This window comes from Phyllostomus discolor, chromosome 4 (assembly GCF_004126475.2).
Source record: "Phyllostomus discolor isolate MPI-MPIP mPhyDis1 chromosome 4, mPhyDis1.pri.v3, whole genome shotgun sequence".
NCBI lineage: Eukaryota > Metazoa > Chordata > Mammalia > Chiroptera > Phyllostomidae > Phyllostomus > Phyllostomus discolor.
Genome location: NC_040906.2, coordinates 36,881,073 through 37,010,689, shown reverse-complemented (window position 1 = coordinate 37,010,689; position 129,617 = coordinate 36,881,073). Strand labels below are relative to the sequence as shown.

General features: G+C 39.6%; 2 protein-coding genes, 2 long non-coding RNA genes and 1 pseudogene across 10 annotated transcripts; 3 read left to right on the top strand and 2 right to left on the bottom strand.

Annotated features, from left to right (window-relative positions):
• Nucleotides 1-16,824: 16,824 nt before the first annotated feature.
• MFSD6 (major facilitator superfamily domain containing 6) lies at nucleotides 16,825-82,777 on the top strand. Of its 4 annotated transcripts, none has more exons than XM_036023166.1 (9): nucleotides 16,825-17,301; nucleotides 17,763-17,890; nucleotides 33,907-35,489; nucleotides 59,786-59,883; nucleotides 75,666-75,827; nucleotides 76,730-76,828; nucleotides 78,526-78,806; nucleotides 80,575-80,599; nucleotides 80,754-80,895. In XM_036023166.1, exons 3-9 carry the CDS (start codon nucleotides 33,958-33,960, stop codon nucleotides 80,762-80,764), a joined length of 2,208 nt encoding a protein of 735 aa, XP_035879059.1. In that variant the 5' UTR covers nucleotides 16,825-17,301; nucleotides 17,763-17,890; nucleotides 33,907-33,957; the 3' UTR covers nucleotides 80,765-80,895. The 4 variants fall into 4 exon arrangements, with proteins under 4 accessions (XP_035879059.1, XP_035879058.1, XP_035879057.1 ...); XM_036023165.1 differs by lacking the exon at nucleotides 80,575-80,599 and adding an exon at nucleotides 20,653-20,755 and having other exon boundaries at nucleotides 16,828-17,301; nucleotides 80,754-82,777; XM_036023164.1 differs by lacking the exon at nucleotides 80,575-80,599 and having other exon boundaries at nucleotides 16,828-17,301; nucleotides 80,754-82,777.
• Nucleotides 44,856-78,916, bottom strand: LOC118500044. Its single transcript, XR_004902570.1, has 3 exons — nucleotides 78,830-78,916; nucleotides 53,682-56,946; nucleotides 44,856-44,887 (listed from the first exon to the last, which is right to left on the bottom strand). It is a non-coding gene; the product is annotated as an uncharacterized LOC118500044 (long non-coding RNA).
• Nucleotides 59,891-61,600, top strand: LOC118500043 (annotated as a pseudogene).
• A 3,342-nt stretch (nucleotides 82,778-86,119) lies between the features above and the next one.
• On the bottom strand, nucleotides 86,120-115,042 carry NEMP2 (nuclear envelope integral membrane protein 2). Of its 4 annotated transcripts, none has more exons than XM_036023167.1 (9): nucleotides 114,702-115,040; nucleotides 105,019-105,140; nucleotides 100,923-101,145; nucleotides 100,708-100,780; nucleotides 99,594-99,606; nucleotides 98,678-98,792; nucleotides 96,371-96,596; nucleotides 89,056-89,232; nucleotides 86,120-88,335 (listed from the first exon to the last, which is right to left on the bottom strand). In XM_036023167.1, the coding sequence occupies exons 1-9, from the start codon at nucleotides 114,808-114,810 to the stop codon at nucleotides 88,191-88,193; spliced, it is 1,203 nt and encodes a 400-aa protein (XP_035879060.1). In that variant the 5' UTR covers nucleotides 114,811-115,040; the 3' UTR covers nucleotides 86,120-88,190. The 4 variants fall into 4 exon arrangements, with proteins under 4 accessions (XP_035879060.1, XP_028365915.1, XP_035879061.1 ...); XM_028510114.2 differs by having other exon boundaries at nucleotides 99,594-99,687; nucleotides 114,702-115,039; XM_036023168.1 differs by lacking the exon at nucleotides 114,702-115,040 and adding an exon at nucleotides 114,386-114,584 and having other exon boundaries at nucleotides 99,594-99,687.
• LOC118500045 lies at nucleotides 111,634-111,806 on the top strand. Its single transcript, XR_004902571.1, has 2 exons — nucleotides 111,634-111,691; nucleotides 111,730-111,806. It is a non-coding gene; the product is annotated as an uncharacterized LOC118500045 (long non-coding RNA).
• Nucleotides 115,043-129,617: the final 14,575 nt, after the last annotated feature.

Genomic DNA, 129,617 nt, shown 5'->3' with positions numbered 1-129,617 from the left:
AAAAATTAATGAAAATAAGTCACACTCTCTCTAATAGTATTTTGTTGCATACATTAGATTTAATAACTTATTTAGTACCATTACAGTGGGAAATACAACTGTGATATTATCTTTCCCCAGGACAAACAGCTTTATCAATTTACCATACTAATATATTATAAGCTAGGTCATGTGTGTGACAGATTGGGGTGCCAGTAATGTTCTATACCTCAATGGCAGATATACAGTGTGTTTACTTGGTAAAAATGCATTGAGCTATACACTTAAGTTTTGTATACTATGGGTGTGTTATACTTCAATTAAAACATTTACAATAAAAACAAGCCAATGAATATACTTGATGAATGTGCATATTTGAACAGTTCCCTAATTATTTCATTAAGATAAATTCCTAGAAATAGAATTGCTAGATTAAAAATGGACATTTTAAACTTGGGGGGCCTTTTGACAGAGGGTCCTCCAGAACAGGTGTGTCAATTGGTACCTCATCAACAGAGAGTGAGAATGTTCAGTTCCCACATCCTTGCCAATGAAAGACAACATCAGTCTTTCAAATCTAGTAGATGAAAAAAGGTAGATCAGGTTGTTTTGCTCTTCTTTGGAAATAATTATATGCTGATGATTGGTTGGCCAATTCTAAGTAATTAGTGAGGCCTACTATGTTCCTTAAGCTGTACTATTTTACTGTGAAAAGGGGATAAAAGTTTAAATATTTAAATTATAGAACGAATGACCAAACGTTGTAAATAAGCAAGTTTGAACTCAACACAAGAAGCTTTCAAAAGATTTGAGATGTCCAGGCACGGAGTGGACTGCATTCTACCTACTGTTCATGCTGCGGGCATTAGACAGGCAAGTAAAATCCAGATGACCCCTTTTCTGGGATTCTAGCCATGACGTCTAATTTTCATAATGAATCAGATGATCGAATTGGGTTTCTAAAAAATAATCAAAACAAATACACCATGCTTTAAACTGTTTTCTTTATATACCTTTTCACTTAAAGATCTCATCCATTTCTGCAACTTCGACTATATGCTGATCCCCACATTTATAAAAGGAAAGACGGACAGGAGGAGAGAACAAAGGAAGGAGTGGATTGGCATAGGTACAAGCCCCAACCTCCTCTAAAATGCAGGCCTTTGTTTCCCATTGCCTGCTGGCCATTTCTGTCTCCACGTCTTTCCAGTCGTGAAACTCAGCAGCTCCCACAGCAATCAGCTCTCCTATCCTGCCCGCCACCCAGGCCCCTCCAGTACGCTCCTCTAGCATTCTTACTTTCTGATTCTAGATCTTCTCTTCCGTGTTCCCTGAGAGACAACTCTTCTTCCCCTCTCTCTCCCCATTTCAAGGCCTCCAACATCCTTTTATTTTTCAAATTTCCAACTCACCACTTTTAGGCAGACCTCTCCTGCTGCTGACCTGCTCTTGTATACACACAACCCATGTGGCTTTGAAGTGCTTGCAGAAGTTTTAAGAAAGCCGCGTGACTAGGGGTCAGTGTCTTAGCTCTGCTGCTGTGGATGAGTGTGACTGTGAGGGGGCACTACTCCCTGCTGCAGTCTCTTCATTGGCAGGAGAGTCACAGGTTTTCTTCCAGGCCAACACTGATAAACTGATTATTCCTAGCCAGGCCCTCATTTCCTTTATAACCCTCTGGGAGCTTTCTACTGGCTCCTAGGCTTTAGCTCGGCACTCAAGGCCTTGTTCCTGCCTCCCCACCTCCCCAAGGAAACAAAGAAAGAAAAGCAGGTGAGACGCTCCTTAGATTTTGAGATTGTTAGCACTGAACTGATTTTTGCTGGGTTTCTCAGCCTTTTACCCTGAGCAGGCACAGTTTAGGAATTGGAAAAGCCTTGAAGGGAAATTGCACGCAGAGCACCAGGCTCACTCCTCTATAGGGCTCTTTCTTCTGGGATCTTCAGCCCTTACGTTATGGCTGCCCAAAGTCTCTAAACTCTGATTTCTGTCTCCCCTGTCCAGCGAGACAGCTGCAAACTGGAGCTCTCTCTGTCTCGCTGTAGGTCCCACAATGTGAGTTTGAAAATACCTTCAGCTAAGCAAAGAATTCTTGAACCACTAACCATAGTGGAAAAATCATAATGGAAAAATTGCAAATAACTTCACATCAATGGAAGAATGGTTAAAATAAATTATACTCTATATATAATGGTATTTATGCAACCAATAAAAGGAAGAGTTAGGTCTAGATGCACTGTTATAAAAACATACTCATGGTATGCTGTATTGGTATACTGTGTTTCTAAGTGAAAAAAATAGTTTATAGAACAATGATCCAATTTGCAAATTAAAAAATATTTTTATAGTCTCTAAGTATAAACACCAAACTATTCATGGTAATTATGCCAAGGGGTAGGATTACAAAAGAATCTTCATTTTCTGTATCACCATACATTGTTTTCAATACAGAACAATTACTTTTATAACTAGGGAAACCAGTAAAATAAAGCTGATACAACAGTTCTTTAGGAAAACAGTAGCATTTGGGCTACAAGGTATAATGACGCCCTGGAATGTAAGTTTGATGAGAGTGAGACATTTTTATATGCGGTTGTGTTCCCCACACCTAGAACTGTGTGAGTCACAAAGTAAATACTCAGTAAATACTGGTTAAATGAATGAACAGGCCCAAAAATATTTGACAAAATGTTAAGACACGGGAGCTAGTTTCAAAATTGATAGTTTCAATATCTAGTTATCTCCAAAGCAGTATATACCTAGTATTATGAAAAAATGTAAGGGGGAATCACTTGAATATAGACATATACTTTTCCTCAAACAACATACATTCCTGAAATATGCTTTAATGTCCTTATTTCTCTGCTAAGACCACAAGTTCCCTAATATCGTGGCCTGTTCTGTCTGTGCTCTGTACCACTACGTTTCAGTAAAGACTGTACCAGAATTTTGAGTTCCTAATAAATATTAACTGAATAATTACTCAATTATTGATATTTCATTATTTATTTTCAGTGAAAAAAATGGTGATCTGGTATTTAAGGAAGTAAACTTTTTTCCTATTTTATTTTAATAATATTAAATTTAATAGAGTCAAATTTTAATCTAGGTAAGTGAAGATGGAATTATGGCTCCTTTCATATTCTCTGTGTGCCATGTCATAACATTTTCAATGTAGGACACACAGGACAATAGTGATGTTATGATCAAATTTTCAATAATAGCAACATAAAAACCTATGTTTACTCCATAGGACATTTTGCTTTACAGTAAAACACTGATTACATAATATTTTAAAAGCAAGAAGACAAAAACCTTGGCTTATGAGTATACAGATTATAGAGAGTCCGTTCAGCTAAAGAGACCTGAAAGTTAAATTCCCAGTTCACTCATTTTTTATAAGAGACTCTCACATGCAGGAAGGTTCAGTGATCTGCACACAGTGAGGGATCTAATGCCCGCAGGATGCAGGGTCCCACAGTTGGGTTACACAGTTGAAACGTTTTCAATAGTAAACACTGCTTCACTGAAGTTAACATATTAATAAAGTCCTAGAGAACCAAATGGTAAGATGGGTCAGGCCGTGCAGAACATTGTTCTCTACTGAGCTGCTGAATGAAACAGAAACCAAGAGAAAATTGGTTACACTGAGTCAAGAGAAAATGATGACACGTTGGATCCCACAGTGACAGCTTCTCCAGAAAGGCACAGTGGTCATAGATACATGTTCGCTGATTCCCAAGATAACACTTTGAGAAGGATACAGAGAACTAGAACATGTTCAGAGGAAGTGATCAGAATAGTAAAGATTTTCTTGTTATTCTGAACGGTGTCATTTTTTTCCCCACCTTACACTGTTTTTTTTAAAGAGAAATACTAAATTTGGTATTTAAATGTTGTACCTTTGCCATATTATATAAACCAGTTATTCTAATAATTTTTTGGACCGATTCTCCTGAATTTTCTAGGTGTATGATGAAATAGTACAAATAATATAATTTTGTTTCTTCCTTTCTAGCATCTATAACCCATCTTTTATTTTCTTATTGCATTGGCTAGAAGTTCTGGAAGAATGCTTCAGTGAGCTTGTGGAGGATGAGTGTTAAGTAGGTGTACTTTTCTGGCTCCTTAACACGTACAGATTATTCTTAGTAATGACAGCTTATTATAAAAATAAACAGTAACTTTATATAGGAAGGAAGATAAATTTCCTAACTTTCTATGCAATATCTTGGGCTCTTTGGAAACATTCAATATGGGGTACATCTACTGCATGGAGTTTTAAAGTCAAGAATCTTTTGAAGCACTGACTCCCTTCCGTCTAGTACTGAAGGGTTGCATTGTGGTCCAGTTAGTAGTGACCAGGAGAGAAGACACAACTAACACAGACTAACACAGAACAGGAGCCACAGCCTCCCTGCCTCCTCAGCTCTGATGAGTTACAATGGACATACAATAATTGCATATATTCAGAGTGCACAATTTGGTTAAACTACTCACTGAAACCATCACCACAATCAAGATAATGAGCACATCCATCATCTGCCAAAATTTTTTCATGTCCCTTCGTATTTCTTCCTTCTCTCCCCTCCCTGCCCCGCCCACCCCACTTCCATTCCCAGGCAACCACTGACCTGCTTTGTGTTCCTATAGATTAGTTCGCATTTTAAAAGTTTTATAAATAGAATTATACTGAACTCCTTTTTTTTTGCAGAGGGTGTGACTGGCTTCTTTCACTTAAGATGATTATTCTGATATTCAGTCATGTATGTTTGGATATGTATTTTTAAACTTTTAAATGTTTAGTTACTTTTAGAGAAGGGGAAGGGAGGGTGAAAGAGAGGAAGAGAAACTAAGATGCAAGAGAAACATGAATCCATTGCATCTTGCAGGCGCATCAACAGGGGATGGAATGTGCATCCCAGGTGTGTGCCCTGACTGGGAATCACGGGTGACCTTTCGCTCCACAGGAGGATGCCAAACCAACTGAGCCACACCAGTCAGGGCTGTATATTTGTATATTCATTAATGAGTATCAATAGTGTGTTCCTTTTTAGTGCTGACTAGTATTCCACTATATGAGTAAACCATAATTTGTCTGTCCACTCATGGTTTGATGGATATTTGAGTTGTTTTCAGTTCTCGGCTATTACAAATCAAGCTGCTATCTCCATTCACATACAAGTCTTTGTGTGAACATATGCCTTCATGTCTCTTGGGGAAATACCTAGGAGTGGAATAGTGAGGGTTGATTTATGGTTAACTTTTTAATAAACTGCCCCAAATGGTATAACTATTTTATATTTCCACCAACTTTGTATGATGTTTTTGTTCCTTCACATTCTCTTCAAAACTTGGCATGTTCAGTCTTTTTATTTACCTGTTTGTTCATCTTCTGTTGCACATGCATCAATATCTCATTGTGCTTTTGATTTGCATTTCTGTAATGCAGGATTTCTCAACTTTATCACCATGGACAGTGCAAACCATATAATTCTTCTCATGTAAGGCTGTCCTGAGCATTGTAGGAAGTTTAGCTGCATCCCTAGCCTCTGCTCACTGCATGTCAGGAGCATCCGCCCCCCGTGACGATCAGAAAAGTCTGGGGTGCAGGGGCAGAACTGGCCCCGCTGAAAACACGGCTCCACTGACTGATGATACCAAACATATTTTCATGTGCTTATTTGCCATCTATATATTTTCTTTGGTAAAGTGTATTTTGAAACCTTTTGTCCAGTTTTAGAATTGGATTGTCTGCCTTGTTGAGTTGTAAGAGTTCTTAAGTATTCCAGATACAGGTCATTTAATGGATCTATACTTGAAAATAATTTCTCCCACTCTGTGCCTTGCTTTTTCATTTCAGTAACATTGTTTTAAAGAGCAAAAACTCTTAGTTTTCATGAAGTCCAATTTATTTATTATTTTTTATAGTTTGCATTTTTTATATTCTATTTAAGAAAACCTTTTGGGTGCTAGTAATATTTACACAGTGTTTTTATTTTATTTATAACTTGTTGAATTTTACCCTGATGACTTATACACTTTCCTGTATGTATATCTTATACTCTAATAAAATGTTTTAAAATTAAAAAATAAGTTTTGTGGATGGTGGTGATAGTTGCAAAACAATGTGAATGTGCTTAATGCTACTGCACAGTACACTGAAAAGTAGTTAAGATGGTAAATTTTATGTCATATATTTTTTACTATAATAAAAAACAAGTTTATGAAACAAATAATATGAAGACTAATTTTAGAAGATCTTTTGACAAAGTTCATGGCAAAATTATTCCATTTATAGATTTAAAGTTCTGCTGAAATGAAGAAATTTTACTCAAATTACTCAAAAGACTTTGTGTCTTTTCCACCCTGAAAAAGACACAAATCAACCTGAAAAAAAAAAGTCAATGGCAAAATAAGCATTTGAGAAAGAAAACAAATAATGATAGTACTGAATTTCAAGGCAAAGAATAAAATAAATATCCATGAGTCAGCACTGACATAAGAAATGATTGAATAAGTAAATAAGTGGAAAAGAAAACATTTCTGTACAAAAGCATTCCAATTAATAAATATGGAAAGCATGAAGAAAACAGAAAATTTCCATTACAATGACAGCAATAATAGCTGCAGGTGAGAACAACCAATAAATGCTAAAATTAACGAGTAAAGGTTTAAGAGGAAACAGTGTATTTACATAGCATCAAAGTGTCTCTTCCCGAATATCATTGACTCTGAAGGAAAAAGACAGCAACTTCAGAGCAGAGAAACCTAGCAGACAGCACCTTACTCAAGGGGTCAAGGTTAACATTGTAGGTCATGGGATGTATGATGTGTGTGCTCCCTGATGTGATCTGAGAAGCTCACATCACCTCTGTGACTTTCTTCTCCAAAATATATCACCTCAATCTAACCATGAAAAAGTGCCAGTAAAACTAACTTGAGGGTCATTCTACCAACTACCTGACTAGTATCCTCTAAAAGTATTAAGGTCATGAAAGACAAGGAAAGATTGAAGGGCTGTCAGAGACTGGAGGAAGCTAAGAAGACATAAACATCCCTGTGGAATCCTAGTGCAGTCCTGGAACAGAAAGCTTCAGTGGAAGGCTGGTGAGATCAAAATCAGGTCTGTGTCAGGGTTTAGTGAGGGCTAGGACCTCAATGTCAATTTCTTTGTTTTGATCATTGTAGGACGTTTGTGTCAGATGTTAACAACAGAGGAAGCTGGGGTAGGGGGAGCTCTCTCTTCTATCTTTGTAACTTCTCTGTAAGTATAAAATTATTTCAAAATAAAAGATTATATAAAGAAGACTGACAATACCAAGTGAGGGTAAGGATATGGAATGAGAACTGAGAGTAGATGTATACATTTTTCAACCACTTTGGGAAACTGGTATTAACTAATAAATGTGAAAACTTGTATATCCTGTGATTTGGCAATTATACTCCTAGGTGACAGAAATTCATATCCATGTGTGCCGAAAGACAAACACAGGAATGTTTCTGTCTGCTGCATTATTTGTAATTGCCAAAGAATGTAAATAATCTAAATGTCCAACAACAGAAGAATGAAAAAAATTATGTGATTTCTTTGTATATTAGAAATGAAATAACTACACACAGCAATGTAATTTTGAGGAAAAGAAATCAAACATGAAGGATTATATACTGTTTGATTCCATTCATACAAAGTTCAAACAGACAAAACTCATCTGTGGGGTTAGAAATCAGAATGATAGTCACCTTTAGGCAGCAGGGAGGGGCAGAAACTTGTCAGGGTCACAGACGGAGCCTTTGGAGCACCATAATGTTCAATTTTTTGGTATTGGAGATGATGACACAAGTTTTGTATTATATTTATTAGAACTCATGAATTTTACCTTTATGACTTACACACTTTTCTGAATGTATTTATATTCTAATAAAATTTTATAAATTAAAAGGTAAATATATTTTTAAAATCATGTAACTGAGTTCCATTTTAAGTATTTTGGTTTCTACTGGATACACGTGCAAGGCTGGAAACAGGGAAGCCATTATGGAGATGGCTGCATGAGGACCGTAGTCAGAGTGGGTGCGTAGGGAGGGGTAAGAGGAAACGTATTGGAGAGACAGCAAGGAGATAAAATTGGCAAGATGTTAGTGTCTGATTGAAGGTAGTTAATGATTTGAAACTTTATGCACTAGGCCGTAAGGATGTAATAAATTTTTCTTAGGAGGGGAGGACCATAATGAAAAGTTAAACCATGTACCACCCATAGCATATGCTACCTTGTATTATAATTAACCTATTTATAGTCATGTCTTTGCTAGTAAATTATAAGCCTCTCAACAGAAGAGACCTGGTTCTATACTCCTGCTATCTCAAGGGTTTAACTCTCTGCTCCACTACAGTAGATTCTCATTTAAGATGACCATAATTAGAAGACAAAAAAACAACATAAGATGTGGAACTGGATGAGGAACAGACAAGAAAACATCTTAGAAAATACATGAAGGAGATTAAAACACCTATTATTAATTTATTAAAGATGCTTATTAAACATGTATAGGAAGATACTTTAGTAACATAATGAAGAATTGCATATTCAAAGCAATAGCCAGCCTCACACTCAGTGGTAAAGCAATAGAGTCTCTCATAGTAAAGAAAGTAATAAGACAAGTAGACAACTTTTGATCACCCCGAATATTTATAATTGATTTGCCAATGTAATAATATTTTTAAAAAACAGACTCATCTGTTGGAAAGGAGACCACAGTATCATTATTTATAGGCTGACATAATCATCCATCTCTGGAAAACTCAAGAGAATTAAGCAAAAAGATATCAGAATTAAAGATAGTCTCCTATTTACATTTTAAGTCATCTTTCAAGTCCAGTATAAGTCCTATTTTCTCCATTTCACCAATGCCAAGTAAAGAAGGGAGGATGGTAAGCAAAGCTAAAAGGAACCATCTTCATTACTATTGTCACCACTGAATTTATGCATTTTATTATCACCCATTTAGTCAATAAACACTTATCAACTCTCCCTCCATGACCCTTCCATTTCCTCCCACACGAGGCAATCAATGTCAAGAGCTCAGTGTTATTCCTTCCATGACTTTCCCTATACTTACACAATCATATTCTGACAGTCGAATTCTGTGATACAGCTACAATGGCTGCTAGTCGCACCCAGTATCTGTTCTCTCCTCCTTTCATAGCAATAGCATTTTTATCTGTGCACATGGGTACTAGTTAAAAACTGTATTTCTCTGCCTTCCTTGCAGCTAGATGTCGCCATACAATAGATTTCTGCCACTGGATTGAAAGCTAAGTAATACATACAACTTCTGGTTATGTTCTTCCTTTTTAAAAAATATATTTTATTTATTGATTTTCTTAGAGGGAGGCAAAGGGAGGGAGACAGAGAGGGAGAGAAACATGGATGTGTGAGAGAAGAGAAAGGAGCATTCCCCTTCTCCTTTTCTCTTTCCCAATGACAGGGATGTGATCATAATGAGAAGAGTGGGAGCAGCCTGGGGGGATTTTGAGATGGTAGCTTTATGCTGAAGATGACAGAACAGTAAGATCAAAAGAGCATAAGTCCCCTGGTCCTCAACCCACTGACTCACCTATCTCCCTAAACTGTTATATGAGAGAGAAACATACTTTTATCTTGTTTAAACCACAGGATGTGGACTGCTACATGAAACTAATACAAACAAGACAGAATAATACAAATAATACAAATCTCAAGCAAAGTTATTTCTGTCTTTGAGGAGCTTATAGTCCAGCATGGGAAACAAGTCACTACTATAGTACTTAACAAGGTCGACCTGGTGCATGGAGCCACAGAGCAGCAACAAGCCTAGTCCATGGAGGACACGATGTTTTAGCTGGGATCTGAAGGAGGAATGGAGTTTTATCCACTTTTGCTTGAAAAATTTCTTTCTAGGCTTCAGAGACAATATTCTCCTGAGTTTCCTCCAACTCCTATGACTGATCCTTAGTTCCTCCTCCTAGACCGACTGCCAAAGGTTGGCCTTTTTCAGAGCTCTGTTCTCTTTCTGGGTGATCCCATTCATCCTCACAATTGCAAATAGCACCTCCATGAGGGAGCTGATGATTGCCAAGGCCAGCCCCCTCTTCTGAGCTTTGGACTCATATTTAATGCCTGCATCCCAGCTCCACCTGCCAAGTCTCACAGGTATCTCAAACTTATTATGCCAAAATGTGAGCTCTTCCCTTCTTCCCTCCACCTGCTGCTCCCACAGTCTTCTTCCTCTCAATAAAGATTATCAACAACCCACTCATTGCTAGAGACAGAAACTTGAGTCATTCTTAACACCTCATTTCCCTTGGCCCCCACACCCAATATGTGGCTAAGTATGCTGATACACTTCCAAAAACTCTCTTTCAAATCCATCCAGGTCTCTCCATCCCCACTGCTACCACTGGTCCAAGCCACTGGACCTCACCTCTCTCCTCACCACAGGTTACATTCTAAACAGGTCTCCATGCCACTCTACACACAGCAGCCATAGCAATATTTTAAAGTACACATTAGATCTCCTAAACATCCTTCAATGGATTGCATTGAATGCAAATTAAATTCCAAATGTTCAACATGATGCACAGGTTTCTGCCTGACCTGGCGCCTGCCTGCTTCTGCAACCTCATGTCTCGCCATTCCCCTTCGCCCACCACTCATTCTGCTCCAGTCGTCCATGCTTTACTCTTTGCTGCTGCAGGGCTGCTCCTGCTGTGGGAAAAGCTTTTCCCAGAGCTTTTTTTCCTGGCCATCTCCTACTTACACCTCAGGGCTCAGTTTACTGCTACTTCCTCAAAGAGGCCTTGCTTATCCTCTGATTTAAATTACATTCCTTCATTTTTCTCTTGCATGTAACACCTTGTTTTCCACCCTGTGGAAGGCTGCTAGTGGACTCCTCAAATCCATTCTCCCCTTTTTTTTTAATAGTAGAATTTAGCTGGACATACAGCCTCTCAGCTGAAGACTGTTTCCTGCCTTTGCATCCGGATGTAGACATGGGACTGTTTCAGCCAAAGGGACATGAATGGGTAAAGTGTGCAAATGCTAGGGTTTCCCTTTCAGTGACTAGGCTTCTATTCTCCTCGTCCCATGTGGTGAGACCAGAAGCACTCACCCTGGGCCAGATGTGCAATGCGTGTGTTGTTGTGTGGATGGTGGGGCCACACTATCAGTCTTGGCCTGCCTGCTTGAAACTGTTAGAGCAGAAAAAATTGTAACCCTATTTGACTACTAGACCTCTGAATCTCGTTGTTACAATAAAGGGGACCATGGATGGGTTTTAAGTAGAGGAGTAAGGTCTGCTGGCAGCACATCTGGAGGCACGACACAATGTCAATGCCACCCCCACAGTGGTGTGCAACCAGTGGGACTGCAAAGAAATTATACAGATTTTTAAAAAATTATTGTGTTGCTTTTAGAGAAAGAGAGAGAGAGGGAGAGAGGGAGACAGAGAGAGAGAGAGAGAGAAACATTAATTTGTTGTTACACTTATGGATGCATTCCTTGGTTGATCCTTGCATGTGTTCTGACCAGGATGGAACCCGCAACCTTGGTGTATCAGGATAATGCTCTAACCAACTGAACAACCTGGCCAGGGCCACATGGTCAGATGCTTTTAAAGATTCCTTTGGTTGCAGCAGGGAAAAGTGATTGCATGAGAGAACACATTGAGGCAGAGAGGCCAGAGAAATGGTTGCCACAAGGCAGAGGAGAGAGAACCTCATGGATTAGCACAGCACAGGAATGGAGAACAAATTCCAGAGACATTTTGAAAGATGGACTACAGAGGGTTTGGCGTTTGTAAACAAAATCATTGCCTCTTAGAGATACCCACATCCTAATCCAAGAAACCTATAAATACGTTACCTTACATGGCAAAAAGACTGTAGTTTTGATTAAGTTAAAGCTCTTGAAGGAGGATATTTTGGATTATCAGAGTGAGCCCAATATAACCACAAGGGTCCTTATGACCTTTGTCATAAGAGGTAGGTAGGAAGGTCAGAGTCATAAAAGGCAATGTGGCCACTGAAGCAGAGGTTGCAGTGATGTGCTATGAAGATGGGAAAAGGGGCCAGAGCTAAGTAATGCAAGCAGCCCCTAGAAGCTGGGAAAGTCAAGGAAATGGATTCTCCGCTAACACCTGCAGATGAAATGCAGCCCTGCAGACACCAAGATTTTAGTTCAGTGAAACCTATGTTGGACTTCAGATTTCTAGGCTTGTAAAATAATGAATCTGTGTTGTTTTAATACACTAAGTTTGTGGCAACTTGGTACAGCAGCAATAGAAAACTAACACACCAGGTACAGGGGTGAAGGTGAGGGGGCGTCGAGTCCAAAGGCCTTGTACAACTGGGAGGATGCTACTGGGCTGGCCAAAAAGTCCATTACTTCTTTTCTGTACGATGGTTCTAGTAGTGTTTAGTTGTCTTTAACTTCATTCAAAACAAGTTTGTTAGATTGTATTTTAACAGCTGTCATATCAGCAGGCACTTTAAAAACTTATCAAAATTGGTGAATTTTTGTGCAGCCACTTTAATATTGAAGATGGAAGAAAATATGCAACATTTTTTGGCATATTATACTTTATTATTTCAAGAAAAGTAAAAACTCAACTAAACCACAAAAAAAGATTTGTGCAGAGTATGGAGAAGGTGCTGTGACTGATCAAACGTGTTAAAAGTGGTTTGCAAAGTTTCTTGGTACTATTGACATTGTGGCCAAATGACTCTTTGCTGTGGGGCTGTCCTATGCATTGGAAGATGTTTAGCAGCACCCCTGGCCTCTACCCACGAGAAGCCAATAGCGGGAGATAGCTGACTTACTCAAAATATCCACATCAATAAAATTATTGGTGAAAATGAAAAATGTGTCTTTGTTATAGAAAAAAAACTAAATGGTCTTCTTGGCCAACCCAATAGTTTGGGAACCAGAAGTAAGAGTGAGGGGGGGGAGGAGCAGGAGATCATGAAGCATTCATGTGGGACTTACTGAGGCTGGAGTGCCTGTGCAGCAACCTGCTGACGCCTGGCCATATGGGTCTGCACTCAGGAGAGAAGCTGCCTCAGACAAAACAATAGCCATCCAGTGTGAATTAATCAAAATTATTTCATTTTTTGGTAAAAATATTATATATCTTTTGGTGTGCTGCAGAATTTTAGTAGTTAGGTTTATGTGTGCTGTGAGATGAAAAAGGTTGAAATATGCTGGCCTACAGCCTTCCTGGTGGTGAGGACTCCCCACGACAACATGCTTCTCACTAAGGATCTCCTCATCCCACTCCAGAAGAGAAGAGGAGACACAAGAAGGGGCCCTGACTGGTGTGGCTCCTTCTTGGAGCATTGGTTGGTTGGAACGTTGTCCTGTAACTGAAAGGTTGCGAGTTTGACTTCAAATCACAGAACATACCTAGGTTGCAGGTTCCATCCCTGCTCCGGGTATACCTGGGAGGCAACCAATTGATGCTTCTCTATTGCGTTATTTCTCTCTTTCCATTCCTCTCTAAAACCAATGGAAAAAATGTCCTTGAGTGAGGGTTTAAAAAAAAATGTGCCTGGTGCAGAGCCCCAATTCCTACTTCATGCAGAAATGCCCAGGGTGCTATAAAATCACCTCCATCTTTAGCCACACACAAATAGTGTGTTGCTGCTCCAGTGTCCTCTGTCAGCCTACAGGAGGACAAGCTCGGCTCACAGAGGATGCTCCTTCAGAAGGAAGCAGCACTCAAGGCAACCTGAGTCAAGATCAGTGGGGAACCATCCCAATGAACACATTTTGGATTTGAAGAAGGAGGAGGGGGAGGGGCTGGAGGGAAGAGGAGAAGAAAGAGAAGAAGGAACACCTAGAACAAAACTTGAGCGGAGCATCAAAGGGGAGTAGCCAGAGAGTAAGAGCAACCCAAGGCTTGCGGGTCACAGAAGCCAGAGGAAGAGAGTGTTTCAAGAGATGGGGTGGGGGACTGGGCATCAATAGTGTCCAACGAGGCTGACAGAGAGAGGAAAGTGGAAGACATCGTTTTCATAAAAATAAAACCTCTACCCTTTCATATATGAACATGCATGTTTGTAATCATTTACATGAGCAAGCATGAATAGGATGGTTAAGAGCCAGAGCCCTGGAGCTAGGCCAGCTAGGTTTAAATGCAGATTCCATCACTTATGAGGAGTATGACCTTTGTGAAGGTACTTCACGTTTACAGGCATCAGTTTCCTCATTTGTCAACTGGTATAACAGTACCTGTGCGTATGTGATCATTGTAAGGATTAAATGAATCAACATATGGAAAGTGCTTTGAACAGTGGCTGGCACAGGGTAAATCCCATATAAGTGTTAGTGCTATTGTTCTTATTATTACCTACAGTAATGTGTTTGTTTATGTAAGAATAATCCATTCTGGCCTTGACCGTGTAGCCCGGCTGGTTAGAATGTTGTCTCAATATGCCAAGGTTGTGGGTTCCATTCCTGGTCAGGGTACAATACAAGACTCAACCAATGAATGCATAAGTAAGTGGAAAACCAAATCAATGTTTCTCTCACCCTTCCTCTCTCTCTCAGAAAAAAATGATAAAAATAATCAGTTCTGCCAAAGGAGATAAGAAAAACAAACATCACAAGGAGAAATGAAGCAAGCCGAAGCAAGTAGTTTGTGAGATAAAGTAAGTAGTGCATATATGAGCTGAACATAAAGAGGAAGGTTGGAAAGTCCAACTAGTCAACAAATATTCTTGATTCAGTAAATATTCATGAAGAATATCCGGCACTCAATGTTCACCAGGAAGACTTAAAATGACCACTCACTGGGGACACACCTACACATCTGTTCTCTACTAAGAACTGCAGATGAAATCCACAGCTACTCATGAGGCTAAATGGTGAGCTAGAACTGTGCTCAAGTATGCTTGCTCCTGTCTCTCAGCAGAGAAAGCAAGTGTTGGCTCTGGCACCAGGCACCCTGTTTGCCAAGTCCCCTTACTTAACCTCAACTCTGGACCTTGTAACCACACCATTAGCACAGGGAAGGCTGATATAGTAGAGAGAAAAGAGAGAGAGTGGGGCAAGGGAGAGGGAAAGAGGGGGAAGGGAACAGAGAAAGAGAGAGAAATGCACAGGCTCTATGCATAGATTATAAAATATGCCACCTGCTGTACCTTAGCTATCCTGTGTTGTTAATCTATCCTCTCCCCGCCACCCCCGCTTCTTATTCTGCATTTTAAATGGATTCAATAAGCCATGTGATTTCAACATCTTAATTTTCTCTTTGAGTCTTTCTGTCAATGACCTCTGGGATAGCCTGCCACACTCACCAGTTACCTCGCAGTGGGCGGGAGATTCTGGAGAAGTGGCAAATCACTTTTTCTTTATACAAGTTTGCATCTTCTCCTTAGTTATTACTGAAAAGGAAAGAGACTGCCAGAAAAAAAAGCATGACCTAACAAGGTCAATTAAAATACTTTCTGTTATGCTGACCCTTGAGGCCATCCTGTCTTATTTGAAACAGAATCACCAGCTTCACTCTAGGAAAATTTGGCTTCACTTTTCAACATGGAGTTTCCTTTGAGCAGTTGTAAGTCAAGAACTGCCTTTGTCCCTCACCTGCCCCCACCCCTTCCACATGCAGGACAGACCTGACTCCTGTTAGACCTAGCATCTGTTTTTCTTCTTCTTTTTTAAAAAGTTGCTTCATTAATGTCTGGACAGGTAAGAAGAATGGTACTTCTCTCGTGACAGCTCCTAACTGGGTCTTTAGAAGCTGTTGTTTCAGATAACACAGTGGGGAGCTGATGCAAGGCCACCCCAGACCAAAATCTGTCATTCTCTGAGTCCAACAGCCACCTTCACCTCTTTCCTTTGAAACGTTAGCACTCACGACCTTTACTTGTTTTGCTTTGATCAGTATTGCAAGTGGATTTATAGCAAGACTAATGTAGCTTAAACTTCAGGGACCTTTCCTAAACTCCAGGAGGGTGCCAGTGCCACTTGGTATTTGTGATGTTGTTTTATTCTTCCTAAAGGGGGACCTCAAATCCTAAAGCTTCAGGGACTATAAAGCACTCATCAATATGATTTCATGGTTAAAAGCTTAAACCCCAGAGATAAAAGGAGGACTACTCTCCCTTTTACTGTTTAGTAATTTTGGATAGGTCACGTTCAATTTCAGCCTCCGTTTTCTCAGCTCTAAAATGGGAATATCACCTATACTTTTAGGCTTATGGTAAACCTTCACTAGTGCTGCACATATATGTCCATAAATGTTTACTGCCATTATTAGTGTTGTTGTTATCGCCAGAACAAAACCATAAGTTTCCTGAGAACAGGACCTGGCATCCCTGAAGCCCATTAGAAACACACAAAAGTATCTGCTGAGGGAACGATACCTTTCACAAACACCTTCATCTCCCCACTTCTGTCTAACCAGAAATACAACTTTACGTTCTTAGTGCAACACACACAGTTAACTCCTCAGCAAGGCGCCAGGCAGATACACCCAGAAGCACCTTCTCAGTTTGAAAGGGCGCCTCAGCCTCAGTGTATCGCCTTCCCGGTGAGTCCTGAAACCCCTGTTGTTTGTCGCCCGTCCCCGCCCATATCCTCTCTCCCGTGTCAACTGAGGACAGTCTGCCAAGGCCGATACTAGAGACACTGAGGTAACGCATTAATAGCGTTAGCCCTGTGCTTGGCCTTAATAAGCGCTTAATAAACGTCTGCTACAATTATTATTACAATTCCCAGCCAGGAGGCCCTCAACTCCCTGCTCCTCCCTCCCCCACCCTACCCCCGGAGCGAGGCCTGCTTCCCCGGCACGCGGGTCTCAGCCAGGAGCCTGGTGGGGTGCGGGGAGAGCATCTCGAGGTCCGGTTTCCCCTCCGTAGAAGGCATCCCCAGCAGGGCTGGGTCCTGAGGTCCCCGGGGGCCGCTAGGGCGGGCACTAGGCCGGGAGGAGCGGCCGCCGACGCACCCGCCGCAGGAGGCGGAGCGCTGCACCTGGCGGCGGGTCCTCGGAGCTCGGCCCAGAAACGGGTTGAGCCGGTAGCAAGCGGTGGAGGCCCGGCGGGAGGAGAACAGCAAGGAGGAACGTCGCGGGGGTGCGTGCGACAGCTCCCCGCTCGCGATCGCTCCACCCGGCCCGCATCCCTCGGCCGCGCCCCGCCCGCCGCAGCCCCCAGGGAGCCGGAGATGGTGCGCGCCGCCCGGACCGTCGCCACCCGGGCGCCCCTAGTTGCCGCCCCGCGCCAGGGGGAGATGGCTCCCCGAGCCCCGTGCAGCTGAGCGCCGCCTCCGCTTGCAGCAGGTGAGTCCGGGCCGGTGCGCGGGGGAGGGAACGCGCTCCGCGCCCGCGGCCGGGCAGCTCCACCCTGGCCTCCCCTGCGGGGGACCCGCAGGGCTGCAGGACTGGTAGCCCCCCACTCAGCGCGGCACGCACACCTGCTTTTGGGGGAGAGGGCGTTAGAAGAGGGGCCCTGAGACAGGCCGTGCGCGGGTGTCTCCGTTTCCCGTCCCACTGGCCCACCGCGCCCTCCCTCCCCCCGGCTTCTCTGTCTGTTGTCATCTTTGCCGGGTGCTGGGGGGAGACACAGCCGGCACCCCCTGCGCTCTGGGCGCAGGCAGCACTTCCGTAAACGTAACTGGAGTCGGGAAAACAAAGGCGCTGCTCGCGGGAGCCCTCCCGGGGCTCCCAAAGCACCAGGGGAGGGGGCTGGATGGGTGGGGACTGAGGGCTGGGCCCCAGTGACCCGGCCCTTCTTGGTCCAGGCCCGCTCGCGCCCTTGCGGTAAACATCCTTGGGAGAAAGGAGTCAAGACTCACCAGACAGCCTCAGTGACAAGGACGTGGCCACTAGTGTGTCAAGAGGAGGAAACTGACAGCGTCTGCTTCCTCAGGTGAATAAATACGAAAACAATATCCCTTCCCCTGCCTGATACCACCCTAGAAGAAATCCCCCACTTCATGCTTCTTCAGCTTGGTGTAACATGTCCTTAGAGACCTTTTGGGATAGTGATGGGGGTTACCAGTCTTTCTGGGTCCCATTTATTCCCTAAACAGCCCCTTGTAAACTTAAGTAGGATGGCGAGAGAGTCCAAATGCACTTACTCCTTCATTTATCCTAACCCCACCTGGACAGACAGGTGGATTAATTACCCCAAGGCTGGTACACGGTGCATTCTGACCCTCCCACACACATTGGCAACTGCAAACCTTTCCTTTCGTCCAAAAATATTTAATAAACACCTTCCTGAGCTACTGGAACAGATAAAACCTTGCTGATTAGTTGGAGGAAAGAACACAAAATTAAAGAGCTGAGGTTCTTATCCCAGCTGCTGTCTAAATAGTTGTTTGTCGGTGGGCCTGTCACATGTGCCTGAGCCTCAGTTTTCTCTTTGTAAAAGGAGATGGTTGGAAAGTATAGTGGCCAAATTTTCCCCAAACTATTCTAGAAGTTTAGGATTTTGTGGAAATCTAAAACCTCAATCTAATCTAAATCTTCAGTATGGATGAATAAAAACGATGGGTGGACATACAGTTGACCAACCACAGGTGATGAAAACAGATGTGTATTTGGTAGATCCATAGTGTTTGCAGAGCATCCCTTCCCCAAGACATGGCCTCTAGCCAGCTAATGGGCTATGCATCATTGATGTCCTTGTTAAGTAAAAGGATAGGATAGGAAGCCTGGTCATTGGGAAGGTTGGCTTTTGACACCTTAAGCTGCTGGTCATCAGCAGACAAGGAAGGTATTTTCAGTTATTTAGTGGTTGTCAGATGGTGTGCCACAAGTTGTAAGTAAAATTGAGGATTGCATAGCAAGCAGAAGGCTGGGACATTGCTAATGAGCCCAGTGCAAGATAACTCTGGAGAGTAGAAGGAGAGAGGATTATATTTCAGTAATTCATTAAAGCTGCTAAGCATGTTTATAGTAATTAATTTTTAAGGTACTTTATGTATCTATACAAATAAGGTAAATATAAAAATATGAAGGCAAACTAAAACAAAGGTAAACAAAATAGAAAGGTTTGCAGGTATAAGGTACTGAATCATCATCTATCATATGTCGTTTTTGGATTATTAACCGTAATAAAGCACTTTGGGGGCACTTACTGTGTTCAAGACACCATCTTAAACACCTGCTTTCTAAATATCTGTGCGTCTTTCCCCCAGTTTGTTGATGTTGAAAAGGAAGCTTAGAAGGAAGGAATGGTTAAGGAACTTAAAACACACCATCAGTAAGAGGTGGAGTTGCATAGGACCCCTTGTTTCTGGCTCCAAAGCCCAGGAAATTTCCACATGGTGTCCCTCCCTATTTAGAACTCATTAAGCCTCACTACCTACACAGGTGCCATCCTCTGCTTCTTATCTTTGAAGATTAATCTCATTTCAACATACTTATATATTAATGCATATGTGTGTTTACCCATTTGTTATCACCATTTTTTAGGTGGAAAGTGAGTGTAAAAACTAATATAACCAAAGATATATTTAATTTTAGGCTGACATGATTTGTTGTTTTGCTTGTTTTCACATTCAGTAAATTTTGCTTTAGCAATCTCATTGTAGGGGAAAGAAATGCAATAATGTTAATGTGTCTGTTAGCTGCTCTGGTATATTGTCTTGAGAAAAATCAAGATACAGTAAGTGAAAAAAGGAAATTGCAGAAGAGATGTGTAGTATGCACATACTTAAACCTGCATACAGCCATACGTACACCTCATCATCCCCAGACTGTTGACTGTGGCTGCCTGAAGGAAGGGGATAAGATGAAGAGAAGAGGGTGCTTTTACTTTTTACCTTATAAAATTAGGTTTGGGCTTTTAAAAAAATTGCAACAAGCACATAGTATTTTATTATATAAACTAAAAATAAACAAAAGAAAAAGTAGAGTCACCTCATACAAACCCAAAATAAGAAAAAAAATGGAGCACCTAAATTCTGTAATGTTAGGAAAGTGAAATGAGACTTGGAGATCAAAGAGCAAGGCAGTGTTCTAGGGATTGGAGGTGTTGGAGCAAAGGGTGAAGAGTCTTAGATGACTGACTTTTTACCTTTTCTAGCAGTATCTGTAGCTTGTTCTACACACCCCCATTTTTCCTCCTTAGTAAGAATGCTTTGATGCACTCAGGAATTTATCTGCTAGTGTGGGGCAATAAGAATCTCTTCTGGTCTTGCTAGTTGGTGGGGGTTGTCTACGGAAGCATGATTGTTCTTGAGGTAGGAGGCAGGAGGAGGAGAGGTCAATTTACCTGCTGTGTCATTTAATGAAATTACAGCATTTGGATGACTTCTGGTGTAATTATCTTTAATACTTAGTAATTAGTAACATAATTTCAGGAGAAGCAAGTTATCAAGTTTTTCTTATTTGATGTGCATCTATAGTTATGATATACAGTCCCACAGTTCTGCTCAGTTTTATGTAATATTAACAAAAAGCCATTGCAGTGACTTTTGTTAATATTACATAAAATCCTTAAAAATTAATACATTTCCCTGCTGAGATGTAGAAATGCAGAGGCAAATATATTCATACTTTTCAGGAGCAAGAAAATACTTTTCTTGGTGTTTTGTACATGAAGGGAATCTGAATAAGATTAGTTTATTTTACATTTTTTTAATCCTCACCCAAGGATATGTTTGATTTTTTTTTCTTTAGAGAGAGAGGAAGGGAGAGAGAAAGAGAAACATCGCTATGAGAGAGGAACTTCAGTCAGTTGCCTCTGTACATGCCCAAACTGGGGACTGAACCCACAGCCTAGGTATGTGCTCTGACTGGGAATCAAACCCACACCTTTTGGTATATGGGACAGTGCTCCAAACAACTGGTAGCCACCCAGCCAGGGCCAGGTTAGTTTATTTTAAATATGATAGACAGCCCTGAGGAAATGGGCACTGTAAAATTATTTTGCAGGAGGGATATTCTGACAATTTTAGGTGCCATCCAACATTTTGTTGAAGGTTCCGGTTATGTTTAGGACAGAAGGAAATCTCAGCCTTTTGATTTAAGAAGCTCTGTTGCTCAACAGCTTCTCTTTAAACCTTGAAATCAAGGGCAAAATCCTTCCCTATTACTAAGCCAGTTTAAGTAAAACTTTTTCCTTCAAAGCAAAACAAATGTGGCATTTCCCAGGGCACACCATTTTGGATTCCTGGAAAAGGCAAACATACATCTGATGTGAATTATATGTGTGACAATGAAAACACCCTAATGTCTCCATTAAGAACATTCCATCTGGGTATAATTCCTCAGTGGTTAATTAACATTAGCTGTCTGTGACCATTTACTGTATTTTACTAGCGTTTTGGAGGGTGAAAGGGGCCTGTGTCAGCCTGATTGGTTGTCCTAAATCCTGAATGATGAGTTACTACTACTTAGCCCTGCTTTTGGATTTCAGTAACATTTGCTTTGTAGCTGGTTTTTGCTTTCCATATTTAGGAGATAGTTATTCACTACTTTGTAATATGGCATTGTCTAAATTGAGATGGTTGGCCAGGCAGCTTTTGGAAACTAGCAGAGTCATTTGCTAAGACAAGGATTTACTGGTGTGGAGGCCAAAACAGAAAACCAAACCAAACCAAAACAAGTAAGAAAACAAATGTAAGACACCTAAACCGTGAGCCTGTATGTTAATGTATGTCTACTATGGGTATTACAATGTTGGTTGTTAATTTGTGGCTCCAAATAGCACACAAGCACACGTGTACTCTACCTCAGCACCCAAAACTGCCCCCGGCTGTATTTTAAGTACCCTCCACCTGCAAATGTGGCTGCGCTACGGACGTGCAGGGATGGTGTTGAAGGGATGCTAAGATTTGGAAATGTGAATGAGAGCTCTGTATTACCTGGTGGCCAGGTGTGCTTTTGCATTTTAGGATGTGTGGGGTGGAATGAAAATTAAGAGGGCAGTCTAGGCTCTTAGAAAAACCATATTCCAGAGGTATGAAATGGGGTTGAGTCAAGGATGGTGAGACACCTTTTGTAACATTTGTTCTGGTGTGCACTTGAGAAGCGGAGACATTCGGGGAACATTCTGCAAGTAGAAAACAGGAAAGTCCGACTTTGAATGACTGTGAGGAAGTGTTCTGATCTGAGAACAAGAGTGGGACTGAGGGATGAGAGGGAGACAGACATCGTGAGTCAGCAGTGTCCAGAGGGAGCTTTGGTGTGGCTTTACAGAGCATAAAAAGAGAACTAGAAAGAGGAACTGATGTTGTCTCAGCAAGCCTGATTTGTGGGTTAACTGTGCCAAGGGAAAGTGAGTGAGGAGGCTGGGCTGGTGGTTAGCTCCCTGTTGGGTTATTGGAGACACCTCCATTGCACAGCCAGGTGTGATGAAGAGCACAGACGTGGCCATCAGATCCCAGGACTCCTGGAGGAACTCTGAGCCCCAGCACAGTGGAGGAGTAAGTCCTTATGAGCTTTGTGAAGCCACTGCTCGTAGCTGCTCTGGGAACTTTTTGGGACTACATTAAAGTGGAATACCCTTGGGCCCAAGATAAGCAAGGTCTCTCTCAACAGAGCAAAGCCTGAAGCCCACACATTAAACACATAAAGCAGGACCATACAAAGTGGCATGCACACTGTCTGACTTTTTAAGAAATGCACTAGTCTTATTCAGCATAGGCAAGCTTCTGTAGCTATTATGGAGTGCCTTAATTCTATTTCAAAGTAATACCTATGGAGTCGGTCTCTCATATACAAATGGAACCTAAACTCACTTTTATGGGGGAGTTTGAATAAAAGTCTCTATTGTTAAACTTTCAAAATGGCAAAAATGACACACATTTTAATTGTCTTTCCTATATAATGAGGTTCCCTGTATTTTGAAGGTATAATCTTGTTAAAGAATGTCTCAAAGCCCTTGTAACAGGTTCCTTCAGTTGCAGGTTAAGCAGACTTCAATTGAGCAACTCCTCAAGACCTTTCAGGAACTCCAGGATCAAGGGTGTCCCCATTGTCACTCATGGGCCTTGTATTTAAAACAGTGCTTTGCAGCAAATTGATGTTTCTCTCTCACACTGATGTCTGTCTGTCTGTCTATCTCTCTGCTTCCCTCCCCCCTTCCCATTCCTCTCTCTCTAAAAGCAATGACAAAAGGTCCTCAGATGAGGATAAAAAAGACAAAAACAGTGCTTTTTAAAACACAGGCCTACCTCAGAGATATTGCTGGTTCAGTTCTAGACCACCACAGTAAAGTGAGTATCGCAAGAAAGCACGTCTGTTTCTCTTTCTTTTTTGTTTGTTTTTTTGCTGGTGGAGGGTCTTGCCTTCAATTTATAAAACAAACAAACAAAGAAAAAAAAACAAAAACAGAGGGATGCCTGCTGTATGTATTTTCAAAGTGATAAATTTTCATTGAAAAAAAATCCAGTAAAGTATAAGAAAAAAATTAAAGTAACTCCTCTAATTTTACTTCTCAGAGACAACCCCTAGTAACATTTTGGTATTATTTTCTTCAAGTCTGTTTCTAAAATGTGTTTAGTATGAAGTATATAGACTTTCAAATATAAATGCTTATAATACATAGAAATTTGCATCCTGCTTTTATTTCACCTAATGTGATGCATAGAGTGTGAATATCCCCCCATATTCTGTTAATTCTTTTAAGTTAAGTTCTTTTAAGTTCTATTAATTAAGTTCTATTTTTCTATCCCATGGATATAAGGTTCTATTTTTCTCTCATATGGATATAACATAACTTAACTGTTCCTATTACTCACTGCTTACTTTGTTTAATTTATGAAAACTACTGAAATAAACATGGTTAAACTTAAATCTTTGTCTTCTAAAAAGTTTATATTTCTGTTCTCATTTAATCAAAGTGTCTATCAATCTTCATCCTAACATCATTGAATATTTTCATTTTCAAAAGTACTGGTATGGCATTTATATTAAATCTTTTGCTTTTCATGAGCTATGTAATGAATATTTTTTCTTAAAGAAATTGATAGCACTTGGTAACTCTCAACTTCTTAGAGTCCTAAAAGCATATGAAGTAAAACAATTTTAGATTATGTATACTGGAATGTGCTTAGGATATAAATTATTGTTTTAAACTAAGGTGTATTTAGGGGATATAAATAAAAATAACTGATGGCAACTACAGATCTATAGAAAAACATATTTTAAACCTTGAGATCTATATTTTGATGTAAACTGTAAACTCTTAAAAGATGTGTCTGAGAAAGAAGCATCTTTAAATTTCTGTTTTAAATGGCTTGTTTATGGATAGATTATAGTTTCTTCAAACCTCTTAACTTCCTCTGGGTCTAATAGTATCGGAATAGCCAAATAATAATAAACAAGCATTATCAATCACTTACAAATATAGTATTATATCACATATATAATACATGTATTAGCGCTGTAACTTAATGTTATATTACTAATACCTGGAGTTGTGTTTTTATTTCTCCTTATAATTTTTCTTTTTCCACCATCTACTTTTCCTGTGTTCCTAGTGCTTTTAAATCTTGGACCTGATAGTCCTACAGTAATTGTATTTCCCTAAGTCCTATTCTGGAAAGATCTGAAAAAAAAATTGTGTATGTGTGTCTATGTGTATAAAACAGGGATTCCATAACCAGAGTTAAAAATGAACCAAAAAACATTTCAAAGATTTTATTTAGTTATTTTTAGAGAGGGGGAAGGGCAGGAGAAAGAGAGGGAGAGAAACATCAATGTGAGACAGAAACATCAATCAGTTGCCTCTCCTATACATCCCAAATGGGGACCAGGCCCACAACCCAGGCACATGCCCTGACCAGGAATCCACCTGGTGATCTTTCTCTTTGTTAGACGATGCCCACCCCACTGGGCTACACTGGTCAGGGCCCAAAAGACATTTTAATAGAATTGGAATGTCTTTCTTTTTTTTACCAAAATATATTCTATATAAATTGCTTCCAAAACATAAGAAGCAATAATTTATTAAGGAAAACCTTTCTGTAAAACCTTTGGCCCTTGCTGCGGCTGACCAGGTTTCATCTGTCCCTCTTTCTCTGCTCTGCTCACCCTGTATCTCTTGTGTTTGAAAATACTATTTCAATGTTGATAGATTTCCCAGGCTCCTTCATGAAAATAGTTGCAGTTGTAGGGTCCCCCATGAGAGAAAATGCATAAAGATGGAAAGCTAATAAGAATTGCATTAACATTTATTAGAGAAGTAAATGTATGGTGGTAGCATCAATATATGAAAGTGAGCAGAATGCATATGTGCTATATATGTCACACACACACACACACACACACACACACAGAGTTTTCAAAGACTGGAACAGGTTGCAGCCGTTGCCCTGGAGGAAGCAGGTGGCTGGTGATGCCACGCCCACTGCCCCGGCTCTTGGCTACAAGGGCGTGAATAGGGAAGCTCTGGGTAGACCTGTTTTGGGAGATGTGTTACTGGCACCCCAGATTGAAAAGTAGAAAGGATTTCCTTTTAAAAGGAAATGAACCTTTAGGTTCTTTTAGTACTCCTGGTCCAGTAATCTGGGTACCACCACTATTTATAATATTCTTTCAGTGGGGATATGGTTTCTAAGCTTCAGCAATTGAAGTACAGTTAATACTGAAAGCTCAGCCTGTTTTATCAGTTTGGTTATCCTGAACAATTTCATTGCCCTATCTGGCTGTTATTGCTCACTGTTTAGAGAGAGATGACTATGGATTGGTTCTGTTTTTACAAAGCTTCTAACCTCCTTAAATTCCTACATTGTTTTTCTTCTTGACAAATAAATGCAGAGTATCATTAGTAGCATATTAAATTAATTTCTCTTCATGTTTAGAACATCTAGTGGATATTTTTGTTGGAGAAACAAGATACAATTATTTAAAAAACAGTTTGTTCATGCTATAATTTGAACTGTTACTTGTTCCTTGCACTGAGCTTGTTTTAAGACAGGAAATTGATTTGAGAGGTAGGAGGGAATGAGGTTCTGGGGCCTGCTTCAGGTTTCATCATATGCTACTGGCACAATATTTAATCAGAAGCACAAAACTAATAAATAGGAATCTACTTGCATCATGGTTGATAAGGTCTAAGGACCTAAATTACAAAATTTTTATTGATGTTTAATTTCACAAAGCGAAAGCAAAAATCACTTGGCTTTTATTACTGAAGCCATGTTTAGGGTTAAAGGTTATTCTTCCTTCCCCTTTAAGAGATTAAAATAATTTGTTCCTTTTACCCTCGTAGCAGGTTGAAGGGAAATATGTTAGAGAGGATTTCAGCTTCTGTTATTCACATTTATTGTATTACAAATAACTGTTCCTACAGGGGAGTATATTTCAAATGAATAGTTATTTCTTGTCTGGAGATAATTATCATTCCAGCCCATAATCCAGCACTGTGTTTTCTAGTGAGCCAGTGCCCCCCGCCCCTTATTAGGCCGTGGACAAGGAAATGGATATGGATATAAATCATGGCTATTGATGGATAAAATTCTAGCCTAGTTCACAGGTAGTGCCAGAGAATTCTAGAACACTAATTGGGAAGAATGCTTTAGAATATTTACAAAATAAGGCTCAGGCTTTTAATGAAATAGTCAAAACCATAACCACAACCAATAACAAATGTTCATCTATTAGCAAATTTAAATCTGAGTTAGAAAAATGCTTTTTTATACATTATTTCTTTTTAGCCTATGGAACCCCTCTGTGAGTTAGTTGACTTGGATTTGTGTTTTTATCCCCATTTTACAAAAAAGAGACTAAAAGAGACACTGATTTGTCAAAGCCAAGAGAGCAACTGCAGCTTCTCTCTGTACTTCTTAAAGTTAATCTCTGGCCACATTAAACGTCAGTAAAACCATATATATATATTTTTTTTCATCAGATGCTTGTCAAAAATAACAAATATTTATTGAGAGCTTACAAGAGTACAGAGCAATATCCTAAGTACTAGGTTCCTCCCTGAAGGAGTTTATAGTCTACTTGGGCAGACAGGAAATACATATAAAAAGAGCAGTAAAATTACCCACAAATCCTGTAACAGCTTAGGTGTGAGAGCACTCTCCAGAAGTAGAGGAGAGGGTGAGGAAAATACTGCAAATTTATTCTATTTCTAGGTGTTATAAAGATTGCATTAGATATAATCAATAAATTACTGTCTAAAGTTTTATCATAGGATATTAGTATTCACAGTTAGTGTTAAAATAAAAGGTCATATATTAGGACATCCTTAGTAGGGGATGCAGTAGTAGCAAAACCCTGCCAATCTGTTTTCCACACTGATGTTATAATGATCTTTCTAAAATACAAATGTGATCATTTTACTTTCCTGTTTAATTCTCTTCAGTGGCTCCCCATTGGGCTCAAAATAAATAATACCTGTGCACTGTACTAAGTAAGAGGTCAATATGCATTATGCTTTTTCATCCTCACAGCTACCCTAATGGAAAAGTATTAACGTTCCTCATTTTGTAGATGAAGATTTGGAGAAGTTAATAGTTTTTCCAAGGCCTGGTCACAGAGCTGCTCAGTGACAGATCTAGGATTCCAGTCTCTGCCAGCCTCTCCTCCCCTACTCAGTAACCCCTTAGTGATGTGTAGGAGGCCCTTCTCGATCAGACCCTCACCTGTTCCTCCTCCTGGAGCTGACTCTTGCTCACCCTTTAAGACTCCCTTAAGGCCCCATCCCAGAGACTCCTGTGTTACCTGGGCCGTTCCATTTCACCAATATAAATGTAAACAGAACTCGACAGCAGCATTAACAACCATTATTCCTCCCAAATTTTGGGGGGGAAAAGTGCATCTTACAGTTTGAAAAATAAGTACTTTATGCAGCATATAAATATTTTTACTGCTCTTCACATTTGTTCTGTCAATCCTTATGGCAAATTAAATGTAATAAGTCAGCCAATGCATGACCTACTTTGGTACATATTTTACTTTTATTAAAATACAAAGGTTTCTTGGGTTTATTTCTTTTTGCCCTGATCCTATGATTACACAGATGCCTAGAATCACCCTTCATTTTTGTTTCTATGTTTATAATATGACTATTTCAGTTTCTTTTCATCCAAATCTAAATATGACCTGAAAATATGAAGTCCAAACATTAATGTCCTGAATCGAAACTGAAAGATTTGTTTGTATTTTTAGATTTGAAATTCATATTAAAGTTACTGAATGTGACATTCATATAAAAGGTACTGAATGTTATATTACAGGGAAATTTCTTTAACTATTTTGCATTTGTCGATACTTCAAGAACTACTTAAAATCTGGACTCACATAACAAGACAAACCTTATATAACCTTATGGTAATCAAAAATCATTTCAGCTGTGGCTGGTGTGGCTCAGTTGATTGGAGTGTCATCTGGTAATGGAAGGGTTGTGGGTTTGATTCCTGGTCGGGGTACCTACCTGGGTTGCAGGTTCAGTGCTTGGTCTGGGTGTGTTCAATCCAGTCCAAGTGGGTGCAGTGCCCAGTCTGGCATGTGTGGGAGGCAACCAGTCAATGCTTCTCTCTTCATTGATGTTCTCTCTCTCTAAAGGCAAAGAAAAAAATGTCCTTGAGTGAGGGTAAAAATATAATAAATAAATAAATAATTTCAATAAGGCAGAGAGGAAATTATGGTTTGGAAGAAAGTTACCCATCAAGGCTCAAGTCAACATTAATAATATATTTTGTAGCTTTGAATTAACATTTGGACATTGGTTCTTCATCATCACTAGACAATTCAGGGACTTATGCCCTTTTAAGAAGACTTTGTCTCCTTCTCTGACCTATCTGATAAAGTCTCTGTTGATTTATGGAGGATAATTAATTATAGGCCACCTGATTAGAATTCATGCAGTCAGAATTCATTCTGTACAATTCTGAAAATCATTTTTAGTCTGTGAAAGAAGGGTTCTATTACTGCCTTTTAATTATTATCTTTTACAGAGACAAAACTTAAATAATTAAGTTTCCCTTAATCATTTAAGAAACATATTTCTTTTTTAGTTTGGATTTTTTAAAAATCAGAGCATGCATATAAAAAGATTTTTAAAAATGAAAAAAAAACATTCTATGCCTTTTCTCCTCATTTTCCCTCCCAGAGGCAACTACTTTCTTTGCCATTTAGGCAGTTATTTTACTATTCACTTGTATGTTTTTAAATAAAATGATTGTATTCTTAAGTCTTGATTTTTAAATGTAGGCATTATCTATTGTCTTCCCATTATGAAAGGCATGAAGTTAACTCTCGTTCCTGTCCCAGCTGTATGCCCATTTAACCATCTCATTTCTCTGTCTTTCCAGTGTGATCGTGTGATAATTTTGGTTAGTTTGGTACTCATTATTTACATTAATGACTATGTAATCATAGTTGAGACATGTAGTAAACTATGATTATTTTTCTTTTCCTGTGTAACTTTTTGTTTTCTTGTAGTGTTTTATTTAATTAACTTTCTCAGTATTTATCACTGATTCATCTCCAAACTCTTCACCAGTTGTCTGAATTTCTCCATAGGATGTTCAGACGTATTGGTATTCTGCCAGTGTCATGTTGCTGAGAGAGTCTCCGGGAGCCTTCAGACCTGCCCCAGCCAGGCTGGTTGCCCCTTGTGTCGGGTGTGCAGCTGGCGTCCTGGGACCTCCAGTCACCATTGTGCCCATGTTCCCTTTGCCTTGCTCCCATGTTAGATCTTTTATTTCCTATATCCCATGTCTTATTCTCTTGGTTTATGCTTGTATTTGGTGGAGCACAACCTGAGAAAGGCTATAGTAGAGGTAAATGTTTTGAGAAATTGCATATGTAAAATGGCTTTATTTCACCATAAACATGAATGATTATTTAGCTGGGTATAGATTCCAGTGTTATTGCTGAGAAATCTGAAGCCATTCTGGTTCCTGATCCTTAATTTGTGAGGTCACCTATTCGTCTCAGTGTTCTGAAGTTCTGGCGACGTGCTTTGGTTTGGGTAATTTTTGTCCATTGTGTTGGGGACTTGGTGGATCATTTCAGGCAGACAACTCATCTCTCTTTCAGTTCTGCAAAATTTTCTTGAATTTAAAAAATGTTCTTTCTCTTAATTTTCTCTATTTTCTCTTCTTGGAGTTGCTATATTTTAGATACTTAACTTTCTGGGTGATCTTATAGTTGTCTTATCTTTTCTCTCATACTTTCATCTGTTCTTTTTTTCTTCTTCATATTCAAAGTTCTTAATATCATTTTTTGTTGAAGAATAATATCATTCAGTGACTTTTTACAAAGTAAACACATCATATAATAAAGCCCTTTACTGTGCTGATTGTTCCAATTCATGAACATGATATGTCTCTCCATTTGTTTAGACCTTTGATTTCTTTTGTCAGCATGTTATAGTTTTCAACATACAGTCCTGTACATTTTGTTAATTTATAACGAATTCTTTTAGCAATTGTAAGTGGTATTATATTTTAAATTTTGGTGTCCACATGTTCATGTAGAAACACAATCGATTCTTTTGTATGTTTATCTTGTATCCTATGAACTTGTTGAACTTACTGACTTTAGATTTTGGAGATTTCTTGGGATTTCCTACATTGACAGTCATTTCCAAGAAAGACAGTTTATATCTTCCTTTGGATCTGCATGACTTTTGTGTCCTCTTCTTTCCTTATATCACCGACTAGAACTTCCAGTACTATGTGGCAGAAAGTGGTAAGAACAGGTAGTCTTGCCTTCTTCCTTATACAGAGAAAAAGCATTCAGTGCATAGTCTTTTACCATTAAGTGTAATGTTATTGCAGGTTTTCATAGGTGATTTTCATCAAGGTGATGTTCCTGTCTCTTCCTGTTTGTCTGACACTTTTCATGAATGAGTGTTTAATTTTGTCAAATTCTGTTTAGCCATCAGTTGATCATATTTTTTCCTCTTCAGCATTTTAATATGATAGATTACATTCATTTTCAAATATTGCAACTTGGAATACATCCAACTTGGTCATAGTGTACAATTCTTTTTACATATTGGTAAATATTCTTTCTAATATGTTGCTAGGGATTTTTGAATCTGTACTTATAAGGGGTATTGTTCTGTAGTTTTCTAGTTGTTGGGCTGTCTTTTTTTCTGAATATAGGATTCTGGGGGCTGACCAGTTCTGCCCCTTCCTTCTGGTGTCCATGGTTTCCTTTTTTAAAAATATATTTTATTGATTATACTATTAAATTGTCCCAATTTTTTCCCCTTTGTCCCTCTCCACCCAGCACCTCCCATTCTCTCCAGCAATCCCCCCTACCCTCTGCTTAGTTCATGTCCATGGGCCATGCGTATAAGTTCTTTGGCTTCTCCATTTCCTGTGCTGTTTTTAATATCCCCCTTCATATTCTGTAACTACCAATTTGTACTTATTAATCCCTTCACCTTTTCTTCCATTCTCCCCCTTCTCCCTCCCAACTGGTAACCATCCAAATGATCTCCATATCTATGATTCTGTTTCTTTTCTGCTTGTTTGCTTAGTTTGTTTTTTTATATTCAATTATTGATAATTGTGAATTTATTACCTTTTAATGTGTATAGTTTTGATCTTTTTCTTAAATAAGTGCTTTTGACATTTCATATAATAATGGCTTGAAGATTTTGAACTCCTTTAGCTTTACCTTGTCTGGGAAGCACTTTATCTGCCCTTAAATTCTAATTGATAGCTTTGCCGGATAAAGTAATCTAGGTTGCAGGTCCTTGTTTTTCATCAGTTTGAATACTTCTTGCCAGTCCCTTCTAGCCTGCAAAGTTTCTTTTGAGAAATCAGCTGATATCTTATGGGAACTCCTTTGTAGGTAACTCTCTGCTTTTGTCTTGCTGCTTTTTAAGATTCTCTCCTCATCTTTAACCTTTGGCATTTTAATTATGATGTGTCCTGGTATGGGCCTCTTTGCATCCAACTTGTTTGAGATTATCTGTGCTTCTTGAACGTGTATGTCTATTTCCATCACCAAATTAGGGAAGTTTCCTTTCATTATTTTTTTCAAATGTATTTTCAATTTCTTGCTCTTTCTCTTCTCTGTATGGCACACCTTTGATCTGAATGTTGATGTGTTTGAAGTTGTCCCAGAGGCTCCTTATCCTATTCTCATTTTTTTGGATTCTTTTTTCTTTTTGTTGTTCTGATTGAATGTTTTTTCTTCCTTATATTCCAAATCATTGATTTACTTCTCGGCTTCATCTACTTCACTGTTGATTCTCTGTGCATTTTTCTTTATTTCACTTAGTGTAAACTTCATTTCTGATGGGATCATTTTTATGCTCTTTAAGTACCCACTGAGTTCCTTGAGTATCCTAATAGCCAGTGTTTTGAACTCTGTATCTGATAGACTGCTTATCTCCATTCCATTTAGTCCTTTTTCTGTTCTTTCATTTGGGCGATATTTGTCTCCTTATTTTGGCAGCCTCCCTGTGTTTGTTTCTATGTATTAGGTAGAGCTGCTGCTTTGATGCCCTGTCTTAGTAGTGTGGCCTAATGTAGAAAAGCCACTCTTAATTCCTTGGGTGGGTCTGTAAGTTGGATGGGGCAGAGGCTTAAGTAATCACCAGGGCAGGGCAACTGTGTAAACCAAGTTGATGGAATCTCAGATATGGTGCCACTGCTCTGTGGCACTGTGTTGGGGAGGGCTCAGAAAAAGAACAGTGGCCGCTGCCTGGCCTCTAGAGTCTTGTCTTGGAGGAAGCTGTCTTCCAGCACTCGCCCTGATGCCAGATACTTCAGTTCCTCCCCATATGCCGGTGGTGCCCTTCAAGCTCCTGCCCCAGTGCTAGACTCCCAAGGGGGTGAGTTTGAGTAAATCCTAAGCTCATTGCAGGCCCTTTAAGAGGAGATGCTTGAGAAGCCTGCAGTTTCTCCCACAACCCAAACCCTAGTAGTTTTTACAGCCAGAGGTTATGAGGACCTATCTTCCTGGCACTGGAACCCTGGGCTGGTTGGTCTTGTGTCGGGCTGGGATCCCTCGCTCCTGAGATATCCCTCCCAAGTTTTATCCATCACACATGGGTGTGGGACCAGCCTGTTCTGTGTATCTGCTCCTCCTACCAGTCTGAATGAATGTAACTTCTCTAATTCCTTGGTTGTTGGACTTTCATACAGCTCAATTATCTGATGGTTCTGAGTGATACTTGTTTTGTAGTTTAGTTGTAATTTTTGGTGTGGTTGTGTGAGGAGGCAAGCCATGTTTACCTATGTTTCTATGTTGACTAAAGTCTGTGGTGTCCATAATTTCTGATAAGCAGTTGTGATTGCTGGAATTGTTTTGCCCCTGTTGGTATGGTGAGTTTGTAATTCCTGTTTCAGTGCTTTCAGGATTTCTTCATCGTCTTCGATTTTCATTTTTTGAAACCACAATCCACAAAACACATCTGGAGAAATGTATGTAACATGAGTACCTGAAGGCTACTTCCTTAACAGGATGTCCTTGTCATGGCTGTAGCAACCCAGTCCTGCTGCAAATGTGAAACTGGCTCATTGTTTCTCATTGCATTGTGGCTGTAGTTAAGAGCTTTCTGTATTTCTCTAGAAACAGAATGGTTTTAGCTGCCTTTATTTTCTAAAAATTCTAGACTTCATAGTTCAGTGGATATGTTTGAACAGGGAAACCAAGAAAAACTATACATACTATTTATTTTCAGTTTCTACATTGGGTTTAGACATAATCCCTATTATTGGACATTTTCTGTAGGAATCAGTGAAAAGATGGAGAATGAACCTGAGCTATAAACCTGCCATTGGAAGATGTGATCAGTCAGTGGCCACAAAGAATATTTGCTATTCCAAAAGCTTTTTTTTTAAATCAGTATTATATGGCTGCAAGTGATAAATAGTGAGAATTCACTCTCACAATTACTGTTTTTTAGCTGTCGTTTCAAACTCCTTTGTTTCCTGCAAGATGAAGCTTTATGTTTAAATGTTATCATTTTCATTACTAAGCCATCTTTTAAATTTTACTTTACAGATCAATAATCAAAATTTTGAAGGTCACATTTTCTGATGGTGGTGACAAGCCATGGCGACAGATGATAAAGTTGCCATCTTAACTGACGACGAGGAGGAACAGAAGAGAAAATATGTGCTTGCTGATCCTTTTAATGGGATTTCCAGGGAACCAGAACCACCTTCAAATGAAACACCCTCCTCCACAGAAACAGCTGCTATTCCTGAGGAGGAAATAGACTGGATAGAGAAACATTGTGTTAAAATAAACAATGATCTTCTAATTTCCAAGGTCTTTTATTTTTTCTTTTATTCTGCATATGGCTCTCTTTACCCACTTTTGCCTGTATATTATAAACAACTGGGAATGTCACCAAGCCAGAGTGGATTGCTAGTAGGTATTCGATACTTCATTGAATTCTGCAGTGCCCCCTTTTGGGGTGTAGTTGCAGATCGCTTTAAAAAAGGCAAAATTGTTCTCCTCTTTTCTCTTTTGTGTTGGGTTTTATTCAACCTGGGCATTGGATTTGTCAAACCCGCTACCTTGAGATGTGTACCAAAGATTCCCCCAACAGCTCACCCCACCAATTCAAGTCACCTGCTAACCGTTCTGCCAACGAATTCTTCCATTATCACATCACCAAGAATGCGTGAGAAAAGAAACCTGCTTCTTCCCAATGGGCCAGTGATGTTTGAAACAGAGCTCAATATCACCGAAACAACTCCAAACAAGACAAGTGCACCCACTGTGGAGCCTCAGACAGATGAAATTACAGACCATATTAATGACCTGACCTTGAACCCAAGCACAGGAACCCCTGCCCCCCCAGGAAATGTAACCAGGGAGACAACCACTGCTATTATTGCTACCACCAAATCTTTACCTTCTGACCAAGTCACACTTGTTTATGATCAACAAGAAGTAGAAGCTATATTCTTGGTGATCTTGGTAGTTGTCATAATAGGAGAATTTTTCAGTGCCTCTTCTGTTACCATTGTGGACACAGTAACACTCCAGTACCTGGGGAAACACAGAGACCGCTACGGATTGCAGCGCATGTGGGGCTCTCTGGGCTGGGGCCTGGCAATGCTGTCCGTGGGCATCGGGATTGACTACACCCACATCGAAGTGCTTGTTGATGGAAAGGGGTGTAAACCCCCCGAGTACCGGAACTACCAGATTGTCTTCATTGTCTTTGGAGTTCTCATGACCATGGCCTTGATTGTCGCTACCCAGTTCCGCTTCCGCTACAACCACTTCAAAAATAATGAAAACAAAGGGAAAGAGGTGGAAATCCCTCAGGTGGAGAGGAACAGCCCCGCAGAGTCCTCTGAGGAGACACCAACCACGACAGGCCACTCACAGACCTTCAGCTTCTGGGACTTAATCAGACTGCTCTGCAGTGTGCAGTATGGCTCGGTCTTGTTTGTGGCCTGGTTCATGGGTTTTGGATACGGCTTTGTGTTCACGTTCCTCTACTGGCATTTGGAGGATCTGAATGGGACCACCACCCTCTTTGGAGTGTGTTCAGTCCTGAGTCACGTGTCTGAGCTGACGGCTTACTTTTTCAGTCACAAGCTTATTGAATTGATTGGCCACATCAGGTAAGAACCTTACTGTGTCTGCCCTATAGCAACTGGACCTTGTCTTTTGATAGTTTTATAGCTTCTTTGATCACATGTATGGATTTTATACTTTGTGTCGGGGTAGGAATGGGGCTTTCTATTGCTTTCTCTTTAAAAAAGAAACAAAAGGAAGAAAGTGATGAACCTAATTGGTTTATCTAAAACAAAAGAACAAACATGTTGCTTCCTCTCTGTAAACAAAGAGACTCTTACAGGAAATGTTTGGAGGCACAGGAGCATCAGTTCAGTGAGCTGTGTTATCCCTGGACCTTGAAGGAAGGGTGCGCCCATCTTGGGCACTCATGAAGGAGGGCTTAAGAGGATAAAGAGGATTATGTTTTTTAGCCTTTGGTTATTCTCAGCCACTTAATGACACAGATGGACCCTGAATATATGGTGTACAGAGATGTCTATTATATTAAATAAGGCTGTGATGTGACCCACCATAATCCCTAATTCATGATATTACATGGATGAGAATTCTTGTATCATTTCTTCCTATTATTACATGAGTTTCTGTATTTTATCTCCCATGAAGGCATAGGGCATTTAAAAATATTCCTTTGACCTAAAATTTTCCATGTAATCCTTTTAGTCCAAAAATCTAAATGCCTAGTGTTTCTTCTGTGTAATGTTTCCTCACTGTTAATGTTTGCCTGCGGTCGACGGAACAGTGCTCTTTGCCTTTTATGTCTTTTACTTTGTCTCTGGCTCTGCAGTGAGGAGCTGCTACACTTAAAGCATTCGTACATCACAGAAAAGTATGGCATGTCTGTTCCTAAAATTGGAAGTTTGTGGTAACGAAAAAAGCAACTTGGTTGCCTGTGTCTGTGGGGTAATCTCTCTGCCCGCTATTTCTGTGATAGACTGGAAAGGAGAAATAGACACTGACAAGATCTAAGAAACATTTTTCTGTTGTCTTTTAATTTCCCTTCTACTAACTGAAGAAAATGTTTTCTAATTTAAAGTTTCAACATAGAATCATTTTTTCCCCACAAACAACTGTAAATGTTTTTTCTTGTTTGCTTTGGTTTTGCTTTAGGAGGTCGTGCCCTGTTCTTTCCCTTTCTCAAATTTCCAACCCCTTTGTTGTCACTAAACAAAGTCAGGCACCTGGGAATGATTCCCAGATCCACAGAGTCCCTGCCCCCCAAGTCACATTCATCACATTCAGTGGGAATGATCTGGAAAGAGTTTTGTTATATCAAGGACTTGGAATGTGCGTTAGTCTTGTCCTGGCCATGTTTACATGCCCTGAGCCATGTGGACTGACCAAGGAGAACTGGACACTTCTCTTCAGATTGAGTATATGGGTGTAGTCTCAGGTCACCTACTAAAACCAGTCATTTATTTCCAGAAAGGTACCCAGTTAGGTCTTCCCAGTGAGAGCAGTTCCCAGATGTCATTTTTTAATCAGTTAACAGAATAAATTGAATGTAGACTGAGGACAGAATATGTGTATAGCAGGGGTGTCAAACTCATTTTCACCGGGGGCTACATCAGCTTTGCAGTTGCCTTCAAAGGGTTGAGTGTAATTTCAGTTCCTTAATAGTTAAGGAGTAGTTACATTTACACAGTCCTAAAATTATTTCAGCCCTTTGAAGGCAACTGCAAGGCTGATGTGGCCCCTGGTGAAAATGAGTTTGACATCCCTGGTATATAGGTTCTGTTTTCAAAGAAATTGTTAGGTTCTTCTCACGTAGTAAAAGAAATTTCTTTTCTGTCTTTGCTTTTTGTCTGAGGTCTATATTTATAGGGTAAAATCTAGCAGGTTTACTACTTATTTTGGTAATTACATGAGCTTACACTTGTGTTTTTCCTTCCTAAGCATTATTAGTTGTTACTCATCACTTAAAACCTATGGCTCACTTAACCTTATTTTTTGGGGTTTTATGTACAATAATCATCTTCCTTTTCTTAATTATGTGATGGAAGAAGGCTCTTGTGGTCACATTGTTGCTCCCAAGAGCCTACTGGGATTCCATCAGTTTGTGATCATTACCTCTTTTGGATTTTAATTCTAACAAAACACATTATCTTAACTCTTTTAAAAAGATTCTGAGAGGTGTAGTGAGACTATGCCCACATATTCAGATAGAATGAATATAGGTTTGGTTTTTTTGGGTGAGAATTTTGGGAACCCAGTCAGTCAGATGGTGGTGGTTGAGATTTGGGGGTTTGAAAATGTGGTGGTGATATCACACCTTAATAACTGATGAAAAGAAATTATTGCTCTATAAATTCATAGTCTTTATGTTTCCCTTGGTGGATCATACGTTGAGATCTCCCTGTGGCTCTTACATATACATATAGGCTTTTCCAGTATTCTTTGACTGTGTCATTGGGGATGTGCTTGGAGGGGTGGTAGTCAGCACTACCATAAAAATTGCTAATATCCTAATGTAGTCAAAAGTGGATTTTCCACAAATTCTTTATAAAGATTCATAATAAAGAAAAGTTCATACCAGAAAATAATTTTTTTAAAATAGCATGACCAATTTTGATCCATTTCGTATTTTAACACCTCTTATAGTTTAGGCCCAATTTTTCAGGGAATAAACTGTCTGTAAGTCTAAATTCACACACATACACACACACACACACACAAAGTAAATTATTTCTGAATTTGACCTTGGATTTTTGTCCTTTTCTGGGAAGTGGCTTTCTCAGACAAATAGGAAAATGCTTAGTATCGCCACTAAAAAAAGATAAATTTCTTTTGATTTGAAATCACAAGACTTTGGAATTTACAGCAAGTATATTTCTAGACTAGTTTTTGTAAAGATGATAACTAGACTTATTTAACTAGAAATATAAATGTATCTTAAGGGTGTATTCAATATCTTGTTGAATGTTTCAACAGCCATGAATATGGTTGTGATCCAAATACATTGCTATTAATCATTTGTAAATTTGTAAACCATTACTATCCAATATTAGGCCACCACCTATGTTATTTTATTTTAAATTTATTTACATTTTAAGGGATACACGAAAATCTACTCAGTAACCATTATTAGCCATTAATTACTACTTAGTAGTAGCTAATTACTACTTAATAAGTATCCAAATGAGCCAGCCAGTCCACTTGGGAAGGAAGCAAGCAGCACTTGATTCAGAGAGCCAGAGGAGGAACAAACAGGCTTTCCGGGTGGGGCCCTGCAGGAAGACCCAGGACAGATAGCAAGATGCTGGGCTACCAGCTGAGGACTGTCACAGGATGAACGGTTCTCCACTGGAGGAACAGCAGTCCGCATTATAAAAACAAGGACACTGCGACTGGGGTGATCAGGGAAGGCTGCACAGAGAAAGCCGAATTTGAGCTGGCCACCGAAGGATCTAGAGAGGATCTTGTTTATAATTTCTTTTTCTAGTTTTGTTTCTCATTCCCTCTTTTGTTTCTCTCCACCTCTTTGTGCCATTTTTGACCCTGGATCCCCAGGCTCTCCGATCCTCCCCTCACCCTGCGTGGCTGGGTGCTGATTTCCAAAGCTGCTTCTCCCATGACCTGGTCTCCTTGGCTTCTGTCAGGACCTGGTCTCCTTGGCTTCTGTCGGGGTCCAGCTTGTGCAGCACTGCTCTACCAACTGACTCACCAGGAGAGCTTTAAAAACTGCGAATAATCCAGGCCAGTTACATCTGACTGTCTGTGGCATGCCCAGGCATTCATACTTCCTAAAGGTCCTCAGTTAATTCTAATGTGCAGCCAAGGTTGACAACCATTGAGCTGGGGGTTCATGTAGACGGAGGATTAGAGCAGGGAGGAAACCCTAGCTCATGCACAGTGTCTTCTGTGAGTTCAGGAGAATGTTCCTTCTGATCCTTTCAGGTGGTTCCTTCCCAGCCTCTGGTAGTTTCCACACATGCATGTGTTGATCATCACTCAGCTGAAGACTCCGGTGGAACCGTCTGCAGCTGTCTCTGTGTAGCTCTTTCCACTCCTGAACTCTGCCCTTCTCCCGGGACTCAGCCCTGTCTCAACTCAGGAATCTCTGTGCCCTGTCAGGCAGTGTCTCTGATAGCTGCTGCGTCTCACTACGGCTCTACCCAGAGAGGGTGACCCTGAGCTCTGGTGGCCTTCCCCCTTCATCCTTCTGACCTAGATGTTGGAGGCTGCTGTGGTTCTCTCACCATACATTGGCTTCTCAGCTCTTTTCATCACCTATTTAACCAAGCCCTTGAATTAAGACAGACTGCTGCCTGATTCTCTCTCTTATTAGATCCTGACTCATACACAATCCCCACCTGCTTAGGCAGACTTCTGGTAGCAGTGAAGTCCTTTATCACAGTGAAGGAACCGAATGGAAATCGAGTAACTCAGTTTTTGATTAAAAGACAAAAAGATGGTGGACCTGAACCAAATTTTTTTTCCTTTTCATTTTTTAAGGGAGTATTATTTTTTCCTTAAAGACAACTTTTACCACAATAAAATTTTTTAAAGACTTAACTTTCAAGTAAATTTGAAATTATAAGTTATACATGCTCTAAAGGAGCAAGTGTCAATCTGTTATTTGAAAATCAAAACCCTACATATTTGCTCAATTAGTTGAACAGTTGTTTAGGCTTCGAGAATCCCAGGTTAATCGGGTGCAGATCTAAGCACTAAAAGGATGGGGGTTGGAGAAAACGGGAAACTGAAGGCCAGATGGGTGCTGGCATCAGGAAGAGGAACGCGTACTTTATCCTGCAGGCAGTAGGGGACTATCGCAAAGTGTACAGCCGGGGTGGGGAGGCATAGATTTTCACTTATTTGCAATGCAGTGGGTAACTTTGAAGCAGGGAGCCTACTGAGAAGTTTCTTGAAATAGTCTGAGTGGGAGGTGATACAGGCCTGAACTGCAGCAGTTGCAACAGAAACTGAGGGAGGAGATGGATTTGGAAGGTAAAATTGGCAGAATGGTTTGGACGTAGGAAGTGAGGGAGAGACCTCCATGTTTGCAGCCTGGGTTTCACTAAATCTAAGAGAAAATTCAGGAAGGAGATGCAGAATTGGGAGAGCCATCTGAATTCAGAGTTGGGTTTGTGTAGTTTGAAGTTGGACCATCTGGATGGGAATGTCTGGCTCAGTTGACTATTGTAAGCCTGAGGCTTCATGGAGAGGTTGGCATTGGGGATCTGGGGTAGATAAAACCAGGAACATGAATAAGATCAACAAACAAATGCTGTGGAAGGAGAGAAATGGGCTAAAGAAGATTAGTTATAGTTGTTTCCAAGATTTTAGTTTAAGTTTCTGATCTTATTGAAATGATTATCTATGCTTTATGTCTTAAAGTAAGTATCCTCATACTTAAGAATATTGTGTGTTATGAGGGATTGTGTTGTATATTACTTACTGTAACCTATGTCCACATCTTGCTTCAGGAGCAAATGACTTTCTGGGCACCCCTTCAGGGCCGTCGCCTGAGCCAGGCACCTTCCGTGAGTGTCTGTAAATGGTCCTCTCAAGGGAGAGAAGAAAATAAAGGCAATGGGAATATAAGGAAAAGAGATGGCAAGAAAGGAAAGTAGAAAAAGGAAATACATGTGCTTCCTAGGAGGTTTCTTTCTGTCCTTAACTGTGAAAGGCAGTGGTACACAGCGGTTACACACATGGGCTTGGAGGCAGACTGCCTGGGTTGGAACCTGGCTCTGCTGCTGGGAACCACGTGGCCTTGGACAATTACATAACTCTGTTTTGTCATCTGGAAATAGGGGTAGCGTTAGTACTTACCTCTTAGGGGTTGTTTGCTTGTTTTTTAATGAGGATTGAGTGAGATAAAACAAAGCAATTGTTTAGAACAGTGACTGGTATGTAATAAGAGTTCATTTTTTTAAAGATTTTATTCATTTTTTGATAGACGAGAAGGGAGGGAGGAGAGAGGGAGAGAAACATCAATGTGTGGTTGCTTCCTGAGTGCCCCACACCGGGGGCCTGGCCTGCAATCCAGGTATGTGCTCTGACTGGGAATCGAACCAGCAACCCCTGGGTTCCTGGGCCAGTGCTCAATCCCCGGACCCACACCAGCCAGGGCAAGAATTCATTTTTTTTTACTATTACTTTGTTAGTCTTCTGATACATTATATTGCTCACAGCTACAAGACCCACTGAATTTGATAAAAATACAGTAACTTAGTATAATGTCAGAAGTGTACAAATCATTAAAGCTGCAAAGTTAAAATGTATGTGGCTTCCAAAATAATTGTCATTCCCCCTCAAAAAACATCTTGATCAAATTGAGATCCCCCTCTAATTTATGATGACTGCAGATTTTTTATATTTTCCTTTGTGCCATTTTTTAGGGCTTGGTGACAATGAGCTGCCATCTCTGTAATAGTTGGCATACAGTTCCTTGAAAAGAACATCTTTGCAAAGAAATATATTATGTCATAGCTGTTAGCCTGGCTCATTAATAGGAACATTACTGATCACTGAACTATTCATAGTTCAGAACAAAAGGCCACTGTTGCAGGATTTTAGTTACTGGTGTCATATTTGGTTTGTTTTCTCTTCTATTTTCGGTGGCTGGGTTGACTGAGGCAGTCACAATTTGAATTAAAGAGAACAGGACTAACTCTGAATGTACTGTAGCTTTTGTGGTTGTGGATGGCCCCTCTTGCCATTTCAGGGGCCAAGGTGATGGTCTTTGAAGTATGCACCAGACAAAAGACAGCCCCCACCGATTCATTACCTCGATAGCCACTGCGAAGCCTGATTCAGCAATCCATTTTGCTCAAGATGGACCTTTTCTGTGGCCTGAAAATTGCATGTCAAGGTATACACATGGAAACACTTACACACATGTACAAAGATGTTTAGTTGCATACTGCAGCTTTCTGGTAGAGAGAAAGAGAAGCAATCTAAATATTCATCAAATAGGAAATGGATGTGGTCAGTGTGGTATTGTCATAGGACAGGATATTATACAGAAGTTAGAAGAGGCAGACTAGATCGAATGTCAACATAGAAAGCTCTCAAAAGTATGTTGAATGGGAAAAAAAGTTTTGGAGTGAAACTCAATTTATACATATTTTTATGGATACATCTACAAGTACAGAAGGACATTTTAATTTGTAGAGGGAAAATACATTCCAAATTCATATTAGCCCGAGCTTTCTGGACAGGATGTAAAATGAAGGGAATTGGGACAGGGGGCAAAGAGGACAGAAGACAAGGAGAACCTACACTGTAACTGTAGTATTTAATTTCTTTAAGTGTATATGGGAAAGAATTTTCATAATTTTCCATTCTTATGCTAGAGATAGGTAGTCTCTACATTTTGATTTAGTATTTTCTATTAGAAAATAGCTTGAAGCTTAAGTCTATGTGTAGTGGATCAGCATAATTGTCCTCATATAGAAGAACCAAATATGTGTGTGTTAAAGAGACTTATTGTATCAAAATATATCAGGTAAGTACTGAAATTTTCTGCCCCTAATATGTACATTGCCAATATATTTTTTCCTAAGTAGCATAAATGTAAATGATTAAAAGTCTGCTTTATATAATTACCATAGTCTCAGGTCTTATTTCCCCTCGCTTTAGCAGAGATCAGGTGCAGATGGGATAGTGTCTCATTAGGAACTCCTATCAAATTGTACCCAACAGCCCTGATTTGGTTAGTAATTATAATATTTCTCTCTCTATAAAAAGAAATCAAGCTACAGAAAATCCAAGTGACATCCCCCAAATCATGAAGTTTTATTACTGGCAGTGCTTCTAAGTATGGGTATTTGTATGAGCTGTTTAATTTACCTTGAGTTACACATCTTTTTTTGTGTAAGTCAAAAACCTAGGCAGTCTGGCTAATTATATTTCTACTTAGCTATAGAAATATTTGGTAGATTGCAATTATATAAGTTTGTAGGATACTTTGAAGAGTAGATAAGAAAAGAAATTTTCTTAGATGATTATTTCATAGCATACCTGTCAGCAGCCTTTCCAACTACAAGCAAGAATAACCACCACTCCATTCTTATTTCAGTGTCTTTTCTTTGCCTTTTCTCCACTGGAAACAGCAGCTTTGATTAGTAATCCATAGAGAGACAAACAGTAACTTGTTCACCTTTTCTTTCCTTTAAAAAGATAACATGTAGATTAAATCTCCGACTGTATCAGAAAGAATCCATGTTAGGTTACCTTTGTCTAATGTATCTTCGAACCTTGCTGCTGCATGTTGTGCTTGACTGCTGAGGACAGTGAGGAATCCTCAGTCGATGGGAGGGTTGGGAATGGTCCTCGGTTAAAATTGTGGGATGTTGGCCAGGCACTTCATTCCATTTAGGAGAAAGAGAAGAGAGCAAATTGGTCCAGCCTTGAATCTGGGCATCTTCCTAAGCCCTGTTGGGTAGTCTGGTAGCTGTCCTGTTTTCTTTTATTCTTCTTTTTGCCTGTTTACCCATAAAGAGTGTGTGTGCATGTGTATGCTTGACCTAGATTCAGATCCCACACTTACCATGTCTGACTTTGGATATGTCAGCATTTAACTTTGTTAAGACTCAGGTTCCTCATTTGTAAAATGGGTATAATAATTGTACCTAATTCATTCATTGTTATTAAGATTAATGAGATAATGTATGGCACATAGTATGTGCTCAACTATAAACAATAGGTATTTACTAAGTATTAAATACCTACTTTAAATAGGTATTTATTAAGCACATACTAGGTGGCAGGCACTTTTCTAGTCCCTGGAGATATATGAAGTGCCTAATAAGATAATATGGAATGCATAATAACATAGACAAAGGCCAGTCCTCATGGCACTAACATTCTATCGGGGTAGACAATAAGCAGTAAACAGATTATTTTCTCATAATGATGAGTGATATATGGCAAAAATAATGCAGGTTGTGGGATCCCAGAGTGATTGAGGAGAGGCAACTGTTTTAGCTTGGGTTGGAAGGGAAGGTTTCTCTAGGGAAGTGACACTTGAGCAGAGACCTGAATAGATGCTACCCGGTGAAGATTTAGGGGCCAGAGGAGACCCACAAGCATGAATGGACTAAGGAGGGAATGAGGAATAAGGAAGCCAGTCAGGTGGGCAGGGACCCTGCAGGGCCTTGTGGATCATGCTGAGAGATAGGATGTTGTTCTAAGGGAAGTGGGAAGCCATTGGTGAGTTTGAGCAAGGGGTGATGTGAACAGATGTCTGCTTTTATGTTTTTTAAGAACAATTATATGGATGGAGAATTTATTATCATTATTTACCTTGCTCTGCTTTAAAAGGGTCCTATTTTACTTCATTCTCTGAGTTTCACAGGAACTATGAGTTGTTCTTTTTTTCCCTTGAGTTATAAGCTGGTAATTCATGCACCATCTTTTTGGATGTAGTGCCTTCCACCAATCAAGATAAAGGTTTTCTTTAAGCAACTTCAAAATTTCAGAATAGCCATAGAATCTAGAAGATTGACAAAAAATGAAAGTTTATAAATATTCAACCTTAACAAAAAATATAATTACAGGATAGTGTTGTAAAAGTAATAGTAGTTGTTATACTACCATTTGAGCTCTTACATATAAAAGTGTTTACAGAAGCTCTGGGCCGAATGCTTGACTGCCTCCAAGCCCTCCTTTAATCTTTGCAATAGCCTTAGGAGGTAGGCACTGGTATGTCCATTGTAGAGAGACGGTCAGAGTGCCTAAGCAAGTTGCCTGGGATGACACAACTAGGACACAGCAGAGGTAGGATTCAAACCCAAGCCATTCAGACTCCAAAGCCCTTAGATTCACTGGCACAGAGTTAGATTGGTGAGTATTTTGTTCCTTTATGCAACCTAGTCTCACCTCTTCGTGTTACTGGTTTTGGCTCTGAGTGACCAGTGCCTGGTACAGCATTTTCAGCTGTCACAAGCACCTTCCTCTATCTTCCCAGTAAGATCTCCATTCCTCTAAAATGCCCCCTTTTCCCAAATTATTCTTTTTACCCCCAGTGAAACTCATTCCTACAGATTAGCTATCCTCAAGCGGTGTTAGGATGAGAGTGAATGAGATTAATCTAACTCACATGGAACATAAGTGGCAAAAACTAATGTTTCTAATGGTGACTATCATACAGAAAGAGTGAGTTCACAAATATTTTGTTCATTCACTGTTTCTTTAAAGAACCTTTTCTTAAATGACCTGGTTCAGGTCTAGGGATACAATGTTGAAAAAGGCAGACAAGGTCCCTCTCTCACACTCTGGATTTCACGCTCTGGTTGGGCGTGGAAGACAGTAAAACAAAAAAAGAGAATTTTGGGTGCTACAGAAATGTTAACTTAGGCACCTAAGACTTTGGGAGTTGGAATTGAGTGAAGCAAAGAAAATTGAGAGTTCTAGTGGACAGGTCCTATGCAGGCAGAGTGATAGAGAAGAGTTATTTTACAGATTGGATGCCAGAGGGTGATGGCGCCACTCACTGAAGAATGGAACCCAGGAAGGATATCGGGCCCAGGTAGGGGAGGGGATCCTGAAGTATGGGACTGGTGGAAATCCTGTGAGATGGTGGGGATGCCCTTTGGGAAGTTGTACTTATAAGCCTAGTTCTCGGAAGAGATGATGAGGCTGGAGATGCCCTTTGAGGAACAGTGGCGTGTTTGTAGGTAGAAGATGCAGCTGCACAGCATGAGTTGAGGCTTTGTGTCATCAACTTTCTCCTCTGCTTCCCTCCTTTCCCCTCAGCGAGCAAATCCATTCTGGGAAATGATCTTCCTCAAACAGGGAACCATGTTAATTTGAGTGTTACTTCTGGAAGCAGTGACACAGAGCAGGACTGCTGGGAAGAGACTTAGCAGTGTTGCTAAGATAGGGATGAAAATTATCTCTTAAAGTCAGAACTCGAAGTCTTGATGAATACGTCTCTAACATCCTCTGGTGGAGTGTTGACTCAGTGCGCGGTCTCTGGCTTCTAAATCCCATGTTCTTTCCAATATATCTAATAGTAATGTTAGTGTTCATCAAAGTGGGTGAATACTGTTTCATCAGTCTCATCAGTTACTACTCATTACTAGTATTCTTTATTACTATTAAGTTTTTTTCTGTTAATTAGCTTATTCTTTATTCTGTTTCTGAAATTTTGTTAGAAGTGTGTTGCAGATACAGTTAGACTATTATAGCAAACCTTAAAGATTTTTAAGGTAGAGTAGTCATTAATACTCTCGTGTGTGAAAAAGAGTACCTTTTAAATTTCAAGTCTGATCATCAGGATGGAGGAAGCTTTGCTAACTGTGGAGAAGGCATGGGGTCTGAAGGTAGAAGACCTAGTTGAGTCTTGGTTTTGTTCAGCTGTCGAAACTTGGTCAATCTTTCAGAACCTTGATTTCCTCAGCTATAAAATAGGATTAATGATAACTCTGTTCTCCCTATTTCAGAAGATTATTGGCAGGAATAGATGACATACTGAGGGGGGAAATGCTTAAGAACTGGAGAATATTACAGAAAAGTTAGAATGGAGGAATGTACACGGTGAGGGGCGTGCTGCAAGTGGAGGTCTCAAGACCACTGAAATTGATGCTCGTCTTAATGTCACAAAAAGGGGACAGGAGTGATTTGTTTAAAATCTGCCACTCATAGTTCCCTGTTTTACAAAAGATAGAGCAAATTTTTTTGTCATGTAAATTTATTAGTTGATATGTTTGGAGCAGAAGTTTATTGTAGTTGTATCTGTATTCTTTTTTTCCTTACTTGAAAATTCCATACCTTAATTTTCACTTCACAACAAGCTGTTGAGCATTGTGAGTTGGAATCACATTGAATTAAGTCTGAAAACTAGTAAAGGTTTAAGAAACAAAGGGAGATGACCCAGAAACCAGTATTGCTGGGAGTTCAGGAGCCACATCAGGAATCAGGGAATGGGGAAGATCAGGCTTCTTTCAGCCCTCCGGTGGGGTAAGCCCGTCTCAGAGGCTCCTAGGCCGGATCAGAGACCTGCACGGTCAGTGCCTGTGGCTGGACATCCCCCAGATACAGACTTCTGGACAGCCCCTGTCTTTGCTCCCCCCTCACAGTCCTATCAGGGTGTGTGTGCTGTGCCCTTCCCTCTTTTCTGCTCCTTTCCCAGCCTAAACCAAACAGTCAGCTTCTGATTATTTGATTTCAAAGTCACCTACTTAATGCAGTCCACGTCAAGCCTGCACACCGGGGTGAAAGTCCTGGCTTGAAGTGCATTCTACCTCAGCATCAGCACCTGAGGTTCCAGGCTACCTCATCAGAAATGGTCTTTTTGCCCATTTTATCTCATAACAAAAAAATTTTGCTTCTTGGTAAACTTTTCTGTTGTAATCCAGGATATTGGGCAGCTGTTAAGTAGCATTTGTTTTTCTACTTTTTTCTTATCCTCTTAATGATTCATCAAAGTTTAAACTGTTAACAACTTTGAAAGCCAATTCAAACATACATCCACACTTCTTAATCCAATTGCACAGCTGTTACCAAAAGCATAACTACCCTACGTGGCCAGTTCTTGTCCCCATTGGTCCAATCCAGAGGTATTTCCTCAAGCCCTTCTCTAGGTTGGACTTCACGTAAGGAACTTGGAATAGGAACATAGCACATTATCATTACTTACCCAAAGAGCACTGTAAGGCAAGGGGGCAGTTACCTTGACCTTCCACTGGCTAACCAACTCTGTGGCCCCATTCTGCCTCTCTGGATCTCTGTTTCCTTATCTGTCTATAATAAGAGGATTGGACTTGATGTTGTGGCTTCTTTTGGTTTTGACTCTAATGATCTGACTCTCCACATTGGTTGGTTTTAATATGTGAAAAACCACACATCAGACCTCACCTCTTCCCTCCCACCACCCCAGGGACTCAGACTTTGAATGGTTTTTGCTAATAAGTCAAAAGTGTGCACAAAGCCATTCATGTAAACTCATCCAGGCCATGCCCTGACAAGAGACCGTCTAGCCACCGATAGGGGATGTGATTTATGATAGCGAGTCACTGGGATCTGAACAGAGAATTTTCTTTCTTTAAAGCTAGTTGACTTGAATGGAAGCTAGAACCCTGGATCTTAGACATTTCTTTATGTACTGGCTTAGACAGAATCTGTAAAAGACTTAGCTGTTCTTACTGAAATATTTGCATTTTACTTAATGGTAGTGTACATATTTGCATGCTTGCAGTTTACCTTACATGCTGATTTGATCTTTTCAAAACCCCTATAGTATAACCAAGGCAGTTATGACTATTCCTGGAAAAAACCACTTTTGGTGTTCGTGTCCTGGATTCTGCCACTTCATCCAGGGTGCAACACATGCCCCCCTGTGATGAGCACTGTGAAAACGCCTTTATTAGCACTATGTGCCAAAAGCTTTCATTTTACATTAACCACTGGAAGAGTAAAGAGCGACCCCCTTGGTGATGTAAACGAGTGACTACAGTTGGGATTAGGTGGCACACTGTGCTCTCAATCTGCCTCTAGGGCTGCAGCCTCACTCGGACTTCAGAGGCCCTGAGAAGCTGCCACTGGTTTCACACATTTTCTTTCTGGTCCAAGGACTAAGTGGCTCTTGAGTAAAACACTACCATCCTTCATCAAGTTTTGTTTTAATATTGTTGTTGTAAGCAAACTTGGAGGTAATTTTTGTGGGATGAATTGTACCCCATGAAGATTTACATGTTAAAGTCCTAACCCCCATATCCTTTGAATGTGACTGCATTTGAAGACAGAGTCTTTAAAGAGGTAGTTAAGTTATAATGGGGTCATTAGGGTGGGCCATAATCTGACCTGACTCGTGTCCTTGTGGGAAGAGGAGATTGGGACACAGGCACACACAGAGCGAAGACCACGTGAAGGCACGGAGTAGATGGCCAGCCATAGCCGAGGACAGGGGTCTTGGAAGAAACTAATCCTGCTGATACCTTGGTCTCAGACTTCTAGCCTCCAGAGTTATAGGAAAATAAATTTTGTTGTTTAAGCCACCTCATCTGTGGTGTTTGTTATGGTAGCCCCACCAAACTAATAGTCACATAGGCCTAGCTCCATCCTCGTGTAGGTCCCTCCCCTCTAATGCTTGGAGGACAGTTACTTAGCCTTGGCTTGGCTGCGTCTCGTGATGTGGAACTCGCTTCTTCACGAGGTAGCTAAGATCTATGTCACTTAGGACTCTTTTTACTTACGTCACTTAGGACACTTAAGTGGCAGAAAACCTTACCCAGAGTGGCTTATTCAAATCAGGGATTGGACTGTGTCACTGAAAAGTCTTAGGTGTAACTTTAACCAGGTCTCAAATGCTGTGATCAGAATCTGAGTCTCGCCATCTGCTACTCCATCTCCTGTTGGGTGGGCCTCATACCCAGGAGGTCCCAGGCAGGTCCAGGCACACACATTCCCAGGATCAAGCCCAGGTCAAAACAGAGAATGCTACATTCTCTTGGTTTCTGTTTAGCAGCTAAAACAACAACATCTATTGTTCTGACTGCCCACAGGCCTCACTTTGGGCTAACACAGCCCACTTCTTCAGCAGAAAAGCCCTTCATATGTTTGAATGTCCCTCCTACAGCTTTGTGCCTCCAGTTCCCTCAGGGATTTTCCCGGAACCTCTTCCCAGACTCTCCTCCCACTTTCCCCATCCTTATTCTGGCTCCCTTCTCTTTTTTTGTCAGTGATCTCTTAATTGTTCCCACTTCCTTCTGTGGTGTGGTTAAAGTAAAAAACAATGGAATTATTTTCTACTTTTAGTTAGGTCATGATGTTCTTTCAGCCTGAGTTTGGATGAATTTGTTTAATTCCCTCAAATTTACCTTGGGGTCAGCTACCTCAAGGTTACCTCTTGAGGCCTTTTCCAAGTTAATTGCTATGCCACATGTCAATGATTATTTTCTGCAAATTATAGAATTTGTATTTTATGTATACCTCAGGCCATCTCAAGGAAGATTTTTAAACAGAATCATGGTGTGTGTGCGTGGTCATTTCACTTTAACACAAATGGAAACTATAATAATAAAACAGCAGAGTGTGTCTTCCAAGTGGTTAGGTTCCATTAGTCAGGGTTCTGTTTTGTTTTGAACTTCCTTATGTTTCTACTTGGAGATATACACAGCTTAAGAAAAAATATACAGATAAACTAGAAGAACAATGGAGAGGTGTAAATATGGCCAGGAACCAGCACAGTAACCTCCTTGATAGTTACCATGATGATACTCTTTGCTTATCAATCTCTTTGGAGAGGAAAGGTTTGAAAGCAGAAAAATAACGAATTATGAATGACCAGCAAACACTCAGGCTTCACTTTTACTGTTTTCTTTTTCTAGAAGAAAAAGTAAAGCAAGTATTGCTAGCTGCACAAAACATACACAGCTAAGTGAATACCCTCCCCCATCCACTCTTCTGACACAGTGTGGTTGTTACGCCCTGTTCTACAAGGGCGGGTTAGTGACGAGCCACACCTGCTTGGTGATTGAAGCCTTGTGGCTTCCAGGATCTCACTGGTGATTCAGCCCTGCTGCGGTTGGTATGGGAGTGCCACTGACTCTTTGAGCTTTGTGGCTTGTACGCTAACTCTTGCTCTTCTGGTGAGCTGGCCTGTGAGTACTCAGTAACCCTGTTATCTGCTTGTGTCCATGTGTTGAGGATCCACTGCATGAATGCTTCAGGGTGCCCAAAACAAACAAACTGTAGTCAGCTATTCATTGAACTATTGCTTGTCCACATAAATGACTTAATATTTATCTTTAAGCATAGCCTATTAACATTAATCAAAAATGTTGCCAAATATGGATGTCCATTTTTTTAATCATCCTAGTTCTAGGCCACTTCTTTAAGCCAGTTCATTCTTTCACATGCCCATCATTTATTCCTATACCATAATCAGATATAATATGTATACATATATAATTATGTGTACATAGTTTATATTTAAATCTTGTTCACCTGCACTTACACAGTGTTCAAGTTGAATGATGTTCTGTTTAAAGTACTCATATTTCCCCTCTAGCCATGAGTATTTATTGAGTGCCGGCTGTGTGTCAAGCACTGGAGATAAAGCTGAGCCAGCATAATATGGAACAGACCTCACCCTGTGTGGAGCATACAGGTGGGTTGTCATGTGGTTACCAATGAGATAAGGATTGTGAGGAGAGGCACGTGGTGCTGTGACCACATATGAAGGAGCTGAGTGAGATCTGAAGGAGGAGTAGGGCATCAGGTCACAGTGAAGGATGAGTGGGGACAGTGGCCCAGTGGTCCACTCGGCATTCATGTGGCTGGAAGACAGAGAGCTAGACAGCGTTGTGCCAGAGTCTACGAGGCAAGATGTTTTATAATGGAATCTTGTTTCCTGTTAGCATGGTCGATTCAGAGGTTCCCATTGTATTCTGTATGCTTTCTGATGATTCAGGTGGCTCATGGAGCCACTGAGCATGTTTCTTGAAGTCAGTGTGTACAGGCTGCCATTTTCTTTGTCCAGAAAGAATATGATAATGGCAATAATGATTCTTTCATATTAAATGTGCCTTTCCTAACCGTTTGTATGACTGTGTGGTTTACTCACAGCCAGTCTCACAATAAATTCAAAAGATAATAAAAATTGAATATAATTCTTGCTAGGATGTTGTATTGCTTTTTAAATTTTTATTTATTGATTTTAGAGGGGGGGGCAGGGGGAAAGGGGGGAGAGAGAAAGAGAAAGAGAAAGGACTGACTTGTTCCATTTATGCATTCATTGGTTGCTTCTTGCATGTTGCTGAAACGTGCAACCTTGGCATATCTAACCAACTGAGCTACCTGACCACGGCCTGTCTGTTGTTTTTTAAGCCAAAATAGAAATTCAAATAACAATCCCTTCAGGTTGGAGAGCCATTGGTCAGACATCATACATCATTTACCATGCCTATTTATAGCTACATGAAACACTGACTGATCTCTGCTCATTCTCTGACACAGTAGATATACACATGGAAGAAAATTCAAAGAGTACTAGAAGATGTCCAGTAAAGTTCCTCTTTCACACCTGGGACAGTCCCCCAATTCCCCTTCCTGGAGACCGTCAGTGATAGGAGTTTCTAGTGTGTCCTTCCAGAGATGTTCTATTCACGTAAGCTCATGCATGCATATATGACTCTCCTTCTCTGACATAATGTTAGAATGCTGTACATACCATTCTGCAGTGACTTGTAGTTTGCTTTAGGTGACAGCATCAAGTAGTTAGTGGATTAATGATAAAATGTAATGTATTCACAACTTAAACTTTATAAAACACAAAAATATAAAGACATTTACTAATCTTTTGATGTAGAGCCAAACCTTTTCTTTGACCACAATTTTGCTGAATGGGATTAAACCATACCTATAATCTATGGTTTCTATCAGTTTCAATTTCTTTAGTGTGGAACACCAACTTAAAGATACTTTCAAACAATCTGAGAGCAGAATTCTTTTAGTTTTGTATTATTTTAACCTTAATGTTTATGGTTGTCTTTCCCATGCTTAATTGGACAGTTTTTTTTTCACCTTTTAAATACTGTTATATGATTACCAAAAGGTACATAATTCTCTATGCAAACTCAAAATCTACAGAAATATATTCTTTAGACAATGAAGGGCCCTTTAATAAGTTTTCAAGATAACCATCAACATGGTTTGGTTTCTATCTCCTTCTAGAATTCTTTATATACTACTATAACTTGAATACGGACACACACACGCAACATTTTAGGACACAATGACCAGGAAGCCACTGTTTTAAGAGACTCATTCAGCAGTTCTCAACAGGTGTCATTTAGAAATGGACAGAGGCTATTTTTAATTGTTTCAGAGACTGGCGTTGAACACCCAAGGGTCAGGGATGCTGAACATCCTGCAATGAATAGGTAGGTCCCATATGATAAAAAATTATACCATCCCTGGCTGGCGTAGCTCAGTGGATTGAACGCAGGCTGAGAACCAGAGTGCCGCAGGTTCGACTCCCAGTCAGCGTACATGCCTAGTTTGCAGGCCATGACCCCCAGCAACCGCACATTGATGTTTCTCTCTCTCTCTTTCTCCCTCCCTTCCCTCTCTAAAAATAAATAAATAAAATCTTTTAAAAAATTATACCATCCACAATAGTGGCCAAATGAAAAACACTCTTCTCAAGAGAACAGTTATGCTTTTTGCCTTTATATTTTATCAATTTATATAAGATGGTGTTAAATTATGTTACTATAGACTCACTGACTACTTGAGCAAGGCAGGCTCCTTTTGAGTACAAAGGTGGAAGACACCATTCTTACCTCTGAGGAGCTCACCATCTTCTGTGTGTATCAGTGGCAGACTGTGGCAGGTACTCTCACGGCAACAGAGTATAACAAAGGAACAGGGGCAGGTGGAACCAATCATACTGTATGGAGACATCTGGGAAGGTTTCTTGGAAGGGATGGTCCCTTTCAAGGGTTTAGGACTCTCACAATTAGAGGTAGCAGTTCCAGAAGGCACATCTTGGAAAGAGAGAGGAATAAGTCATCAGCTCTGCCAATTCTAGCTAAGTACTCGGTCTGGGCATGAGGTATGACTGCTCTGCCACAGAGAAATGTCCATGTCTTCTCTACCTGTCTGGCTGCTTTTGCTACTATGGGGGCGTGAAAAGAGTGTACCATGATGGTAGCTCAGGGGATGCCAGCTGTGTTCCCTTTAAACCAGACACAGGATGGCAGGAAATGCCACGATGAGAGGACAAGAAAGGGGAGAGAGAACAAGAGATTCTACATCATTACAATAAAACCCTGTTTTGCTAGAGACACAGAGAAACCCTGGTAGAATATTTATAGTTACATTACATCATGGAGGTTGGTTGGGAGGAGGGGGATGGATATGAGAAAAGAGATTTTTTCTAGACTAAAAGTTAAGTCTTTTAAGGCCTAGACCTTGTTTTTAATTATTTTCTAAAGAGTCTGGATATACGTTTTTTTCCTAACTTCTTCAACAAACTATAAGGAACATCATCTTACCAAGGTCATCAGTAGGAATCAGTGCTTTTGCTGGAAATAAGCTTCATTCCTGGGGAGGACCACACTGCTTACATCGAATGCTTACATTAAACACCAGAATCTTGACTATAATTAGCAGCTGATGTCTGCCTGGTTTAGACAGACATCTGCAACAATATCTGAAGGAGGTTTTTATTTTGCTTTTTAATGACAAGTGTATACAGACCGTACAAAGATGATTGGGAACAATAGAACCTAACTGCGTGAGACATACTGTTTACCATTCAGAAAACCTAAGCTGAAGCCTGCATGTGGCAGACTCTGGACTCTGTGTGCTCCAAGTGTCTGGCATTAATAACCAACCTATCTCATTAGAGCCGGTAGAAACTCACTAGGGTGTGGTGGTTGATGAAATTGGGTGCTCTGTAACTTGTTCAAAATGTTGCTTTCTGAATCTTGGTTTGTTGCTAGTCTCTTCATCTCCCACCTGCCCTTGAGCAACAGTTGAATGCACTGGAACCTGTGCATCTTGTAATGCAGGTTGCAGAGAATTTTCAGTCTACCTGTAGATACTTCACTAGTAGTTGAAAAAATACAATCTTCATCCAGGTATTTTGTTTTTATCCAGTGGTGTGTTTTTTTTTTGTTTTGTTTTTGGTGTTTGAGGAACTTTTATGTTTTTCCAGCAGCGGTTTTGCAAGATACTTGCTGCAGTTCCTCAGGGGGCTGAGACTAGGCTCTCTTTGCATGGCACTGCTCTTCTGTCTGACAGATCTGAGCACTGTGGGGTAGTCCTGCTGGGTCTTTCTTTGCTGCTCATACCCTGTATTGGCTCTGGAATAAAGTATAACTTCCAGATTGAATCTGGGCTGGAAAACTTCAACCATCTTTTCATAAATCCTTAGACTTTGATCCTTTTTATATCTTTTACTTTTATATCTTTCAGACACCCTCCCTGTCTTCAAACACTTGGGATTTTACAGTTAACCTTTGTTCCCATTGTCCCCTCTGCCTGTAATGCTCCTCCCATTTTTTTTTTTTTACAATTATTTCTAACCCAGGTGTCCCTGAATCCCCAGGGACAGCCAAGGGCCTCACCTCTGTGTTCCCACAGTGAGTTATGCATACCTCTTAAAGTATTCTATTTTAACTTTGTTTGCTTATGTGTCTGTCTCACCACTAGACTACAAGTTCCTTGAAGGCAAAGAGGATTTCTCTTTATTTTTATTCCCTTTGAGTCCTGCATAGTGTATATGGTGCACATTGGTATCTTAACAAATGTTTGTTGAACAAAATTCATGTTCATTGTGGTTTACAGAGGCCTGGGAAGCATCCACCCCTATTTTGGATGGTTAAAATTAGAAAAGTAGGGTGTCATAACTAGCCTAAACTCTGTTAGGAATTGTAAAATGACACAATTTTATCCATATTTGAATACTGTCTGGAAAAAGGGTACCAGTTCTATTATAAGATCACCACCAGGTTTGTCCTGCTATTGTGTCCTGTGAATTGTGGTTGTATAAGAAATTCAAATCTCATAAACTTTTTCTCCTACTATTATATTTTGCCCAAATACAGAACCAAGGTGTGTGACAAGCAATTTGGGTTTTCCATGGAGCAGTGTTTTCTGCTGAATAATTTGATCCCTCCCAGTTGTGTTCCTCTTTATGGGAAAGTTCACTTAAACCAACCACCGGTGCTATTGCCTTTATGTCTTGCCCATCTTTATACTTACTGATTTCCTGCTGTAGGAAGGGAAGAGGAAAGTGATGATGTTTCTGAGCATTTTCATTCTAGGTGTTCGGTAGGTATCTGTATCTCACTGAGAGAGATTCTCAGACTATTTTTATGTATTTCCAGACTTCACAGTGGCCAGAAAAATCCTAGTGCCCTAAACATGTGCTCTAGTAAATCACATTATAAATTCCAGTTTATTAGCAAGTCCTTAATTTCATGAGAATGCATGTATTTGCTAGGGCTGCTACAACAAAGCACCACAGATTCTAGAAAAAAAACCAGAAATTTATTTCTTCACAGTTCTGGAAACTAAAATTCCAAGGTCAGAGTGTCAGCAGGGTTTATTCCTTGTAGGCCCTGTCTTCCTAGCTTACCTCGGTCGTCTTCACCGGGGCCTTCCCTGTGTGCCTGTCTGTGTCCCAACCTCCTCTTCCTGTCAGGACACCAGTCGTATTGGCTTAGCACTCACTCATATGACATCATTTCCCCTTCATATCTCTTTAAAGGCCCTGTCTCCAAATACAGTCACACTTTGAGGTGCTGGGGTTTAGGACTTAGAACTTCAAACAGATAAGTATATTTTGGGGGGGGGGCATACAATTCACCCCAGAACAGTGAATAATATGGCAGTTTAAATACTGCACTCAGATATTAAAGAGATTACTTTACAATGACTGGTCAATAAATATATGTCAACTTCTTTCCCTTTTCATAGATTAAAATGCCGCCTTCCTTTCTGCTCACAATCTTACCTTTGCTGAGTTCTTGAAGTCACCAGCTTCCCCAGAGTGGTTGGTGAGGAAGGAATGCTAGTGCTCTTCTCTCTTTTGGAGTTCTGGAATAAAAATTTTGTCAGAAAACAAAAGGTTACTTGGTTACTTTAAAATAATAATAACAACAATACCGTTTATTGAGTGCTTATTTGTAGCAACTCACTGGGTATAGTAGTGATCACACCAAGCCTGCAGAGTAGACGTTATTATCCCTATTTGATATGAGGAGATTGAGGCTCAGAGAGATGAAGTAGCTTGCCCTGGATACTTCTTTTCTTTTTTTTTTTTTAATCCTCATGCGAGGATATATTTACTGATTTTTAAATTTTTTTTTTTAGAGAGGAAGGTTGGGGGTGGGGGTCAGAGAGACAGAGAGACATCAATGTGAGGGAGAAATATTGATTGGTTGCCTCCCATATGCCCCTTGGCTGGGGAACAAATCTACAACCTAGGTATGTGCCCTGACCAGGAATTAAACCCTCAACCTTTTGATACACAGGATGACACTCCAACCAATAAGCCACCTGGCCAGGGCACCCTGGATACTTCTTATATTTGTTTTTCTCCTCTAAGGTACCACTTGGGTCCTGAAGGATGACTATCAGCTGTGAGATTAGAATGTGGGAAAGAAGTGAAGGATATATCCAGCTCATAGTCACTTGGCTTGTTGGTGGCAACTGGAAACGTAAGGGTCACAGAAGTTACAGACTCCAGTGGCTGAATTCCACATGGGTAGAGGGTTGAAGGCATACCACAGTCTCATACTGGGCCGACTGGCTTTGGGTTGCTTTAGGCCAGGACCGCTGGACTGTGGGCTGGATTAAACAGTGGTAGTCATGGTAACCCCGAATCCAAGTTGGGCTTAGAAGAAAGGTTTGGGAGAAGTGATATGAACATAAAAATGTGATATGAACACAAGGAAGATTTATTACCAATTTTTTTAAATGATAGGAACGCAGGGCAATATTACTGGAAGCTGCTTGGTATGAGGTAAATCAGTGGTTGCCCATCCTGGCTGAGTATCTGAATAATTTGGGCAGTGTTCAAAAGCACAGTGCCTGGGTGCCAGTCCTAGAGATTGTCATTGAGAGTGGCATAGGCCTCAACATTTGTAGTTTTTAACAGTTACCTGAGTAAATCTGGTGTATAGTCAAAATTAAAAGGAACTAATGAGACAGCCCAGGATTTGGCAGACTATGGCTCCCAGGCCAAAGCTGGCCTACTACCTGTTTCTGAACGGCGCATGAGCTAAGGATGGTACTCTGTACTTTTAAGTGGTTGAAAAAAGTCACAATAATAATAATATTTTGTGATACATGAAGATTATATGAAATTTAAATTTCATTGTTTATAGTTCATACTTTATTGGAATATAGCCATCCATGCTCATTCACATACATGTCCTGTGGTTGCTTTCGCTCTACAATAGCAGAGTTGAGTAGTCACAAGAGACCAACAAAGGCCTAAGCTGTTTGGTTACCTTATGGCCCTTTATAGAAAATGTTTGCTGATCCCTGACTTAGGCTAAGTTGAGCTCATCAACAGATCTGGTGTAGAACTTAAAAAGTGACACAGGCTGTGTAACTTGTGTGTTTGTGTAGTATATTTTACATTTAATTTCCTGTGGGCTTTTTTTGTTTGTTTCCTAGCAGAAGGACCCTGCTTGAGTGATCTGTAGCAAGTCTGTTACACACATTTTTTATCTAAGAAGATTGAAACATACTCTTTTTCTCTCAAAACATACAAGTACAAAGAACATAATGCCCACAGAATATGATGACCCAGACCCTCTCAATACTGCAGATCTCCTAAATCCCTTCTAATACTCATTTCTTATCTCTTTCCCACCCCCTCAACCCCCCTTTTAAATCTTTCTCCCATCCTTCTGTTCCATATTTGTAGTTAATACCAGCTGGATGCCTCAAAGCATTTCCTTTCCTTGATCCAATGTTTGAAAAAAGGACAGTATTTATAAGAATGATTTTAATATAAAAATATAGTTGAGCAAGCAAGATAGGAAAATACTAATTGTCATATTGGCTCATTTCTTTTACCTTCTAGTATTCATCCACCTGAATTTAGAAAAAAAGAAAAGCATTAAGGCTAGGAAAGTTAACAGAAAATGGAGAACAACCAAGGAAGAGAAATCCCTGCCATGAGGTTGTTTTGTGCAGAGGAGCTGCCACCGTTTGCTCCCAACCCCCCATCCAATTCAGGATGAGAGAGATTGGAACCTTATGCTTGGAAATACTACTTTGGGCCTTTGTTTATTTTGTTTTTACTCTTAATTTTAGTGGTGGTGATTGTAAGGGGGAAAGTGAACATATGATTTCATGCTTTTTTTAAAAAAAATAAACATATAACAATTGAACTATTAGGAAAAAGTATTTGATTTCCAAAGTTTATTGTTCACCATTGGATGAATTTTGATGACCTTGAGAGTCTCCTTGTGAAACTGCTTGGTGTCTTGGGTACCACAGGCGAGCCCACGTTCCTATTCATATGTTATCCTGTCCTTCCCCTATCATAGGAAGAAGCTACTCTCCCAGACATAGAAGCCTGGAAAGAAGCCCGCAATGTCATTACAGATGGCAGTGTGCCCAGACTATCTTTAAAAAAAAAAAAAAGCATCCTTTCTGCTACTAATTAAGTTTCAGGAAGAGTGATGCTCGCCTTTATATTAGCAAGCACTTTGAAAGGCTGAGGGCAGATATGTTGAAGCAATTTTCTTATTCCTAAGAGTTCCTGGTTAAATTTAATTGTTCTTTAGCATCTGCGCTTCTAAGTTGGGAACACTGTTTGCTGGATGATGGATGGTTTGGGCAGGGGGAAATATAGGTAATATCTGCATGTTTGTTTCCTGTGCTGGTCCCCTGACTTACTTTCTTTTACTTTCCTCAGGGTTCTGTATATTGGCCTGGCTTGCAATACGGCTCGCTATATTTATATTTCCTATCTGGAAAATGCATGGACTGTTCTCCCTATGGAAGTTCTTCAAGGTAAGTTAACAGCTGGAATTGTGATGATTTTTCTACCCAACCGATCTGTGGCCATAAAGGATCTGTGACCTTCAGCGTCTGACTCTACAAAGGAAGGGTGGACCTACAGTTTTATCTGATTTTGAGGTGGTTGTTAAGGAAGAGGTGACATCAGTGGGGCTGGTTCTTCAGTTATTCTGAATTCTGTTCTGTGTTTGTTGAGTAAAACAAAGCTGGATTTGACCCACACCCTTGTGATTAAACAGAGAAAGAGGAACTCAAGCATAAACTCTCATGTCCAGCTAGGCATATACATCCAAAGGTGTTTTTAAATTTAATGGATTCATCTTTTAAAGATTTTGGTGTTTTGTTTTTGTAGGTTAAGTACATTTAATGAAAAAAGTTGTCATAGTTATTTTATACCTTCAGTTATTTTTGTCACCTCTGTACACATTTATATAACTAAAGCTGTAGTCAGGCTATTGTTTTCCCTTTAAATCTTTGCTCAAATATGCTGACCTGAATTCTTCTATTGGCTTTAATGCACTGTTTTCCTTTGACATAAAACTTCAAAAAAATTCCTAGGAGGCTCTTTCCATGTGGCTTAAGAACACTGAAAACATGGATATCTATGTAAGCTCATTGCTATGTTAGCTCATATATTTTCAACTATATCCTGAGAACCCCTGTTAGTAGCTTGGCTAAACCATTTGGTGGTTATTTTAATCATAACCATTATGATTAAAATAAGGTTCAGGACAATGTCATTGGTGTTGAGGTCTTCTGGGACAGCCCAGGCTCCTAAATCATTAATTATACTAAATAGCCTGTGAGTATATACAATTTCATTAGCTTTATAGATTGCTGTTTTCATTTTCCCTAACCCTGAGGATGCAAATGCAGCACATCAACATAGTTTCTTGTTATAATATCTAAGATGAAAGACTCACAATTAAGTTTTCCTGTAAGTGGCCTGAGGTGACCTGTGAAAATAGTTTGCTATTCACTTGACCTGAAAGCCCCACAAAATCATGCAAATGAAGAGGTTCAAATCTTTGTGTTCACTTCAAAAACACTCGTGAAACTGCCCAGGCCTGCAAGGGTATGCACATCAGAAAAACCACCAAGTACCTGAAGGATGCCACTTTACAGAAGCAGTGTGTGCCATTTCGTGGTTATAATGGTGGAGTTGGCAGGTGTGCCCAGGCCAAACAGTGGTGCTGGACGCAGGGTCGGTGGCCCAAAATGAGTGCTGCATTTTTGTTGTACAGGCTTACAATGCAGAGAGTAATGCTGAACTTGAGGGTTTAGATGTAGATTCTCTGGTCATTAAACACATCCAGATCAACAAAGCTCCCAGGATGCAGCACAGAACTTACAGAGTTCGTGGGTGGATGATCCCAAACATGAGCTCTCAGATCTGACACATCGAGAGGATCCTTACTGAAAAGGAGTGGATTGTTCCTGAACCAGAGGAGGAGGCTGCCCAGAAGAAAAAGATACCCCAGAAGAAACTGAAGAACTAAAAACTTATGGCCTGGGAGTAAATGTGGCATCAAGTAAATGCTAGTAAAAATAAAAGCAGGGGGAAAAAAGAAAATTATACATCTGAACAAAATGCAATCTCATTCATCAGATCCCATCATGGAAACAGGGTGGGGGAGGTGAGCATATCCTAATTAAAAGGAAATAGAATTTATAGTCACACTATAATTATAAAATTCAAATATATACACACTTTATTTATTATTTTTTATTGTTGTTCAAGTAGTTTTCTGCCTTTTCCCCCACCCCTTCCAACCACACCAGCCCTTCCCACCTCCCTCCCGTTTCCACCCCCCTTGTTATTGTCCATGTGTCCTTTATAATTGTTCCTGTAAACCCTTCACCCTTTCCCCCCATAAAGATGCTCTTTTTAGAATTGATGCAAGATGCAATTGGTGAAAGGAGATCTCGTTTATAAATATGTAGAAAATCAAAATATGGTGTTATAATTAAAAAATTACTGTTTGTAAAAATGAGAACTCTGTAAGAGTCTTGAGGTGGGATGCACATCTCAGCATTATGTCATTTTAGAATAGCAAGACACTCAACATGAACTGCAGGAAAGAATTGTGCAATAACAAGGTACTTGCAACACAGTTCTTAGGCCTTTTCACCTCTAGTTCCTATTCTGTTCTAAGACAGGATCCTTGCCTTACTTAAGGATTATTTATTGGTCCTTAAGTGCTTCATTTATTGGTATGCCACAGTGTGCAGGCTCTATAAAAGTAACCCACACTGGTATGCCTACAAAAAAAGTATATTGTAATAATATATGACTATTTTGTCTCCTTTTTTTCAAATACTAATTGCATGAAAATGGACAGTTTGCATAAGTGACTCAAAAGAGTAAAGGAGAGAAGCTTTTTAATGAAATGGTTAAAGAAACAACAGAAGAATTTTACAAGAAGGAAAGAGACAAACGCTGTTGTGAATAAAAAAGCTGTTGAAAAGAAAATATATATTAAGTAGCTACTAAGAGTCAGGCAGCATGCTGGGTGCTGGAAATGAAATTAAAAAGCCACTTATTAACTTAGGCCCCAAGGTCTCACCATCTGGTCCAGAAGCCAGATATATAAACACATCATTACTATACAGTGTGTTAGATGGAGTCAGCAAGTGTGCCAGGTAATAGAGAAGGAGCTCCAGGGAAGGAATGATTAGCTTTGTGAAGCAGGGAGTGGGAGGATGGAGATGTTATTGAAAGATTCCCCAAGGAAATCACATACAGGCTGGATTTTGAAGGGTGAATAGGAACCCACCAGGTGGCCTAAAGACTGTGGGCATTTTGGCAAAGAGAGGAGCCAAGAGCCGTGTGCCAAAGCTCAGGAGTGGGAAGCAGAATAGTGTCTCCAGGGAATCTGTGGTATGCCGCGGCCAGGGCTCAATGCATTCATCATTCCGAGCTGCTGACCCAGGACACAGCTTTATAATACCTATGTGTACCTCAGGACGTTATCCCAGGATTTAGGGACTTGGTCATACTGAATCTAAGAGGAAGAAATTCCTCTTCCTGTGGCAAACTGTAATTTATACATTTGTGCTTCATTTCATTCTCCCCTGTGCCAGTAGAAACCCTCTTACCGATCTAAAGCAAGTAGAAAGGGGATCTATACAAACAGTCTCCTTGTGTAATGGAGAGCTCTGTGACCAGTTCCACAGAGTTCTTTGTGTCTAAAACTGGAGGAGACAGTTTCATTCCCTGGCAGAAGTGAGTGCTGAGTATTTTGGCTGTATCAAAAACAAAATCCTTTGCCTTTGTTTGACCCATGTCCACCCCGAAGAAAACAGTAAATCATCCATGTGGAATTAATCCTGTGTCACAGGAACATACTTCAGCCTGAAAAGGTTTGTTTTGCCAATCTGGATCCTTCCACCTTGACGAACTTATCCAAATGACTTTAAAGTCCCTGTGCTTAAGGCAGCTCTACTTACAATACAGTAAAGACAAGAAATGATGACAAAGCACTGAGTGATTTAATTACAGTACGATAGATGCTGCTTAATCCTTTGACTGCAATTGTTACCTGATGACGTGGGGCTGGCATCATGAATGATCTTAACAGTCTGGACACTGAACAGTCAGCACTTCCGTTCTTTGATTCTCAACCAGCTTCACACAAGAGGGTCTATCTCACCTCTCTGTCCTATCACCCCTTGCCTCGTTCCCAAACACTGTGAGAACTAGTACCACCTAGTGGGCAATTAAAGGGGTGGAGAGGAGAGAGGTGCTTTATCCTGTATCTCCTGCTGCCAATCTCTTCCCCATTTGTGTTGCATGTGACTAATGCAAGAAGATTCCTTGTTATCCTTTATTTCTTGATGCTCTTGATCATCATCTGCATTAGTCTCTTCAGACCATCTGGGTAATAATTAACAGATAGGAGGGGGGATTAAGCAAATATCCCCTAAGAAGGAGGCTTTGCAGCTATCTATTTGAGGATCAGAGTAGGACTGTTGGATGCTGTTGGGAATTGTGAGGATGTTTCTTACCTAGGATCTTTCTCACATTTAGTAGCCAATATTCTTTTGCAGTCTTATTCTGTAAGCAGTTGGGCTACCATTTGCAGCAAATACATTGTTCTGTAGGCAACCGGTGGTGCCATACAAAGAAGCAGGAATGCCCACAAGGAGACTGTAATTAATTTTAAAATGAGACAGTGGGTCTAAGTGCCTAAAAGCATTGCTGGGTGGAGCAGAAGGGGTGGGACAGTTTATATTTATTTCTCAAGGTCTCATTTTAAAAACTCATAGGACTTTTCTCCTTTACTTTTGTACACGAAGCATTTAATCATTCCTAACTGTGGTTATGAGGATACACTTTTGATAAAAATCAAGGCCAAATTTCTTACGAGCTTTCCTGTGTGGGTATTGGTTGTAAATCCTTGTAAGACTTTGAGATGACTGTGATCAAAATTATTCTTGCTATTAAAATGTACTTAGGGAGAGCAAGCCTGCTGTAACTGAAGAGGTCTTCTGAGGTGCTTGCATTAATGGTTCAAGTACTGAAGTGTCAAAAACGAGGCCTATGTCAGGTCTTTCTCTGCAGGATGCTTGATCAGTGGGAACTGGGCTAAGATTCTAATGAAAGACAGTTTTTTAATGTCACCAGTAGGAGGGCTTGAGCTGACATTTATGAAGCTTGCTTTCTTATTTAGTATGCCTATTCAGCTGAGTAAGGCTTGTTTTTATTCATCTTATGTCTGGAAGAACACGGAGAAATTGTGAAAGGACTGGTATGACGCCCTTATCTGACAGTTGGAATTCTAAACATGATTCCAGTCTGTTACCATCCATATTGGAAATTTTCTGTCTGGCTTAACCCTTGAAACACAGGTAGCTTACCACATTAATACATAAAATAGGCAAATGGTCTAAATTAAGCATTTGAATTGATGAACTGGCATATGAAAGCCATTGGTGTTACTGCTAAAATTCATTTTTAATTGGAGTAGTCTTATAAATTGTAATAGAGCAATTTTATTCTGTGTCATTCCCTTGCTAAGAATTACTAAAAGTTCTTGTATAACCTTTTATTCAAAACATACATTATTTTGTCCATTTAAAGCTTATTTAAAATGTCTTCCACTCCCAGAATCCTTTTCTGGTAATTGTATTGTACATTCAGCTCTTCCTTTTCAGAATTGTTCTCAGGCTTATGGACTGTGTCACATAGGTTAGCACTTAATCGCTACCTCATTATTTGCAAATACTATTAGTTTTACTTGCTGATTTAAAAAGCTTTAACTCTTAAATGCAAATGCCATACCTTGTACCTTTTGAATTCTCCAAGACATACGCACATAGGGAGATACACTATAAATGTTTGTTGCTCGATTGATTTTACAGTACCTTGAAAAAAGTACTGTAATTAAAAAATATTTTCTTTTTTAACTTTATTTTTATTGTTTTATAGCTGGTATTTTCTAACATTTAAAGCTCTTTAGTGATACAGGAAGTTCTATCTCAAAAACTTATTTAAATATGTGAAGAAAATCTGAAAGCTAAATTTAAAGGCTGACCCTTTAATATGATAGCTCTTCCCTAAGATACCACCCTACCATCCGTTGTACATCTGTGAAAACATCAGTGTATTTTATCATTTACTTCTGCTACCTCATTCTATAATTCTATTCAGTTAGTTGAGGCAGTTTAACCCAAAATATACAGTAGTCTAGAAATCATAAAGTGTTTAGGCTTGAATTGAGTGTTTTAAATTATATTTTATTGATTATGTTATTACAGCTATCCCAATTTTCCCCCTTTGTCCCTTCCACTCAGCCCCCCTCAACCCCTTCATCCCCCTCAAAGCAAACCCCTGCCATTGTTCATGTCTGTGGGTCATGCATAGGTTCCTTGGCTGCTCCATTTCCTATACTGTACTTTACATCCCCATGGGTATTCTGTAACTACTATTTCTAATTCTTAACCCCCTCACCTCTTCACCCATTCCCCCAAAACCCCCTCCCATCTGGCAACCATCAAAATGATCTCTGGATCCATGATTCTGTCTCTGTTCTTGTTTGCTTAGATTTTTAGATTCAGTTGTTCATAGATATGTATTTATTGACATTTTATTGTTCAGAGTTTTGACCTTCTTTTTCTTAAATAACTCCCTTTAACATTTCATAAAATAATGGTTTGGTGATGATGAATTCCTTTATTTTTTCCTTGTCTGGGAAGCTCTTTATCTGACCTTCAATTCTAAATGATAGATTTGCTGGGTAGAGCAGTCTTGGCTGTAGGTCCATGCTTTTCATGACTTTGAGTATTTCTTGCCAATCCTTTCTAGCATGAAAATTTTTTTTGAGAAATCAGATGACAGTTTTATGGGAATTCTCCTGCAGGTAACTAACTGCTTTTCTCTTATTGGCTTTTAAGACTCTCTCTTTACTTTAAACTTAAGCACTTGAATTATGATATGTCTTGGAGTGGGCCTCTTTGGGTCCAACTTGTTTGGGGCTATGTGTGCTTCCTGAACTTGTATGTGTAATTCCTCCATCAAATTAGGGACGTTTTCTCTATTTTTTTCAAATAGATTTCCAATTTGTTGCTCTTCTTTTCTCCTTCTGGCACACCTATGATGTAAATGCTGGAATGCTTGAAGTTGTCCCAGAGGCTGATTACACTATCCTAATTTTTTAAAAGAAAATTTTCTTCTTGTTCTTATTGGTTGTTTTTTACTTCCTTGTGTTCCAAATCATTGCTTTGACTCTGGCTTCATCCACTCTACTGTTGTTTCCCTATAAATTGTTCTTTATTTTATTTAGTGTACCTTCGTTTCTTACTGGATCTTTTTATACTGTTGAGGCCCTCACTAAGTTCCTTGAGCATTCTTATAACCAATATTTTGAACTCTGTATCTGATAGATTGCTCATCTCCTTTTTGTTTAGTTCTTTTTCTGGAGTCTTGTTCTGTTTTTTTTTTTTTTTTTTCATTTGGGCCATGTTTCTTTGTCTCCTTGTTTTGGCAGCCTCCCTGTGTTTGTTTCTATGTATTAGGTAGAGCTACTATGACTCCCTGTCTTGGTAGTGTGGCCTAATGTAGTACGTATCCTGTAGGGCCCAGTGACACAGCCTCCCAAGTACCCAAGTGGGTACTCAAGGTGCACCCTTCGTGTGGGCTGCATACACCCTCCTCTTGTAGTTGTGCCTTGGTTGCTCCTGGAAGATCAATGGGAGGGATTTACGTAAGCCAGTCAGATGCAAGGAATGACTGTGACCACTGATAACCAACCTCTACCCTCTGTGGAGTATCAGCTGTTGTGGGGGCAGGGTGATGGTACTCTGACATGGTCTCTAGCTATCCACTGAATGCACAGGCTCTGGGATTTCCCAGATGGTGCAGGCCAAGGTCAGCTCCAACCTGTGTTTTTTTTTTTTTTCCTGTGGCTACCCTGCCTAAGGTATTAAACAATCTGAGATGGCTGCTACTTGTGCTGAGCTTTGAGGTTCCCAAGTGAAGCCAAGCTGTGAATCTAGGCTGGTTGCTGCTAGTGCCAGGCCTGATGCCACTTAGCAAAAGGTATGGGGGCTGGGGACTCACTGAAGCTAGCTGTTGCTTGTTTGAATAGATTTAGGAAGTTATGAAGCATGAGCCAAGACCAGCCATTCATGTGGAAAAAGCTGACTGGGTGGGCTCATAAGTTGGGTAGGACTGACTCTCTGGGGATCTCCAGGGTGTTAGCCAGATTGATTGGAGTCTCAGATACGCACCAGCCTCCCAGCTCTGTGGCACTGTCGGGGAAGGTTCAGAAAAGGGACAGTGGCCTCTGCCTACATTTCTCTCTGGGAGAAGCTGTCTCCTAGCTCTCGCCTTGATGCCAGACACTTCGGTTCCTTCCTGTATATCACTGGTGCCTTGCAAGCTGCTACCCCAGTGTTGGAGCTCAGATGGAATGAGTCTGAGTGAGTCAGCATGTGGGTTCTTTAAAGGAAACTGCTTGGGACTCTAGAAGTTTCTTCCACTGACTCATTCCCCACTGGTTTTTGCAGCCAGAAGTTATGGGGACTTATCTTCCTGTCACTGGAACCCTGGGCTGGGGGTGCTGGTGTGGGGCTGGGATACCTCACTCCTGAGATATCCCTCCTGCATGTTTATCTACCACACATGGATGTGGGACCATTCTATTCCATGTCTCCGCCCTCCCACCAGTCTGGATAGAAGTGGTTTCTTTAGTTCTGTAGATGTCAGACCTCCATGCTACTTGATTTCTGATGGTTATGAGTGATGTTTGTCCTATATTTTTGTTGTAATTTTGATTGGGTTTTGCAAGGAGGCGAGTCACCATCTTGACCAGATGTGAATTAGATTATTTGTATTCTAACTCCCCAACCTAAAAGCTCTGTGTCTTTGGAAAAATGCTTAACTGTCTAAACCTCAGACTCTGGTGCTATAGAATAGACTGATATGAATATTAAATTAATCTATGCAAACTACTTAGCACACTACCCAGCATATAGTTAGCTGTCAATAAATATTAAGTAATATAAAATCACAAAAGTAAAATAAAAACTATAAATAAATAAAAATCAGTACAGAAGAAATACAGGGTGAGGAAAAGTAGATTTATAGTTGTTCATGTAGAAAATATACAATAATTAATAAATAATAACACAAGAATAAATACTGTGTTTCACATACAACTCTTTGCCTCACCCAGTATAATTGAGAAGATTCTACTCTAAGAGGCTAAATTACAGTTACTTATTAAAAGCCTGGTCATAAATGACTAGTCAGTGCCCACTATTCTTAAAGTTATCATTGGGGAAGTAGAATTTTTACTGGCTTTGTTATAAAATCACTTCTCATGTGTGGCTTGATATGGGGAAACACTGAGCATGAAATCTCAGTGTTACCAAGTTTTGATGGTAAACACAGTCAGTTTGGGGGTCAGAGTCTCCTAAAATCTACTTTAATGTATGCCAAGGGCATAATGCCAGCATGTAGAATTCATGAGGGCCCCGACATTGTTGTATCAGTTACAGAATTTTTTAAGCATCTTTAAAAATAAATCTTGCAAGGTGAAGCTTATAGAAGCTTTATTTCCTCTGTCAGTTTTTACTCATACATGAGATTTAGATGTTTTCTCCAGCCTCACCCAGGGTACTTCTTATCCATGAATGCTTTAGTTCTCATATTCCAACATACAGACTACACCTTAGTTTCATTTCAATTCTTTTGTTCAGCTGTCATTACATGTCAAGCCTTGTGCTAGGTGCTGGATATTTTTGTTTTGCTCAAGGAGCTCAGTCTATTCCTCTTTCAGGTAAATCCTGCTCCCTTTCACCCATCTGACTATAAGCTCCATGGTGATTAGGGATGTGTTTTGTATGCTGTCTTATTCTCAGAGCACAGCGGGGGCTCTGGCATGTAGTGTAGGTGTTCAGTAAGGGCTGTTGAATGAATGCACAAAGGAGATACTTGTAGTGCTGTACACTGGCGGATATTGGACTATAAAAGTAATTGTTGCATGTCGTATATAAAGACTCTTCCATGAGACACAAAGAAGGTTCATTCAGGTAGCTGCTGCTAGGTCTGTTACTTTGTAGGATCCTCTGCTATTTTTGAAAGGTTCATTGCTGTTGGTGGCTCTGACTTGGCAGAGATACTGGCTTGCTATTCACCTGCTGTTTCCTTTTCTTCACAGACACACACAGAGCTAGATTCTATTTTCCAGTCTCCACTGCAATTAGGTATGACTGATTCTGCAGAAATGGAATGTGAGAAGAAATGATGTATGCCACTTCTAAACCTAGCCCATAAAAGTTCCCATGTGCCATCTTCTCCTCCCTCCTCTGCCAGGGTAGCTAGGTGTTGAAAAGGGCAGAGTCTCTGCGGCCTGGGTTCCTGAATGACTATAAGGAACAGAACTGCTACTCATCCTGTCTCCAGGCCATTAGACTTTGTGTGAGGAAGAAAAGATCTAATGTGTGAGCCTCAGCTTTTTTTTTCCTTTTAATCCCAGCATCTGAGAGATACCCTGAACTAATTGAAATAGATGCTTTGGTCCCTCCATGGAAAGGGGCTGTCACAATTGATTTAGTGTACTAATGCTAAAGGGATACTTATGTTTTATTCAGTGAGCTCAAGCCAGTGGCAGAAGAAAAACAAAATCAAAACAAATTCTAGTTCGCCAATATGTCAGTTTTCACCCCACCCAGACATTATGTGATTTCCCCAAACCAAGCAGAATTTTACAAAGAACAACTGCCCCTTGGGAAGAAACAATTTTTTTTCTTGCTCAGATATGACATGAATTGCAATAGAGCCTGCTTGTGGGCCAAGACTAAACAATCTTGAAATTCATGTTGCAGAATCAGATACCAATGTCAAATATTACAAGGTAAAGAGTTACTTGGGGGCATATAGAAAATTGGACAATATGTATATTGTGAGTTTTTTGGGAAGGAGAGAAAGAAGGTAGTAGGAATACACATTTTTTAAAATTGATAGCTTGTTGGGCACGTTTGATGTTATCAACAAAACTTCTCAAAGTACCATATCTTTCTGTATATGACGTGCACTTTTTTTGCCCAAATTTTTGAGGGAAAAATAAGCATTCTCATTATACATGGGTAGTACCTAAAATGTCTTGTATCTGTTCTTGTGTTTTGTAATTATTTGCTACATAAATTTCTTGTACCATAATATGTTCTAAAATAAATGCTAAAATTCCTTTATAATACAAAAAACAAGTATCTAAATATAAATAAATACAAAATTGAATTAAAAAATTAAAACAAAAGTTTTCCTGAAAGTTTAGGCCAAAAACATGGGTATGCATTATACATAGCAAAATATGGGTAATGGTTACATTTATTACAGAATATTTGCACTTGTTAGGAGGATTTATAGTGTACTTAGACACTGAAGTTCTCCTTAGACACCCTGGGTTCATATATTGTTTTATTACCCTGTTGTCTTGTGTGGCTTTAGATGAGGGACTTGAATCTCTCTAGGGTTTAGTTTCATTCTTGGAAAATGAAGGGAAAAAATAGTACCTGTTACTGGGAGGAATAAATGGGATAATCTGTGTAAAACACAGCACAATTCCTGTTAGAGTAAGCTGCTGCAATATTATTGAGAAAAAGTTCAATGTTAGTCATAACTATTTCTAATGGTTCTAGGTTATTCAAATGTTAGTGTGCCCCCAAATAGTTAAGGTCTCGGTAGTAGATGGTATAAAAATATCTCTTATAATCCTATTAGGTGTAGAAGATAATCTTGAGAAACCCCAGTAAAGGTAAGGAAGGAATGACTGGAAAGCTAAGTTTCCATGACCTGAGAAGCTGTTTGTGTGACCTATGTGGTCTTTGAGAGTCAGTCACTGTCAGTTAACATACAGTGTTGAATTGCCACTGAAACATATTTATGAAGTACCTATTACATGTGGTTGGTATTGAATTATGCACAGATATCAGCAGCTTTGTGACAAGTGGCAGGGTTAAAATATTGCAAGGAGAGTCAAATTTGTGTATTTCCATTACTGTTATTAGTGGTGGTATAACATCTTTTTATTCTTACTGTTTGATACTTTTATTCTTACTGTGTGATCGACCAACTTGTTATTTCATACTAAAAGTTTTTTTAAAATTGTTCCTCCATTGTAAACACTTTACTCATGTCACTGAATAAATCTGCTCATTTACTTCATCAAATGGAAAATGATAATGTATTACTTTTTCACTTAATTTTTTTAAATTTTTCTCTAAGAAAAATTAAGAAAGTAGAAGCATGTTCTTTTCACAGCTTATGATATATTTTACCCCTCAAGTTTCAGAGGTAAGTTGTTTTAGACAGCACAGTTGTCAGGATTTCTTTTTATATTTTACAAATATGTAAAATGGTGGAGGATTTTTAGATGTTTAGATTGCTTTTTATTTTAAATTAGAGAATGAGAACACAACTACAGTAAAAATATTGGCAAGATTTTCAGATTATTAATATGATTGCCAGAAGACTGCACACTCAAATTTAAGAGCAAGAACCAAAATTCTACAGTTATTTGTGTACAAAGGTGATGTTCACAACCCAGTCTCCTCTTGTGGATTGCTTAGTCTTGCTAGTTTCTTTTCAAGGAAATGATATGGATTCTTCTATTTACGTGATATTTTGAAACAAGGTATTTCAGAGAAGCAAATTTGAATTCTACATCTGCCTTGGAAAATGCTGGAGCATACAGGCAGAGTAGCTTTCACTCTTCTGCTTTTAGTACCAGGGACAGTCTTTTTTACTGTATGCTTTACTATTTTTCCTTCGGTTAATGCACTGACCTGCTTTATAGAATGCAGTCCCATTATCGAATCAGGTCTCAAAAAGCTATAAGGAAACTCGAGCGATCTAACTATAGAGAATCTTTTATATCTGCCACTTAATGCCAATCAACAAATTCTACAAATAGTTTAAAAGCATCCTGACTTAAGTCATCCTGCTGGAAAGGCTTCTATTATCTTGGAAGATTCAAAATTTTGGAAAACCCTTAGAATTAAAAAAAAGAAAAGAAAACCCTATTATTGTAAGATTGTGTGTGCCCAAGCTGTCACACTTAAGAAAATTAACTGCTAAAATTATAGTTGATCTAGAATTATAGCAAAAATATATTTGTTACTGTTTTGGTTGCATAAATACATAGGCCCATCTTTCTCTACTTGAAATCCTACACTTGATTGCTCATAGACACAATAAATTTGGTAGCACCATTAAAGTTTATTTATAACTATTTGATGTGGTTTTAAGTTTTTGATGATTCATCTTTAAGAAACTACTTCCGAAACCTATGTTGAATGTTACTATTTAATCTAACTTAATTTTGAATAATTTTATTTCCTGAAATATTTTTGAGTTTTTTCCTCAGTGTGGTTAATGGAAAATGTGTATCTGAAAAGAAATGCAGTTGACAGCATCTTTAATAATATATTTAATAATCCTACTGTGTCAACTTTTATAGTTAAGATTCTATGCAAGCATTATTCAGTTCTGAGAAAGCCAGCATTATCTAAGGTACTGAAATTGTTTAGCCAGATAAAGCAAATATTTTATTTGACTTCTGTGGAAATAAAAGAAATGTGCATAGTACTTCTGATCATCTAGTCCATATTTTTCGTTAAAAATAACCTAGTTAAAATGATTACAGAAATATATATAAGCCTAAGAAAAACTATTTTGATGTTTTCCTGTTAACTATAGGACATCTAATTTAATTTGACTGGTAAAAACAGTGTTTATTCTATTATGGATCTACTTACATAAGATCATCCCTGGTAATTTGACTGTATGCCAGACAGTGTGAGTTTTTACCTTGTTGGGTGATGGATGTATTTGTATTCTTATATTCTTGACTTTTGTTGTGGGACACAGCTAAATTACCTGGAAATAGTATGATCCTTTAGGGTCTTGCTTTTAAAGATTACTTAGGTGGAACTGGAGCAGTGTTTAGACTGGGGCTGATTCTTTCATAATACTAATAGAACATGTTTAGAATACCAATCCCAGGAATCAAGTTTTTCCAGTTTGGCTGGTGAAACCAGTACTGTTCCTATCCCTGTATGGGTTCTGAGCACTGTTTCTGGAATGTTTTCTGGTGGTTCCTTCCCTAGCTTTGCAGAGTTTCTACACATGCTTCTACTGGTCAGGACTCTATTGAAGACTGGAGGAAAACAAACCATTTGCAGACTTCTGGAGTTTCTCTCTGTGAAGCTCTTTCCTCTCTGGCACTTTCCTCTGGAACTCTAGCTGCCGTGGTCTCTCTCACTCAGACTGTCAGCTTCATCTCCTCAACCCAGTGGTTTCCCGAACTCTGTGCCTTCAGGCTTTCAAAGTCTAACCAGGCAGTAAACAGGGCTCCTCATATTTTCCCCTTCTCTTAAGAGATTACCATCCCTGTTGCTGATGTCCAATATCTTGGGATCTATTATTTCATATATTTTGTCCAGGTTTTGGTTGTTTCAGGAAGGAGGGTCAATCCAATCCCTATTAATTACATTTTGGCCAGAAGCAGACTAATGTCAGATTAAATTTTAAATTTATATTAATCTTCTAGTTTAATTTTCTAAAACATAGGTTAAGAGTGTCTGATGATATTATCTCCAAATGAGATTATTTTGCAGGGAGCAAGTCCATGACTCAGTCTAGGCAGAACCAGATGATTTCTTAATCCCTTCAATTTATAAAAACCTACTGTGTCATTATCTTTTGATTACATTTAAAGCAGTGCTGTAATAAAGATTTAAACTCAGACAGTGTGCAGTTGCTGTACAATAAAATAACACCCATTTTTTTCCCATTGGTTATCTTTCTCCCCTCCTCTCTCCTAACAAATGGTGAAGATATAATGAAACTGGTAAGGAGTCATTGTAAACAGTCTATACTCTTTTGGAAAACAAATTGGAACTATTTGTTAAAAGGCATAAAAATTGTTATATCCTTTGAATAATTAACCCCACTTGTAGAATTATAACCAATGTAAATAATCTGGAATATGTAAAAAGTTGTATCTCCAATAATATTAATCATGGTGCTAATTATGAAAAATTGGAAATAATTTTAATGTCAATATAATTGCCCAATAAGGGTTTAATATCCAAAATATATAAAGAATTCATACAACTCAACAGCAAAAAAACAAAACAGGGCGGGGGAGGGGTGATAATTGATGATGGAAGGAGTCTTGCCTTGGGGTGGTGAGCACACAATACAGTGTACAGATGATGTGTGGTAGAACTGTGCACCTGAAACCTCTATACATTTGTTAACTAGTGTCACCCCAATAACTTCAATAAAAAGGGAAAAAATCCAAAACCATAAAAACCCATCAGCCCAATTAAAAAATGGGCAAAGGATTTGAACAGACATTTCTTCAAAGAAGATATACAAATGGCCAATAAATACAAAAGTAAAATATCATCAGCCTCACTGATAATTAGGGAATGCAAATCAAAACCACAATGAGACATCCTTTATACCCATCAGGATTGCTATTATATTAAAAACATGAAAATAACAAGTGCTGGTGAGGATGTGGAGAAATTGGAACTCGTGCATTTCTGGTGGAACTGTAAAATGGTGCAGCTGCTGTGGCAAACAGGCAGTTCCTCAAAGTTTTAAATATATTATTATCCATATGACCTAGTAATTCCACTCCTAGGTGTGCACCCAAAAGAACTGACAGCAGGGACTCAGGTACTTGCCCAGCAGTGTTCATAGCAATAGCATTTGCAGTAGTAGCCAAAACTTGGAAACAATCCAAATGCCCATCAACAGATGAATGGATTAAAAAATGTTTTCCGCATACAGTGGAATATTAGCCTTAAAAAGAAAGGAAATTCAGACACATACTACAATGTGGATGAACTCTGACGACTTATGCTAAATGAAATAAGCCAGACACAAAAGGACAAATAGTGTATGGTTGCACTAATATGACTACCTAGACTACTCAAATTCATTGACACAGAGGTCGTTCCCAAGGCCTGGGGAAAGTTAACATAATGGATACAGAGTTTCAGTTTGAAATGATAAAAAATATTGTGGAATGAATGGTGGTGATGGTTGCACAACATTGTGAATGTACTTAATATGAACTAACTACACACTTAAAAATGGTTCAAATGGTAAATTTTGTTATGTGTAAATAAATATTTTATAAGTAAATGTATATATATTGATTTTCTGTATATAAAAATGAACAGTGCATAGTTGAAGAAAGAATAACGTAAGGAATGCCACTCATACGATCCTCCCTGCCCTTCTTCCTCTCCAGGAGTGACACACGCGGCCATCTGGGCAGCCTGCATTTCCTATCTCAGCGCAGCTGTTCCCCCTGAGCTGAGGACTTCCGCTCAGGGCATCCTGCAGGGCCTCCACCTGGGTTTGGGGAGAGGTTGTGGTGCCATGATTGGAGGCGTGTTAGTCAATTATTTTGGTAAGAATGGCTTTCTCTTTTTCCCTTTCTTCTTTGTTGAAAACTTATGTTTTAGCAACACCTCAATAAACACTCAGATTACTGAAGACTGCCAGGAGCTCAACTCCAGTGGTCATATTCTCTTTGCAGCTTTCATGGTAGTCATAATTGTAAAGCAGAGTGCTGAAGTCATTAAGATGACTAGAACTAGCCTGTAACTGTGCACACTTCTCTGACAAACAGCTTAATGAGATGCTACACAGATACCTCAAAGGAGCCAAGCAAATGAATAAGCTCATATACGACCCTAAACCTGCTGATAATAATGCTAGAGGAAAGAAAATTCATCATTGTTATTCTATTATGAGATTCTGAACCAGAAAAAAACTAATTATGCTGGGTTTGGTAATGTCATGGCATCTATCACAACACAGTCTTGTCTGCCCTGTCAGATCTCCCTTATTGGAAACACAGGGGCTGGGGTGGAGATAAGACCATTCTGCTCTAGGATCTTAATTGCTCAGTCATCTACGGAAGGTGGGCCCAGGGGTGTCTAAATTCATAGCACAATTTGAACTCCAACTACAGATTAATCAGGCTGTTTAATAGTTAGTTAGGTAAATGGTCTTTATGAAAAAGAAAGTGCCACTGAATTTTATGGTAAAAGGCTTTTAGGGACAATCATTTATAAATGCAGTTTCACAATCTGACCAATGATAGATCCAATAGCAGTGCCCAGGTCTCCTGACACCCACCTGGACGTGTGTGTTTTCCACTATATGAAGCTAATGGCCATTGCCATTCTCTGATTCATCCCAAGCGCTGCTGCCTTTGTCCTGAACTTCAGAATATTGATAGTTTTGGATGAGGGCCACCTGCGTTTCCTGGAATTACTCTATAGAGTGCTCCCTTTGTTTCCACAGGGGCTGCTGCAACCTTCCGAGGGATTGGCATGGCCTGTCTGGTGATCCTCCTGCTCTTTGCCCTGATCCAGTGGCTGGCAGTGCCAGATGAGGAAGAAGGTAGACATGTCCATTCTTCTTAGTGGTTCTAAAGAATTCCACACATACCCCTCAGAAACCCAGAGGCAGTAACAGAGTGTACTGTAGACCTGCTTGGCTAGATTTCGTCAGTGGTAGATCAGTGACCTCCTGATAGCTGGAGATAGGCTGTCCACTGTGTTGAAAAGAATATTGGTCACTTTAAAGAGCTTGGGATGTTCTTGATTTTGTTTTGGTTTATCGGTGGTTTTGTATTTCTCTAGAATTCTAAAGGGATTTAGAATTTAAATCAAATAGATATAAGGCTATATATTAATTTTCCTACTAGGGATAGTAAGTGGTATTAATCTCTATGATTTTAAACTTCCTTTGGAAAAAAAAAAGTCTAAACCTTAACTTTGAAGTTTTCCCTCAATTAGGCATGACCTTAATTAAAATTGTTATACAGAAAGATTTTATCAACTATAATGTTTAGATGAGAACAAATTTTCCAGTGTTTTTTTTTTCCCCATGAAGAAGGCCAACCAATAGAATGGAAATATTCCTACTAAGCTCTTAGGTCCCAGAACAGGGCTCATCTTTTGTGTCCCATTCTTTGAGTGGCATTTGCCTCAAGTACCTGACGTGCTTCTGTTAGAAAAACTAGCTTGTTACAGAAACTCCAGAGACAGATTTTACTTTCAACAAGTGATTAAGAAAGAAAGACTAATTCTAGTTTTTCTCACTCTTGTTCTTTTATAATCTTAACTGGATCATACCTCTAAAAGAGCCTTGATCTCCATGTCTTTAGTATGTGGTTAGCCAAAAAACTCTGTATGATTTTTTCTGCAAAGTAAAAGACACATTTTTTCTTTCTCACCAATAACTTTATTGATTTGGATATTTTGAGAATGTTGGCTCTCTCCCGTGTGATAGAACATTGCTTGTTCTCAATTAATGTCTCAATTTGATCACTATCAACTTTAACTGGTTTACCCAACCGTAGAGCATCGTACAGCGAGAAATTTCCAGCACGAAACTTCACAAACCACTTTTGACATGTCCGATCACTCACAGCACCTTCTCCATATACTGCACACATCTTTTTTTGCATTTCAGTTGTGTTTTTACCTTTCTTGAAATAGTAAAGCATAATACGCCAAAAATGTTGCATATTTTCTTCCATCTTCGATATTAAAATGGCTATACAAAAATTCACCAATTTTTGTAAGTTTTTTTAAGTGCATGCTGATATGATAGCTGTCATAATACAATCTAACAAAATTGTTTCGAATGCAGTTAAAGACAACTAAGTGCTACTGGAGTCTTCTTATAGAAAAACTAACTTTTTGGCCAACCCAATAAAAGGCCAATAAGAACAGCTATCATGTGGCTTTTTCTGTTTCAATGCTTATTTTTAAAATCTCAACCCCTAAGTGCCCCTAAAGCACCATTCACTGCAACCTGTGCCCCACTGATGTTACATCTAAGTTGAATGAACAATACATTTCTTAAGTAAATAGAAATTCTTGTCTATTCAGCTCTATGAAGAGACCCTGCAAGATAACCTCATGTTCATTTGCTCAGTACTTATACCAAGTAAAGAAGAACCCCTTACTACACAGCAATTAATGTTGCCAATTTACACTAGAATGGGCCTATCTGCTTATTTAGTTTATTTTTGTTTGTTTAAATAAGTAGAAATCTTAAAAATGATTTAAACATGCTTTTCTCTAAAGACAAGACAATGTTGGCAGAAAGGATTCCTGTTCCATCCAGTCCTGTTCCTATAGCAACTATCGACTTGGTACAGCAACAGACAGAAGATGTCATGCCACGTATTGAGCCCAGACTTCCACCCAAGAAAACCAAGCATCAGGAAGAACAGGAGGATGTGAACAAGCCAGCCTGGGGAGTCAGCTCCTCTCCCTGGGTAACCTTTGTCTACGCACTCTACCAAATTAAAGAGATGATGCAGCTAACAAGAGACAACCGTGCTTCTGAGATACAGCCTTTACAGGTAGAGTTCCCCTGCTGGCTTACCTTATGTGGGCTCAGGCTTCATTATTCAGTTGTTCAGTCACAAGATTATGGAAGGTCTGGTGGGGAAAACAGACACGCAGACAAATAATTTCAGTACTCTGTGACAAGTGCATTGTAGAGGTGTATACAATGACAAGGTCCCATTAGAGGGAAAACCCTGCCTTGTAGAGTGCAGAAAGGCTTCACAGAGAAGACAATTGCTTCTTGAAAGAAAAAATAAATCAGATTTTGTATATTTCTTTACATTTTCAGTATTGGTGGATACCAGTTGCAGTGAGGATATTATGTCTCTTGCTTTGGGGGGCATTAATCTCTGTAATTCTAAAATTCTAGTGGGGGCAGTATACATAATAGAATCTTAATAAACATCTGATGAACTAATGAATACATTGATCCTCTGTCTGGGTCTGATAAGGACATTTAACTCAGTGGAAGTGTAGTTTTGCGGGTGGCCTCACATGAAAAATAAAAAGTTTATTTTTCTTATCCTTAGAGGTATGGTCTCTCCTGAGTAAAGTAAAATCATTATGTTGGCAAAACTGTGGGTAATTGTAAATAAAGCTGTATAAAACTATATACTGCCTTTGGGAAATGATTAAGTGTGACTTCTATGAACACTTTAGCCAAAGTAATGAGTCTACTTGCTTGTGTTTGTTAGTCATTCCTTGTCACTGGATGTGTCATGTCTGTATCTACATTAGCTTCAGAGAACACATAAGACTTAAAAATAAAAAGTAATTTGAGTAACGTCCTTTTTAGAAGATTTGAACTGCTTTTATCATGACTTAGTAAACTAACACATAATATCTCTATAACTTAAACCAAACCTCATTCTTCACTAACTATAATGCATTCTGGTCAATGCATGATCCTACTTATTAAGATAATAAACTCACACGAATCCTCTACCTAGTAGTCAAAAAGGAGAATACTGGGGTGAGAAGGGCATAGGAAAGATACAAAGCGGGAAGTGAGTGAATCAGGAGAAAGGATATCTTTCACTTGAAGAGCAGTGTTTACTTAGGTTGCTCATCCTCATTTTCATAGAAGCTTGTGAGGCTTAATTTTTTTTTCTGATAGGCTAAGATTAATAAAATCTGGCTGGCATGGCTCAGTTATTCTTATGAAGAAACCATTATACTAAGAATCAATCATTTCATTTTAGAATCAATCATGTAACTTTTTTTTTTTTGGTGCTCATCTATTTCAAGTGATAGGTACTAATTTAGAAGAAAATGCTTTGAAAAAAATAAATGCGTCCTGACTTACAGAAATCAGGAACGTAGCATGAGATGGAGCCATGTGGCATTTTGCAGACATGCTACGGGTGATGTGCTAGAGTGTGCATTCAGTTACTTGTAATCTGTTATCTAAGTGCTTGTTTCCATTCCCTTTTTTATGTGGATGTTCTGTCTTATTTAACTTTTAGTGTATACTTTTAAATCCTAAATATATATAAGACTCTTAGTTTCAGAACATTCTTTTCCTGGCCCTGTCTCCAAGGTCTTACTTCTTTAGAGATGAGGTACCTTCCAACTGTTGAATTCTGTGGTCTCAGCAAGTGGCCTGAGTTTCAAGTCCATGCTGCCTGCCCAGTGACTTGCCACAGTGGCTGGTGAGGGCTCTGTAAATATTTGTGGTGTAAATTGTATTCCTAGTGGTAACAGGCATTTTGATAGTAATGTTCCTTTATCCACAAGATAAGTCTGCTTATAGTGTCTGTGTTTTTCATGCGGCTCTGGCAGTTGCACATAGGAAAAGAGATGAAAGGTAAGACATTCTATCCTTATTCCATTATTGTCCCTGAAGTGGTCACTTAAGGATGATCTCAAGTTTCCTATGTCTTACTGGAAAGCATATATAAAAGGTGTTGGATTAGTTTGCTAACACTGACTGTGAGGCATCTCCTGTTTTTTCCTTCCAGGGGACCAGTGAGAATCGGGGAGATTCTCCAGCTGGTGGAGCCCAGCCTGTCCCACGTGAGATTCACTCCGAACCATATGGAAACCAAACATCCCCTCAAACAGCAACATCTCAGACACAGAGCAGCTCCACTCACCCCAGTGTGGACCAGCGAGCAAAGGAAAATGAGGACCAGCAGGCTCAGCCTGCCGCTGGGGGACATTGAGGTGTCCTGCTTATCTCACACCCTGCATGGAACTGGGCTCCTCTGCCAGGACAGAGGGAGAGGTGTCCCGAATCCAGGACATGCTTTACCTTGAGGAGCACTGCACCACATATGCTTCTAGATACCTGAACTCATTAACATGGAAACACACACACATAGTAGCTACAGTACATATTGGCAGAAACAGCCCACTGGAATCACAGAAGGGAAATGGAGTTCAGTGAGGACTTTCTGTTCTTTGGTGGTTAGGTTAAGGACTACAGGACTTCTCTGCCAGGGCAGTATGAGTTGAAACCAGCAGTTACACTAAGTAAGTATAGGGAAGGAAAGCATTACAAAGTGAGTGCTGATACAATTTCCCTCTTCTGCTTATTTATTCTAATTATTTGGTTCTTATTGCAAACCAGGAAGAAATAGAATACACTGATAATTTTGTTTCTCTTAAAGAGAACCATTTAAAAATTGTAAGATTTAAAAAATACAGTAAGCAGAAAAAGTTAGTAGCATATATACTTTTGTTTAGAACAAGTTTCATAAGAAACTTGGCATATCTTTAGCAAATATATTTTTATATATGTACGGTATACAATGAAAATAGTTAATTCTTCGAGCAAAAGCTGTTGACTACTGCAAGCTAAGCTGAGCTTTAAAATGCCTTTTGTTTTAAATGGGCTTTAAGACCAGAGGAGGGAATATTCCAAATATACCAACTCAGTATCCTGTAACTTAATAGACAGGGTTTACTAAATATATTGATACTGTAAGTAGCCTATATCACTATATACAATTTTATAGTGATTCAGGCTCTACTCAGCTGATGGAATTTTTTTTTAAAATCACTGAATTCCTAAGGGTTTCTTTAAGCAGTACTATTTACAAATAACAGTATAAGATTTAAGTGCCTGGGGGAGGGATACAATTTTTAAAAATTAAAATTATTATAAAATGGGTCAGTTTTTGTTGTGTTTTTGGTGGGGGGGGGGGAGAGGTGGTAAATAGGAAACCAGGAATGAAAGGACAGGAATAAGAAATAACTATACTTTTCAGTGACTAAAGAAACAAATTCAGTATCTTTTTTCCCATGAAGACAGTCAGACACTGGACAGTTCGGATATGAGTGTGTTACTGTAAATACCACAACTGCTGTCAGCACAGTGGCTGGGTGAACCACACATAAAGCTTGCTGCTTAAAAATGAAAGCCGAGGTTAATAGAAAGCCTTAGGAGACGGCTGTGGAAAAGGGAATGCTGCCCTAGCTGAATGAAGGTCAGTTACAGTGCATATAATAGCTGTGGATGCGCACAGGAGAAAGGCAGGAACAGAACAGAGTTTAAAAAGAGCAACTCACATTACCCCCTGACCCTGACTAAACAGGATCAGTTGTAAAGTAAGAGTTTCTCCTTGATATCATCCTTCTGCCTCAAACTGCATCTGGGAGAAGAAATTTCACAGTTGGATATCTAGCACCGCAAAACACAGCTTAAAAAAAAAAAACGGAAAGAAATGGAATTAAGCAAATAATTATTTTTGCACTTGAACTGAAACGTACTGTACTATAAATTATCATGACTCATTTTAAGTGACCTTTAAAAATCAGATGTATTTATTATGCTTATGTAATTATAGAAATAAAGAAATGTGTGACAGGCTGAACCTCACCTATGAATGTACAGTATGTGGGTTTGTGAAACTGACTGTAGGAAGTCAAAAACGTATACTGTATCTTGTGTTTACAGTTCTCATTTATTCATTGAAAAGCCTGCTGTTTTGGAAATGCAGTTGATATGTTGAGACAAAAATAAATACCATTTTTAAGTATTTCTTAAATGATAAAAGATGTGAACACACCAATAGAAGTCCTTTGCTTTGTAACAGATAAAACCAGATTCAACCGGCCTTTGTTATGAAACCTGTCCTGTGAGGGCTGATTCAGTAATGCAGAAACTTCCATCCTTTCAGAGCAGACATCTTCATGGGTGTGTGGACTTTCTGACCTTTCTTCTGTCCTCCAAGTGCCATTTTAAAACGTGTTAAGATGAATTCAATTTAAATTTTGTTTTGAGAATTTTATAACCCTTCTTGAGATTCCCTGGAAATTCCCAGGGGTGTTACAAAGCCCAGGCTGGTAATCACTGCTTTAATGACTCTTTCCTTTATGATTGCAGAACAAGTGAATTACTCAGAGTGCTGAGCTTGTGTGGACCCAAAGAGGTTAGCTGCCAATTATGAAACTATAACCAAAGTCTTAAGTAAAATAATAGACAGTTATAATACATATAGCTCCACTAGCCAGTAAACTCATGAAAAGCCTAAACAATCCATAGGAAGACAACACTGCTTTACTGGCCATGTAAGGCAACAAGTTGGCCAAGTGCTTCCCTCTGATTTGCGGTACCTTCAGTACTGATGGGGTAGGGCTGCTGGGCCCATTACTTAAGCAGTATTTCTTGCAGCCAATATGGAGTTAAGCAGTGAATTCAGGAAAAGGGGCCCACACCCAATAGTTACTGGTTGCTTGTCATGTGCTGAAGAGATTCTCATTTTATCCTTATTGCTATCCTCACTTTAAATATGAAGTTTCTGGAGCTAATACAGCTTAGTTATGGGACCAAGTTCATAAAGCCAGAATTGTAACTGAAAACTGATGCCAAAGTGGAGGTCTACCAGCAGCTTCCTTCACTCTGGGATGCATGGCAGCCACTCCTGAGTCTGTTGTAGAGTAAGCAGAAAGCAGCCCTGGCCTGAACCCCTTCCTCGTGTGCCTGGTAGCTGTGTGTGGCTATATTTCCATATAGGGGTGTCCAACCTGCGGCCTGTGGGCTGCCTGTAGCCCAGGATGGCTGTGAACGTGGCCCAACACAAAACTGTAAATTTACTTAAAACATTATCATTTTTTTCTGATTACATGTCACAATGTATTTAATGTGTGGCCCAGAAATGCCAAAAGTTTGGACACCCCTGGAGGATTTCTAGATAGTTTCAGATACCTAGAAATCTAGCTACTTTGTTAGTTGTGAGTGCCAGACTACATATACTCTGGAAGTGACTTGAATGGTGTGGCAGCCCTGCAGAGAAAACTCAAGAGGTTGGCGGGGACTCTGAAGATCAGTCACCCAGAAATCAGGAAGGGTTTATATCTGGTATGTCTTTTAGAAAAATTACTCAATTTTTCTAATTTATTTTTTAGTGTATTTTACAAAAGTATTGTTAGATAGTTTAGAATCACTGTTGTGGGCCATTATCTACTATACACATAACTACAAGGCACAAGTCACTGGCACATGCATAACATAAAGAGATGCAGTCATCTGTTGAATGGATTCACTATGAGGCCCCTTCTTTGACTAACGTTTTTAAAAAGATTTCAATAAAGGAAGTAGAAAGGGCACGGGCACTGACACACTGGGGCTTAAATTTTGGTTCTACCACTTTAGCTATGTATGTTCTTCAGCAACCTTCTCTTACTTCTCTGAATCTTTCTTCACCTGTAAAGTAGAAATAGTACTAAAATGTGTTAGAGTGGTTCTCAAGTTCAAATGAGGATGCACCAAAAGTGCCTAGTATACTGCCCGACAGATCTCCAATGAATACTAATACTCTTTCATTTTCTCCTTTTATCACTGCTTTTTAGGAAAATGGACCAAATCTAAAAACAAAAAAATCCCCCCCAAATTATTAAAATAATAAACAAGAACAGCTATCCCACTGAATGCACCTCCTAAGATTTATCCTGGTAAATACATACTTATCCCTAATCTCTGGGGAATCTAACACAATTTCTGAAATTTACATTCAGGGATTGTAGGCCAGAGGAAGACTGAAGATTTTAACATATTTTAATGAACATGGCCACTAGAAGGGACTTCAGATGTTGATGAATAACGAAAGATTCAGTCACAAGGAGAAAAAAAGTTGTCAGGGCCTACATAAAGGAAGGTGTGGTCTTTGTCAATAAACTGGTTATCCCTTTAGCAAGGCTAGTCCCATTGTGGGGTGTTTGCATAAGACTTTTTGGTTTGATGACATTAAACATGTGATTAATATAACATATCCTCTTTCTGTTCACCAAGCAATGTTCTTACTACAGTTTCACCCCTTGCAGATCTGTCTTCTGAGAGAGAATCTGCTGGTTATATAGATTCAACTGTTTTTATCCTAATGCTGTTACATTGTTGGCTATGAATCACTAACTGGACACTACATGAACTGGCTAATGTGAGAAAGGTCTTCTAAGGGTGCAATGACAAAAATGAAAGTTCTGAATCAATAAGGCTGAGTCACAGCCATACTCATCAATGTCATCCCCAGTGGGGTATCTCAGAAGGCAGGTGGCTCCTGGAGTCACCTAAAATTCCTCTAACTGCAGGCTTTTTCAAAATACCACATTCATTATGTTACCTATACACAGCATCCTTCTACCAGTTGGACAAAAAGCTGATTTAAAAAATTGCACTTCTCTAACTCTGGGGAATAGTCACATACACAATAATGTAAGATTCTTTTTCTTGACATCATTTTACAGGTCTTAATTCATCCAAATGTTTAGATAGATTGATAAAACCCATAATCTGTTTTAAAGCTCTTGAAATCTAAAATCTCTTAAATTTCTAATTTTTAAAAAAGATGTAAGTTCAAATATCCTAAATGTCAGATGGGCACTCTCCTGTAATTTATCCCTAAGTATTACTGGCAAACAAATATAACTAATTCCCAAAACATTTTTTGTGATATGTAAACTATGTTTTAAAAACTTTTAAAAACAGCACTGAATGATATGAATGTTTAAGCATGGCCGCCTCCACTATATCTTACCTACACTTTTTGGTGTCAAATAGCCCAGCTTGCTAACAACAGTGAGCTTTTGTGAGGCACTTAGTGTAAGCAATAACACAACAAAGAGTTTTGTTAGGCTCCACATTTGCACACCTCTGAAGGTGTGAAACTCAAAGCAAACTTTCAACTACCTGTGAAGGACAGAGCTATTTTACTTAATGGTTATTTAAAGTGTTTTAAAGGCCTTTAAATAAAGAAAGGAAGGGGGAGGGAGAAAGAGACTGGGAAAAGAGGAAGGAGGGCAAAAGATCTCTTATGAGAGTTATTTGTAGGTGATCAACCCTATAATAAACCCCAAATCAAATAAACACAACAGAAATAATACCAAATATATTACAAGCAATGCTTTTAATTATTTAGCTTTTCACAGTACTCATATAACAAACACTGACAATTCCATGACTCCCTCTTTAAAAAAAGCATGAAAAACAACATCCTGGAAGACTGTTGCTCTTTTTCTTTCGCTGTTTTTATTGTGATGGTTACACCTAGCTTGGTCAGCAGCTCTCTACCCTGGCAGTCTTGTGGCCCAGTGGCAGTCTTGGTTGTGATGTCTCCTGGGAATGCCAGCAGACTCTTCATATGTTATTCACACACATTTTATAGGACACAAACTGTGTCTTGAGAGACGAACGTGGTGAGCACAACCACTGAGGCATCTGAGACATATTTATAATGTGTAACCAATAAATATAATTATCAAAAAATCAAGTTGAACTATCATAAAAATGATGTTAGAACTGTTTACACTTAGAAAACATCATGATCATAAACCTGAATGGAAGATATTTTATTTCTAAAATCAGAGTCTATGTGAAAGCACACATTGAATTTAGTGCATTTCACAAAAATAACAAAGCTCCTAATATTAAGAGATGTCTGGCAAAAACAGAGACCTGTAAAACACTGACACACGACTTAAAGAGGAAATGTCATTTGGAAATCAATCTAGAAAGTTCCAAATGGGTAGACACGCTCTTATTCAATAATTTAGAACAACTCTACTAAATTTGGCTTGGGAAAGCAGTGCCTAAATTCTCTACACATCCCACCTCTGTAAACTCTCTTCTAGCGAAAGAGTCCTCATTCTTTATGCCTCTATTCTTTATGGTCCCATCACAGCAAAAATGCCTCATTGATTCTTAATGAGAATCAATTTAGCAACATCTGAACACTTAGATGGTTTTGCCATGTTCAGATCTTTTCTTAGACCTCTTTAGGTCCCCATTACTCAGGGTCAAAAAGGTCAGAGCCTCAGAGTTTCACTCTGAAGTTTAACATCATGAATTAGGAAAAACAAGATGTGTTCTCTGTAAGAGATCACAAATCTGTTTTGTAGGAAATTGTTACCAGCATATGCAACTAAACAAGTTTAAAAAATGAACCAGTTAGCTTGCAATGTCACAAGACATTAAATGTCTTCAAATTTCAAAATACAAAAAAATATAAAAAGTAATTCTAATTTTTAATCCTTACTATACATCTATAAAAGTCTTATCAAAACTTTAAAATATAATCTTGGGAAATGTTTCTCTTTATCACAATTACCAAATAACTAGTTGGCCATTATTAAAAAATAAAGTCACTAATACTGTGAGACCCAAGGCTGTAGGGAGTTGACCTCTTGGCTTGCCTTTAAACGTCTCTTCTACCTGAGTCATAAGAAATGCTTGGGCTGAAGCTCTAGTTCCAGTGCTGCCTTAAATAGCTCTGTGGTCTTCAACATGTTGTTTAACATCCCCAAACCTCAATTCCTCCATCATTAGCATTTTCTAAACAGGAGTACTAAGGAATATCAACCTGATGAATGGTTCTGTGATCAAATTAAGTTGGAAACTTCTACATACAATTTTCCTCTTTAGGAGATTCACAGTGTACGCTAGTATTTTTAAATGTTCTGAGAAGTCCTGAAGTACTTTTGTCTAACTTTTTATCAATCTTAGTTGACCTCAGAATCCCTTTACTGACTAACACTTATTAGCATCAGTGGACTATACGTCCAGCATATCTCAGGTCTCTGCCAGCACTTATACTGATAACATTTAGGAAGAACAATGCACAGTCTTTTGACACAGGTTCTGGGGTTTGAGAGAATTTAATGCCCTGTGTTGACAAGGCACCTGTTGATGCTTACTGGCCCCTTGAAGATCAACACAATTCCCTTGTTCCTAATGAAAGTCTTCATTCAAGGGAAGTGGTAACGCCAGTCATAGAATCTTGGCAGCTTACAGTATAATAAATAGCAGAACTGGCCAAGAATGATCAGTTATCTTCCATACAGTTCAGTTTCCCTTTCCAATGTGACTTGGTTTTTCTCCACAGCAAATGCTTTTGCTGCTGTTCCATAGACTGTTCCATAAGACAATTCTTGGTTTTTACCCGTTCGTTGTGCAGATGAAATCAATGTGTAGCTAGACTGTCAGGTAGTTCTCTCAGGTTAAAGAGCTGGTCTTCCAAAAAGGCACCCCCAAGGCCGTATAGTTCTTCATGAAGACTAACTTCTTCAGGTGACAAGTGGCTTCCTCCAAGAACAAAGTCTGCAAACCTAGTAAGTTTTTGTTTTAAATAAAGTTAATATTATCATAGAAAAGTTTATTTGAAAGATAACAGTTCCCTTGCTACATATCCTCCTTAATTAAATTGTGCTTCGCAGCAACAGAGAATGGCATTTACACAGTGGGTGTAAAAACAGGAATGGCTTATGTGATCCTTCTCGAGACATTCAGGGACAGCGTAGAGAAACAGGCAAAAGCACTGAGTGCTGCCAAATGTACCCACTCCTGTTTTCTAATTCCTCTTTTCTCTATCTTATTAGTTTAGATTTATTCTTTATTATTTTAGTGTCAATACTTTCCCCCTCTGATCTATAATTTGAGTGTATTAGTATTTGAATAAAGCTATGAAGAAGGGAAAGCAGTAAGGGAAAAGATGCTGGGGTAAGATATGCCTCTCTTAGTGACCTTTAAAAATTATTTTGCACATCAGTAGAATGAGAAGCAGATGGCAAAGCCCATTCCACCTTTCTCCTAATATGAAAGTTGTCATATGGCCTTCCTTATAAAACACATCAGATCAATATTTATTCTGACATTAGCAGTTCTACTGGTAATGGGGAAAAAGAAGAACAACCTCTAATAGCCTCCACCGCATGTGTTATCCAGGGAAGTAGTCTGTTTCTAATCTGGAGTAACTGTACCAAACCATCACGGTAGTTTCACAGTAATTCTAACCCAAGCTGTGGTCTGGGTAGCTGAACAGGGCTTACTTCTTAGGAGTCTGGAGTCTGGAGACGGCCAGCCATGACGGGAAACCAGGTCTGAGGCAGGCTTGGCGCAGTTCCTCCAAAGCACTGGTTGTTTCAGCATCAGCTTGCTCCCTGTATTCATCTTCAGTAAGATACTTGACTGCCAGCTTTTTTGATGTAAACCATTTCTTCATTTTCCTAAGACATGTGGCATTTGGTTGCTAGATTCCTAGCTATATCCGGTTATTCAATTTAACCCTTAAGATTTTGAAAATACACTTCGTTGAGAGTAACAGTGATATTTCTTAACTTCCTTTATACCATACTATACTTTTCATTGTTGTTATTGTAAATGAGGTACTTACAACATGCAGTTTGGGCTTGAGAGTACATTACCCCTCCTCTGGACCATCCTAAAAAATGACCTAAGGCATTTGATAATCCATTTCCAATATACATTATGAAAGAATTCCAGCCAAGATGGACGAGTAGGTAGAAATGCTCTGCTTCCTCGCACAACCAAAAGAAGGATAACAACCAACTGGAAAACAATAAACCAGAACTGCCAAAATAGCAAACTGCATGGAACTCTGACAACCAAGGAGTTAAAGAAACATTCATCTAGACCAGCAGGAGGAATCTGAGATGGGCAGCTGGGTGGGTGGACAGGACTCATGTAAAGCAGTAGACCACACAGGTGAGGAGGGGCTAGCTCACCAAAAAAGTAGACTCAAAACCTCTAGCAGTAAAATACTGTAGGGGTTGGGAAAGCAGGAGAAACTCCCAGTCTCACAGAAGAGTTGTTGGAAAGTGGGGCTAGAAAGGAGCAAGGAAGCAGCATCGTTCCCTCTCTGATCCCTCCCCCACAGTGCCACGACCCAGCCAAAAGGGTTGCCATGCCCTGGCAAATATCTAAGGCTCCACCCCTTACAATATAACAGGGGGTGCCAAAACAAAGAAATATGGCCCAAAGGAAAGAACAGATCAAAACTACAGAAAAAGAGATGAGTGACAAAGAAATAGACAACCTATCTGATGCAGAGTTCAAAACACTAGTAATCAGAATGCTCCCAGAAGTGACTGAGCTCAGTCAAAAAATGAAGGAAGAAATGAAGGTTAAACAAAGTGAAATTAAGCAAAATATACAGGGGATCAACAGTGAAGGGAAGGAAATCAGGACTCAAATCAATATTTGGAACAAAAGGAAGAAATAAATATCTAGTCAGAACAGAATGAAGAAACAAGAATTCAAAAAAAAAATGAGGACAGGCTTTAGGACCTCTGGAACAACATGTGCTCCAATATCTGAATCATAGGGCTTCCAGGAGAAGAGGGACAGCAAGAAATAGAAAACCTATTTGAACAAATAATGAAAGAAAACATCCCCAACCTGGCAAAGGAAATGGACTTCCAGGAAGTCCAGAGAGCCCAGAGAATCCAAAAAAAATTGAACCCAAGGAAGCACACACCAAGGCACATCATAATTATATTACCCAAGATTAAAGATAAGGAGAGAATCTTAAAAGCAGCAAGAGGAAAGGAAACAGTTACCTACAAAGGAGTGCCCATAAAACTGTGAGCTGATTTCTCAAAAGAAACCTATAGGCAAGAAGGGGCTGGAAAGTAGTATTCAAATCATGAAAGACAAGGACCTACATCCAAGATTACTCTATCCAGCAAAACTGTCATTTAGAATGGAAGGGCAGATAAAGTGCCTCCCAGATAAGGTCAAGTTAAAGGAGTTCATTATAATCAAGCCCTTATTATATGAAATGGTGAAGGGACTTATCTAAGAAATAGAAGAAGATAAAAAACTATTAAGAATAAAATGACAACAGACTCATAACTATCAACAACTGAACCTAAAAAACAAAAACAAAGCAAACAATTAGAACAGGAACAGAATCACAGAAATGAAGATCACATGGAGGGTTATCAGTGGGGAGGGTGAGGAAGAAAACTGAGGGGTAAAAGGTGAGGAAGAAAACTGAGGGGTAAAAGGTACAAGGAATAAGAAGCATAACTGGTAAGTACAAAATAGACAGGGGGAAATCAAGAATAGTATAGGAAATGGAGAAGCCAAAGAACTAGTATGTACAACCCATGGACATGAACTAGAGGGTGGAGGGATGCTGGAGGGTAGGGGGCTACAGGATGTAGGAGGGATAAAGGGGAGAAAAATATGGAACTGTGATAGCATAATCAATAGAATATACTTAAAAAATCAATTTCCAATAGAAATGTTAATTGTATCTTTCTTCCTCAGTGATTTCTAATCACACAACCAGACAATTAAAAGTGTGGCTTCTTTATTCTTGGCCGGCTGATTTTCTTGGGCACTAACAGAAGCAAGCCTTTGGGATGTCCTTTTATGGAGTCCCAGTAATCATTCACTATTTATCTTCTAGAGAGAAAAACAGAAGGATTTGTGGGATGTCACCTCCACCTAGTGGTGGTGATTCTGACTAATCCCCGACAGAGGGAGTAAATACTGTACAAGGGTCATATATGTACAATAACTTACAATAATTCTTGCTTTGCTACATGCTGAAGGGCTCATGACTAGAATTTTGTCCTAACAGCAAGGTCCTAAAGGAAACAATCTCATAAAAATGGTAATGAAGATAAGGTTTTAACGTATATATTTATAAATGAACTTTTTTAGAAAAGGTTTTGGGTAGCTTAAATTTTAATTTAACCAAAGATTCCAAAATCTAGATGAGCACCAGAATTACCTGCAGGCGTATTGAACATATATTTTTTTCAGGATAGGGTCCTGAGAAATCTTTTAACTTTTTTTTTAAATATATTTTATTGATTATGCTATTACAAAATCTTTTTACTTTTAATGATCATCTGGAGGATGATATGCTGGATTAGGGAACTGGTGACATTATTTCCTTCTCCTTTTCTGAAGGCCTAGGCTGGCTTCCTTAGAGGAAAAGCCCTGGCCTCCGAGCAGAGGATTAAGGCACAGTCCTGGCTTTGGGGTTTACCCACTGTGTGAGCTGGGGTAATTTCTTAACAGTTCTAAGCCTCAGTTTGCTCATATTAAAAACAAAAAAACAAAAAACAAACAAAAAAAACAGTAACATCTACTTTATGAGGTCACAGTAAAATTAAATGAAATATTTCGTACAAAGTGCTGTTAGCACAGTGAGTGGTCCATAGTAAGTGTTCAATTAAGTAAAATAATAAAAAAAAAAATAGGAGCTGGCACTTCTAGCCAAGATGGAGGCATAAGTAGATACACTTTGCCTCCTCACACAACCAAAAGAAGGACACCAACAAATTTAAAAACAAAAAAACAACCAGATCTGCCAAAAAATTTATCTGTATGGAAGTCCGACAACCAAGTAGTTAAAGAAACATTCATCTAGACTGGTAGGAGGTGTGGAGATGGGCAGCCAGGGCAGAGAGGACACATAGCAAAGTGGCGGCTGGAGGACTGGGTGGGCATGATGGCAGCTGGCAGTGCCACATATGCATGCAGATAAACAGGGAGGAACAACCAGGGAGTGAAACAGACTGCCCAACCCAGGGTTCCATCCCAGGGAAAGAAAGCCTCAAAACTTCTGGCTGTAAAAACCTGTGGGGGTTGTGGCAGCAGGAGAAACTCCCAGCCTCATAGGAGAGTTCATTGGAGAAATCCACAGGATCCTAGAACATATACAAACCCACCTACCTGGGAATCAGCACCAGAAGAGTCAGATTTGCTTGTGGGTAGCAGGGGAAGTGACTGAAAGCCGGCTGAGAGCCAAACAAGAGGCATTGCTCTAGGACCCCTCCCCGACATACAGTGCCACAATGCAGTGACGTGACATGACCCACCATAGTGAATACCTAAGGCTCTGCCCCTTATAAATAACATGTGCATGAGACAAAGAAATATGGCCCAAATGAAAGAACAAAGCAAAGCTCCCAAAACAGAACGAAGCCATGAAAAGATAGCCAACCTATCAGATGCAGAGTTCAAAACACTGGTAATCAGGATGCTCACAGAAATGGTTGAGTATGGCTGCAAAATAAAGGAAAAAGTGAAGCCTATGCAAAGTGAAATGAAGAGAAATGTACAAGGAACCAACAGGGAAAGGAAAGAAACAGAGACTCAACGGTTTGGAGCAGAAAGAAGAAATAAACATTCAACCGGGACAGAATGAAGAAACAAGAATTCAAAAAAACAAGGAGCGGCTTGGGAACCTCCAGGACAACTTTAAACATTCCAACATCAGAATCATAGGGATACCAGAAGGAGAAGAGCAAGAAATTGAAAACTTACCTCAATAAATAATAAAGAACTTCCCCAATCTGGCAAAGAAAATAGACTTCTAGTAAGTCTAGGAAGCCCAAAAAGTCCCAAAGAAGTTGGACCCAAGGAAGCACACACCAAGGCACATCATAATTACATTACCCAAGATTAAAGATAAGGAGAGAATCTTAAGAGTAACAAGAGAATAGGAGAGTTACCTACAAAGGAGTTCCCATAAGACTGCAAGCTGATTTATCAAAAGAAACCTTGCCAGTAAGAAGGGGCTGGAAAGGAGTGTTCAAATCATGAAAGGCAAGGATCTTCCAAGATTACTCTATCCAGCAAAGCTATCATTTAAAATGGAAGGGCAGATAAAGTGTTTCCCAGATAAGGTCAAGTTCAAGGAGCTCATCATCACTAAGCCCTTATTATATGAAATGTTAAAAGGGACTTATATAAGAAAAAGATGATAAAAAATATGAACATTAAAATGACAACTCACAACTATTAAAAACTGAACGTAATAAAAAAACAACCAAAAACAAACTAAACAACTAGAACAGAAACAGAATCACAGAAATGAAGATTATATGGAGGGCTATGGGTGGGGAGAGGGAGGGAGGGAAATGGGGAAAAAGGTACAGGGAATAAGAAGAGTAATTGGTATGTATAAAATAGACAGGGGGAGGCTAAGAACAGTATAGGAAATGGAGATGCCAAAGAACTTATATGTACAATCCATGGATATGAACTAAGGTGGCAGAATGCCGGTAGAGGGTGGGGTGCAGGATGGGGGGGAATAAAGGGGGGAAAAATGGGACAACTTTAATAGCATAAACAATAAAATATACTTAAAAATAAACAAAAAAAGCCATAATATAATAATAATATATATAATTAAAATATATTCAGACAGCTCTTTGCAAACTGGAAAGTGCTCTAGAAATCAAGGTATTATTTCTCTGGTCTATTATTTAACCAATAAATAAATTCCTGTTTATCTCCTAAGTCTTCACATAATTATTCACTAGCAAAATGAAAATTTGAGGAAGTTATACTACATTTTGCTTATTACATTCATGATAACAGAATGCACAATAAGTGCTTAAAAGAACCATCATACAAAAAATTCTATCCTAGGTTCCTCAAAGTACAAGTCTGGTAAATGGCCAGAGGCCTGGAGGATGTGAAGTGGTCAGCATCCTCCTCGCACAGGGACCTCTGGTAATCCCATTCACTATTGGGTCCTGACACAGGGCAGAGAGACCAGCCAGCAACAGCCCCTCCAACCTGGCCCTGCTGCCTCTCAGCCTCACCAACATCCTCTGCATGAGGCCTCTGTCCTGACACTGGTGCACTCTTGAACCTGGGACATCACCACACATGTGGTCACTAGATCATTAACTACCAGTTACCACAGAGTCTCCTTTGTTTCAGCCAAGTTTACCTCAGAAACATTTTTTTAAAGATTTTATTTATTTATTTTTAGAGAGGGAAGGGAGGGAGAAAGAGAGAGAGAGAGACACACACACACACACACACATCAATGTGTGCTTGCTGGGGTTCATGGCCTGCAACCCAGGCATGTACCCTGACTGGGAATCGAACCTGCGACACTTTGGTTCGCAGCCCGCGCTCAATCCACTGAGCTACGCCAGCCAGGGTACCTCAGAAACATTTATTAACTCCTTCGTCCACCCTGGTCTCAGTGCCTTACTCCGGGTCTTCATCCTCTTTGCCTGGAGTATTGTGGTGTCTGATGACTGATCTGCCCCAGATTCTCCCCTTACATCCACCCTCTGCCAGATGACAGAAAGACCACATCCCACTGCCTGATGAGTGATAATAGACTCAACTTTGATTTTTGCTTATGGAATAATTTTATTTTCAGATTAGTTGCCAACATTTAAAAATCATTAGAACTCACATTCTAATACACATTCCTAGCTTTTCTAGAAAACCAGAAGATCTGGTAAAGTAGGGCCCACATTCCCACATGGCAACAATCAGCTCAAGCTGAGCAGTAACTTCCCCATTTTCAATGAAATTGCATTGTAAAATTTCCCATAGTCCTAATGGTCACCCCACTGCCTTACCCCTGCTTGTATTACTCACTCAGTACCTGCTGGGGCCCCAAGCATTTGGGTACATAAGTCCTGCCTAGGAATCAGTCAGGGCTCACTGACTAAAATACATACTGGTTACCTCCCTTCCACTGTATACAGGGTCAGACTAGATTTACTAGCATGGCCTATGATGCCTCCATGACCCATCCAAAGCCCATCTCACTCACCTGCCTCATGATGGTGCCAGACTGGGCTTTCTCTCTGTCGGGAAAGCCCTTCCTACATTTAATGAATCTGGCTATCTTGACTCATTAAGATTCGACCCAGTAATCTCACCTCCTGAAACTTTTCCGAACTTTATATGCCACATCCCTTTATAGCCCTGGGCAGGCCTCTTTTAACACTTCAAATGTATGACAATGTATGCCTCTGTCTCAGCAAGTACACCTCAAAGGAAGGGACAGTTTCCTTCATCTGTGCACCTGACATGAAAACAGGTGTTCAGTCAGACTCAGTGAATGAGGACAGGTATGAATAACAAAGCTACCACGATAGAAGTTACTTCACCTTTCTATACTTTCAAAAGGTTTAAGCCTTAACTTAAAACCTAAGAGAAAAGAAATTCCTAAATATAAATAATACCTTTCTACCATTTATGATTCGTTTCTGTTCCTTAACTCTTATCTCATAAACACAACAAATACCTCTAAAGCGGTACGCAAGGAAATATAGAATGAAAGTAGAAATTTTCGGTAACCCAGAGCCCAAGGAATTTTGCCACTGACTTTAGTGAATTCTGGGTGAGCTACAATTACCAGGTGATGGGTGGTGTACCTCTGAAGACTTCAATGGAGATTAGACCACATGCTTCCATTCTCTATCCTCCACTCTCTCACAGGGAAATCTCCAGATGAAATGCAGTTAATTATGAGATTAAATATGATATGTCCAAAACTTCCCCCAAACAGTAAGTAAAACCAGAGCTCAGAACGTCAAATTTATCAGGAAGAAAGATACCTACCACATCATATAACTGAATGCTTTCACTGGGCCGTGCAGATTCCTGGTAAACAGCAGGAGGATCATAACTGCATATGCGAACTGAGGAATGGTGGCACCACAATAGATGAGAAACAGGGAGAGGAGCTGCAGTGTCCACGTCAGGAGACGTATGCTCCTCTCATCAACAAGGGGCCCGTGTTTATAACAAAGAGTAAAGCTGAAAAACCCAGCTATCAAGACATAACCTGTAAAAGCAAAAGCATGTAAACTAATATAAATCTGAATTTGAAAATTTATGTGAAAAACCTGTCAGAGTCTTGACTGAGACCTAAGAACATACCAGAAAAAAAATCTTTATTTTTGTTTTCTTTTTCCAAAGGAGTAAAACTGAAAAAGGTATTAAGGCTAGTTGTTCCTTCCATGTGAGATGCTAGTCTGACTTGCAATAATTAAGGATGTATAATCATAAATTATTATAATATATGTCTATTTTTCAGTCCAGAGTCCTAAAGGGCAAATGTTATTATGATTGCTTTGGTCAGGGATAAGCCTCAGTGTATGTCACAATGTGCTACAAACCCTATTTTTCATTTTTAACTTTTAGTCAAAGACACAAAAATATAATTTTACAATGGAGGTATGAGGCTGTCACCCTCACAATCCAGTGCTCAGTTTCAGCACTAATAATGGTGGGATGACAAGATACTCTGTGTCCCCTGTGGTGATCCAGCAAAGGGCACATGGTCTCTTAGATATTCCACCGAGTGTTTCATTTGTGTCTAAGCGGGCCTCAAGATCTCATTTCCAGTTAACAGGAAATACAGGGGAGAGAGAAACAAAGTTAAATTATATCACAAAGGAGTAATCAGAGAAATCCTTGTGAGATATTCTATAGGACAACTAGCTTGGTCTCTTCAGCATATTGCTGTGATAAAAAAAGAATTGTTATAGCATAAAAGATAACAGTACATAACAGATACAAAATACGATTATAGACTATATCCCAGCTTATAAAAACCAACCATCAAAGACATTTAAGAAATTTAAACATGGTTTGGGTAATAGATAATTTTATGTTAATTACTAAATATTTTTTAGATTTAACACTTGCTTGACTATAGAGGAAAATGCTCTCATTTTTTAAAAGATGCTTAGTAAAGTATTTAGGGCAGCGATTTTCATCTCATGGCATACATAAGCTAATTACTAAAATTTTGTGGCACACGAAAAAAATTTTTTTGCGGATCTGACAAACATAAAATAAGTATAATTTTGATTCATTCACACCCTATGGCTATTGTGTTGGCTATTGTTATTTTTTTTATTTGACAGTCTAAGGGAAAAGAGGTTGGTGTCCCTGACTAACTAGTCAGGTATGGCATGTTTTAAAAATTCTTGTGGCACACTGGTTGAAAATCATTGATTTGGGGGAATACATCATGATATCAGTAATTTACTTTAAAAATACTTTAGCATAAAAAGAAAAATGGACTGAAAACATAAAATCTTAACATGAAACAAAAAATTTACTGCTTTTGTTTTGGATAAGTAAACTTAGGTGAGAAATTTGGGGTTAGAAGAAAACTAATTCTCTCATTCTCCATTATTTTCCAATTAAAAATCACTAGAAAAAGTTAATTTTTTGGTAACATGAAACAAAGAAAACAAGTAGTTTCTTGTCTTCTTTTTTTTAAATCCTTACCCAATGACATCTTTTTCATTGCTTTTAGAGGGAGGAAGGGGATGAGAGAGAAGAAAGAGAGAGAAAGACATTGATGTAAGAGAAAAACACTAACTGATTGCCTCCCGCATGCATCCTGACCCGGAATCAAACCCAAAACCTTTTAGTGTACAGGACAATGCTCTGACCAACTGAGCCACACCAGCCTGGGCCAAGTGGTTTCGTAATAGCCTCCCTGTTTCTGAAAAGTCAAGTTTTCATTAGTCATTTATATTTAGGATTTCTCATCTTTCATACTGAATACATCAAGAAAAAGATATAAAAAACTACATTTTAGAGAAATTTTTTCATTACAAGTTAGATGTGGTTGGAGTTTAACTATGATTCAAAAGCATACGCAGTCAAAAGGGGCAAACAATATTTTGCTCTTTTGATCAGCAGTATAGAAAACTAAGTAGGATGTCATAAGGAGAGAGTCTAAAATAAGATCTAAAATCGTCAACTATGGGCATAAAATTACTTTTAACAGCACTTCTTAGTTCAAAATGAAAATTTAGATGCTGGAAATATATGCCAAAAGGTGGCCTCTAGTTGTACATTTCAGCTTTCCAACAATTGAATGTATTTTTAAAAAATTTTACCTACCTAATATATATATTCTGTTTTCATACCACAGCCACTTCAGATTTTCCATCAATAGGTACACCACATACACTGAAGCAAACCAACAACCAACCATTAAAGCCCCAAAGGTGCTATACTGTGTGTGGAAGAAAATAAATGGCATAGTTTTTGGTTCATTCTCTCTCACAAAAATAGAAGTAAACAAATAAACCCTTTGTATCAGATATTTTTTATATCAAACTGCATTGAAGTCAATTCAACACTCTCTAGGGTCTGATGAAAGGTATGGTCCATGCACCAGCAGCTCTGACATCACCTGGGAGCTTGCTGGAATGCAGACTCTCAGGCCCCACCACAGCATCCTGAATCAAAATCTGCATTTCAGCAGGATCCTCAGGTGACTTGCATGTACATTAAAGTTGGAGAAGCACTGTTCTAAAGAATAAATTTATCTCAAAATAATGCTGGAATTGCAAGCTTTAATCAGAAAAATTACAACATTATCATCATGAACAACTATTTATTTATCCTCAACTAAGCATAAAGCATTCTGTTTGGAAAACTAATAATAATAAAGAAATCCCCAGATGTAGTAATACTGTATTCAAAGCATCATGAGGGTTCTCAGCTATGCTAAGACGGGAGAAATTTTCACTTAGCATAGAATGAGGCCCTGTCACTCATAAGAAAAACACATTATCTAGAAAATAAAAGGGTCTCAAAAAAAGGTGCCAAGACTTAATACGTAAGCCCACATACAGTAACAAGTAAATATGGAATCTCTAGAAAAAGATACATTTTAAATCCAGTTTATACAATGTAGAAATATAGTTTGAATTAGGAATTGTCATAATCAATGTGAATTAATTTAATCAATTTTTCATGTCTGTGGATATCCTAATTTCCATTTTTATTCATCTGCACATAGTATACATACCTTAGGAATAAACCTTTTCACCAGCAGCAGGAAAAAGACAAATATCATCAGAATACCTAGTACAGTCCCCGAAGAGTAATAAAAAGTAGGGCTTCTGTCAAGACAAGCAGATGAAAGCTATTTAAATGACAAGCCCCACTTTCATTATGAAAAACATCTTTAACTTGACAGTAGCCATACTCTTATAAAATGATATATCTACTTGAAATTTATGGTAAAAAGGTTGCCACTAACTCAAAACAGAATGTCTGGGCTATCTTCTGTTCAGAATCTGGTTCAACAGTGATTTTTGAGCACCTGTCATGTAGCAGGCACTTGTTTGAGAGCTTTACATGCACGCACAACAGCCCTGAATTTTACAGGGAAGTGAACTAAGGCACCAAGAAGTTAAAGACCTTCCCCATGTCAGTATCTGCTAACTAGATGATTCAGGATTCCAGCTCAGCTCCTCTGAGTTCAAGCTTTACAGCAACATTACATTTATGAGAACCATAGATATTAAACACGTGATTATGTTATAAGGAAAAACTCAAAAGTAAACAATGTTAAGAATAGCAAGCTAAGAAGTAAAATGTTATTGGAAAGAGCTTTCTCTTTCACGAGTAAAGTTGTTAGAAACAAAATATTAGCATAATACGTTTATCAGATATTTGTTAAATTCAGTCTTTTGCATCAAAGCCTCAAATCTGGAAGGCAGCCTGAATATAATAGAGAGAGCAAGGCATCTGGCATCAGAAAACTCGAGTATAAATCTCAGCCCTGGCAAGAAGTAGTCATGTGATGACAGATAATTGTTTTCTCATCTACAAAATGAGAACTGTAATACAGAGCTCACGTAGTTGTTAAGAGGACCATATAAATTAAAATAATATATATTACTATGTAATACAAAATAATGCATGAGGAAGCATCCTGTAACGTTTACATATCATTACTATACAAATAACTATTACTGGTTTTAAAGGCTTTTCAAGCATGAGTTTCAGACCCATTGTTTACAAAACCTAAAGAAAGAACTACCTACAAACTAGTGTGGCAACATTTAGCATAGCATCAAATATGTCCTGTACTTTTTTTGATTTACAAAGTTACGAAAGTAAAAATGAATACTCACTGACTCAAGGTCTTTGCATAAAAGAAGAGGAAAATGCCTGCCACAAACACAAGGAGGAGTCTGAAATCCACAACTGGAGTAAAAAAGACACATACACAAAACAAAGATTTTTGTGTCAACATAATGTTAGTGACTAAAGAGAAAAGTCAATATACTGAAATGTCACTCCAGAAAAACTGACCCAAGAAAGTCCAGTATAACAAAAACAGACTTACTGTTTCGATTCACACGTATTGTATAATTTCTGACAGGCTTCACAGCGAAGCACACAGCCTCCTCATACGAATCAATGGTTATGGTTATTTCATGAGAGTCATTTGGTACCCAAAATTTATGAGTCACACATTTGACAACAGATAGAATCGTTTCTGGATACTGGCAATTTTGTCTTTCTGTGATATATACGATACTGAGCAGGTCTGAACTGGTAATTTTCACCTATAAAACAAGAATACACAACTTCATAAACACAAGACGTTTCTTAAAATGATAAACAGAGGGGTAGAGAGCCCAAGACTGGTGAGTAAAGAACAGGAAGATGTATGAAGCACTGTTTTGATGCCACAGATAAACCTACATGCACTGCAGCACAGACATTTTTGAAAGTGGATGTTTGTTCCCCTGAGTTGTGACTGATCAAACTCCCTCTTCTAGCAGGTTATTGTGGCCAAGGGACATGTAAACAAAGAGAGAGAAAGTAAGAGGTGGCAAACTATTTGGTTATAAACATATGAGAACAGGGTTTATCGATCCACCATTTTCCACTGTGACTGAGAACAAGTGCTTCCTTCTTCTGATCAGCCAAACACATGTAATTCTGGCTTCTCTCACCAGCCTCCTGAAGAAGGGACCAGAACCCAACCTCTGGTCCCATTCAAGACTCACAGCAAAGCACTAGCTACAATGCCAACCATGGTGACAACCCAGTTACTACTAAATGGCAACTCTGCTGCTGCCTTTATCTGTCCCTCCATTTCTCTTCTTTGTCCAAGACTGGAGCAAGCCTGAAAAGGAGAGTGAGAGCACCAGCTTTGAATCTCAGGCATCAGGTGGTATCACCCACTGTCTACCCACCCCTCATTTCTCTTGGACTTGAGTCTCTGGCTTACTGTTGTTCTCTCAACATACACGGTACACACACCAAACTCCTTCCAATACACTGGCCTCTCAGTTCCTTGAACTCCTCTCCTCTCCTGTTCTTGTCCTCTACTCACGTCAGCTAATCACTCCCATGGCCACATGCTGGACCTTGTCAGTCCCAAATGAGGTCCCAAATACAGGTTGTATTTCATGCATCTCACTGGCTGACCACTACCTCCTATCTTTCCAGCATGTCCCCTTTAGCACCCCAACCCCAGCAAGCCTTTGACTCCCCCATAGATCAAGCATCTTTATCCTGTTCTTCACCCTCTTGATGAACTCAGCCCCTTCTTATCCAGCTAAATTCCAAGATGCATCATTAGGAACCACTGCCTTACGTGTACCCTTGACTCTTGCATCCCTCTTTTTCTGTGATGCCCACCTCCAAAATCCAGCCCTCTACATATTCCATTCTTGCCTTTGTGCCACTGACTATGCTAGAGAAACATACAGTGGTCTCACTTCACACCCACAACTGTGAACCTGAATGGGACCTGAAAGATGCAGGCATTCACACCACACATTCCTACCCAGTCACATTTCTACTCTCTTCCACAAGGATTTCACAACTTCTCCTTCATCAATTCCCCAACACCTCCTCCACCTCCTCAGTCTTGGCTGGTGATCCTCCTACTTCAAATGGAAAACACCAGAAAATAATGTTGACTAGCCCCTACACTATAACTCCACCCGTCAGCATCTGCAGGCACATGTTCTGCTTCTGGCCTGTGGGGAGGAAACTGCCAGATATTTGCAAGTTCAATTCTTAAGGCAAGCCCCCAACTTTTCCACTGGATCTGATCCACCTTTGCCTCCTTAAAAACATCCCACCATACTTCTTCCTGCTCTTCTAGACCATTTCTACCAGCATACAAATATGCCGACATTCTCTCATTTAAAAAACCTTCCATTGACGCCACTTTCCCCCACAGTCTGCAGTTCCTCTCCTCCCATTCTCTTTAACCAACTCCAGTCAGGCTTTCATTCCCATCAGGCTGTCCTTGACACGGTCACCAGTGGCCTCCATGTTCCTAATTCAAACGATTAATTCATTCTAAGTTATTGTTATCTGACCCATCAATAGTATTTGGCACTGTTGATCAGTCCCTTTTCCTTGCTACACTTCCTTCCCCCAGGGCTTCTTGGACACCTTCTTCACTAACTGCTTCTTCTCCCTCTCCTCGGCTGACCCCTTCCTTGTCACTGACCCAGGCTTGGTCATTGGTCCTTTTCTCCATCTAAACTCACTCCTTAGTCTCATGGCTTTAAGCACCATTTATTAATATGCATTGCTGCTCACTTTTGCAAAAAGAAACACAGGAAAGATATACCAGGAACTAATAAGACTACCAACAAGGGTTTGCATAGAGGAATATGAGGGACAGTGACACTTCTCTGAAAATATCTTTGTGTATTTATTAATATTAATATTGTACATAACAAAAAATAATAAAATCAACCCTAAAATGAGGATAAAAACAAATATATCTCAAATGAATAATACAACCATACTGAAGGAAGATGGGTGGAAACAAATTGACTCAAATAACTTCTGAGCCCAGTATTTATACTATACACCTTCAAAATAAAGATAAAAACACACTGTAAACAAATATTGAACTCTTATTACTAGGTTTGTTTTATACAGTGGTACAGCTTACAAGTATGAAATTATTTTCAGTGTATTCTAGGATTAGGCAAATAAATCAATATATTGAGTATAATGGGAACCAGGTTTTTCTAAGAAGGAAATTATAGATATGGAAAAGAGGAAGGTTAGAATTAACTCAATAAATGGTATTAGAGAAATCAGAACTCATGGCTTTCAATGTAGATAGAAATAGATACTTTTGCAGGTGAATGGTATGTGTGTGTGTGTGTGTATACATATGACAGGGATATCGTAGTAGCAATAAACATAACACTGAATGCTCCTTGGAAAAATATATGATTACAGAGCTGGGTCTAAGGAATTGCAAGATAAGCCTGGAACTTCTTATTTGTCAGAAGGTAAGGACGTGCTCAAATAATGGGCACATGTTTAAAGGTCACAGGGGCTAGTTTGAAGGGGCTCCTACTGGCCAAATCTAGGGCAATCTGAATACCAAAATAAATATCAAAAAACCCAAGTAATGGATTTTAGTCCAATGAATGATTGGCAATCCCTGAGATTATGTGGATATAAGTAAATTGGAGGAGGAAAAACTCATAAATGTAGAAGAAATAATGGAATTGGAAAAATCACCCTTTGACAAATATCGTGATAACTGATTCAGGCAAGCATCATTAATGGATAATAAAACCAGGTGATGAAAGTTTGATGAGGAATTGGATCTCGACATAGTCTTAAATTATGTGCTGAAAATATTCATTGCCTACATGGGCGAAATTAGTCATTTTACAGCAGTATATATCCTAGCTATTCCTGCAGCCTAGAACTCTCTTTGCCTAGATACCTTCTTGGGTAATGCACTCATTTTGTTGAAATCTTATTCACATGTCACCTTCTACCCTAACTACTCCTTTTAAATACTGCAACTTGCCTTCCATCTCCCTCAATCCACTTATCTTGCTCTACATTTTCTTTTTTTCATAGCACTTAACTAGCTTTATAATTTTCTTCTCTTTTACATTCATAGCTTATCCCACCCTATCCCCACCATCAAGAGTGTAAGTATTATAAGAAGAAGTATCTGTTTTGTTTACTGATATATCCTAAGTGCCTAAAATTCCTGGTACTTAGTAGGTGCTCAATAAATATTTGTTAAACGTTGAACGAGGTGAAGTACTGTGCTATCAAGAGTAACTACTATATCTTGGCCATACCTGGGATCAGACGTAAACTCAGAATTTCTAGAGGGGCTTGGGGTAGCAATTATTTTGTAAAGTAAGCAAGACAGTATTTTCTTGACCTCTGTCTACATAGCCAGTACACTGTACTCACTTAGACAGTATATTTATTTGGAGTGGTTTGGAGAAAGACTGGTAAAGAAAATGCAGAATTAAATGTCCCCTCCCCGACACCCCTCCTCTTGAGCCACTGTGTATGATCTGTAACTCAGCTTTCATACTGATACACAGCTCTAAGTCATACAAAAGCTACTTTCTACTGTTGAAATAGTACATTTTAATTCCCTGTTCCTAAGATACGATTTAAAAGAACAGTCTTACCTGCACAGTTGACCATATGTATTTCCACTTCCACTCCACTTGGGAATTTTGATTGTAGCAGTAACATTGTGATTCAGAAGTACTAATTAAGTCCATTTCCTTCAAAGCTCTGCACATGGGAACTGAGATATAGAAAAGAAAATACATTTCCTAAATATTTAATTTCCCAGAATCTTATTTTTTCTTTTTTATTCACAGGGATAATGGTAGCTGTTTTTATATTCTATGGCTGATAAATATTTCTACATGATAATTATAGTACTTTAGTCCTTCCAACCTAGCAGGAGACAGACCAAAAATTACAGTCCACTGTCAATATTTTTAAGACATGGAGGACACTATAAGAGCACAAAGAATAGGCATTTCTTCAACCCTGAAGTAGAGGGGAAGAATTGAGGGCAGCTTCCCAGAAAAGAGGAAATGTGAGTGAGGCACTCAATAATTAAGTTGGAGGCAATGAAACAGAAGTCAGGGATAGGGGTGGCAAGTATGTACAAAATCTGGAAATGAGGGAAATCACAGAAGTGGCTCAGCCATTAACAAGGATGGAATGTAGGAAATATATGAGGACATTTCAACACCTGCCGTTGGAGAGGTAAGCAGTGGTTACTATTACACTAAGGAATGTGAACTTCATGCTGAAAGTGTTACAGAACAAAGGGGGTCCCGGGACAATATGCTATTATCCAAAAGGAACCCCCAGGTTCGTTATGTCCGCCACCTTTAGGAAAGACATCTCTCAATGCCAGGGATTCGTGAAAAAGGAATGTTTATTTAATGCTGTACAGACTTAAAGTAGTGACCTAATGTCTTCATAAAAAAATCCCAAATGCCTTAAAACACCCACAAACATGCACAGTCCTTCCTTCCCTCTTTGCCCAGTCTGGGGTACTGTATCTCAGGAAAGGAAATAGAAGTCCATGGCTCAGGAAGACCCCAGTTCTTCTCAGTAATCCATCTCAGCTGGTAGGCCTCCCTCGCTTCCTGGCACCACCAGCTGTGTCGCCGGGATCTCTGCTAAAGCCAGGTGGTGGTTCCCCCTTCTAAAGCTCCGGGGGTCCCCACTCTGGCAAAACTGCATGGTTCTCCTTCCTCAATGGCTGCAAGGAGGGGGGGGAGTCGCCACTCTGCCAAAGACACATGGTTCTCCCCTCAATGGCTGCCGTATCTGAGTTTAAATCCCCGCACCAATCTTCCTCTGCAGCCCCATTTCCAGCACTCTCCCTATAATCAGTTACACCTGCCAGCACTCATATCCTTCCAGCTTTTCTGGGCTGCCATTGAGTCTGGGCAGGCATGGCTCCACATCATGAAGCCAATCTTCTCCAAGCTCCCACTCAGGTGCTGTAACTCAGGGGACCTGCCCCCCAGTTACATCTTGGTGGGGAAGTTACTTCCATTCTCCTGGCTCAGAGCATGGCCACAGCTATTCAACATAACTATGTAACCAGTTAAAGGTTATAGATATGTTAAATGACCACACCAGAGGTTAGCTGCAAAGTGGTTGCTATGCAGAACAGCTTTCAATGGCCCTGCTCCATTTGTCCTTTCCCCCAATCCACACCTATGTGTGTGTGGGGGAGGGGGGCGGTGAGGACATCTTAATACTTCCTGAACACCTTGAGTTCTGGGCCCCATTCCAAATCCCTATTTGAAGCCCCCCTCTTGGCTGTACCCTGTTGCAAACTCAGACCATAAAGGATTTTAGGTAAGTACCAAAGTCTCAGCGAGAAACTGTGGGCACTCAAAAGGATTTAACTGAAAAGAATTAATGAACCTGTAGGCAGGTTAAGGCATTGTTGATAAGGCACCAAGGACAGCAGAAAGCCTTCAACACCCTAGGCCGGGGTGTCAAACTCATTTTCACCGGGGGCCACAGCAGTCTCACAGTTGTCTTCAAAGGGCTAAAATAATTTTAGGACTGTGTAAATGTAACTACTCCTTACCTGTTAAGGAGTTGAAATTACATTCAACCCTTTGAAGGCAGCCTCAAGGCTGATGTGGCCCCCCGTGGAACTGCATTTGGCACCCCTGCTCTAGGCCTTAAATGGTAAAGGGAGGACCAGACCTTACTGAAGCTACTGGGGGGTGAGAGTAGGGGGAGAACTAGTCTGACGGAATATAATCATCATCAGAACTTCAGTGGAACTTCAGTGGAACGGTGGGGTAAGGGTATGGGTACCTCAGCCTGGGGGCAAAGAAGCCCAGGTGATACAATCCATAGAAGTCAGCTTCCAGGCACTGAGCAGGGGAGGGAAGGGCAGAGAATGGATCAGTGAGAACAAAGAGAGAATAACCAATTCAAATGAATAAGTCACAGGAACATAGTCATGTTTTAGAAAGAGCATTCTTGAAGCAATATGAGATCTTAGAGGGGAAGAAGACTGAAAGCAGAACCACTAAGGAGGCCACTGAAACAATTCCAGCAAGACATGAACTAAGCAGGAGGTAGAAAAAACAGATTGAAGAGCACTTGGGAAGTGGAATCAACACACGTAAGAGATTCATTAGGTGAGGGAGAACAAGATGATGTGAAGGCTGATAAATGGAGAGATGGCAAGGTCCTTCACCCAGATAAGGAATACAGGGTGAAACTTGTGCAGGGAATGGAGAGATGAGTTCAATTTTGGACATACTGAAATTTGGATGTTGGGACTAAGTGAAGATGGATAGGTCTGCAGCACAGGAGAAATATGACTGGAGACAGATGTAGCTACATACACATGTGTGTATATAAATATATGTATGTTATATATAATTACAAATATATAATAACATATAACAACACAATATAATAGAGAAAGACAGGCATTATACTAGAGCGGGTAAATATAGTAAATGCCACAAGAAAATTATAAAGTGATAGGGTTCATCTGCTCTTGTAGTTGAATTTATTGTGAAATGAAGTGAGATGTAAATAAATCCTTCTAGATCCAGGACAGGGTGTAACCATACATCTGTCAACAGGAAACAGCAACAGGATTGATTATGCACACACAGAAATGGTACTTACACCCAATTCCACCCTCTTCCGATCCCCCTAAAGAAAGTGTGGTCAGCTATTTCTCCAGAAGAACCTCAAATGAAGTTAGTACGACCCGCTGCACCAAAGTTGGGGAACAATTGAGTAACCAGTAAAAACTAGTCAACAATTACCTTCATTTAGGGAATAGTATTGAATAAGTTCAAATATGTCCCTGTTCTGGCTAGAAGCATCCTTGGCATTAAACTGGAGAAAAGTGAAGACAGACTGGGGGAAAGGACACTGTGAATGCCCACTACGTCCTGAAACATAACTGCATAAAGGTCACAAAGCTACCAAAGCAGGAAAGTCACACAAGGACCCACCATCTTCCACTGTGACACTGTCAAATCATTTAATCTTCACTGTTAACATTTTGAGGAAATGAATATGTTTTTAAATATACCAACAAACTTGCAGTATGAGAGTCTGAGGTGCAATTACAAGAATCCAGGTTAAGAGGCAGGTCTTAAAAAGGCATGAGAAGAAAGCTTTAGAGGCTGTTAAATACAAGACACAAACAATTAAAAAAGCATTCCTGCAACGTCTGTTTATATATAAGAGACAAAAGGAGAATGCAGACACAGTGCTCCCAACACACGAAGCAACCAATGCTGAGGTATATTCTTAGGTATATCTGAGATGCAAATGCTCCTGGGTGAGGGGTGCCCATGGGAGAGGGCACTTCAGGGACATCAAAGGGCTGCAGCCAGCTGTATAAAAGACAAATGTCAAAGAAGGCAGCATAGAACCTGGAAGAGCCAGAGCAACTGTGATGAGAACACACCAAGCCATATTCAAAATCCTCAACTTGTGAGTGGCAGAAGTGGCAGAGAAAGAAGGGCTCTGGATTTGCCTTCCAATATCCCATATTCTGCCTCCATACAGCTTCCTGTGGGCTCTCTGTGCAGGAACAGGACTAAATCAGGTGGCTAGAGTTGAGAACTTTATGCTGGAGATCCCCAACAAGAGAGGAAATCCTACCTGTCATTGGACAGGAAGTACATTCCAGTGGGGCAGGTGAAGAGCCTGAAGTCTAAGGTCCACAGACCCCAGCAGCCCCAGACCATTACAGCAATGTTAACTTCCAGCCAGTTCTTTCTTCAGAGTTACTTCCATTACCACACAAATACTCAGTGCCAGGGACTTTTCCTGTTGGGGCATCCAGAGTCCCTCCCTGCTGTCCCCTCTCCTAATGGGCTCCACTACTTCAAGGGCTGCATCGCTTCCCATAACAGGGAACTGCCCCCCTCTTGTTAGTGGTCTAAGGGAATATCATCTTTGGGCCTGAGCTTTGTAAACAAATACTATCTTCAAATTGAGGTTTTTTTCATTTGGTCCTAAGACTGTCTCCTAAATATCATTGATATTTGTAACTCTTAAGAGCATGATGGTGCAGTTTAAGTATAGCCCAACAGTTTGAATTTAGGAGTAAAGCTTCTCTGCTGTCCAAGCTATGGCACTTGGATTACTGTAATGGCCTTACAGCTGGTCTCCCTGCTTGCAAAACTGCCTCTATTTCTTCCACAACATGTTCTCTAATCAGCACATAGGCACATAGATATTTCAAAAAATGTCAGAGCACATGAATGACCTGTTTAAAACCCTCCATAACTTCTCATTGAGCCCATAATGAAATTCACCCTTGCTTCCAAGGACCTGAGTACCTATGACCTCTCCCACTTTCCCTCCACTTGGCTGCTCTGGCTACACCAACCTGCCTGTCCTCAGGATGCCCCAAATTTTCCTACTTGTTTTCTTGTCTATGGTACGTCAGTGTATTTTGTGCAAGGGCACTCCCAATAGGCACTCCCAATTTCTGAATCTTACCTGAGTCTTCAACCAGATTAAGGTAAGTACTAATGGAGGTAGGTTGCCTTACCAATACCTACAGAAACGTGTGGTTGCCTCTCGAGTGACCCCAACTGGGGACCCGGCCCACAACGTAGGCACGTGCCCTAACTGGGAATTGAACCAGTGACCCTTTGGTTCACAGGGCCACGCTCAATCCATTGAGCTACACCAGCCAGGTCTTCTGATACCTATAGAAACACTAATGAAAACATATTGCAAAGAGTGTCTCCCTAGGAATTGTCCAGGCTTTTGAGATGTAGTTGATCTAGAATTTACACAATACACGAGACATTACAATGCGTCAACATTTCATGGTGTCCTCTGGCTGCCCTTATTTTTATCACCTCTCCCCTAAGGTGAATGCATTTCAATCAACCCACACAAGAATTTCTAAATATCTAAGAAATTAGAAACTCACAGCCACAAGAAGCTATAAGCCTAACTCCAAGAGAGTTCATGTGAACCTTAAGGCATTGGCTAGTTGGATGAGGCATAAGACAGTAACTTGTGACAATCAAGACTGTTATCATGGCTGGCCTACTGCCTTCCTAGAGAGAACCAGATCTTTTTATCTTAGATCAGCTTCAAGAGGCACACAGGTGAGCTGCAAGAATTTTTAAAGCATGCAATACCTGACTCTTCAGTCAGGGGCACTGACCTCTTTTCCCTTAGTTTGTCAAATAAAAAAATCACAACAGCCAACACAAGAGCTGTCCAATGTGAATGAATTAAAATCATACCTATTTTCTTGTCGGATCAGCAAAAAATATATATTTTTTGGTGTGCTGCAGTATTTTAGTAATTAGTTTATGTGTGCCATGGGATGAAGAAGGTTGAAAATCACTGTCTTAGACTGTTTATAAAGGTATGTCTTTTCTAGGCCTCTCTTCCCTTCCTCAATCTTCTTCTAGAAACATTTCATTGTTCAGGTTCTACTTCCTCTATCTCCACCTGAGGGTGGGAAATAGAAATGCAGTCAGCTTCACAACTTTATCTGAATTCTATCGCAGTTCAGGCCCTGACACTGAAAGCTGTTTGCGGGTGTCGATTGTTCGTGCGGCCTCAGTCTTAGCTGGTTCATTCCACTAGGACGGGACTTGCTGGCCCACAACAATATCAACATAATCCTTTTACAATGCAATCCAGAAAACAAAAAGTTTCTAAGGATTCATAAAAATGCAACAATAATCATTCATTTGATCAGGAGAGAACAGCTGCCTAAGTAGAGCTACTGTTTCCATTTGGGGCTGAAATATGTCCCCACCCTGGAAGGTACCCCATAATCTAGGTATTTACTTCCTCAAACCTGATTCAGATCAGGAGAAAGATCTGGAAGTGCGAGCTATCCCAGCTCTGGCTCATCTTCCCAGCACTCAGGAGTATCTGAGGACCTAGCCTGAATGCCATCCTTACCATGGCTACCCCAACAAAGCTGCATCTCTAAGCCATGGAATAAGCATCGCCTTCCTTAACTCCCTACAGTCCTTGGCAGACTCTCTTATCTTTTCAATAAACCTGAATTATAGAGAACAGTATACTTCTGGATAGTCGTGCCCCAACTGCTAAGACAAAGCACAATTATTTATATTATCAGAGGATTTAAGTCAGGATTACTTTAACCAATGATATCCCTTAGTTCATTTTAAATACCACTCAATTTATAAATATTGAATTAATCTAAGACTACCTATTGTATATTAAAAAGGACAGTTGCATATCACCTGCTTTAACTAATAAATTTAGTTTTCCTAAACATATAAAGATAAATTTAAGTTAAAGAGTTTAGCCATACATAAGGTAAAGAATTTAAGTTAAAGAGTTTAGTTATACATAAGGTAAAGAATTCAGTCAAAACTTCAGAAAAGGGCAGGTGGTACTTAAACCTATTTATATTGTAGAATGTGAGTATGCCCAAAATAAAAAGCACAAATACTCAAACCTTAGCAGATCTTAAACAACCTCCAACATAAAAATATTTCAGCAATGTTTCTCCTGAAAATTTAACATTACATGGCCCTCATATGAGAAAAAAAACTTCAGGTGAAACTATAACAGAATAATGAAATCACTTATTAGACTGTCACTTTCTCTAGATGGACTATAACTGCTTCTCTTTTGGGACAAGGAGAATAGAGGAAAAAGCAAAAACCCACACTGTCAAAGGAGTTAGCATGTAGCACCAAAGTTACAAAGGTAACTTCTCTATTCCACTAACCCTAGTGTTTTTTAAAACATGAATTCAATATAAATCTTAATTTTTTATATCTCCAAGAACATGCATAGAGAATGAAACTGAAAGTAGCACATGCTAATGCATATTTAGGTATGATTTTAACTTCAAGTATTGATTTTTCTCCCATAAATGAATTTGAATACCGTGGTTTCAAATGGCCTGTTGCTATAACTCAAGCCTCGGAATTCAATGCAATGAATGGCCTGAACTTCATCACAGGACAACACATGGTTTCTAGGAACCTCCCCACCTGGTTGCAAACCACTAGTGATTCTCAGCCTGAAGTTTCTCTTCCACTCAGCCAGACCTGCCCGTCCCTCCTGTGTCAACTGCCTCTGACTTTACTTCAGCTAGGGCGACAGAAAGCTGGCCTCAGTCTAGTTGTTCTCCATTCCATGGCAAGGTGCGTATGTGCGGTAGAGATGGAAATTTTTAGAGCAGGAAGTATCACCTAATCCAAGCCTTTTGCATTAAAGATGTCCCCTATTTAAAAGGAAGCACCAGCTGTTTGATCTCAAGGCCCCTCATTAAAACTAGGACTTTTAGGGCAGCAATGGTTCTTAGACTTAGTGTAATCCAGAGGTTCCAGCAGTGTCATTGGCACACCACAGGATCAAAGACGCTTCATAGTCGATGTTGTAAAGGCTATCTGGAATGGCAAATGTTGCTCTAAGGCTCATAAATTGCTTTTTTTCTTTGTAGGTGTGGACTACAATTTTATCAACTCAGTGGGCATCCTGCATGCATCAGGCAGAAGCTCCGATAGGCATTTAGGTATGGCTTTGATGAAAAAAATAGAGAAGTGAAACGTTAACATTCAATCTGGTGACAAAAACTTGGAAAACACTAGATTCACTGAGGCAAATAAAAAGGTGAGGAAAATATTGGAAAACATTCAACAATACAATGCCTTCATTTTACTGATGAGAAAACTATAGTCTGTAAAGATTAGTGCTGGCCGGTGTAGCTCAGTGGACTGAGTACAGGCCAGCAAACCAAAGGCTCGCTGGTTCAATTCCCAGACAGGGCATAATCCTGGGTTGCGGGCTAGGTTCCTAGGGGGAGCACATGAGAGGCAACCACACACTGTTTCTCTCCCTCTCTCTCTAAAAATAAAATAAATGAAATCTTAAAAAAATATATTATGTGCCTGAACCAAGGTAATTCTACAAATGGGTGGCTGAATATAATGACTGTGCTAGAACACAAGGTTCTGGGTGTTGGTCCAGAGCTCCTCTTACTATTCTGGCTGTTACTATGCCCCAAAATCCTCCTGCTTGGCAGTACTGTGATTTACTTTTTCATCAGTATATGCTGGCCACATTTCTTACTAAGCATTCATTTTCTGATCTGTAAAATGGGTTTATCAATGCTACCCCCACCCAGGGCTACTATGCATGTCAAATAAAATAAAGCAGTTAAAGCACTTTAACACTGCCTGACACATGGGAAACACTCCACAAATGTCTATTTGAAGTAAACTCATGTTAAAACAGTTCCCCCAGGTGATTCCCCAAGATTTCCTCTAGTTGGTAGCTGTGGCACGATCTCATAATCAGTTTATCCTTAGACAAAGAACGCTGATTTACTGGGGTGGGGATAGCTGGGCAACTAAAAGACCACACTTATTGCCTCCTTTGCAACTAGCCAACGGGATGACCTGGTGTGTCTCAGTGGGTTGGGCATAAGTCTCGCAAACCTGAAAGGTCACAGCCTAGATTTCTGGTCAGGGCAAGTGCCTGGGTTTCTGTCCCGTCCCCAATACTAAATAGTGATTGATGTTTCTCGCACGTGCATGGTCCTCTCCTCCTTCTCCCTCCATTCCCCTCTCTCTGGAATCCATAAAAGAAAAAGAGAGAGAATTGGTGGGCAGTGATTCCAGGAAATCTTTTAAAGGATTTTATGGGAGTAAAGTGAAATAGAAATGTTAAACTCACAGGAAATTAGTAGCAGTTCTAGAGTCACAATTTCTGTGCCAGGATCTTGAGAGCAATGGACATAACAACACTATGAGCAGCTACCATTTCTTGTTTATCTGAGTTTTACACGTGAGCAGTTAAGTGACTCGCTTAAGGTCACAGAGCTAGTCAGGTGAAGGGGAGCTTCGGTAATATGCTGAAGCCGAAGCTAAACAGAAAATAAGGTTTTCGACCTAAATGTATGTATCGTACAAAGCCCTGTGCTGCAGGCCGGTAGACCAGAGTCAGCTGTGCCAGTGACTAGCTGTGTGACTAGGAACAAATCAAAACATCTCTGACCTTAGGTTGCTACTTCTGTAAAAGGAGAGAATTGGGACAGACTTTGAACCTTCGGTTGCTTCTTGTCCTAAAAACATAAACTGTCCAAGGCCCAGCAGAGATCAGGGAAGCCCAGGCAGGCTGAAAGGAAGGTTGGGTCCATCTCGCGGACAGGCCGTGTCCCCGTGGTGAGCCTTACGCAGGGCACGGACACGCCCACCGGCACCCGAGGCCTCGCCGCGCCGGGCAGGGGGAGCGCCCCCGCGCGGACCTCGCTGACTGGAGTCAGGGAGCCGGGGAGGGCGAGTTCGCGCCTGCCGCCAGTGCCCCGGGTTACCTGACAGCGCCGCCTCCACCGCCTCCTCCCTGTACACCGCGCCGGCGGGCAGTGTGGCCAAAGGCGGCAGCCAGACCAGCAGCCACCACCGCCCCGGGGGCCACCGCATCCCGCCCGGAGATCAGCTCAGCGCGGCAAGACCCTTTGGGGGCCTCTTCGGCCCAGAGCAGCAGAAATGGCGCGGGGTCTAGAGGGGGAGAGGGAAGGGCGTGGCGAGGAGAGGTGAAGCTATCCTCGGGCGGGAAAGGCAGAGGCCCCACCTCCCGAGGCAGGGGAGGGGCCGTCCGCCGCTGCGCCTCCGCCCGCGCCTGCGGGCACGTCGGGCCAGAGCTGGTGCGGCTCAGGGGGTCCACTCCGCTCCTTCCGCCCGCCCCCCGTGTTTCCGGATCTCGTTCCCTCCTGGGAGTGCTGGGGCTGCGTCCCTGCGACCGCGGCTCCAGGGTGGAGGCTGTGGGAAGGGGGGCCACGCCTATGTGGATTTTGCTTAAAATTTGCCTAACCTGTGACTCAGGGGATTTAGGGCTCAGTTCTCAGAGCACTTGTCAGTGATATCCCGTAAAGGGGGAGGCCCTTCAGCAACTTCCTTTTTCATAAGTAAAAGTTTATTTTTTCTTGGTTTTCATTTTCCGTTTTGTAACACACAACAACAAATTGGCAATTTGGTTGCTTAATTTAGTAACATTGACTTGTATGTCTAAGCTCAAAAACACCCATATTTCAGTATAGTCTGGAAAGGGTTCATTCACCAATAAAACATACTGATTAAAAGTACCTTGAATTAAAAAAAAAGATAATACAAAACAGATTAGTGGATACCAAAGGGAAGGAGCGGAAGTGGGCGAACTGAGTGGGTAAAGGTGATCAAAAGGTGTGAACATCCAGTTGCAAATAACTTCTTCCCATTTAATGTACAGTATGGTCACTGAAGCTATTAACATTGTAGTATTTGCAAGTTGCGAAGAGTAGATCTTAAAGATTCTCATCACAAGAAAAAATGTTCTAACTGTGAGGTGATGGATGCTAACTAAACTTATTTTGATGACCATTTTGAAATATATACAATATGAAACTATTATACACCTAAAATGAATACAATATGACAATTATATCCCAATAAAGCTGAAAAAAGTTAGTATAGCACTATCAATACTAATATAGGTACTTATATTTTTAATCCTCACCCAAGGATATGTTTATTCATTTAAGAGAGAGAAGAAGGGAGAAAGAGAAACCGATTAGTTGCCTCCCATACACACCCTGACCAGGAATGGAACCTGCGACCTGAGTATATGCCCTGACTGGGGACTGAACCTGCAAACTCTTTTTCGTGTACTGGATGTTGCCCCAACCACCTGAGCCACCCAGCCAGGTCTCAATATTAATATTGAATATTAGTATAGAACTTGCAACCTTAACTAATATTATACTGTGCTTTTTTTTTAAGAACATACCTTCCTTAGGCTCTGAAACCCATTAATGTGATTCAGTGTTTCATATTAAACATTTACTGGAATACATGGTCATTTCCTCTTTTCTAATTATGATTTTCTGCTGAGGTACCTCAGAGAACCCAATTGTGACAGTAATCCCCCTCTAGAAATAGCTCAGCTTCATTTTCCCTAAAAGTCTGTGGAGGACTCAATAGCCTTTCCCTGGCTTCAAAGAAAGATTTGGAAACTGCCCTCAAACCCCTAGCACACTGATAATATGGCTTTTAGAAAGTTCAGAAGTCTTCTTGTTAAGGACTCTGGGGAGTGATATTCACAAGTAAACTATTATTACTTGACCTCCCACCTTGTCTACTCTGCAGACTGTCTCCAGAGAAATGGAGAGCCCAGGTGTTCACTTGCCTCTTGCACAATGGTTGTTTTTTTCTTTTTTCCCCAATCACATTGATTTTGATTTAGTTTAATTTTGGGTGGTACTATGATAGGAGACTGTTCTGCATGGAGTGGGCCCAGACAGGACCCACGCCCATGGATAGGTTCTCCCATGGGGAATCAGGCCTGCAATGTACCTAGGCCACTTTGAGACTTGCTTTTGCTAAAACTCCCTCACCCTGAATTGAGGCAGCAAGTGCTTACTGTAACTTCCTAAAGTCTGTACTAAACCTCCCCAGCACGGAGTGTAACAGGTTCAACCACTTTTCCCTTTGCATTTGCAAATATCCTTCTTCTGTGATGTGATTAGCGGCATCCTCTCCTTTGTTTTCTGTAAGAGGTAACCACCTAAAGTGAACCTGTGCATAGTAAATGAGGACCATCATGTAATGTGCCCAGAAAAGCAATAAAGGTTTGTCAAGGCAAGGCCCGAGGCTTTTTCTCTTCTTGAGAGAGAAGTCATGCCATTCCTTTTTCTCCACAGGACTCAGTAGTCTGTGTGAATTTCTCATGCTTCATCCGCAATGTGGCGGACCCCACGAGCCGGGGTCCGCATCAACTATGGAAAGTGGCTAAAAGAAACAGGTAGATTCTTGAATGACAAATGTGTTTTCCTGCAACTGTATCTGGTAGAAAAATAAAGAGCAGGCATACTAAACTAATATTTAAAATGCTGTTCATATAGAATATCCTTAATACATGTCTGTGAAGAAGCTAAATTGAAACACCACATTCCTCTCTGTGGAATAACAATAAATATTTTTCCAGAGATAACAAGGATATTAGAAGGTAATAGTTCTGTCAAGAAACCCCTCCTAACATCCATTGCTAAACCTTTTTCTCATATGAAAAGCTTAAGCAACTGAGAGAGGGGCAGAAAACACTGTCACCAACAGGGCTATGGCAAAGATCCACTGCTTCTGGGGGAGAGACAGAAGCACAACCCCTCTGCCCCTTGGGAAGCAGCAGGAAACACTGGGGCTCAGTGTTCTGAACTGATAAAAACTAAAGGTTGGGTACTGATAGGAAACCTTCTCTCATTCAAGACATATCACAAGACACATGGTGGAATTTGGCAGCAATGGATCAGAGGGACAGAAATGCTAAGAAAGCCTCATTCTTGGCTCAGGTACACAGGACCTGCCTACAGCCAAAGCTGAACCAGGAGTATGCCCCCTTACCCTACTACAAGCCTAGCACCAGTAACAAGCAACACTAGTTTCTGTTGAGTATAAAAAAAAATGTGTGGGGAGAGATTCCCTCTGAAACAAAACTGCTGAAAACTGAGGGACACTGAGGAAAACTCTCTAGCACTCAGGCCCCACAGTAAGCACAATGTAAGAGCAGAAGAATTCAAATCCTGTGGTATACCAAAGGTAACAATAACAACAATAAAACACAAACTCAGCTGAACTCTTGGGTACATTAACTCAACTACCCACATTATTAACCTGACCAAAGAGGTATGCACATTTCTGGGTATAAATATTACTTACCCCTGTCTTTACTGTTCTTCTACACGTGAGATCCATTATTCAATCAAAAATGATAAGGCACCCCCCAAAAAGCAGAGGAAGAATCTATTATCAAGAGCTAAAACAATCAAGTGAACCATATTCAGAAATGACCCAGATGTTAGGCTATGTTTAATACATTAAAACATTCAGTAGAAAAGGTGGACAATATGTGTGAATATAATAGGGAACTTCAGCAGAGATGAAAATTATCAAAAATGTGAAATAGAAATGCTGGAAAACTAAAAATACATTATTAGACATACAGAATTCCTACAACATACTTTTCAGAAGACTAGGTATTGCTGAGGAAAGAACCAGTGAACTTAAGAGAGGTAAATTATCCAGACTGAAACTGTAAGCAAGAATTTTTTTTTTAATCTAAGCATCCAAGAGCTGTGAGACAATGTCAAGTAGTTTCACAAACACAACTGGAGTCCCAGAAGGAGGAAGAAGGATGAGGCAGGGGAAATATTTTAAGATATAAAGCTGAGAAGTCTTCAAAATTAATGAAAACACAAGATAAAGAGAAAAACCTCAAAGGCAATCAGAGAAAAATGACACACTGCAAAAAGAGGAATAAAACTTAGAGTAGGTTTCTCATTAGAAACTATGTAAGCCAGAAGATAATGGAGTAACATCTTTGAAGTAGTGACAGAAAAATACTGTCAATCCAGGATTCTATACCCAGCTACAATAGCTCTCAAAAAATGAAGGCAAATTAAACTTTTTCATTTCCAGTAGACTTCCACTACAATAAATATTAAAAGAAGGTCTTAGGCAGGAAGAGTATAGCAGATGGATATCTGAATCTATAAAGCAAAAAACAGCTCTAGAAATGATAAAGATAAAAGTAAATATAAGTTTTTAAATTATTTTAATCACTTTAAAAGATAATTGTCAAAAGCAAAAATAATTTCAATACTTTGTGGAAATTTTATGTAGAATTAAAGTGAATGACAACAATACCACAAAAGATGAGAAGAAAGAAATTGAAGTATACTACCATAAGATTCTTTCACTATACATGAGTGACAAAATAGTACTTGAAGATAGACTATGATAAATTAAAGATGTATATTAAACCTTAGACCAACCACTAAAATCTTTTTAAAAGAGGTATAACTAATAAGCCAATAGTGGAGATGAAATGAAACAATAAAAAAATCTAAAAGAAGGCAAGAGTATAAGGAAAATAAGAATAAAGAATGGATTTCCAGTCAAGATGGAGGTGTAGGCAGACACAAATTGCTTCCTTGTGCAACCATAAAAAGAATTACAACCAGATCTCAGAACTGATAACACCCAGAACCATCAGAAAATTGAGCTGTATGGAAATCTGACAACCAAGGATTTAAAGAAGACACATTCAACCAGACGGGTAGGAGGGGCTGAGTCATGGAGATGCTCAGAGACAGTGTGGTGAGGAACAGAGTGGTGGTGGCAATGGCAGAAGGGACAGAAGGGACACCTTCGGAGTGAGTGGTCCCAGTCCCAGGCCGCATAGCCTAGGGGTCCAGCACTGGGAAGATAGATCCCTTTTACCTCTGGCTGTAAAAACCAGTCGGGGTTCGGGTAGCAGAGAAAACTGCCAGATTTTCACCACTTAAAGGGCCAGCATGGTGTTAGAATGTAACAAACCCACCAACTCCAGGATTCACTACTGGGGTACAGCTGGAAGGGCACCAATTGCACATGGGAAGGGCGTGAAGTAGCTGGAAACAGGGCAAGCACGGTTGCCAAGTGGTGGCGTTGTCCCTTCTCCAAGCACTCCCCACACAGCCACAAAGCGATGAAGTAGGTGCGCCAACCAAGCAATTACTTAAGTCCCCACCCAACACAATTTACAGGTGCCTGTTCAAAATAGGCCACATTACTAAGACAGGGAATAAAAACAGCTCTACCTAATACACAGAAAGAAACACAGGGAGGCTGCTAAATTGAGGAGACAAAGAAATATGGCCCAAATGAAAAGACAGAACAAAACCCCAGAAAAAGAACTAAGTCAAATGGAGATGACCAACCTATCAGATGCAGAGTTCAAAACACTGGTTATCAGGATGCTCAGAGAACTCCTCAAGCACAACAAAAATAAAAAATAATAAAGGAAAGAATGAAGCTTACACTGAGTGAAATGAAGAACTATTTCCTTTCCCCAATCTGGCAAAGGAAATAGACATACAAGTCCATGAAGCACAGAGAGTCCAAAACCAGTTGAACTCAAAGAGGAACACACCAAGACATATCATAATTAAAATGCTAAAGGTTAAAGAGAAAGAGAGAATCTTAAAAGCAGTAAGAGAAAAGGAGAATTACCTACAAAGGAGTTCCCATAAAACTGTCAGCTGATTTTTCAAAAGAAACTTTGTAGGCAAGAAGGGACTGGCAAGAAGTATTCAAAGTGGTGAAAAGCAAGGACCTACAACCTAGGTTACTCTATCCAGCAAAGCTATAATTTAGAAAGGAAGGGCAGACAAAGTGCTTCACAGACAAGGTAAAGCTAAAGGAGTTCATCACCACCAAGCCATTATTACAGGAAATGTTAAAGGGGCTTATTTAAGAACAAGAAGAATGTCAAAACTGTGAGCACAAAAATGCAACAAATTCACAACTACCAACAACTGAATCTGAAAAGAAAACCAAATAAACAAACTAAGCAAACAACCAGGACAGGAATAAAATTAGAGATATGAATATCATTTGGAGGGTTATCAGCTGGGAGAAGGAAGGGAGAGAATTCAGAAATGGTGCAGGGATTAAGAAGCATAATTGGTAGGCACAAAATAGACCGGAGGGGGTGTAAAGAATAGTATAGGAAATGGAGAATCCAAAGTATTACATACATGACCCATGGATATGAACTAAGGGTGGGGATTTCTGGAGAGCAGGGGAGAACCAGGTAGAAAAGGGCGAAGGGGAAAATTGAGGCAATTTTAATAGCATAATCAATAAAATATAACAAAAAAATTTAAAGAAAATAAAGAACTAATTTACAAATAGAAAACATCTTAAAAGATGGTAGATTTAAATCCAATCATATCAATAATTACATTCAATATAAGGGTCTCAAAACCATAATTGAAAGGCAGACATTGTCTGACTGGAAAAACTTATTTATATGCTATTTACTAGAAATACACCCTAAATATAAAAATATACTTATATAGGTTAAAAAGAAAAGGACAGAAAAAGATATTCCAAACACCAATCAAAAGAAAGTTGAGTGCCTATCTTAACAGCAGATAAAGTACACTCTGCAATAAGGAATATTACCATTAAATCAGTGGGTCTAAGGAAAGGCTTGAGATTCCACATATCTAAAAACTCACTGGTGGTCTAAGGATTGCCTTTGAGCAGCAAGTTAGAACACTATGCCCATAGATAAATTGGCAGAATGAGGGCAGTTAGAAAGATTCCAAAGTCAAACAGTGGGGAAAATATAGCTTACTATATTATCCCCCTTAGTTGTTCACAATGATGAAGTGTATACTAAATACTTAAAAATTCCTGCAGTTGGAAGAATCAACATCATTAAAATGTCCATACTACTCAAATCAATCTACAGATTCAACACAATCCCTATTAAAATACCAATGACATATTTCACAGATATAGAACAAATATTTCAAAAATTTATATGGAACCAAAAATGACCCCAAATAGCCACAGAAATCTTGAGAAAGAGAACAAAGTAGGAGGGATCACATACCTGATAGCAAATTATATTACAAGGTCACTGTAATCAAAACAGTCTGGAACTGTCATAAGAACAGACACATGGAACAATGGGACCAAATAGGGAGCCCAGAAATAAACCCATGTCTCTATGGTCAATTAATATATGACAAAGGGGGCAGAAGTGTAAAAATAGCCTCTTCATCAAATGGTGCAGGGAGATCTGGAATAGTACATGCAAAATAATGAAACTAGGTCACCAATGTACACCACACACCAGAATAAACTCAAAGTGGATAAAAGACTTAAACATAAGCCACAACACCATAAAAGTCCTAGAGGAAAACATAGGTGGTAAAATTTCAGATATCCCACACAGCAATATTTTCACCAATACATGCTCTTGCAGGGGTGTTCAACCTTTTGGCAACTCTGGGCCACACTGGAAGAAGAAGAGCTGTCTTGGGCCACATACTAAATACACTGCAACACATTATCACAAAAACAATTTCATAATGTTTTAAGTAAATTTACAATTTTGTGTTGGGCTGCATTAATAGCCATCCTGAGCCAAATGTGGCCTGTGGGCTGCAAGTTAGACACTCCTGCCTAGAGCAAGGGAAGTAAAAAATAAACAAATGGGACTTCCAAATAAAAAACTTCTGCATGGCTAAAGAAAACATTAACAAAATGAAAAGGGAACCAACTGTATGGGAAAACATATTTGCCAATGATACCTCAGACAACAGTTTAATCTCCAAAATATATAAAGACTCATATGACTCATTGCCAGGAAAACAAACAATCCAATTAAAAAATGGGCAAAGGACCTGAACAGACACTTCTCCAAGAAGACATACAGAGGGCCCTTAGGCATATGAAAGAATGCTCAACATCACTAGCCATCAGAGAGATGCAAATTAAAACCACAATGAGGTAACACTTCACACTGGTCAGAATGGCCATCATTAACAAATCAACTAACAAGTGCTGGCAAGGATGTGGAGAAAAGTACATTCCGTAGTGCACTGTTGGTGGGAATGCAGACTGGTGCAGCCACTGTGAAAAACAGTATGGAATTTCTTCAAAAACTAAAAATGGAACTGCCTTTTGACCCAGCAATTCCACTGCTGGAATTATACCCTAAGAATCCTGAAACACCAATTCAAAAGATCCTATTCACCCCTATGTTCATAGCAGCATTATTTACAATAGCCAAGTGCTGGAAGCAACCTAAGTGCCCATCAATAAATGAGTAGATCAATAAACTTTGGTACATTTACACAATGGAATACTATGCAGCAGAAAGAAAGAAGGAACTACTACCCTTCATGACAACATGGATGAGTATTAAGCTAAGTGAAATAATCCAGGAGGTGAATGATGAATACCATATGATCTCATCTACAGGAACCTAATCAACAAAAGAAACAAATGCAAAAAATAGAACCAGAGACACAGAAACAAGGAACAAATTGACAGGGACCGAGAATGGGGGGTGGTGGGAGGGGGGATACGTGAGGAAAGAAGGGGAAGGGCCTAAAGAACAAATATAAATGACCCATGAATGTGGACAACAGGGTGGGGATTGACTGCAGGGGAAGGGGGTAGGCAGTGCAGAGGAGAGCAACAGGGGAAAATTGGGACAACTGTAATAGATACAATAAACAAATAAAAATTCCTGCAGTCAAGAAATTTGTAGTAAGCAACCTCTAGAATGGCCCCCAATGATCCCCTCTATTTTCTGGTGTTAACGTGCTGTTGTGTTACCAATCCTCTCCGCATCTATGTGGACTGATGAATAATATATAGCCGAAGTGATGAGATGTCAGTTCCAAGATTAGGTTATTGAAAGACTGTGGCTTCTGTCTTGGGTTTTCTCTCTCACTCCCTCTTTGGAACACTGGCACCAGGGAACCCAGCTACCATGTTGTGAGGCAGCCCTGTGAAGAGACCCATGTGATAAACAGATCTTCCCCAGTAGAACTTTGAGATGATTGCAGCGCTGACTGACACTTCCATTGCAGTCTTGGAGTGACACTGAGCCAGAACCACCAAGTTAAGCTGCTCCTAAATTCCTGATACTAAAAAACTGTAAGATTGTAAATGTGTGTTCTTTGCACCTTCTAAGATTAAGATTAATTTGTTATGCAGCAATAAATAGCTAATGTAAAACAAGCTTAACCTCCTCTACCCAGTGTTTAGATCCAAGGATTAGTTTTTACTCTACTGATGCTATGTTGTTTCCGTAATGACCTCTCTCTCTTGGTACTGAGGAATTCCAGATGAGACACTTGATTTGTGCATATCCTCTACCCAACTTTAAGCATGATAATTATTTTTTCCAAATAAAATCTATTAACATCTCAGTCATACATAGTTTAGAAAACACTATGCTTAACCTTTAGTAAAGCCTTATTTCAAGGTCAGGTTACAGCTGTATAAAGAGCTTTAGGGTACTTAAGCCAGTACTTTGTGTTAAAGGTCTTAACAGGTAAACATTATGCCTAAGATTCCTTGTGGTGGAAAAGACACCAGTGAGAAGGAGAAATACAAGAAGACAGAATTGGAACTGTCATTAGATTTATGAAGACTTGTAGGTCTTTTGACATTATCATGAAACATTGCTGCTTCTCATAAAACGCAGATGGGATTAACACACTGATTTTTGCAGTCTATTGTTCTTAAATTACACCAGCATTTGTGTATCTCTTTCCAAACTAAACAAAACCCCATATAAACAGGACACATACAAAGTCTTATGTTGAAAGCCTCCTAGGACATTATGCAGACCTACTTTCTGTCTCTCCACTAGAAAATAGAGAAAAAGTTTGCCCATCAGTGGGTAGTAAGGTGAGAAAGTTGTAATTGGACTCACCATTGCCCAGGTGACATACGACCACTGTAACTGGATATTAATACCAGGCCATAAATTTCTACACCAAAAGGGATTATTGAAAAGAACAAGATTCATCGATTCTTTGAAGCAGTTGTCCAATTGTGCCTACAGATGTTATCTGTGGACTTCTGGTAAACATCCCAGAATGAAGCACTGAGGCTTCAGCAATCTACATACATCTCATAGACAGTGAAGAAGTTAGCACTCTCACTAAAATGCTAGTGGCGTGGGTAATAAGTACAGGTATAGCATTGTAAATGCAGATTCCCAGGACATACCCTCCAAGACTGAGTCAGTCCCTCTGGGGTAGAGACCAAAATATTCCTTCTTAATATTTACCCAAGTGATTCAAAAGCATTAGGACTAAACTTTGAGATTTACAAGTTTCATGCTTGACAGATAATAAATAGCATTTTAGACAAGCTTGTAATCACAGCTAAAGTATTGTGTGTGCATCTTAAGTAATCATATCACTGTAACATGACATGTATTTATTGAGAATAAGACCAATGTACAATAAAGGGCTTCTTTTATATTATTTTACTGACCTGAGTGCTTTAATCCCATTTAACCAAGTCCACATGGTGTGAAAAAGATTACAAATCAACTTTCAGCCTCTGCATTTTTATTTCTAGAGTTCTTGCTCTTCATAACTAATTAATTTTCCATAAATGTCATTGCATTAAAACCAGTCATTATGAATCAGAAGTAAAATTTAGCTCATGTCAGAAATTATTTAGGAACTTTCACTTGGTTTACAGATAGTAGAACATTTAATTGAATAAATTAGAAGAAAATAGACAAAGTTTTAGTACTTTGGCTTCTTTCATGAACAACTATTTAGTCTATTACTTCAGTGATAACTGCCAATGTCATAAAGATTATAAAAATTATGTCATGATTTCTTCCTTTAAAAAATTCCTGCTTTTAGAATTTTACATATGAGAAAAAACAGGCCATTTGAGTTCTCCATAAAGAAAAAAAAATAAAAATAGAAGTTGACTTGTTGGATCATGGTTTTCTTAGCATATTTCATGTAGGAAGTACTTTAAATTTGACTTGCCATATACTAGTTTAGTAGCTTTTATAGTAATTCATGTCAAAACTGAAAGATAGCTTTCAGCATGAATAAATGATATTGGGAGGGATTAGAATACAATATTATCAAGAAATAGGTAATATGTTCTCTACACTAAATTGCTAAAGTCTTTTGTAAAAAAATAATCGGTCAAATTCAATTCAAATTTTTAAATTCCAATAGAGAGTGAAATTCTTTAAAGCAGTGGTTCTCAAATTTTGGTGTGAAAAAGAGTACTATCTCCAAAGATCCTTATTGAATAGGTCCAGTGTATAGCCTGGCAATCTACATTTAGGATTCTGAGGCAAATACTTTTTGACGACATTGAATTAGTGATAGGAAAAGTATTCAAAAGTGATTGATGATTAGTAGATGATGGCTGGAAAATATTATCTATGGGAAAAGATTGATGATGTACGTACTTGATTAATCTAAAAAAAAAAGCAGTTTGAAGAGTTACAGCTTTCTGCCATGACTGGTGTAGCTCAGTGGATTAAGCAGGTGAACCAAATGGTCACCAGTTTGATTCCCAGTCAGGACACATGCTTGGGTTGTGGGCCAGGTTCCCAGTATGGGGCACTCAAGAGGCAATCACACATTGATGTTTCTCTTCCTCTTTTTCTCCTTCTCTTCCCCTGTGTCTAATAATGAATAAATAAAATCTTTTTAAAAAAGAGTTACAGCATTCTTATTTACTTACTTACTTATTTATTTTTATTCTCATTCAAGGACATGCTTATTGATTTTTAGAGAACAGGGAAGGGAAGGAGAAAGACAGAGAGAAAGACATTGATTGGCTGCCTTTTGTATGTCCTCCAACCAAGGGCCTGCAACTGAGGCATGTGCCCTGACTGGGAATCAAATCTATGACCTTTTGGTTCATGGGACAATGCCCAACCAAGCCACGCTGGCCAGGGTGACGAGTCATAGCTTTCTAAGAATTAATTTAAGGAACTAGGATACAGAAAACTGCTTACTATGTTACCAAACACAAAAAGAGGGTTTTGTCTGCCTGCTGCCAAAAAAGCCAAACTTATGAGGCAGATGTTAGTATAAAAGGAAAGAGGTTTTTTCAGGTGGTGAATGATCTGGGAGAATGGTGGAATTCCCATCTCAAAGTTTATCTCTTCAGCAAAACCATGGAAAAGTCAGTGTCCAGAGTTCCTGCTCCATTCCAAAGCACAGTCCTTTGGAGCCCACAGGCAGCTGCTAAGCAGTCATTCCTATAGCTTACCTTGTGCTTGGCTGCTATCTGTTTCAGGCTCACTCCTAAAGTCTGTGTGTGGAGCCCACATGGCCATGGGCCATATGACTGCTAGGTCTGCCTGGTGATGTGAAACCACTGGCCTGTGCACCACCAGGTGAGCAAGAGAGTGAGAGAGGCTTCTTCCTAGGTGGCTATGGGCCATGTGGCTGCTACGGCCACGTAGCCTATGGAGAGAACAGGTGAGTCCACCTTGCAAGCACAAGTCCTGTGCAAGCCAGCCACAAGCAAGAGAACATTTCTTAGTTCCCTGGAGCTATATTAGCTTGGGTGTTGGACCCACCAGGTGCTTGACACTTTGGGTGGATGCACCTTCCAATCAATCTCTCCTTTCCCCAGGCTAGACTGACAGGCCTCTTCGGTCTACTACCCCTGCCACCCCACACACCCCACCTGATTTTGATGGCTATTGTGTGCCTGCCTTCCCCTGGTGAAACCCTCAATCTGGTCCTGGAGTGGGGTAGGTATTTTTTCCTATCCAATTATCTTGCTAGCTTTTCCCCACTCTTGGACCCTATCCACAGACATTTCTAGCTTTGCATGCACTTAGTATAAAAACCTCCCCTCACTGCCATTGTAGGCAATGGGGGATTTTCCCCAGGCTCCAACCCACTGACCTTCCACTGGTAACAACCAGTTAATTGTTACATTACAAACAAAGAGTAAGGAAGCCATAGGTTTAAACTGCAGCAAGTAAATTTAGGATTGCACTGTAAATACATTTTTTCTAGCATTCGGTCCCTAGTTTATCTCTTACCAGGTCACCATTCAATCCCACCACTTCACTTCATTTGATTCCTACAGACCTCTGCCAAAGTTTTCTTTGCTGCCAACACACACTTAGAAAACATTTTTCTTAATGGGTTATTCTCTACAACCTAGTATCTTTCCCCCACCAGAAAAGTCTTATTAAAACAATTTATAGTGAAATAATTATATTTGAAAGTGTTTTTTTCTCTCAAGGAAAGCTATAAATTTCAGATAGTCTTTTCATTTAAGTTCTTTCACTGCTTTTTTTAGTCATTTATTGGCAATGAAAAAAATTTGCGTATGCCCTGGCTAGGAATCTCAGTGGGTTGGAGCATCATCCAGATATGCCAAGATTGTGGGTTTGATTCCTGGTCAGGGCACATAAAAGAATCAACCAATGAATGCATAGATTAGTGGAAAAACAAATCGAAGTTTGTCTCTCTCTCCCTTCCGTTCTACAAAATCAATTAAAAGAAAAAAGATTTGTGTATGTGTGATTTAGGAGTCCTTCTATTCAATTAAAACAGGAATGTTCTCACCTCATTTTCTGTTACTGATCACATACCTCAGAATATCCCCATTGGTCACAGTCTGTTCAGAAAATTCTTCGATCTATTTTCTTCCATGTATTTTTGGAAAGAACTCAAATATTTTTTAAAAAAGGGCATGTGGGGGCTGGGAGACAGAGATAAATATAACAGTCTCATATTTTGTTCTTCTGCTATATGTTCCCTCACCTACACCCCCCCCCTCCCCACCACACACATGCTCTCTTGCTCGAAATCAGATCTCAATAACTTCTACTTCCAATACTGCTGTCTACTTTTAGTCTATCTCTGGCCAGACCCCCATATATTTTAGAGTTGTTATACACATTTTCGACTCCCTTATTTTTCCAGGATGTTACTGTTGATCACGGGAGTGGAAAGAAAGTATCAGCACAAGTTAGGAAAAAAATTATAATGTTTTATCATAAGGTTTTATTTATAATAAAATATTTTATTTTATGAAGAAAATTGATACAAAGAGTCTATTTGTTCTGAACTGTTTCTATTACAAAATCATAATTTCTAGATTAGTCATGTTTCAATGAAGATTATGAAGAATAGAAAGTATAAATAATTAAACCAATATATTTCTAATTTTTGCTAATGTTGTTAATTATATTTTGCCTATAAAGTCTATCTGCCTGGAATTTGATACATTTTTGCTTATATTAAGCAAAGTTTGTAAAACTAGGTGAAAAAGAATTGTACTTAGTACATTTCAGTAATCCCTGCTCCCAGTTACATTTATTTGCTGTAATTAACAGGCCCTGACCATACCGTCCAGGAGTCTACCTGTATCATCAGAGTACATATTACTTAGGATGTTTCCAACTACAAGTAACAGAATTTCCAATGAAGTGCTGATTTAGTGGCGTAAGCATATTATCGAGGTCTCAGACTGTTTTAAGCTTTCTACTCCACCATGCTCAGCTTCTTGGACTTTGTCCTTAAGCTTTTCTCCTCCTAACTGAAAAAAGGTGCCACTGCTGCTGATACTGTGTCCTCACACAACTGTGACCAAAGGCAGGGCCACTAATTCCCCTTCCATCCCTTAAACAGGGAAGTAAATACATTCTTAGACGCTCTCACCTACACCCTCTGAGCAGACTGACTCCCACTAGCTGGTCCCACTAGCAAGTGATTGGCCCGGGCTCTTGCTAAATGGGATAGAGTGGGTGTCTGGCACTTTCCAGTTGTACAGTGAAAGGTACTTTCATAGAAGACAAAAGCTGGAATAGCAATAGACAGGGAAAAATCACTATGTGATACTTTCGACAGCTCCCCAAGCCTTCATAGGTGTCTGAAAAT

What these genes read in the sequence shown, in the direction of transcription:
- NEMP2 (XM_028510114.2), bottom strand. Translation starts at nt 114,810, where the DNA reads ATGCGGTGGCCCCCGGGGCGGTGGTGGCTGCTGGTCTGGCTGCCGCCT. An exon ending in ACATATGGTCAACTGTGCAG is followed by an intron (nt 101,146 to 105,018) that starts GTAAGACTGTTC and finishes CTTGTTTTATAG; the next exon opens with GTGAAAATTACCAGTTCAGA. An exon ending in GCATTCAGTTATATGATGTG is followed by an intron (nt 89,233 to 96,370) that starts GTAGGTATCTTT and finishes CACATGTCTTAG; the next exon opens with GAAAATGAAGAAATGGTTTA.
- MFSD6 (XM_028509021.2), top strand. Translation starts at nt 33,958, where the DNA reads ATGGCGACAGATGATAAAGTTGCCATCTTAACTGACGACGAGGAGGAA. An exon ending in AGTGCCAGATGAGGAAGAAG is followed by an intron (nt 76,829 to 78,525) that starts GTAGACATGTCC and finishes TTTTCTCTAAAG; the next exon opens with ACAAGACAATGTTGGCAGAA. An exon ending in CTGAGATACAGCCTTTACAG is followed by an intron (nt 78,807 to 80,753) that starts GTAGAGTTCCCC and finishes TTTTCCTTCCAG; the next exon opens with GGGACCAGTGAGAATCGGGG.